We start from the raw sequence: 101,626 nt of genomic DNA, 5'->3' as shown, positions 1-101,626 counted from the left end.
ATGAGTAACATTAGTAGCTTGCTTTCTGCTGCTGACTTTCATTTCTAAAACCATGATAGCCTGAAGACCTGGCTTTTACTGCTGGGATTGTTTCATTAAAAGAAAGGCTTCACCTTGAAGATTATTTGGCAAGAAGAGTGGGAAATAAATATTTAAGGTTCTATTCAACAGTGGGTTCTATATATAAACTGGTTTATTTTATTGCTGAAACCCAAAGGGATTGTATTCATGATAGCAATTGCTAATCATAACAGCAGGATGCCATTCAAACATAAGCCTAGATGCAAAAGCCAGAATGAGTTCTGACAGATTTACAATAGTGTTCTCGGAAGGCATACTGCTCTATAATTCTGCCTGTTTTGTTGCAGAGCACATTTAAGTGACTTTAAAATGACATTTGACAGATTTCATGAAAATATGTGTACATCACAGTACACAGTCCAACTATATCAAAATAACTACACTTACACGTACTGGGTGAATCAGCAGAAAGACAACAGTCGAAGCATACAGACAGCTTCCTTTGGCAAAATGTTAATCTCATTTACTGGTGTCTAAATGACAAGATGAACAAGGTTGCAGAGATATTTGAATAAGTCTGAAGAACACGAAGCAATCATTCTTGGTTTGTAATACAGAGTATTATTACTCAAATTAAACATTATTTGCCAGGAAGCCCTGAACTTACAGGGTTGGGAGTCAAGTGCTCATATATCGTTAGATCAGCTCACCTGCTAAGTCAGAGGGGAGAGCGCTGCTGACAGACATATTAAGAGCGATGTACAAAAGGATGCATATTTGCATATACAAAGATGTTGACTTCAGGCAGGAGGCCAGACATCAGCAAAACAGATAGAAAAAAAAAACCTGCACAGTTTTAAAGGAAAATATCTCACTTTAAAGGTTTCCTGAAATAGCACAATTTTCATCTAAGTTATTTATCTAAAGTATGCAGATTCCAAATATCTGATATTTCGAAGTTACATTCAAAACTATGACTTAGCGTATTTTCCAAATATCCAAGCACACTGCCTTTCCCTGCCCCTCCACCCCCTCTCCCCCCATTTAGGAGGAAAACTTCACTGTCCAGTGCTTTCTACACATACCTACTCACTGCTAGAACTGGGATTCTTCTACTTCTAACGCCTTTTGGGAAATACTAGTTGAAAAATACCTGATGTATTTGCACCCTCCTTTAAATGTGTCTCAAGGAACAATACTTTCTCTTATGTCAATCCTATTTCTTGATAAATCATTGCATTGCATGACACAAATAAGTTCGCTAAGACCTGTTGTTAAATAGCAACTGAAAAGAGTTAGGCTAAAAGGGAAGAATAGTAGGAACCAGAGGGAGTGATTTGTGCCATCACTACCTAGAATATAAAACTATGATTTCCTAAGTCATATAGTTAAGGGAAAAAAAAACAAACAAACAAACAAACAAAAAAAAACCTGAACAGCTACACAATACTTGCCCCATGATTCATGGTGACCGTCACATGAAGTGGAAATGGCTGGAATGGTGGTGCCAGGAGTACCAGCTGAGTGAGGGCAGAGAGCTCAGACTGACAGGGCGCTAACCAGCTTCGTGCCAGGGAGATAACATCTGACTCGTACAGGCGTTACACTATGAACATTACTGGGAGAGGAACTGCAGACAATACACAGGATTTTATTCTACATAGCTGGCAATTGTAAATAGTAAGTAGGTTGAAATATTATTTCAGATAAAAGCAAGGTAATAGACAAGATGTATTTAACAATGTCAATGAGAATACAGACATTTTAACTGATTTCAAAATGAAGATGTAAACTTATTTTGATAACAGGAAGTAGCTTGTTTAATCTCATCTGACCTTATTAGGGGTGAATAAATTCTTTCTTGGCACATGGTCTTTCCCTTGAACCTAGGACAGAAACATTATCACAGACTTCACTGCATAGAAGTAATCACCTCAAAATTATGACAAGCTCAGATAATTTTATGACAAAGTAAAATAAGTTTTTGGCAATGTGATGGTAGGGTTTTCTCTTGCCTGACGCGTGAAATAAGATTAGATGACACAGAACTTGAAATTAATCTTATTGTCTAGGATTGTTATTTTAATTTTGTAAATCAAATTTGAGAAATTAAGGAAAATGCACTTCAAATTATGTGCTATAATGTCATCTCATCTATTAGGTACCTAATTATGGCTCATACGAGCTATCATTACTTATGAGCCATGAGCCTCAGTATTGATTTTAAGTATGGGTATTACTAACGATTGTTCCAAAAAACACTCAGCTTTATACTACCTTAAAAAATAAAGGAAAAGAGAAGAAAGAAAAAAAAAAAAAAAGGAAGCTTTCTGCCTTACGATGTACAATTTTCACACTAAAATTGAAGGATTGATCTGCAGGAAAAGAGCAAACCTCTATTACTAATGATATATAATATCAATTATTTCATATCAAAAAATAAAAACCCAGCAAAGCTCACTGTCCATCCCTGGAGGCATTTAAAAGATGCGTAGATGTGGAGCTTAGGGACATGGTTTAGTGGTGGATTTGTCAGTGGTAGGTTAATGGTTGGACTGGGTGATCTTAAAGGCCTTTTCCCACCTAAACGATTCTATGATTCTATGAAAATGGCTCTTACTTTTAAAAGGACTTAATTGTGCTTAATTACCTCAGCAAGCATAAGAAATGAAATGCCTGACTGTTTATTAGAACTTCTTAGGTGCAAAATAAATTGTGCTAAGGAGGACCAGAAGTGCTATGTGCTTTTCACAGGAATATTACTTGCAAATATATGTTCAATAAAAAAAAAAAAAAAAAGAAAGTGCTGAAAAGGATTCCAGACAGTCAATACTGGAAGGAAAATTCTTAAGATGGAGATAATTTTCCTAAAATTACAAAAACAACCTAAAAATTTTTTCAAAAATTGAAAAATGAAAAACACAATTCCAAGCAGATACAATACTGTTAGTGAGTCAAAGTCAATCATTTTCGTACTGAACTGGCATTTCTGTTCATTTTAATACTGAGGCTATAGTAATTTAATGCCTATTATTATTATTAGCCCCACCACTAACTTCTGGAGTCTACACAGGTGCAGTAAAAGGAGTGAGATTAGATTCCACTTCCTGCATCATCAACAGAATGGTTAACTGCATTTGAATCACACAATACTTTAATATGATTTTTAAGCATCAAGTAACCACAGTTCCTTTAAAAATAGATGGACTATGAAATAAACACATTAAAAATACGGTTACTCATTGAAGTTGGGAAAAAGAACCCACCAGCTGAAAAGAGCACGGTTTGACTTTTAGATTCCAGGTCAAGTCTTTGATATATATTTTCTTACATAAGCTTAACACATTTTCTATAGTGTTGATGGCATATGAGGATTTAAGATTACTAGTAGTGCTGGTTTCTAAAAAAGCAAATTCAGACCTTTTAAGCGGAAACCTCACGAATCTTTCAGCGTTACTTCCATTATATTTCTGTTGTTTTTTTTTTTTAATGGACATGGAACTTACTAGATACATGGAACAGAAAACGTAAGAAGGAATAGAATTTACAATTTACACACATTTTAGTACATTTGGAACATTAGGCCTAAGCAAAACAGAAAGGTTGAATTAGCCCTTTCTGATGTTGTATCATTCTCTAGTCTTTGTCCTTAAACAGTATATACACATTCTATAAGGAACCCAACTGGGGAACAGCTAGGGGAAGCTGGTTTTGTTTTCTTCTTCTTTTGACAAACGTTTGATTTATAGTTCCATCTACATGCTACAAAAAAAAGCCCCAAGTAGATCAAACAAGTTGCACAGGCCAGTTTCCTTACCTTCGTGATCTAAGTTGGATTGGCAAGTGTTACTCCTACAAAAAGTATCCAGAACCCACCGTGCAGAACAGCTACCTCTTTTGGTGAGAAATCACGCAATTTAATCAGGGCAACACCAACACCATCCTACACACTAATCTAGCTACAACCAAATGAAATAATTTCTGCTGCAGAATATGCGTAATTCCACTTTGGAATGGGAAGCAATCAAACGTTCTTTGTACATTGTCAGTAAGTTGATGACATTCAACCCATTCAGCACAAGCTGCTTCGTCAGGCTTAGTGAGGCTTGTTGGTAACAGGGAAGGGCTGATGCTGTACCAAGATCTACTTAAAATACTTGCCCTGTTTAACAAAAGCTAGAGGAAAAAATATCAGTAAACTGTCATTTCTCTGCCCAAGAGGCAATGTAGTAGTCTCAACAGAATCAGCACTAGGAGAACATAGGCTCTTTTAAGGACTCTGAACTTTGAGATTCCTGTACTACATTTATTTATCACCATTCTCTAACCAAAATGAAAAGGTAGGGGAAGAACTTGATTTTTATATGGTTTTGCACTTACTGAGATTTGCAGGTGCAAATGTGAGCAGCATTATCCCACAGGCTGAGTTAGACCCTTTGCCAGCGCTCCCATGAATGGATTGACTTCTCTAGGTAATTTACTAATTTGCTACTGGGAGGATTCTCTCAATATTAAATTGTCCAGAAGTAGACCACCTAATAAACAAATAAATCAATAAATGCAAGTTCAGATTTTGCAAAATTTATTTTTGAAAATTGAAATAAATCTTAACACTTTTCAATTGTCCACATTTAAAAAAAACCCCCACCAATTCTGCACACAATTGGCAAAGCTAAATGCTGCAACATTTGCAGAGGCACAAGCAAACCAGTGGCTTAGGTGATGGGGTTCCTGCACTCAGTAGAACTATTACTAAGACAAAAAAAAAAAAAAAAAAAAAAAAAAGATTTATGTCAATGGAACTACAGTACATTCTTGGAGAAAAAAAATCCACATTCACATTTAGATCTTTGTGGTTTGTGATACAGAGGGAATATATCAACCTAGTAGAAAAAAATCCTAGGTTGTGCATGACTGTCTTCCCTCTCGAATACTATCTGTAACTGCCACATTTTCAATCGAAGAAAGCGAGGAAAAAGTTTTGATGTGCGTTGTTTTGCACCGTGGAGGTCACAAAGACTATTTGGCTTAACCTGGAGTGTGCATTACAATGTTCTGCCACCTTAAAACTCAGCAGCATGCATGATGCTACCTGTACCTTGATCTTAGTGCTGCCATTTCATACCACGTTACTGCAATCCTAAATTTAAAAATCAAGCAAAAGTGTGAGCTATACCTGGCTGCTTTTACAAGCATACTCAGTAAAGCTGGAAGAAAAATGAAATTGCTCTTTCATGTTTTATGCTTAAACTACATTTTGCCCCCACTCCCTTAAGACAGCTCTGGGTAAATTATTAATAATTTAATTAAATAATTTTAGAGTGGTAGCAACTACTATCTACTTCTTCAATATCTCAATTCAATCTCTTCCTGCGGAAGAAGGAGGTAGAATCTCATACCAGAGATGCAAAGAAAAATCACACATATTCACATTTTTGTAGTAGGGGAGGAATATGGAAACTATAGCAACAGCGACAACCTGCGTAACATACAGACTATGTTACCTGCATAACATACAGATTATGTCACAGTGCATGCTCTGTGAAGGCAGCATGCCCAGAACTAAGTAGTCAGCGACCAAAAAACCCCAACACAACACCACACAAAAAAAAAAAGAAAAAGAAAACCAAAACAACAACAACAACAAAAAACCACAAAACCAAAAACACTAGCCAAAAAACCAACTGAAAACACTCCAGTTGACCTTTAAACATCTCCAGTAGACCAATATTTCCACAATGCTATGAAAATAATCCTGCAATTCAGCTGCTTATTTGAAATCAAATCCTGGCATTCTAAGGAGGATGGTTAGCCTTAAATGTTTCGGTACTTGCTGAAAATATTTCTTTGTTTGGTAATTCTATTCATTTTTCTCACATGCAAGAAACAGTTGGCAGTGAGAATGAACCAGCTGGGGTCAAATGCTCAGGACAACAGATTTCTTTTTTTTCTCTCTAAGAGACACTTACTGTGCTAGAATTGAAGGCTATTTATTTCAATTGGCCAATCTTAAATCTGCATAAAATAAAATATTAATCTAGCAAACGAACAAAACCTCAAATTACCACCAGGACCTGGCTGTGAGCTTCCAATCCGAAGCTGACTAGTGAGTCACAATAAAAGACAGAGTTGCGAAGAGAAAATTACGTGGAAGGAATAACGTACATTCAGTCTCTCACATTCCATTTTGAATTCTAGTACCATACATAGACGGCAGTCTTTTTTTGCAGCTGAAAAGTAAGGAGGTTTGTATACATACCCATCTACAATTGCAACAGCCACTACTGGTTAGGGAACTTACCTAGTCAGTCACAGCTTAAACTGCTGATGAGTTTTACCTCACTGTGGTCAGATTCACACCCTAGCTCCTTTGTTTATGGGGGCTGATAGCAGTTTCCAAGTTCTCTGCTGTTCTCCAGAATACAAAAAATAGAAAAATCACACCTTGCCGGTGATAATTCCCCTGGTTCAGCCTAAATGGCTAGATCTAAAGCTCTTTAGAGCACGTCTTAATTCACACAGATGGCAGGTAAGGATTTCACACATTAAGGTCAACCTGCTGTTGCTGCAGTGTATCACCACAAAAGAAAACTCGTAGAACTGTACCATTTCCCTGATGTCTCTGACAAGGAATTTTTCTACATACATGCAAAGAGACACTGAATAAAGAACCAAAATATAATCCCACTTCATTATTCCAAAACATTCTTCGGAAGAGAATACAAAAATAATGTTTACAATCAAATGGAAGTTAGATGAGCCTGTGTGCGAATTTTGAAGAACACTGAGAATATTGGAAGCAACGAATGAAATTACAAGGCTACCGGTATCATGAGAGCATACACAGACCTTGTCAGAGTCCAACCCATTCCTCCTCCTTGCTTCTGCATTGCTCTGTAGTGTGCAAACACAGAAATGGGAAACACATCAGGCAAGTGGTGGACCAAATAAAGAATGGCAAGCAATTGAGCGGCGGCACGTGCTTCGGCCTGGATATCTGTAATAAACGTTGATCTCTCAGTTCCTTAACAAGTTCATCAATTACAGCCATGCTGCTTCTACCATGCCAGATGCTCGGGAAAGAGAAGTTTGAAAATGACTGTTCTCCAAGTGCAGCATGAGGGGAGTGGTTTACTGCTTTAGTCATAGAAACCCAAGGAATTTTCATTTAATAAATATTTGTGTGAGAGAGAATACAGAAAAGTGTATGGAGCTCAAAGCTCACAAGTTCAAAGTGCAAGATAAGTGCTATCTTGCATTATTAATTACTAAGTAGCAAGATCAATTCAAATTAATTTTTTTTCTGCATAACATCATGTTTGCTTCCACAAAGAATTGCCCTTTTTTCCTCTAGATCAAACTTGCTTTCAATTTACTTCATTAGTTTTTGTTCTCTTACTTCTTTTGTTCAAGTTCATTCTTTTTCACTTGATATTGGTTTTGTGCCTGCCACTGTTGCAGTTTTTATTGTTAATAATGAGTAAACACTCCAAGTAACAATGAAATCCATTCAGTGATGCAGAGCAATTTTAAGATGTAAATTACTGACTTTATTCTTTACTGGTTAACTTGTACCATTCATGAAGCTTTGTCTCCAGTTTTCCACAACTGATTCTATTTATAGATTGCATGGTAGCTATTGCACTGGATATTGCTACTTTGTTCAACTGTCTTTTTCTGTTCACAAACTACATTGTAATCAAATCCTATCATCTTCTCTGTTTGGGATGAAGAGAAACTCTACTGGTGCCTGCTTTCCTACAGGGCTGCAAACTCTCACTGAAGATTTTCATACAGATCCGGTGTTTGTAAAGGCCTGTGTCTTTGTGGGTTACCTAGAACAAAGGATGAGCTTACTCAACATTAAAAGTAGGATTATAAAGTTTTCTTTACACAGGAATTAAGTTTCGCGAAACTCACGTCAAATTAATTATCCTTTAGATACCCATTCTATCATCTAAATTAAAACAGTAAGTGGAAGCAAATAGACACAGGGACAGCATGGCTGAAAATAACTCCTTTCTTTTGAGGTCCAGGCTAGAAATATCACTACTATTATTCTGAAGTTCCCTCCAGATTTGATTTATCACCACATCAGGGTAAAGATCAAATATGCATAGGAACAATCACCAAGTAATGAGACTGAATTATCGTTAATAGCTATGTTTGTGCTCATGGTGACTTGAATCAAACTCCACATGGCAGAAGAGTTCAAGTGTGGATCTCTGCTGGTAGAAGCTGGATTGTAATACTGAAACGCAAGGCTTCTTAGTATTTTTCTAATTAAAGGTTTGATCCAGCTTTCGTTAAAGGCAGGCTAACTGGCTTTTACAGAAGAGAAATAATTGAAAACAGCCTTTAACTTTATTTTTTAAATAGTAAAACCAGTTCATAGAAATAGCACTTTTAATGAGTAAATTTGTCAAATATTTCAAATAAGCTTTGCCTCAGACTGTCCAACGGATTGTTGCCTTATTAGCAACATTTCGTGAGAGGTAGTTTCTTTGTTACCTTAATATATTTTGAAAAATAACTCTTTTACTGCCTCTTCTACTTATGACTCACTCATAATAACACAAGTGACTCATGCTGTCAAATTACATGTTATTACTTCAGAAAATGAGTTTTTTCCCTTCCTTTTAGGTAAAACATGACAATTTTCCCTATTTTGTTACTAAGGGTAGTTTCTTACTACTTAACAAATTCTCACAATTCTATTTTCTAAGTGAAGCACAGGCCACAAAAGACAAAAGTGTCTCCCACCTCTTGTCTTTTTCAAAGATGAATACATTTGATACAGAACAATCATTTAAAACTAGTTCCAGAACTTCAGAGGTTGTTTATCAGTAAATTGTATTTCTGCCATCAGATTTTATTTAGACAATTCTGCTTATTATTTTTTTAAAGCTGGTCACTCTGTTAACATGTATTGGCCAAAAATTAATTACTAGGGACACCGTTGTTACAGGCAAAGACTCAAGTCTTCTGTTGCAGTGATTTCTGGTCTACCTGTCCAGTAATGTTACGCAGTGCTTTCACATACAACATGTGAAAGGATGTTTCTAGGTGGGAATTAGCTTGCACAACTGGGAATGGAATATTTCCTGGGTCAGAGAATACTGTGAACATTTTTGTTCCCTGATAGCTTAGACAGTCCCTCTGGCTACCTTCTTTCCACACACCTCCTCTTCTGACCCTCATTTTTTTTTCCATTAAGAAAGCAGAACATTCCACACAGAAAAAGTTCTAAACAATTTCTGTACATAGTGCAGTGTCCCATTATTTTATTATTGCCTAGTGATTCTACAAGTCCTGAAAGACCAGGTCCTAAAAGCCCAGCTGCCTTGCTTTTGTGTGAGGATGCTGATGATTTCCCCAGATTACTATCCCAGATGAAGCCCAGTATTGCCTGGCTAGTGCCCATTTAAGCTTTAGTGTTGAAACCACCACTGGAGCATCCTTTTATGAAATGGTATTTCCCCCTGCCCATCTCCCTTTTTCCTCCTGCCTTCCCCCTTAGCGGATCACTCTGGAGGACATCGTCACTAATTATCTGTTGTCAGGAAAGGTTAAAGTTGGGAAAAAAAAAAAAAGAAAAAAAAAGTAAGCTTTTTCTTATGTATCCGTGTCCTTATATTTAAGAACATCCATGATGACGAGATCCAGAAGATGCCTACACGTGGGCTCTCTAATACTAGAGAAGGGAATTTGCAACTCGGGTTAATATTCCCTGTTCCTAGAAGATTCTGACTCTGTCCATATCCCTTACAAATGAACAGCCATCCTTCCCTAGGGGAGGCACATCTCTTCTGAGGGAGGAAAATATGCCAAACCAGGATCATCTTTATTCTCTGATCTTCAGAATTGCAGATGGAGTGATCCTGATCTTTCCTGGGTAAAGGGGAAAGACAGACCCTAGTAGGATTCTCTGCCATGCATTTTCTGGGCATTGCCAGTTGACCCTGCGTTGCCATCCAGGCATTGATCAGGAGCTTTAGAAAGCAAATTAACATCTCCTTGGCTCAAACATCTTCCACACGGGGATATTCCTTCTGGAATTGCTGCAGTTCAGACCTCATGGCTGAACTCTAGGTCTAGGCCACGTGTTGCCTGTTCTCACATGGACTCTCTGCCAAAAGTAACATTCAGAGGACTATTCTTCCTGCCGTACCCCTCACAATTCTTGCTTTAAAGCCTTTTCTCCTTTAAATCCATCAGACTTATTGCCTCAGATCTTTTCTTAATTCCTTCATTAGATTGTTCATTACATTTCCTCTTAATGTGTTCTAATGTTTCTTAGCTCCCCCCTTCCTCCTCTTCATAGGTCAAAATTCAGCCTTGATAGAAATAAGAATAACTTAGAATTCAAGCGGCTTGCAGATTTCCTGTCTATGTTCTGTTTCTGCTACTTTCAACCCATTTCGTATTTCCTTTTTTCCTTTTGCCACTTTCCCTAGAAAATCCCAGGCACTGTATGGTATCAGTGGCAGTAAAAGTGGTAGTGCTGTCCATAATCCCATTCCACATTTGGACATTTCAGGTCAGGTTTCAAAACAGACTCAGTCTGATGATGCTGTAGCAGAAACTGAACACCAGCTGAACTACAAGGGTTAGATGAGCTCCATAGTGCAAATGAAAAAAAAAAAAAAATTTCACTGACTCTGTTGAGGTCACTCTTTTCTCCTTTGTGAAGAATGGGGTAGAAGAAATGCCTCTTAAAATCCTGGGCCTTTCTTTGGGATGATAGCAAGATATCTGCTATATGTGAAGCAGCCATGTGCTACGAGGCTTGCCAGGAAAATACAACCAGCAAAAGTAAATCAGCCTCTCTCTCACTTGGCACCAAAGTTTGCCATTAAAGCGTTCCGAATGCAGAGATACGTACAGGTACCGTGCAACTGCTGCACCCGCTGGAACACGTGGATTGGTGGAGGCTGTATTTTCAAATAAAGCTATGCAACATTAAGATGCTTAAGATTTTTTTTTTCACTGTCTGCAGATGGTTGTCAGCAATGAGAATAATTCCTGGAAGTAATAGATTTCTAACACAAAAGGGGAATGTTTGGGACTACAGCTTCACATTGCCTCGTATTTGCTCAGTGAGAAACCATTCCCTTATGAAAAATGGAATTTTTAAACATGAATAAAAGGTCACAGCATTGACACTGACATATCCATAATAAAACAGCCTGAAAATAAACGTATTTATGCTACGTGCAAAAGTCAGAGGCATAAAATGGTCCTTTGGACTATGTAGGATGGAAACAGCACTTTAAAACATAACATAGCCACTAAGAACTCAGAAAAAAATGAATGATTGGGTGAACTATAAACTTGTACACAATGTCTGCTAAATGGAAAACAGCAATACATCTTGCAATCTGTTTAGTAATTACGGCAAAACAGACCCCAAAGCACTGAAATGGAGACAGTTCAGAGAAACAAGACAAACAGAGAAACAAGATGCTGTGCTGAATTGTGAAGGCATTATAAATTGCAGGAAATAGCTTATTAATACAAAAAGCTCTGGAGCAGGCCACCTGCAGTGGTAAACACAGTACCTGTGATAAAAATAGCTCTGAAGATAGAAAGGACAAGTGGTATGAGGGAAAATATGGAAAGTGGCTTACTGTTGGTAAATTCACAGCTCAAATGCAATGATGGTAAATATGAATCAAGCAGAAAAATTAGTTTCCCATTCTTGTTTTAATTTTGCAAGCTTCAAGAGAAGAACTTGAGAAACTGTATCACCAAATCTTGTGCCTAATTTACACAGAGAAGTCGTCTCATTGAAGCTAACAGCTGAAAGGTGAACACAGATTCATCCAAACTAAGAAATAAAACATAAGTTCTTTAATTCTGCCAATAAAACAAATAACATAGAAGATTTAATGTCACCTGAAGACCTTAAGTCAGACAACCATTACTTACTACATGCCTTTTTTTCCAGCTTAAAAGTTGATGCATTTTTTTTATGAGAGAAAAATAGAGAGCCTGTGTTGTGGAGAAGATCAGACTGGATTTTAAGGCCAGCTAAGACCTTAAATTTGTAACTGATGCATCAAAGAAAGAGCTGAAAAGGAATAGTTTTCATCATATCACCAATACTATACAGACTAACATAGGTACATAAAGGTAAATACATGAATAAAACTAGTTGCCTTACCAGGAAAAACATTTAAGAGCAGAGGAATTCATTTGAAAGCACATACCTTGCCTGTCAACCAAACTGTCTCCAGGGCTTCACCAACTGGAGTTCCTGTATAAGGGTGTTTCATTGCAATTACAGGGAAACGATGAGACACAGCACAATGCAGGTGCAAGCAGCATGTCACAGAAATGGCCAGGAAAAGATGCTGTTGAACAACAAAGTTTCAAAGTCTCTCTTGAATAGGTAGCTACACACGGAAGGTATGCTGCTGACGAAGGATCTCTGGAGACATCCTGCAAGGAGAAGCCAAGATGTTCAGGAAAACCAGAGGTACACGTGCTCTGCTACACATCCCTTCCTGCTTCTGGAGAAGTGAACTGCCCGGTGCTCTCTGTACCTGCTGGTGTGGCGCAGGCCTAACCGGCAGCCTAGACCCAGGGGGCAGCTGTCGACAAGCAAGTACAGAGCAGCACCTCACTGCCCGAAATACATAGTTCTCTGTACACTGTATATCAATGTTTATTTGTGCAACCTGCACTCTTAATGTTACAGCCAACAATTAAATTTCTTGGTGTTGTCAGTATCTATGGGTAGCTACTAAAACCCGGTGGTTGCACTGGTGTAGTAAAAGGCACCCTGTGCTCCTGTGCTATTACTGCTTCCTCAAAACAACACAAACCAAGACTTTACCTTCAAGTTTTACTTTTTTTAAATTATTTTTTTCCTAAAGACTCTTCCCCTGGTGTTCATTCATGAACCCCATTTGTGCTTGGCTTGTTACAAACACAATGGCAGGCCAGAGTTTTCTGATAAATATGCATATATATTAACAAAATTTACCTGTATGCTCTGATCCCGCCTAAAGTGCTAAAGAGGATTTCAGTGGATGCCACCTGTCTGCTTTCTTTTCAGAGAGCCCCTGCCTGAGACAAGAGCTAGAGAAATATACGCGTGCTCTCCTCCAGCTGTATCTCTAACTGGGGAAACTGGAAGGCTGAGGGCCCAATGCTTCTTGGAGAATCCTGTCCTTAAACATCCTCAGAGGATGATCATGAATGACTGACATGTAGGTACCTCATGAATGTATACATCTGCAAGCGAGCAGGGAAGAGAAGCATGCCATTATCTTAAAGTCAATGCAGTGATTAGCAGAGAGGCTAGGTTAAAACCCAAAAGTCTGCATGTAAAGAAAAAAAAAAAGTCAGCAAACATGCTGCTAGAAAAACCTTCTCCTTAAGCACCACACAGTAATCCTGGCTCCTCAGCAGGAAGAACTCTTGACTGAAAAGACTGGCTCAATGTTTTATTCAGTATTGCTTTTTAAGGGGGAAAAGGGAAAATAATGATTATGCTATGTTGGGGATGTCAGAGTAGACTGGCTTGAAGTCTCCTATTAATCTAGTCTGGCTAATCTAATCAAACAATTTAACAACATGGCTGTTAAACAACTGTTGACAGGTGGGATTTTTCAGGATGCAGCAAGACAACCCCCAACAGAAAGCAGGCTCTTTGTCCCTTACCCAGTGGAGGTACCACCGTGCCCAGCGGCGTGGCAGTGTCCAGCCACTCTGCGCGCAGGCACACACGCACATCCGGCTCTTTCTGGAGACTGTTTCAACAAAAACTCTGTTTGTGCTCATGGAAGACACCAATTTCCTCCCTGCATCCCATCAGTTCACAGGAACTACACGAGGGGACAACACAGGTTATAAACAATCTCATTTTCACGAGGACTTTATGTCCACTGCCACAGAGCATCCTCCTGTTAATAGTGATCTGATGCCAGTAACCAGGAGAGCAGTCTAAACCACTTTACCAAAAAAAGCATAGGATTAACATAGATTTTCATTCAATAGTTCTGCCTCAGAGAGGCACAGGAGACCCAAGGTTAACTTTAATTAGGTATTTTGGAAACGGTAATACCACTTGAACAAGTACTCTTATTTTTTCTGTTGTATTTAATTATGATATATTGTTATTCAGTATGATTTAGTATAACAACAACAATATTATTAAATGTTTCCCTAATGCTTCCCTCATTCCGGGCACCCGAACACCTGCCAATTGTAATTCAGCCAACACTGCCTGTTTGGTTAGCGCGGCACCTCCCACCCCTTCAGGGATGAATCCCCTCCGTGCAGACGGGATTTCACAGTAATTTATTTTAAAGATAAAAAATTCCTCTTCTTTCCTAATCCTTGCACATGCTAATTGCTGAACACAACTGTACCTTTTAGTTTGCAACACTCCAAGTTCGCATGGGTTTAAGTAGATGGTAAGACTTTTTTTTTTTTTTTTTCCTGCTCCACTAGAACTTTTTTAAAAAGAAAGAAAAAGTTAAAATGCGGTGGAGGAAAGTTCTGTACAACCGCTACCATTTGCGGCCAGGGCTCCGGGGCTGCCTCTCCTCAGCGCCGGCCCCGCCTCTGGGGGCCGCGGACGGGAAGGCAGCGGCGGGAAGGCAGCGGCGGGAAGGCAGCGGCGGGAAGGCAGCGGCGGGAAGGCAGCGGCGGGAAGGCAGCGGCGGGAAGGCAGCGGCGGGAAGGCAGCGGCGGGAAGGCAGCGGCCCGCCTGCAGAAGGGCTCTCGGCGGCGTCTGGGCTGCTTCACCGAATCACAGTGGCTTGCAGCACGCCCTGGAGCTGCCGAGGACAGGAGGGGATCAGGGGACGCTGAGCGGCTGGAGCCAGGCGAGCTGGGGAACCACGCTGCACCCCGGCCCTGCCCTCCTGTCACCACAGCAGCAGCCCAGTGCAAGCAAGGTGTGAACTGTTGTATTGCAAAAATACATTTATACACAAGTACGTAAAATATGAAGTAAAGCCTAAACTTTGTTCTAGATTACAGCAGTGATTATTTGATGAACTACAGCAAAACAGTGTTCTGTTTGGAAGTAAACCATGTGACCACCCCATTTTTCAGACTTTGCTTCCATTTTCCGAGGAGAAAAATAGTCTTGTAATTGGGTTTTCAATGTAAGCATTTGTAATTGTGAAAGGAAAGCCTGGTCCCTGAGCAGATCGCGCAGATGCTTTCAGTAACACACTGTTTCCACCACACAGCTCTCCTGGTCCACTATTCAGAGGAAACCCAAGGCTGCAAGTATTTGCTCAGTGATTTCACTACTCGCAGGTTTGGTTTGCTTTTTTCATCATTTATAAAGCTCCAGTCAGCCCACTAGAAAGAAAAACTTTTTGCGCAAGAACCAACATGATGTGATGAACTTGCCATTGCTGGCATGCACTAAATCCTGCTTCTACTGAGGAGCAAAGACAAAGCTCCTGCTGAATGCGAAAGGCCCAAGGTTTGGGTCCAAGTGCAGCACCAACAGTTTTGTTATGTAATAAACTTAAAAAGACAAGTCAACTCACACAAAACATCTAACTTAAACATTCCCAGTAACCCTTCTCCCACTTAGGGGAGCAAACACTCAGGAACATGCAGTAGAGGGAAAACTCAGAATCAAATGCAAACAACACAAACATCATTTTAGTGAATTAAAAAAAAAATTTAAAATCATCTTTATATTGGCAGCAACATGCTCAGAAAAATTTGTATCCCCAGATCCTACCCGTGCAGCAGTCACCACTCAAGCTCCTAAAGGCTTGCAGCAGGTTCAGGTTGGTTCCAGCTCCGTATTTCATACTTTTTGTTCCCCTCCTTAACTCCCCTCTAGCTCTAGGTTGTGGCAAAGCAGAGTCCATGAAGTTGCATGGCAGGAGACTGCAACTACTTGCCTAAAGAGGTGAAATAAACAGTGGGCATTTGGCAAAGTACTCCCACCACTTGGAGCAGCTCATTTGTCAGGATATTCAGTGCCAGACTGGTAGGCTGAACAGGAAAGAGAAGGAATAGGAGAGCAAAACCTTTCCTGTAAGCATTTCTCAAATGTTTATCACGCTAGCACTGAGATATTCATAGCCCTTTCATTTATCTCTGAAAGGAAGTGAAGAAAGATGACATCTTTCCTTAAAAAGCCAAATGAACAAAGTGGGAAGTTTGAACAAACCTGGAAAACAAAGAGCTGCTTCTTCAGGCACCACTGACTTCAGAAGGAATTGAAGATGCTTAGCGAAAACTGGGAAAAGCCACTGACAACAAATACTAGATGAAAAACTGTCAAAGTATTTAAAAACATTACACTGTCAACAAAAGTGAATGAGAGTAAAATCATGATTGCAAATACTGAGGGGCTATAGGAGGTGAAGTACAAATACTATAGTCTAGTGCTAAATTGTGAATAACCAAAACATGAAAAAGTTCATTAATAGCATGCTAAAGGAATCTTACAAAGCTTTATTAAATAACACAGATACAAATGATTAATATTTACATCCAAATTGTCAATTTTAAGTAGTACTAGCACATAAGGCACAACTTCTCCAAAACTAGTCAGTAAGTTACAGAGGACTCAATATAATTTTTAACAATGCTGCTTTTTTTTTTGTAATACTGCATGAAACCAAAACTGTATGCCATAAACTAACTGCATTCCATTCCCCTGACTATTCGCCTGCATAGTTCTGCGCACAATAGTTTTGCATGAAATGTTCTGTTCTTTGGAATAGAACAATTGTGATCACTTTTGTTATGGTCCTTAGGAGAGTTCAGACAGCCAGGATATTATTCACAATTTAAATTGTGATACTTGTTATAAGTAAACAAAGCCCTTATCTGATAGCTGCAAAATAATGCTACTTATGGAATAAAAGTTAGTGATTATGATTATAATCCTCAAAATAAAGGATTCCAACTGAGATACTTTTTTTTTTCTATTCTCAGGGAAGTGTTTTAGGACTAAGAATTGGAACCAAGTTCTAGTTCTCACGTGTTTAAAATTAATTTGGAAAAAAGTGCATGTCAGCATACCTCAGTGCCACCTTGTTTAGAAAGCAAAATACATCTGAGCACACAGTGATCACCCGCCTGGGTTAGCGGAGTACTTCCTGGTACACCTGGAATTGTGCATTCTATATCTGTGTGTCTTAGCCAGTCAAGAGAAAAGAGTCAACCAAAAAACCCCACATTAATACTTACACAGTTAAATGCTAAATTCTATTTTACAGACTTACAAATAAGCACGTAGGATATTATGGTACAAATATTCCAGAGTCTGGTCATACCAGTAATATCCTATTGTACATTTAAAAGAAGATTCTGGGTTTGGCCGTATCAGTTTGCACACGAATATATCAGAGACAAGCGGATTGAACCAAATGAAAAGGTCATTCGGTGTAAGTGTGAAAGAAGCCACTTACTTTCCAGTGCACCGGGTGACTAGTGGTAATAAAAGGAGGCTCAGTTTCTATGGAGGTACTTCTACACGTGAAATGACCTATGTAAATGTATTATATCAGAACACAAGTAAGATGACTGCCTTAAATAGAAAATATTTACTACCAGACGAAAGGTCCTCTTAGAAGGCACATGCTGTCACATTCCCAGTCCAAAAAAAGTGCTTACAGTAACAAGAAAGGAATACTGCAGTTGTACCCAAAGGAAGCACTAAGATAGTTATGTTTTTCTTTTTTGTTGTTGTTGTAAAAAAAACCCTCCAAATTATTCACAGTTGTTCCAGCATTCCTAATGTTAAAACAGCAAGTTGTGGTGATGAATCACATTGTAAGGCTAAACATAAGAATACTTATCAGTGCAGTACATTCCTGAGTCTTTGGAACTCAAAAAAAAAAAAAAAATATTAAAAAAATAGTTCTTTGAAATATATAATCCTTCATATTTTTGGCTCACATTTGACCTGGTTTTCTATTTCCCTTTTAAAAAAAGTTCATTAAAAGAAACTTAATTTTTACAAAAAGTAAATAAAAACGTCTATCACTATCACTTAGACATAACTTCTAGTTGCTTGAAGAGTGCAAGAAAGCTAGCTTAGCATAAACCCTGCTTTTTGTCCAGTCATCCTTGTCAACTGAAATAAAACAGCAAATAAAATAAGTTTTAGAGAACTGAATCACTAACATAAAAAAATGAAGAGTTCTAAATATTTTTTAAAAATGAAGCTAGTTACATTCAAGAGATGACTTGAATTATATAAAAACTGTTGAAAGTTCTTAAATTTGCTATTGTTCAAGGCACTTATGTTTTTTTTTTTTTATTTTATTTTCCAGCTCTAGTGCATGAAGAGGAGTCCTGCTGTCTCTAACGTGAACCATAGTCAGTGCTCCAGAGCACGGATGATGGGGTTGAATTCCTGCTTGAGGACTGAGGACTGACGGAAAGCACAGGTGATATAAAGAAACCTAAAACACAGGGAAAAGGAGAAAAAAAAAAAACAATCATGCTCAGGAATGGTAGAATAAACAAATAACTGTTGTTGATCATCTACTGGAACACCTGGCAAGCGACTCTAATGATCCATTCAAAGTAAAATAACCCCTTTAGCTTATCACCTGTTGAAAAGACATCTTTTAAGTATCAAAATTTTGTAGGTCTTCCTATTAAGGACTTTAATTAAGGAACTGATTAAGTTTTCTGAGGGGAGCACAACACATTTCACCTCAGCAAATAACTTTCCGTTTGAATTTGCCTTGTTTTATCTGAAGCATCAGGCATGTGTTTTTTACAAACAGGACTGCAGCTTACCATAACTTAAATAAATCTATAATATTGTGACTTTTGTTTTTATAGCCACTGTTGATTACAGACCTTCTAAGTGAATGGGCACTTTTTGCACATTTCTGGGAGTTGGATCCTGCAACACTGCAAATAGGCAAAATAGGGAATAAATACGATGTCAAAAAATAAAATAAAGCATGACTGCAAGACTAAAAGCAGTGAAGGAACAAACTACTCCCTAAGCAACACAAGTAAGTCTTCTACAGGCTCGTGCCCTTTGTCCCCTAACATTTGCCCTTCCCCGTCTCTTACAACAGCCCCAGGTCACAGCGCCCCACAGCACGCAGGCAGCACAAGGCATGCAGCACATGCAGCAGCTGATCTGATGTCTCAAGAAGTGTCTACCCAGCCAGCTGCTGCCAAGCACGGCCTATCAGCAGCGGAGCTCTGCTTCACTTTCCCTCAACAAGGGCAAAATTGTGGATCTCTCTCCTCTACGAATCTGGTAAGTTGCATGAATTCTTACACTTCTAACCCACTCCCTACTGCCAGCGTGGCTGCAGCTGGCCAAGAGTTTCAGAAGAAACAGCAAGAGGTGGGGAACAAATTTCCTAGGAACTGTCACAGTGCTTGTGTACAATTCAGTATTCAGGCTTTCTCATGGTCATACCTCCCTACATGGAACTTAAATGTAATAGTATACGTACGAATGTATACGTAATTCGCAGAGGCGAGGGGTGGAATGTCGTGGTTTTGTTAGTGAGGGGGGGCCTAAGGTGGCAGCTTCTGTAGGAAACTGCTGGAAGTCGCTCCCCTTTGTTCAGTGGACTCGGCCAGGCCTAGGGCGGACCCACTGCTGGCCAAGGCCGAGCCGATTGGTAGCAGAATGTCCTGTGATAATGCCTCTGCGATAACATATTTAAGAATGGGAAAACAGAAAAAAGAGAGAGAGGAGAGAAGATGTGAAGAAGCTGAGTGGGGGCAGAGGCGCAGAGGGGGAGGCGCAGGCCTCATGGGCCTTGCAGGCCTCACCTTCTGGCCTCTCGCCAGGCAGCCGATTGGGCCCGACTCGGTCCAGCCTGGCTGCAAGAAGTGGAGAGGAGATGAGAAGTGAATAAGATGTAAAAAAAAGATCCTGAGAGACATCTACCAGCCTGTTGTGAGGAACGGCTGCAGACGCCAAGGTCAGTTCAGAAGGAGGGGGAGGAGTAATGCGGCTCCTGGCCAAGATTCCCCTGCAGCCTGTGGTGACGACCATGGTGGAGCAGGTTGTCCCCCTGCAGCCCATGGAGGTCCACGGAGGAGCAGAGATCCACTTGGAGCCCATGAAGGACCCCGTACCGGGGCAGGTGGATGCCTGAAGGCAGCTGTGGCCTGTAGAGGGCCAGCTGGGACAGCTGTTCTGGAGAGACTGCATCCGTGGAAGAGATGACCCACGCCGGAGCAGTTCCACAAAGGACTGTGGCCCGTGGGAGGGACCCCACGATGGAGCAGGGGAGGAATGTGAGGAGTTCTTCCCCCGACCATGAAGCAGTGGCGTAAAACAACGTATGATGAACTGACTGCAACCCCCATTCCCTCTTCCCCCCTGTGCCGCTTGGGAGGGGGGAAGGTAGTAGAGATAATATTAAGCTTGGGAAGAGGGAGGGGTGGGGGAAGGTTATCTTGTTCTCTGTCTCATTCTCCTGCTGTTTGTAGTAATAAATGAATAGTTTTCCCCAAGTCGAGTCTGTTTTGCCCGTGACGGTAACTTTAAGGATTTCTCCCTGTCCTTATCTCAAACCTCGAGCCGTTTTCCTTATATTTTCTCTCCCTGTTCTCTCAGAAGGTGGGGGGGAGTTGAGAGAGAGACTGCGTAGTCTGGTCCGATCGGGGCTGAACTACGACAAATAGCTAGACTTATCAATTAATTATTTTATAACTGGGTAACAGCTGCTTACTGTTACGGCTGTGCTGGGGAGTTGTCCTTGGAGTAAATGCTGGATGACTCTGCTCTTCTTTTGGTGAGAAAACTCCATGATAGACTGCAAGACATTGTAAAAAACAAAAATAACAAAACAACAAAATCATTTCATATGGAAATTTTTCTGTTATATGTTACAGTTAATGCACTGTAAGAAGTTATGGAAAAAAAACTGTAATCTTTCATTCTCTTACCTATAATCATAACACCTGTCCCTGCTAGTAGTGCAAAAAGCGTGAAGAACATTACTTGGTAAGAATCAAGAAAGTGCTGGAATAGACTGGCTCCATCTGTAGAATTGATTAAGAGGAGAAAATACTGAGTTAAAAGAGCATCTTCTCCAATCTTCCTTAAGAGTTAACAGTTCTTAACTCCAAATGAAATAGCCAAAATATTTGTATTTATAGCAAATAAGCGTAATCAACTTGGATAACACGACTTCAATTCTAGTGACTATTTCCAATGCAGTCCTCAAAATTTGCCAAAAACAGCTTAAGACATTGATATACAAAGTCTTAAGTGTCATCTTTATTTTCTCAGCCCCCAAATGCCCCTGTTTTCAAAATAACAAAGTATGCTTGAGAGTAAACAAAAGCCGAGCCAAAAAAAAAAAAAAAAAAAAAAAGACTTTCAGACACTTTAGCCCTGGGATGGTTATGCCAACTTCAACAGAGTATTTTGGGATGACCCGAAAGGAAAATATGTTCAGTTTCAGTCATTATGAGCAATTGTATTCAAGTCTCCTGGTGACAGTGAGCAGCTTACATGTCAATGATAACATTAGCTGCCAGCTCAGACTTTAACACACCAGATTTTATAACCTCATGAACATTAATAGAAGTTAGAGTTTTATTTTGGCATATGAAGTCTAGAGATAAACTTACGTCTCAGTGGTGCACTGGTTCTGTCAGTCAAGTAAATCACTGTCACTGGTATAGTGATAGACTGGTCAGTCACAGGACTAGAGACAGTTAGAGTGGTTGATAAGGATCCCTGGCTTGAAACTCTTGGATCAGACAGACTAACGGTGTAGACTACATAACTAGGCAGCCCGTAGGATTTCTCTTTCTCAAATGCCTTCACTGTTGGTGACCCACATTTCACCTGCCGAGGAAGAAAAAACCAAAAAGAAGAGACTGTTTGAGAAAGCATTGCACATGTCCATCTTCCAGGCCACAGGTCAGAAATATGTTATTCCACAGAAACACAGGGCAACTCACCCCTCAACAGGAGCTGGACTCGATGTAACTTTACAGTGCCACCTGCAGCACTTCACCCCTGTTTTTTGCTAAGGTTGCCCTATCAGCTGCCGTTTCTGTGGGTCTGGGCTAACCCCATACAGGCAAAACTCAAAGCACCCCTTACTGGGCTACGTGAACCATAGCCAGTCAAACAAGTAAGTGGGCAAGAACTTAACCCCTGCCTCTAGGGATCAGGCAGATTTTCTGCTTCCCCACCTGTGAGCTGGTTAATACATCCCAGCAAGCGCACAGGTGAGCCTGACACATTTCCTCTACACCAAAACAAAAGTGAAAACCGAGGAGGAATACATTCCAAGATGAGTATTTCCAATTCATCTCGGGAACAATCTTGACATGGCAAAGGTAGCACAGAGTGCCTTTGGACAGAAAGTTGCATGTAACAGTTCAAAATGCTTTCAACTGTGTTGTGAGACTTTCCAGTAATAATACTCACCTCCAGGGTATCAAGAATTTCAGTGGCACCAAATATTTTCACATCAGCACTTGTGTAATGGTTACTTAAAAGCACTTCTGTTTGGTCAGCATAAAACCCAGGATTGAATGGCACCTCAGTGCTGATCCGCTCCCCAGAGAAGTGGCTGCCTTGGATTGAAACTGTAACTCTGAGCACATTTTTACTCATGCTGAGGTGCTTCAGCTGCTTGTCAGTGAGCCTGTGCATCGTGATGGAACAGGTGTAATGTCCTATAGGAACAAAAGCAGTTTGATTGTTAATTGCTCATTTTTGTGTTTTTTATTCCGTGCAAAATGAGACTTCTGTGACATCTCCAGATAAAAGGTAAAAAAGGTGGTAAAATTTAACAAACAGCAAGATCAGGAGTGCATAGGTGAATGGGACAGCGTGTCTGCTGGTCCACATATCACAATCCCAGCAGTAAAACAAATTAAGATATTCCTTGTCCCAAAATAAACATCATGATAAAACACTAAAATGGCAGTTTCCAGTCACATTTTATTTTAATATGCCAGTGAGACTCAGTTCCACTTTGAACATAATACTTATGCTAATATTGATAGAAAGGCTTTACTGAAAACAAAACGTAACATCTTAATTCTTATTCCTTTCACCTAATGTTAACATTTTAGTCAGTTACCACCACCATCACCAATTCTGTGGAAACATGGTTTATTATTTATAAAAGCTTCTTTAAAGGTTAGCTATTCACTGAGTTTCTAGGCTCTTATGGGACCTATTTGTCTATTATTGGCCATAAAGACAGCAAAAAATTCCCCCAGTATGGAAGACAGAAAGCATAAGTAACAAGCAGAACTTGCTAGGTACATGTTTTCCCCTTATTTTCTTTGCCTAACGAAGTAACAGAGGCAGCCACAGTTATGCAAGGTAGAATAGTGTTTTACACAATGAGTAGAGTCTAATCCAACAGATAATTGATGTTATTTCCATGCAGTCCATGGTGTTTTGGTTCTTTTTAAAATCATGTTATAGTTGTGAAACACTAACACGCGTTACAGACTTTCACAATTTTATTTCCGTTTCCACAGTATCTGGTAATTTCCCCTCCTTTTAAGTCCCAGTTCATGTTGTTTTGGGGATACATAACAATTTTACCTTTCATAAGAAATTACAGTACTTAGGTTGTGCAGGAAAGTTTGAAAGCTTGATAAATTCCAGAAATGTTTAAATCGCAGAATACAAAGAATTCAAAATTTATTACTTTCACCAAGTTCTCACATTTACACTAGTTCTCATTTTAATCACTGGGTTAGTTATACTGCAATAACTACAGTGGCAGGGCTTTTAAAAGGCCAGGACCAAACACAAAGAATATTTGACTGCAGAGCATAATTTGACGAAATCCAAAGATCCTCGGTACGCAGACATTAGAACTCACGATTGCTTCTTGTATCCCTAGTCTCAACGTCCACTGCATTTACGTACATATTAAGAACTCACTGAAGCTTGAGATCTTACACAGCAAAGCTCAGAGGCTTCAGAAGGAAATCTGCTGGGTCAAAACGCATTTGGACTAAACCACAGCAGAATTCAAAGTGTCTGCCTGGATTGTGGCATCTTGTCTCACCTCACCTGAAACTGCATCAAATCCAGGTTCTGCTATAAAAATATCACGTGCTGGGAAGTCAAACGCATCATTGTTAAAATCTAGATGGCAATTGATAATGGACTGTGGTTGTAATTCTGCAATGGCTTCAATCTGAGCAGGCAAGCACTCCCCTGCAGGGAAGAAAAGAAATTAATCTCTAATGAATTAATTAGAAAATAAAATTATAACTAATTCATTTTTAATTAATTAAAAACAAAACCATAGCTTGAAATATCATGTTATTCTGCCACCTTCCGATATAGTTTCACAAGTTTATCATGATTTTAAAATAGCTGGAAATCATAGACCGCTGTCCTATCTCAGTTCTAATTCCAAAGAGAGAGCAAATGAAAGTTTTATATGTTGTGGGGTTTTTTTTGACAGGAATTATTTATTTACAGGAAAGAATGAACTAGAGAGAATTTTCAGCTCAGATGTGTCTGCTGAATAACTTATATGATTCTGGGAGTCTCGATTTATTATCTGGCAAGATGATGTTTTGGTAGGCTAATAATTTACATAAGGCATAATAAAATACTATTTGAACAAGTGCTAAGTGTTAAGCTAAAACCTAAAAAGAACCATAATCAAACAAAATTCAGCTTATTAAATAGAGGACACAATATGATGCTTAATCGTTGTACTGATTCTAATTGCTGATAATTTCTGTAAAAGATGTAAGGATGGTAACTAAACACACTCGGTCAGAAAAAATAGTAACTTCAAAGTGGCAATTGGAATGAAACATATAAGAAAACAATCAGGTGATTGCCTATTAACTATTTTTTTATATGATCAAAACCAACACTTCTATTATCTACTGATTTTATTAGTGGTGAAATTTTAGTGCCTCAGAACATGCTCCAAATTCTGTAACATGGCCTTAAGATTCTCCTAGAGCTCCTGCGATTCCAGAAAGGCACTAGAGGTTCACAGACATCCTGCTACCGTAGCTTCACAAACCCTTAAAAACAAAAAGCCCAGAACACAAACCAAAACCACCTAGCATGAATATACAGATATGCAACAAACAATTAGCCTATTTTTTTTTCCTCCATACCTTTCAAATTTTTCGTTCTTTCCCCAATTGAAACTATCACTTTTGAGGCTGCAACTCCTTGTAATCTTGTTTTGACTCCACTTAGATGCGTTGCTACAGTCCTCTGAGGTATATTAATCAATATCTGAAAAAAGCATGAAGTACATTGTTGCCCAAAACTGTTTCAATAAATAAAAATTAAGGCAAAACCAGACTGGGTTGATTATGAAATGCACACATCCTTCTATGTATAATAGAAGACTCCAAGAGGTGATGTTTCTCTTTATAAGAAATCTACTTTTCTCTAATTTTAGAAACTGCATTTCAAGGCAATTTAAGCTAGTAAAAACATTTCCTTCTTTCTACCCAACCCCCTTAAGTTAATAGGCATAAAGCTCTCTGTCTAAATTTAATTTTAAAAGAATATCTAGAGCTGATGTTAGCTGTTACAGTGAATTGTGTCACCAGCACGACTGCACTGTAGATAAACAACGTAATCTGAGTAGTTCTGATCAGTGATGCGTAGTAATATGGCACAAGACTTCAGAAAATTCTTGTTGGCGTCTCGTCTTGCAGTGAAACTTCATTCATAAAAGCAGCCACATTCAAAAATTGTTGAGCATCTGGAAACAACTTAACCAAGCAAAAGAATCAAACGTACAATATAAAAACTGTACAGGCTAAAAGTAGAAACTATTATGCTAAACTATCCTCCTTAACAAAGATGATAAAGAAAAACACAGTGTGTTTGTACACAGAGCAAATCCTTTTCAACCATCTGCACTTCTAATACTTTTTCCTTTAAAAAGGAAGGGTGAGGGTCCACCTGAAGCAAGCAAACATCAGCAGTTCTGGCAGGACTTAACAGTGCCTCACCTCTCTGTAAGTTTTAAGTAATCCAGGAATCTCATAGTAGACAGTGACAACACCAGAATCCCTTGCCACTGCTACGCCAGTCTTGGAGTCGACTTGGAGAACACTACTTAACGAGGAGCTCCATACGCCCGGCAGGCCTGAGAAGACACCGCATTTGGACACTGTTCAACAAATGTGTGCTAACTGAAGCGTTTCGTTATCACATTAGCGTCTGTATGTATGTACCCACTGCACGGGCAGCATGGGTACGCACGCTTCCCAGTTCACAGAAACTAGATTCTAGGGTCTCACGTGGTGGAAGGCTGGCAGCCCAACACCAAACTGCCTTGCAGTTACTCTGACAAAAGCCCGCTAATACGAAGAATCAAATGCAGTGACTGAAGTTAGACAGTCCTGACTCTGCACGATTCCCATAAAAACAAGCCTTTCAAGCTAACAGAACAGAAATGTCTGAAGTCTGATACTCATGAATTCAATACAAGCAACATATTCCATGGTACCATTAAAATTAGAGGAGTTGATCAAAACTATTTTTATCATTAACAAGAACAGTGACATTTGATTCTGAACAAACATCATAAATTATGCATTTAGTTTTCCTGAGAATGAGCAAGAGTCACACTGATGTCAAATTACACAGCTGCAAAAACACAGCAACTGAAGTGCCGCTTACCTTCTTGGTTGATCAGTGAAGAACTCAAACAGAGCACATCGCCCACCACCACATCTGTGAGTTCAGGAAAAATGGCATGCTGCACGGGAAGGGGGACGTAGTCTGCAATTCCACTCTGTTCTGCATCCCAGACTTTAAGCAAGGTCAAACCTACATTTACAGTCCGGATTATAAACGTGTTGTTTGTGGCTCCTTTCCCAATCTGTACAAAGTCATCTCTACAGATAAAAAGAAATGCTTTTTTATTAAGGCAGGTTTGCTAATGTAATTATCTCCACAATAAATAGCAGGTATTGAACCCTTTTCAGATAGGTGACTTCCTGTCCCTTGACACTTGTTTTCAGTGATGGTTATCTTCTAATGAAGTCTGACAAAATAAGGAAAATATAAAAATGATTTAGGTGCTACTGAGGCAAATTTCAGTTCCCACATTGTTATGCTGAGGAAATACTAAGGTCATAATTATGGATGGGAACTACTTCCTCATTTTAAGAATTGTAAAACTTCAGAACGAGGCAATCAGTCTCTTCTCCCTTTTCTCACAGAGTTAAGCAGCAAAGAAATTTAAACACCAGTATGCAGCTTTGCAGCCATAAGTTAAATCAATTTGACTCTGAGTTCTGATATTTACCAAAACTCAGCATTACTTATAAGCGCACCCAGCACAGACTGCCGCCCTGCACCACGCCGATAGCGAAGGTCTTGACAGCAGCAGAGCTGGGCCACCACAGTGCTGCACCTGAGGTGCAGTCCTTCTCTCTCCAGGGCTGATAATTGGCCCTATGGTGAAGCAGCTCTGCCACGTCTGTGTTGGAAGCCAGGGCAGTGTTATCTCAGGGACCTCTGTATGCTGCAGAAATTTATGCAGATCATCTAGGTAGGAAGAAAGATAAAATCTTGCATTCAACTCTTTTTTTTTTTTTTTTTTTTCCTTTTAATCACGATCATGGCATTATAACGGCAAGGTGCTCTGCAGAAAACAAGCTATGTCATAGTAATGGAATGAGTGATGACCACAGAGGGCTGGTTTATAATACTTATTATTCTTTGAGGCAGAGATCGAAAGGCGTTTTGAGGCCTGGCTCTACGAGCATATCCGAAGAGACAGCCCCTGATCCAGAACGTTCACCATCTTATGTAAGACTGAAGTGAGTCAGTGTAACAGTGCAATAGGAGAACAGCAGCGAGAGGAGGGAAATGCTAATAAGAGGAATTGTTTATATAGGCCACTGATGTATGCAATCTGATGATTCAGAGTCACTCAAAGCAGAAGTGTACCCCAACAGGCCCCGCTAGGGATCACTCTTATCTGGGCAACTTTCCATTTGCTAGAGAATATCGATTGCTAACTGGAACTCTTCTTTCTGCTACGGTTCCTCTGAAGACCTGAGAGACAAAATCCTTTCTTTGCTAATCCCAGTCCGAGCTGTATCTTCACTTGATATCTCTGGAACGATCTTTGTTCCTTGCTGTGGCTGATCTATGTGTATTTGGCCTTTTTTGTTCTCTGTAATTAGCACTCATGATAGATACCTACCGGTTTGTTGCAAAGTTGAGCACAGAATTATGCGAATGAAAAGTATCTCCAGAGTTATCGTGAAAATGGACTGTAAATGTCAGCGTCACACCCAGGGGAAGAGCCAATAGCGCCTCTTTGTTTTGCGTGTGCAGAATAGGACTCATGGAGATTCTTAGGTATGAGATGGGGTAGACCTGTAAACACATCAGCAGTGAAAGCAAGATCAAATTGCTTTTTCTGATGCCCCTATAAAAACAGTAATCTTAAAGGGTTCTTATGCAAATACAGAAAGCTTCCTTTATGAACCACTTGCTACACCTTTAGCCATATGACAGTACTGAGACACGCTGGGTTTATTATCGGTTCCTATATCTCGCAGAATCACAGAATAGCTGAGGTTGAAAGGGACCTCTGGAGATTGGTTCAGATCCCCCTGCTCAAGCTGGGCTGGAGCCAGTGGCCCAGGATCACACGCAGTCAGGTCTTCAGCGTCTCCCAGGATGGAGATTCCACAATCTCTCTGCGCAATCCGTGTCAAGCTACATTATTATCCTATGAATTAAAACTGTTTACGACTCCCTGGATATGCAAGAGAATGAGTTGCCCCTATTCTCTTCCAGTAATTCTTGAAATAAAACGTGTAATTCATTCCCCAGTTACTAGAACAGAAGTAACTTACAATGTATGTGAGAGTAAGGGGATGAAATGTCACTGTTTCTCCATTTCCCTTGCACCAGGTGAGAAAACCAAGATGACAGGGGCACTTTCTAACAGCTTTGGCTGTTTGAGCACAGGTTTGCCCAGCAGAGGAAATGAGCAATAGCTGCAAAGCTGTTCCCTAGTGATCCTTGGCAAATACCACAGATACTAGGAACTCCTGCCCCTCAAACAGGCCTGCAGTGCTCTAACAGGGCTCCCAGAGGTGGGAAGGAACAACACCCATGATCCTTCCTGTTGAGTTGTGCGCTGGGGTGGTTCTTCTGACCACTGCTGGCTGTTATGATGCTGCAGCCAGGCTGTCCTCTGAGGCACGGGCTGGTAGAAGTGAAGTGCACCAGACAAAAGCAGTCAGAACTGGCATCTGATAAATCCTAACTGGTCAGCAGGCTGCACTTTGTTGCCTCAATGACTCTCCTCAACCAAGGCTGAAGTTAGGGATTTCTGCTCCAAATTATTTAGAAAAGTCTGCCAGAGTATGCGCACACTCCCACAGTTTTGCAGTAATGCTCCAATGAAGGAAGTTTTTCTAAAGACAAAGACTTCACAACCATTTGTTTTGTTTTGTTTTTTTTAAAAATAACCTTCATTAGCTTATCTAGGTTAACGATCAAAATTACCCAACAAAAAGAATTGTATTTCTTATGTTACAGCTGTTGGAAAATAAATAATGGAAGGATAGAGAAAGCAAAAACTCTGAAAGATATAGAGAAAACTACTTTAAAAGAGGCCCTCAAGCTTATCTTATAGGAAAATCCCTTTTTTTTTTTTGACCTAAGAGGCTCAACTAAACCGTAAAACTCTGCAATCTGAAAATGTACATGTCAAAACTTAAAAAGGAAAGGACAAATTTGGCCTCAAGCAAATAGCATCTTTGGTGAGTCTGGAAAAAAAAAAAGTGGCTAGAATATCAGTATATACAACTGTCTACTCCATAGACTGATATAATCAGTTAAACTATCAGTGCTTATAGTCATCTGCCCAACTAGCTGAGGTTATAAGCGAACAAAAACGCCATTTCCCTGACAGATTTTCAAGCTTGCTTTACTTTAAAATCTCAGAAACTGTCCCACAAGGGACAGCTGCTAAATTTAATATTGATGAAAACAGCTATTTACTGTTAAAGCATCTCAGTTTTTGAAATATTTCTTATTTTTAAAAAACCCAAACATTCTGTTGAGTACAACTGGTACAGGCAAGTGCTCAACTTGCTTCTACGCTAAGCATACTGTCACTCCTTACTTCCACTGTCCTCCTTGCCTTATATAAGATACTACTTTTTTATTTATTTATTTATTTATTTAAAACAAAGTTGAAGGTCTAAGTGTTAAGTGATGCTGCTGCAGCAGTTTGGTTCTTAATTGTGTACGGTTGTAAATAGACAAAACAAGAACTTATGAAAGGAAGGACAGCGGGAAGGAGAGAACTCTGCCTTAGAATGACACAACAGATTCAAGCTCATCTCCTGCTCTGTCACAAGTTTTTCTACGTGACCTTCAGCACAACCACTCTAACTCTCAGCTCTTCCTCCACAAAACGAAGGCGGCAATACCTCATCGTGTTACGGTGAAGTTTCCATAAAAGTAGTATAGTCCTAATAAGTACAGGAAAACAAATCAGTTATACAAGATGCTGAACTGAGATGGTTCCTACTACAAAGAGCTCACAAGCTTTGTGGCACAGTGCACTGACTCTACAGTTCTGCGATATCCTGTGTATGGAAAGAACACACAGAGGCGGGGTTTAACTTCAGTACCACTATATGCTGACTAAATGTCATTTAAGCCAACCCCAGACTCATTAGATGTCTTTCACTCGTCAGAGCCAGCAGTGAGGGGAAGAAACAAGGTCATCTATAACAGAGCTGCAGAAATTCACTGCCACCACCTAGCAGCAGGAGTGGCATTAGTGAAACTAAGCCACCATTTCTTTTTTCATTCTCCACCCAGGAGGACAGACCTACATGCCATCCTACAGACAAAGCTGAACATGATGGTAAGAAACAAAATCAAAATTAAAAAAAAAAAAAAGAATAAAGCCACTTCACAGTGATTATAATAATTAAATTTACAAATAATTTAAAGTCAGCACTCAGTTATAAGTCTTTCCCTTTAGTTGAGACACAGGAAAGATGCTGACAGAGTAAAAAGGGCTAAGAGGAAGCAGAGCAGGGGGTATCTCAAGGCTCATGTTGCTGGATGTTCTTGGCACAAGGACTTTTGAACAGAAATGAAGGACATAGGATCCCTTATGTCCTAAGTGGTAAGATACATCAGACTTCACATAACAGCATTCAATCAATGGATGAAGTCTTGAGAAAGAAAGATCTTTCATTAGCCTGGAAACAAACTGCTGAGTTTTGCTACAGATTTGTCCTTCCATGAAGAATCCACATTTCGGCATAGCTTATGCACATAGGGCAGTGTTGGACATGCTCTTTGCCTGCTCTCCAAATACAGGCAGAGAGAACGAAGTTTGGGGCACTGTACAGTTACATCTCTAATATCTTGAAAGTCTTGGTATCATTTAGGTACCTCACAGCAGATGCTGCATTCATTAACCCAGATGCTATTTACCTTTTTGACACACTGCAAAGTACACGTTTATGACATTAACGTCTATCTTTATTTCAACCTCTGTAAGAAGAGATTTTTAGGACAATTTAAAAAAAAAAAAAACAAAAAAACAAAACCACTTAAGGCACATGCATACAAAGGTCTTTTGGTAAAATGTACCAAATGTAAGAATTTGCTGGGATTTAATGTTTACCCATCTAGTTTAGCATAATAAACTTTTTTCAATGCTCAGAACTGACTATTCATTCCTATACTTGACATTTTTCAGAAGTGAAGTTCAAAATGTGCAGTTAACCATCCCTGCTGCAGTAGTGAAGATACACTTAAGAGAAAACTGCAAAAAAAGAGACAATACTACCTTAACAGCAGCTACAATGGTCTGGTTGATCCCAAATGATTCCTGTGAAATCACTTCAATTGTTGATGATCCTATCAAAGACCCAGAGTTAAGGAAACCTCTCTCATCAATTTTTACAACAGGAGCTTTATCTGCTCCCTCGAGGACACGGTAACTCAGTGAAGCCACTCGGTCCCTTAAGAAAACAAACAAACAGAAAAGAAAAACAAATAAGGAGGGGACCCTCTTAGATGAGTAAAACCATATTTACACCAATATAATATACAAATGTAAAAGATTGCTATTTGGTATGCGTTTTTTCCATGCATCTGCAATAAAAGCTGAAAAGCCTGTGTTCTAGTCTAAGAAAGGGAAGTTTAAGTTCTCATTCAGGTTCACTTGGGAGAACTCTAATCTAGGTTTAGGCATGTATTGAAACCAAGTTTCTATCCACTGCCCTGCAGCATCACCATTCCCTGATGTAAACTTGGTTCCAAATAACAATGGCTAAAGCTGCAACATACAGCTTCAGCCATCATTTTCTGTAAACAATATTGAGAGGGAGATTAGCCTGCCAAGGCCAGCGCTGGTACTGCAGATAAAGTCAGGGATGTGATTAAGTGGACCTCATCAGTTTTCAGGAAATCGTTTTGTAGACAAGGTTAATTTTTGGAATAACTCTCACCATGGTACTTGCAAATTAATAAAAATGAGCAAATACATAAGCTGTAATTAGTGGGCATTCTGGGACATTAGCTACTTTTAAGTATCACTTATCATATCTTCTGAAAGATCTGTAAATTTTTTTTTCCCCTCCCAGGCTCCTCCATTGAGACAGACATACTCTATCCTAGGAAAAAAGCTGGATTTTAGTTGCCTTTTTCTCGGCAATAGTATAATTGTTTTTGGTGACAGAGTTCAGACAGAGGGGCTCCAACACTGGATAGTGAAGATAATGGGACAAAGGAATGTACAAACCGGTATCCAGCAACTTAATGACTAATCAATCAGGAAAACAGCTCAGAAGAGACAGCAAAACAACACTAGTAAGTGACTACAAACTGTTTCAAAAGCAGATGGTGAATAACCAGGGTCACTGGAGCTCCAGCGAAACTAACAGTTCCCTCCCCTTAAAAAGTAAATGGGCCTAAAGCCTCATGCTCAGTATATGTCCTCTTGTCTATATCTGCACATTCTTATGCTAGGAATATCAAATTTCAAGCCTGAAGTGAGTTTGAAATGTCAGTCTTTGAAAACAGATAATGTAAAAAGGATTTTTCATTTGGAAAGTACGTTTTAATCTCAAAATCTAGTCATAGCCTCTGTGTAAGAAATACAGAGAAGTATATTCCATAAAGCTTTGATCGCCCACAAAAACCCTAGTGGAAGCAGGCTACTGCTTTAACTGGCTCAGTATCTTTTAAAATAAGGATCTAAAAGTTCCAAAACATGCAATGAATTTTCTAGCTACAATCTAATACAAGATTTGACAGAGCCCAAGAGTACAGATAAGATATTAATCCCATGGAAGTTGTGTATTATACGGATGTACTGTGATTTTTTTTTTTTTAAAGATCGAAACAACTTACTTCAAGCAGAACTGCTTTACGGTTTTGATAAACTGTTGACACAAATCACAGTATGAAAACTGATCACTAACCTGTTTGTCTGAAGTTTAATAAAGGAATTTGGTGACATTAAGATCTGCTCTGCTTCTACTTCTGGAGTGACTAGATGAAGTTTTTCAAAGACCTGGAAAATAAAAGGTATTTTAGCTTACTGTTGTATGCAGCAAGTAATTTATTTCAATTTATTTCACCTTCAAAACAAAAAAAAAAACCCTCCTCAAATAAAACTATAACACACTTTTCATTTACCTTTGCTGCAGCAGCAAAGTTCTTTTACAGCTCTAACACTGCTTATCCACAAGACGCAAGTCACCTTCATTTCAGGTGGTCTACAACAAAAATTAACTCCTAAATTTCATTCAGGCACACCAGTGTGTGACTGTTCTGTGTAAACCTTACCAGCACTTGGGAAACTTGGAGGTTTCCAAGCAGCACAACATTATGTAAACAAGATTAAGAGCTCAAAGATAAACCCAAGCTAGAACTACTCCTTTGCATTTCAAATACAGACTTTAATTCAGCTCTGAATTAGATATTAAAACATCAGCTGTGAGGAACTTCATCACACCTGAATTTGGATTTCGTCAGACAGTTCTCTTGCCATGTTGTAAAACTGGCTGGCTGTAGGATCAAGGACCTTCACAACAACTTTCAGGCCTGTTCTTCCCTTTACTCGGCCATAAACATCCATTGCAAAGTTATATTTCGCAGGAAGCTGAAAAGAAGCCTTGCACAGGAGAAAGCGATTAAAATTTTACGCATGGAAAGAACTGACATTGATACAGAGGGAAGACCACACCCAACGCTGACAATCGCTCTTTGACTCTGAGAAAGTGGAAGCCATTTTCTCCATTCCCATTATGTGGCAGTTTCCTTTTCCTAAGATACACATACATGCAAGTACACGTACACACACACGATTTACCTCGCTGTGCCTTGTCTTGATGTCCAGAGTGTCCCTCTTTGTGACAGACCAGTGGAACGTTAACCCCGGTACTGCGTTGCCAAATGAAAAGGGAGTCTGACTACTGGTGATGCCCATTACATAAACTGGCATCTAGAAACAGAGAAACCAACATTCTTAGGCAATTCTAGGATGCTAACTAAACCTGCACAGAGCAAAAATAATTAAACTTAAAAACCATAGATCAAGAGATGGTATTTCTTACAAAGAAAACTATTTGGCTGCTCTATATGTTGCAAGGATGTATCATGCAGAAGACTCAACCACCAACTTGTAAAAAGCAAGTTTTGAATTATTCTCACTTCCTACATGCACTACAGAAAACAAGTACCAGTTTTCCATCAGAAAAGATTCATTCAAGAATTCATTTGCAGCATCAAATAACTTCATCTTAATTAAAAGTCATACACTGTTATGTTTTCTACATCTTTGCCTAGATGATCTCCCCCATTAACTCTGCTCTGGACATCAACCTCCCTCTTCCAACTCTCCAAATTAAGACAATGTAACACAAACACAAAACAGTTTTTCAAGTTTTTAATCTTCAAAGCAGTTCATTCACCTGGGACGAATGAGCTAGAACCACTAGCCATTCTGGAATGAGTAGTAGGGAAATGTAGACTCTTAAAAACTAGACTTATTAAATCATAATTTGAACAGTATCTGTTGTGCTGGATACAGCAGACATACTGTAGATTTTTAACATACAACAGAAGAAAGTCTCCACTGCAAACAGAATGAAGATGAGAGAAGCCTTCTCCATATTAAATTATGCTTCTTCAGCAGGACTTGAATTTCTGAAAAGCAGTCTAGTGTACAAGGTGCACTCTCCTGATTTCTGTTTTACTATGTTCAGCTCCGGAGCTTCTCCACTGACAGCACATTCATTCCTGCAGCAGCAGTGGTATCCCTCAGAGCGGGGAACCACTCAGAGTTGGAGTGGTATTCTCAGGTGACCTAATCAGAACGGTCACAGCTTGCAGGTCAAAATTCTAAGGCAATAACAGCTAATCAGAAATAAACTGACCTGTGTACCAGTTTTCATTCGTGTAATTGGTGCACGAATTCTAACAGCTGTCAGCTGTACTACTTCAACTTCCACTTTGTCCTAAAAAGGAGGAAGGGAAGACATTGTAAGCACTTGTCAAATGTGAACTAGATTTCACTTTCAGGATCTATCCACTATTTTGCCATTATCTAATCACTATCACCATGTGATTTGCACGTGACTTGTCACGGAGAATACAGATGGACACAGTTCAGTAGGACTGCAAAAAGCTACAAAAGCATTAGTGTTTGAATGATGGCATTTAAAAATATCACCTAGATTAAAAACAAAACAAAACAAAAAAAACCCAAAAAAAACCGCAAAAAACAAAGCTCAGCTCAAAATTACTGACTACATGAATGATAGAGCCAAGAGATGACAGACAGCAAGGGGCTAGACCATAGGGGTCCCCAGGAGAAGAGGGATGAATAGAATCATCGAATGATCTGGGTGGGAAGGGACCTTCAAAGCCCACCCAGCCCAACCCCCCTGCCAGGAGCAGGGACATCTCCAACCAGATCAGGTTGCTCAGAGCCCCGGACAACCTGGCCTTGAACGTTTCCAGGGATGGGGCATCCACCGCCTCTCTGGGCAACCTGGGCCAGTGTTCCACCACCCTCAGTGTAAAAATTTTTTTCCTAAAAATTAAAAATAATAATAAATAAATAATAATGATTATTAATAATAATATATAATACTAATAATAAACCCAGAAGGTGAAGGAAGACATTGAGCGAATTAGAAAGAAATGAGAATGGCAAGCAGCAAATGGGACAGTAAAGAACGACAGGATGATACGCGTGATACTCTGATCTCTCCTTTTCACATACCCTGACATTCCTGATAGATTTTATTCCTACTGTATACTGGGGAGGAAAGGTCAGACCTGGACCTTATTGGGCAGCAGCTTTTAAGTTCATTCTGCTTCCTGCCACAGCATTAGGGCAGGCTGCTTCCCCTGCATTACAAAGTACAGATATATATATACACATATGTGTTTTAAATTACTTTGTCTCCTCTTGGCCTGTGGTGACACCTTTCAAGCAGCAGAGCTCTGCAGTGTGCAGTAGCTGTCCTGCCTTGACCTCAAATGAAGAGCCATAAGATTTGGCCCAAGTTCTGTTGTTCTGAGTCTCACTCAAGCCCCAGGGACTTGTGCTCCCTTACAGGCCTGTTGTACTGACGTACGACGCTGCTAAACTGTAAGGCGATGCAGGCAAGGACAACTTTCTGCTGTTCTAGAAAGGCTTCTTTAGATGGGGCTTTCTAGATTTACTAATCAATGCTAAAGATATCAGACTGTTCATAAAGTCTCCGTGGGTTATCACGAGAGCTTTGTTTTAAGGTACAGCAAGATTTAGCTCTCTGCTAGAAATACCACCCATGTCAGCACATGCCCAAGTTCACAGGCCAGGGAGTAAGAAACACTGATTTTTCATCTCCTTCAGGAAACCAGGAAAGTGCACAAGATAGCATCACTAACGCAAAAGGACTATTCGCCTCTTTTGAGTGAAACTCATGAGTTAAAGAGAACCTCTTTCACCCCCAAACAGCATCATAAAACATTACCTGAGACACCACGACAAGCTTCCCTGTCTCTGCATCAACAGCTTGCACCACTCCTGTTACTGTTCCATTCCCAATCGCCATTCCTCTGACAAGGCCAGTGCTGTTCACTGATGCAATGTTCTCGTCGCTGATGGAGAAAATTATGTTGGACTGAGGTTGAGGACCTCCTTCTGAAGTGATCTATAATTAACAGCACGCAGAACAAACAAAATTAACCCCTCAAATATTTGTTCTGGTTAATGTTACAGGCTATATACCCTTTCCCTACTCAGCATCACAAAGTCTTCAGTAAGAAAAGGTTGTCTGGACCTTCCCAGGGCATCTCAGAACATACTTCTCCTGCATGCTGCAGGACGTCAGAGTGGGAAAAACGTGAGCTAAGCAGAAAAACGGACAGTGTGCTTTGTGACAGGCTGATGCTACATCCAGCCCAGTAAGTTTCAGGAAAATTTACCTCCCTTTCTTTTCACCAGCCACGGTACATCTCTGCTCTGTATTTCAGTTTGTCAAAATTGCCCACTATGCTTAATTGCATGGAGGTGAGAGATTTATTAATGCTGCGCTGGTATTTAATACTGGGAAAGCTGACAGTCCCTTGACACAAACAAATACAAAACCTTTGATCTGGCAATACAGTAAAATGGAAGGTGGCTCAAGAACAAAACTACTCTTGTAAGGAGGAGTGTTCAGTGTTAATGCAACTAAGTTGCCAAGTTGAATATCTACTCATGAAAAATAAGTTATATACATTTATTTTAAAATAGAAATTACAAAATAAAGAAAATATGTAAGACGATGCCTTACCTGAATCATGGCTCCAATAATCAGGGTCACTTTCCTTGGCAGTAGTCTAAATGGGGGAAAGACCTAAAACCAGAAATAGTAATACTTGTGTTCATGCTATTTCAACCAGACAAATTATGTCACAAAACAGGACATACAAGTGTAAAATTGGTTCCTCACTTGCTTAGTTACAGTAAATTGAGCATGTAGAAACCTAACTCATCACTTGCAGTTAAAAACACTATGAAATCTGAGACACTAGCATTTGGGTAACTTCTGGACAGAAAAAGGAAACAGATCATTCTGGCCAATTAATTACTAGACTATAAAGTAACTATAATATACTGTTCCTGTGCTATCATAACACAGATTTTGTTTACACATATATTTTAATCTGAAATTATTTACTTCAATCTGTTGCGGAGCAGAGTTGATTCTTTGTCCTCTTTTGTCAGCAACAGTTGCCATAAGGCTAGTCTGACCAATGGCCATCCCATGCACTAGAAAAGCAGCGGTATGGTCGTCAGGAGCTTCATCGAGTGGGCTGCAGTAGAGAAATACATTAAAATAGAGAAATTCATTGAATAAATGACATGAGTAACAAAGGCAAAGGACTTAGTTAGTGCGCAGCAGTTTCATTGTAAGGATGACTAAGTGATCATCTTAAGTAAAACAGAAGTAACCGTCACAGTTCTACATGGAACATCACAAAATGGCTCTTTGTAGCCTGTGTTTTATCTTAAAATGAAATGCCTGAAATGAAAATGAAGCCAGAGTGTTAGCAGTACAGACCGGAACTCTGCCAGGGAACCCTCTAGCAACCTGACCAGTACGGAGAACAGTGCACAAGCCCTGAGTACGTACCTTGACACTGTTTAACAGAGCAGTGTAGGAACAGCCAAGCAGCACTGCGTGTTGCATGGAAATGTGCACATACGCTTCCCCATATGAAGTCAAGCGATTTTTACTGATTATCTCCATACTAAAAAATCAACAGTCCAAAAAGTGTTTTTGCTATTATTTTAATCACTGTGTTTAGAGCTTGAAAAATAAGCAGCTTTGAGGCAATAGGATGATCTAACATATCTGTTTCTAAAAAGGTTAAGTAACAGAGAGAATGAGTTTGATGATATGAGATATTTCACAGAGCTTTTCATTTGGCATTAATTGTCAAGTCATTGCTTCCAAGATGCATAAGGCTCCATGAAATATTACAGCATGTGAAGACAGTCTCATTCATCAGTCAGCAAGATTTAGACAGTTAGCTTAGGCAATTTTAAAATAGTTACTTGTCAGGAAAATACATCTAACAGGTAATTAAAACCTTATAAAAATAAAATAAACAAAAACTCATTGTATACTACCATGCCTCCAAGCCAGTATCTTTACTCATTTTTTTTGCTTATTCTGAAGAATGTCTTCGCAGATTAATTTAAAAAAATCCATTAACTTACACAAGTGAAACAATCTGAGACGCTGCCCTTAGTTTTAGATCCATGACGGCAAAGTATTTAGCCAGGAAAGGTTTCTTAGAGTCATCCAGAACTCTGACATAAGCTTTAACCGTCTTTCCAATCTCCACCTGAAACACAGTCATATTCAGTCAATTCTCATTTAAACTTTTCTTATTTCCTAGCATAAATGTTTTCATTTTATTTTACATTACACTTTTAGTAGAGTATTAGAGATACAGCCCTAAGGTTAGATTAGCACTGATTTCAAAGAATAATCCCTGCCAGCTATGGTTAGCGTCAAATTAAATAAATGAATTCAGATCTTTCAGCTGGCAAGGGCATAATTAAAATATCCAGAAATATCAACACTTATTTTGTATAAGATGCACCTAAGCTGGCAAGTAAAATGAGTTGGACTTCTTTTGTAGTCCTTGTTCATTTTCAAAACATGACATATGGAAAATGACCTTGGGGTGAAACTTACTCCTAAACGAATTGTTCTCATGCACTTCAAACAACAGTCAACGTAAATTAGTGTGTTTATGTAAATTATGAATTCATATTGCTGTGTAAATGCAAAAGGTGAAATTACTGCCATACAGAACATGAAGCAAGAGACACTTGATACTCTGGAAGACTTATAACCTAAAAGGATAAATTTGGGAAACAGGAGCACAGGGAAATCAAGCTATTTCTCTAAGGTCATACAGCTGCAGCAGAGGGCCCTAACCACTACATCATCTCATCTTGTACATGTCTCATCTTCACGTTCACGATCAGCACAAGGAACCAGGGCAGTCTGGATCCGCTAATGACGCTGGTTTCAGAGCCACTAACCTTGTCAACAACCCGGACGTACAGCTCCTGTATGTCTGATACATAAATTTCAGCTTTAGCTGGTGCAGGGAAAGCCAAACACAAGTCATGAATCATTACAGTCACTGATCCTGGAAGCAGAGGACGCACCTGCAATGCCAAAAGAAAATTTTATTATAGCACTTCTTATTTTCATTTGTCTGTCATTCATAGGATAAAATTTATATCACTTTCAGGACAGATGTAGTTGGATGCAGACGTCTCCAACCCTCAGACATAGATAATTCTTCCGCTGAAGTAAAAGTAAAGTTGTAAAATGTATGTAAAAGGTGTCATACTATTGAGCAAACGGCCTCTAAGCAGCAACTGAATTAACATCTCTTAATCTATAAGCAGTCTGATAGCCTGTTATTGTCCTTCTGCCATCAGAAGGACAAAAAAACCCACAATAAATCATTCAGAGCAATGCAACTTTTCTTACTGGACTGAAAAACAAAATTATAAGGAAAAAAAAAAAACCTAAGAACAGACTCTGCTTATAAAGCATTGGTACTGCTTCCTACAAGATTCATACTTCACAGTTACTGCTTTTAATCTGAGTGAATAGCCAAAAGCTGGTGGCACATCTTTCCAGGTAAGATGATGACTGCCAATTCAGGCATTCTATTATTATTTTATTCATTTTTTTTTAATAAAAAGAACATACATATTACATTTCTCAGAACACAGTGCAAGTCAAACAATGAAGAGAGACCTCTGCTCACAAACAGAACTAGGCACCAATCCCCAAGTTGTCTCCATACACTTTCTCAAGGCCATGCATCCACACGTGGCTTACATCTTCTTTGCAGTTCTCTTGTAATTTGCCCGACCTTGTCACACTCCCCAGGGACAATCCCAACTATTCTCTTCACCTTCACAGGGACTCTCGCTGTGGCCAGAGACAGCACAGACAGCTGGTGTCCTATTCTACGCGCTCATGCGGCTTTCAAAGATGAACTCTGAAACAAGGGGTGATGGACAGCCAAGCCTCCCAGTTCAAAGGGATTTAATACAATCCATAGCATTACTTGGCAGCACTACAAGAGTTAGCAGTAAGAGCAGTGGGAAGAGCTGACATTTTGTTCTTTGAGGGCACCACTCTTACTTGTGCCTCAAAATAGAAAGGAATATAAAGTTTTAATAGATGTCAGCTTTCAGAACAGCAGCAGTTCCCAAAGTAGGTGGGTGGTACAGGCACTAGGGGCACTTATTAAAGCAAAGCCATGGAAAGTGGAGATGTGGCCTGGAGCAGGTAGCCAGCACAGCCACAGAAAGGAAGATGTCACAGAACTCAGTTTGGGCTGGGAGACCAGAGAGAAGCAGCTGCCAGAGCAGAGGGCCAAAAGGGAAAGCAAGGCTACTGCAACTTCCAGAACTGTTCCTGTCCCAGTTCTCTCTTCTGTTCTCATCTCCCATTAGGTACCCAGTAGCTCCCTAGTATACAGTGGATTTCACTGTTTACCGCCGTCTGCTCTTCTCCCATGCTACTATTCATGTCCAGAAGAGCTGCCATGTCAAAAAGAGAGTAAAAGGTACAGAATTTATCCTTGGCAGTCCCAGTAAGAAGTCTCAGAATAACTGCTCTAGATAACTGGAGTTTAGTTTCTCAGAATAATTTACTATCAAACCATCCTGTATCAACTTGGCTCCACTGATATCTGCCACAGCATCATCCTGGCACAGACTGGAATTCGCCAATTTTCTGCACAGACCGTTCTGCTGGCTTCCATAGAAAGAAAAATTCATAGGCAATTCTGGCAGTTAACTCAAGCTTAGCACGCAGAATTAAAACACTTTTAAAATGTAGGAAGTTGAGGGGGTGTGTGTGTTGCATTTGTGGGGTTTTTTTTAATGGTTTTTAAATGTGTTTAAAAGTGGAGTTTTCTCTCCTTTAATCTGACAGGTAGTTAAAATAAATTTATTTTTGTTCTTCATAAAGCCTATCTTGCTGGCGCTGTTCCACTACTTAAGTTCACTGCTCTACTCTGTAATTACCTTGTGTACATCAGTTAAAGCACTGCTACACCCATGAGGGAGACCTGAAAAACTGAAGAATTGAAACAGTACACAATGTACAAACAAGCTCATCTTGTCTACTCTTCCCCCACCTCTGTGCCCAGATGACTCGGTTTGGAAAAAAATATTCCCACCTTACACTTTCAACAGTTCAAGAAAATAAAAATATTTCACCAATACTTTCCCTATCCTCAGCAATGAAAGAAATATCCACCTTTATCATCATTATTTAACAACTTTATCCTGGTATTTTATCTTTATTACAAGATAAATCTGTAAATTATACATTTGTAAAGACTACTCTTTAAAACAACTTGTGTCACTTCCAATTCTTGTCTAATGAAAGCTACAGTGCAAATATCTAGTTTTATTTGCAGAATGCATCTCATATCCTCAGCCTCTGTGAAGTCAAGCACAACTGTAGCTTAGTTGCATCTCTGAGTGGAAAAGTACACAAAAAATTTAATAGGGAGATCAGAAGTCAACTACTTAAGAGACATTTATTCACGAAATATCCTGAAATAGCACTGGAAGAAGAATTTGAAGGTTTCAGAAGTACTGGCCTACAACAAATGTTCCAATATTATTCTAGAAACTAATCAATCTTTTGTATACCAGTCCTGAATAACTGTCCCATTGTTTTTTCATTTTGTGTGTATGAAATCAGGAACATCTTACTGCAAATTGTAATGGGTAAAGAACAACTTGGTACTGGCTTTTATCTTGTACAGATTATACATATGCACCACAACTGTAGTGAAACAACTTCCTACCTCTGAAATCGCTAGTGCAATATCCACCGCCTGACGCTTGCCTCTGACAGGCTGGCATAGCCAGGAGTCAGTTACTGCCTTTCGATCCACGTGTACTGGGAAATGACCAACAGCGATCAAAGTGCAGAATGATATGCAGATAACCCCAAAGACATAAAATAACAAAATTATTTACTCACCAAAGCAATATTTTTAGTTTCCTCATGAGCCACTCTTATAACATTTGCAACACTGGTATTAATAATAAAATACCCAGAACCTTCTTTGATGAGAAGTTCTGCCTGCAAAACCAGAACAGCATCCAAAATTAGACAGCATCTTTCTAGTACACTGTTAAAACTGGTATCCCTACACCTATCATATAATTTTCTATGTTTTCCTCCCTGCAGTTAGAAAGCAGCAGAATAATTCCATACCTGTACGTCGGGGTGATTGTAAATGAAGACATCGGTAGGGTTCACTTTTACATCTTCCACTAGTATCAGTTCAATAGTGGCAGACACCGGTAGGAGAGGTTCGTACTGAAAGAAACAAGTTTAGCTGTTACAGCAAACACTAAGAGTCAGAAAAGAGTGCAAGTCTCTTGTATACGGAGGGAAGGATGCTTAAAGCAGACGAACACAGAGCCAGAGCTGCAGAAGTCTGGGTTAATAAAATGTCCACAAGATCTAGTAATTGGCTCAGCTGCTAGCTCTCTTCTGCAGGTAAGGTCAAGGACACACCACGCTGTTGTATTCTGCATCTCTGACCGAGACAAAGAACAAAGACTTACACGTTAAAGATGTAGCAGGACCAGTCTGACACACACAGATGGGATATTAACTCAGAGACATGTTATAAGTTCATGCAAAATGATGAGACAGAACATTTTCTTCTACTTCGAGATCATCTTTTTAGGATTCTTCCTAGCAGGCCACCAAAAGAAATCCTTCCTTAAAGTACATAAACACTGGACCAGATGCAAGTTTAATCATTTACTCATAATAATATTAGCTTAGAGAGGGAAAATGTTTTTAGAGGAAGTTAGTATTATCTACCCATTTCACCTAATTAGCAGAATTATTTCCTTGATGTAGAAAGGATGTCATCTTCCCCTAATAGCATAATAGGATGCTCCACTTCAACACAGAACAATGATCAAGACACCTTAATACACTATGATATTTTTGAGATTTTGTCTGTAAGAATGAAGTATGGACAGGTCTGAAAGCAGAGTATAGCAATCTGTTTCTAATGTATTTGAAAAAAGCAGACAAATTACCTAATCTAAAGAAACAAGACATGAGCCTATGTAACTCCAGCAGAAGTGTTATCTACAACTGCTCTTCAGCTACCAAAAAGACTCCTCCCAAACTTAAACACAGAGACCAGAACATAAGAGAACTCCAGTGCCATTTCACATGTATGTATCCGACACTGAAATACAATAAACTTCTCTGAACTTGAGGCTAAGATTAGAGAATTCACTTTTCTAGTTATCTCTAAATATAAGAATGTTGAATATCAGTTTAATAAAGTAGAGCACATTAAACTACAAAATTATTGCAGAACATCAAGTGTTCTTCTCATAACTCAGTATTCTTAAGATAAAAAAAAGATACCGAACCAAATATCTTAGGAGGCAAATTAACTGTGTCTCTAATCTGGTAATTTGGACTAAGTTATAGTCAAATTCTTCAGTGGAAAGAGATCTACACCATGCTTCCCAACAAGGACAGATTGGAAACTTCACTGAAAAGACAAGAACCAACTGTTAATACAGATCATCTTCCAAACAAATTTACTATCCAGATGCCAAATTTTGGACATACCGACAGAAATCTAGGCTATCGGATATTTCACATTACTAGTGCCCATCTGTTACCTGCTTTGAATTAAAAATACTATAACCTCTAGCTCCATATTTTACTTTGTCTCAACTCTATATCCATGGTACATCACTCAGAACTGCATATAGTCAAAATACACTTAAATCTTGCTTAATGAAATTACACAGAACTTCAATTTAGTGAAGCAGGATATTTGAAGAGTTAGTTACCACGCACATGAAGCTATTCCACAAGCTGAAACTTGCCTTTATCTTCAGTTAAAAAAAAAAAAAAAAAAAAAAAAAAAAAAAAAAAAAAGAAACAAAAAAACCCCAACAAAACCCACCAAAACAAAACCCCAAAACTGCCATCTGTTTACATCTGCCTTCTTTGTTCCTCATCACTACTTTCTGCTGTTGTTTTTCCCTGTGTGAGTATCTACAAATTATTTAAGGGAGTGGCTAACGACTTGTAAAACTAGAGCCTAGGCTTATGGCTGGCACTGTACAGATCAGTAGTGTCTCTCTTCTGTAAGACCAATGTTAAGAGCAAAGGGGGAAAGAAGAAGTATTAGTCAGAGCCCAGATTTTACATACGGTCCGTATGAGGACACGAGGCCAGCTTTTGCTTTCCTCACGCAGAACCCTTCTACCCAGTTTTGCAGTGGAAATCATACTTCTACTTTCCCCAGTGACAGCTGTACTAAGCACACGGTTGCTTTAGTGAAGGACTAAATTCAATTTATTAAAAAACCTAAATCGAAACTAAACCAACTGAAACAATGCTTAGTAATCCCCTTGCTCAGATACTTAAAAAAAATTTTAAAAGGAATTGGATGTATATATGGTATGGATAGCAGCACATAGTGCAGAGGAAAGTAGGAAAAGCCATTAACGTTATAAAAAAACGTTGTGGTATGAACCTGTCCTCAGAATCAGCTGTGGAGCTGCCTTGTTTTTACATTACGATGCACCGAGGAAATAAATACGCAGGAACACTACACATTAAGTGTCACAGCAAAATGGCAACAAAAAAAAGAGTTCCGAGTACCGGTATTTTCACTTGAGCTGCCTTGAGATGGGATTGCTGGTATCCTGTTGCACTTGCAGAGATGGCAGTTGTTCCAGACTCACGATGAACTAGAACAGTTTGTAAGCCTAGAATCAAACAAGAAGTCAAATAAATCTGACTATGGGGAAGAAAAAGATGAAATCTACACTGTTAATTTCTTTCATTATCACTCTAAACAGACAAGGCTTTTCTCCCCCAAGACAGGTTCTAGGTACTGTGTCTGGTTGTGGTTTGTGGGTTTTTTTCCTTGCTTGTTTTTTTTTTTTTCTCCCCACCCTCCCAACCCCCCTCAAAACAATGCACACTTAAAATGCATGTAGAGGATAAGCTGAAATATGACTGCAGATTAGGATAATTTCTTTAATCAAGCACAGACGTTATCAAGTAGATTTAGTCCTGACCTTCTTCAAATAACAAAATGCTTACTAAATTAATTCATACCGTGCATTTTCTTTTGACCACTTCCATCTTCTTTCAGAGTCAGCTCCATTGGCATATCAGGCTCAATATTAGCTAAGGACATTTTTGTGGATTCCCAGATAACACTGAGAGAACTGAAGTTATCAAATTTACTGCCCTGTTGGTCATACGCAGCCAAATCCAATACTGGATTGTGGTAATTCGAAACAGGAACCTGCAAAAGAATGAATACTTGGAACTCACCAGATGCAAGAGGATTTTTTTAATCGTTAAAAGAAGAGTTCCATGAGATTTGTTGTAACACTTATTACATGAGCAGTGGTCATTAAAATGAGCCATCAATCCAAAGTCATTAAGGTGTACTTCAGCTGCAATGGGTTTTTTTGGGGGGTTGGGAGGGTGGGCTTTTTTTGGGGGATAAAAAACAAAAACTGAACCACACAGCTCAACTACATTGTCTCTGGAATTCAAACAAGTTAGGAATAACACTGCTATTTGTCAGAAGACACAGCTCAAAATTCTAGTGTTCACCTTGAGAAATGCATGAGCGATAGCAGTGCACTGATGTAGTCTGACACACAACGCATCTAGAAAAACAGGTGACCTCTGAAGTGATGTCAGTATGTAAAAGTCTTCTCATCCTATTATTGCATAGAAGTTACTTAAAATGATTCATCAACCAACACATTGCAGTTCTATGAAAGGAGAATGACTTTTATATTTGCCTGGTAATATTAATATGACAAAACACACAGTTTACTCAGCAGCAAACACGTGATGGCACTCTTTAGAACATACAAGAAAGTTCTTTATGCTTGATAATCTACACATATGCATTCTCCACTGTCATGACTCGTATTTGCAAAGCTGAACACATCCGATGTCACTGAACAACACTCGCTGTACATGCTTACGTAGGCATCTTCATGTCAGCGGTGTTAATAAAGGCACGCACAAATGAACACTCCTGTAATAATATGTGTATAGTAAAATATATCTCTGTACACTCAATGGAATAGTTAAGACTAGAATGAAGTGGTATATGGAAGAAGTACCTTCCTTATTCACAGCTACTGGGAACATTGCCCTCTTCCTTCCTTTTTTAAATCAAAAAAGAAGTTTATTTCAAGAGTCAGAAAGGCTTCCTCACAGCGACACTTTTGCGAGAAGCCACAATCCAAATGCTTTTACATACACTCCTTTTTTCTAGTAGGTCCCTTTACAAACCTGTTCGAACAATCACTGTAGGAAAGCCATCCAGACTGCTCTCTGCAGAAGTAGACAAGGATACCAGAGTGGCCCACAGCACTAGAGTTACTGCTACTCTTGCAGCAAGTCAGATGCTTTATGCGGAGGTCCAAACACTGATTTTTAAGTTAAAAGAACACTTTATTTTCCTGTCACTTCTCAGACTCACCACTTGCTTGTTTTGTTGCAGCAAAGGGCAGGAGACATCAAGCTGAGGACTTGCATAAACAGGAGTCAAAGTGAGTCGCGAAGGAACAGCACAGATGAACTTCACAACAGCAGGCTCAACTGCTGGGAAAGGGTTGGTGATTGTGGGGTTGTTCCCAACTGTTAAGGCAATAACCTGTACAATTATGAAAACAGGCAAGTGAGGAGAGAGAAAAGGACTACTGAGCTCAGGCATGTTCTGTTTCACACATCTCAGTCACACTCTGATGTCAGAATGAACATGTAAAAATGTGATTCTTGGGGATTTACAGCCCCATTAATATACAGAAAGATGTAAAAGGAGGTGCATGTTTCAAGAACAGTTCTATACCATTACCAAAGCACTATTCCTGGGAACTTTTCCCAGGTATTCATGTTTATTACTATCAAACTTGATTCAAACAACAGATCTTTTGTAACTTAAAAAGCTAACAGGCAAGTGTTTTTCTAGCAGAGTGAGAAGAGAACAGACCAAAGACAATATTGATAGTCACTTCAGTGTGTTTAAAAACATTCTCTGGTTTATTTTACATTCCTTTTTTAGCCCTCAACAAAATAAAGCAGATGTAAATGCAGAGAAGGCCAACCCAGCAGGCTGAGGTAGCTCTAGCTACCTGCCCCATCCACCCTTGCACTGATGCTGGCCAGAGCCAGGCAGATGCAGTCTTTTCTGGACAACACTGAGGACAACCGACCAATGCACACACAGTCATAGACAGCAACAACAAGAAAATGTTTTTCTTTTCTGAATTTGCACTTACAGAAATAGCTACACTTTGTACAGTGTCCACTGTGGAAACCAGTTAAACAATTTGGCAGCCAGCCCAAAATGCTCAGGCCTTGCAGAGTTACAGGAGAAAAACATTAAATCAAAGCTAAATGCTTTATAAACTGGCCAGGGTGAGTAAGGCAGGATAAATCGCTTCTGCATGTTGGAGAAAACAAGACCAGGTGGAAAATGACTACAGCCACTATCACAAAGCCTGCGCAAATATCAGAGCAGTAAATTCACAGGGCTGTCATTTGTTTGGATAAACAGAATTACACAGGAAGGTAACTTGGTTAAGAGGAGCAGGTCAGACAGAAGAGTCAGTTTACTGCAGTAACCTTCTGCTCTGATTCCACTTATGCAAACTGAAGTTGCACTTATGAGGATGTGTTTAATGCACCCTACAATGCAAGATTTCTGTGACTCGGCTTTATACTGCAATAAACCCACCATAAAGCACCGTATAACACCATGTTATAAAATGCTCACTCTAAATCCTGTACCAGCATCACAATGCATAAGCAATGTACTTACCCATGTTCTTTACTGGCTTATTATAAAAACTACTTGTTATATAAAAGGTATATGGTATCATAAATCTGTCTGAAGCCTGTTCTCAGCCGCCTTAGCTCAGTGTTTGACGGAGGGCAATACAAATACCTTCTGGCACTTACTTGTTCTCCCAGGCTTTTGCAAGACACTCTAACCCAATGCTGGATGTTATTTCGAGATGTAGGAGGTCCAAAAAAAGACAGGGCAATACTTTCTGTGTCCTCAGCAGTGATGTTCCTGAAGAACTTTGAAGGTTCTTGTACCCATGGTCTAGGTCCTCCTTCAAATAACATGTCTTTAGAGGAACCCAAAGTCACTAAAGCAACAGATGGAGGGTCAATAGTCTGCAATAAATGACAGTTACAAATTAATGATTTCATTTACACATAGTTTGGCTGTACTTTGCAGAAGAAACTTTCTTCTTAATGGAAGAGCTATCTGTGTTACTTTGATTAGGCTACGATTTCTCCCATACGGTGGTTTGTAAGCATGGTTAAGAACAGAGTTGTACCAAAATAATTAGCATCACCTACAAGAATTCTGTCCAGCTGGATGATATTAAATGGAACCCATGGATCTGAAGAAAAGTTTTAACTACATTCTAATCACATCTCTATCATGAAGAGTTACAGCAAGAGACTCTTACTCTTCTGAGCACACGCAGAGAGAGTATTCTGCTACATTTTTAAAAGATACAGTACTTTAAATGAATGAAATCATGTCAAATTTTACTCTTTAAAATCCTTTCGCTTGACAGTGCTCTCTCCAGCACAGTTCTGTGCATGTAATTATTGTCCTCCTACACAAGTTTTACTTCAAACCTCTACAATAAATTCTACAGTCGATGTGCATCACTGGGACAGCCTGTGCCATTTATCGTCACAGAAATCAACCTGACATTTTAATACACAATAACGATAGTAGGTTGTGTTCCACAACATTATATTACTTAGGAGTTCAGAAAGAAACAGCAGGATGGTTCCATCCCTTCCATAGGTGTGTTTTGGCAGGGAGAGAGGGAAGGCATGGGAAGGGCTGGCATAAATGTTCCTCTTTCCTCCCATTTACTCCGTGATTATATTTGTAATAGAACAGTAAAAACCCATCGGAAATCTGTGGGATTTAGTCTCAAGTGTCTGCCTGCCCTTTGACTCCTGTTTATCTTTCTCCCACTTTTTATGTTATCGTTATTATTTTTTTAAAATAGCCATCTGACAGAAAAATGCTGCCTTCCATTTCTAGGCATCAGAAATATTTCACTCTGCAGAAAGGAAGGAAAAGAACATGGAAGTCACTGTTCCACACTTCAAAGAAAAATAAGTTCTTCACTGTGACAGCTAAGCACACATTATTTGTTTTTTAAAAGGGCACTTAATCTACCCCCTTGTAATGATGTATTGGCTCTGTTAAGGACCCTAGAATCATTTAACTTTGTATATGAAAAGCAGTGTTACAACATCTCAAAGGGCTTTGCTAATAAGCGGGACTTATGGCACACATATGAAAACACTTCTAACTAAAGAGACTATGGCTCTCTCTTGCATTGCTGCCACTAATAGAAAGTTTACACGCTCTGCTTAGGATGTCACAGCATCTTCAAATAATTACAGCCAGCTATTTAAGATATTTGACAGAAAAGCATATTTAAAAAGTAAAATCATCATTAGTCATAAATTTGTATGATTTGCATGAACTTTTGTTCCAGACTTGGGGGAAAAAAGCTACGATGAAACGTATCAGAGCTCAGCTTTACAGGTTCAGTGAGAGATCTGTGAAGAGGAGCATAACATAAGCCTACTGTTTTGTATTTCCACATACTGACTCCATACTCAGGTTCTTTCTTCCTCTTTTCTTTAGTGAGCTGTCCAACAGTGAAATATGTTTCTGTCAATTGTAGTGGAAAAGCACGTGCCATGTAGGCAAGTCAGTGTTGCTTTCTTGCAAAAATTAGTTTATGTCCTATGAAAGCAGAAATCACAAGCCAGGTCTACTTTCACTTGCCATTATGGACTCACGTATTTGGTTTGCATGGCAAGGTTTTGGTTGCTGGGGAGCTATGGGGTGGCTTTTGTGAGAAGCTGCCATAAGCTTAACCTATGTACGACACAGCCAACGCCAGTCAGCTCCCAGACAGACCCACCACCAGTCAAGGGGGTAATTTCTTATTACCCTACTCTGATTTGATTGGCAATAAATTAATTTCCCCAAGTTGAGTCTGTTTTGCCTGTGATGGTAACTGGTGAGCGATCTCTCCCCATCCTTATCTCGACCCATGAGCCTCTTGTTATATTTTCTCCCGTCTAGCTGAGGAGGGCAGCGATACAGCGGCTTTGGTGGGCACCTGACGTCCAGCCAGGGTCAGCCCACCACAACACAGAATTGTGACTGCCCCTTTATTACCCTATTAAGCCAATTTTTAATCAACTAATGGACAGTCAAAAACCAAACTATTTCAGTCTCACATAATTTTCAACTCATCTGGAGTCTGCTGTGAATTAATTTACTAATTCAGGTGTGCTGTGCAAAAGAAGATATACATCCTCATTCGCATGAGGGCTGACTCCTGTTACTGTCCTGCATATTTCTTCAGATGACAGCAATTGTGACTTTTTTTGCCAAAAGTCTGAAAAATGGGCAAGAATATTAAATTCACTTTCTGCTTCAGAAGTTTCAACAATCTGTTAGTTCACCACCACACTGCTCACTCCTCTACGGTTAGCTTGAAACACAATTCCCCAAAACAGACAATAACATTTTTGCTATGAATCAACCACTCACCTCATTTTTTTATAAACATACTCATTACATAATATCAACTTGGTATTTTTCATTTAAAGGCATTTTAAGTGACGGATGCTTTAGGAACAGTGAAAACAGACTTACTTTTAATGGTAGATAAGCAGCAATGGTGATGCTGGCGCTGAGGTGGACATGACCATGGGTGTAACTAACAACAAGGGTTGTGTATCCTTGCGTTTCAGCTTTCACTCTGACTCCACTACAAAAACTGGCAGTTGGCTTAAGCCTTCCTGTCAGAGAAGTTAAAAATATATAAATACATATTTGGACAGAAATGCCCAGGCACTTTAATGAAAGTTCAATATGGCTTTTCTCGACAAAAGCACTTCCACCAGAAGTAAGTAGAGATGTGTTCTCCAACCAAACATGTAAAAATGTTCACTACTGCCTTTCTTCTCAAACCCAACGCTTACCGAAGTATCCATGGCCCACAAACTTACTTACTTCCACACTGTCCTAAACAGGACACGAGCCTTTACTCTGGTACAAACTAATATAACTTCTACCACTTACTGAGTATTTCTATCTTGCTATTCTAAAAGGAAACTGGCTTGTAATTAAGCACAAGTCACACTGCTTAGACAAGCTTTCCTGCACAAAACAACAGTAGGCAATACATCATTTCTCTAGCTGAAGCTAAGATATTTCCACGAAATTTCTCTGCTTACTCAGAGGACATTCTGGGGTTTGGGAGGGGTCTTCTTTTTATTTTTTTGAAACTAGCAGTACAACAGCATACTACATAGTGACGTTTAAAATAGCTGCCTCTCCGGCAAACAGATGGTACAATGCAGACTGGTTTTACTGGCTCAATAGTGCAGGAAAGAGCTCCCATAGCAGAGACATTTGGGTGGAAAAAAAAGTCAATGGTACATATGAATAACATACCGAAATCAGTAGACACAGGAACAAGTACATTGCTCGATATCCACTCAGCCCAGCAACATTAATGGCAATCTTTGAAAATAACATACGTACTCCATACTCTCAATAAACCCAAAAAGAGGCATTTCTTAAAGCAATGAGCTTAACAATGACAGAGCTCTGGGAAAATTTAAGCAGCTGATTGTCTTAGTTCCTTGCAAACAATGAACAGTGTCTTTACAGAACTGAAAGTACTGCCAGACAATTTGGGCAAAGCAGTTATTAACACCGGTGTCCTTGTAAGTCTTCCAATACTACCTCAAAATACAATATATGTAGACTCCTCTTATGAGAAAACCCATCAGCTTCGTTACAGAAGCATGTTAAAAATATTAAAACCGTAGAAAGACATATGGGAGACTACACATTATCCAATGAAATAATTGCCAAAATGCTTTCAGAGTCCCCCAAAACATCAACAATACCAAAAGGATGTGCTGCATTAAAAAGCAAATACATCCTCAAAATAAAACTACTCTGATCCCCACCTCTGATGTTAAGCTCCTCTCTGGGAATACCGTACATAGCAATTGAAACAGTGATTTAAAGGAGATGTATGACTTAGTAATATCTTAAATTAACTTTCAAAACAGGGAGGGGATCAAATCACCTTGGAGTGACCTGAACACACCACGGTTTTCTACTTCCACAACTAGATCAAAGTGGGAGCAGTCGCTCAGTGGGACTACCTCGCCCGTTTCAACATTTGTTAGGCCGTTAATCCTCAGGGGCAGCTCCAATATTTGGCCAACACGTGCTTCAACTTGACATGGTGTGAACTCCATCCCACTAGGTTCAGTTACGTAAACCTGAAGGAGGAAGGAAACAGGACAGAGATGTATGAACACAACTCTCCAAAAAGATAATTAAAAAAAAAAAAAAAAAAAAAAAAAAAAAAAGAAAAATAGACTTCAGTAGGCTCTCCTTATTTTAATAAGTCCTCTCATATGCTTTTCCCAGCTGCTGACTTCCCTCTGATGGCTGAAAACAATTCTTCTCAGATAACATTGCTTTTGTGCTTACCTGCTGCAGAAAGGTATCAGAAAGGGCCAGGAAGAGCTTGCTCCTATTTCAGTGCTCTTTTCCCATAACAGCCCAAGGTCAACATCAGCTTGGTGAGCCTTTTACTGCTACTTCTACTACAACTCTCTCTTCTGCTTTGTTGATTTTAAAGTGTGGACTAAGCTGCACAGTATCTCCAGGAGGTACTATCACCAACTAGAACAGATTTAGTATCCAACCTTGACTTCCACAGCGTGAATATTTGAGGTAGACCTGACATAGTTAGCAAGGCTCCCCAGCCTCCAATGCTCACAGAAGCTAAGGGAACTAATGGCCAAACATTTCCCCAATGGCTTTTTTTTTCTGTCTTCTTTCTTGCACTTTTGCCGGCAAAACATTTCCCCACAGTAATATGTCAGAAATCTAAAATAAATAAACAAGTATCTACTTCCTAATCTAACAGCCTTCTGCTTCAACAAGTAATCTTTATGTGAGAGATACTCTGAAATTAAAAGGATTGCTTGCAGAAATAAGTCCAGCAGAAAGAGATCTTCCATGCTATTATAGCCAATATGCGAGTGAACAAGCCTTAACTGTATATTTGTTATTCTGACTTGCTACTTTGTCCATTAATGTTAAAGAATACACCACAGACTGATTGCATGTTTCATAACAATCACTATGAACGAAGTTTTTCATTTGCAATATCTTAAATTCCTAACCATCTGCAAATGGCTTCAGGATAGAATACTGAACCATATGGTACAGAGTTAAAACTGTAATCCTTGTGGAACACAATTAACTATTCCTCACACTTGCTTACTGAGGTCAGCAAACAGAACTCTTCAGAGTTATTCTACTAAGAATGCAATTCCTAACATAACAACAAAGGCATTCAAAAATAACCTATTCAGATTGTGTAATGCACTGCTCTGAAAGCTCACATGGAGAAGTATTTTTTTCTGTCTTCAGGCTTTGACTTATGTTTGAGGATAAGAAGTTCTAACTGAAAAATCTTCATTCCTGTATCTCCTACTAGTAATTGTCGCACTGCTAAGAAGCAGCATCCGTGGTAGTCCAGGGAATAAATTCATAGCAAGTCTGTAAACTAAACTCTACACAAATTTTAATTTGTGTCATTATTTTAAGCATTTGTTTTTTGAAGAATAAAGTTTAGTACCTCTCAAATCCATTTTGCAGCATTGACATAAATAATCTGAGCACAAAGCCCAAGCTAATTTGCCCTTCAAAAACCCCAGCATTAGTAGATGCAGCTGTTCCAAGAAAAATTTGGTTAGAAATATATTTCCCAAGACACACATATTGGGGGAAGGTGAAGATGGGAAGGGAAAAAAAGAAAAAGAAAAAAAAAAAAAAAGAGCAAAAATATCTGCTTACATAGCTCTCTCTTCGTTATGGGACAGACTTGGCAGTCTTGACCAAACACATTTTTTAATATTTTTGTCAAAAAGGACTTCAGTGCAACAGAAGTGCAGTACAACAATTACAGCAGTGCTGCACATGGGAACCTTTAGAAATTATGAAGTATGCTGTATAGCTAATGTATGTATATTTGATGCAATCAGCTTGTTCCCCACCAGCTGCTAAATTACAGGCATGTATCCTGGAAGGAAGGTGCACTGCCCCAGGGCTTGCAAGACCTGCTTCCTCAATCAGCTTCTCTGCTCCCTCAGAAACAAAGGCAGTCACCTTTATAAAGCCTTCGGCAGATGGATGTTGTTTGCCAGCCCAAACAGCATCTGCTTGGCACAAACAAGCCTATTTCATTTACGGCCATGCAGTTAGACAAACACAGCCCCTGGATCCCAGATTAGTCACACGTGCTCAGTACACGCTCTTTTAGTTTTTCTGCGGTCAGGAGCAGGTTTCCTCTTCTCTGTCAGGTTTCTATTCCAATCCTTAGCTGACAGAGTTAAAGCACAGATTAAGATGCCTGAATTTGAGAAGGTAGCAGAGTAGTACTCCTTCACAGCAGAGAATATACACCACAACAATAGTTTTACTTTCTGTTCTATTATGTTACGGGTCTGTCAGTTCTTAACAGCGTCACAGAAAGAGTAAGCGGTGACACATTTTAATCAATGAAAATTATTTGTGTCCAAAGGACAAGGAGCTACTTCTAAATCAGTAACATTCTTGAGAAAAATATTTAAGATTGTAGATTTACAGTGTCAACCGGAGCAGATTCTTCACCTGTCTTTGCACTCTCTTCTGCGGGGCCATTACATATACTGCTCCTGTATTTTCTTCCCTCTGTATCACATAATGATCACCCTGTCCAAATCCTAAAAACAGGATATGATTTGCACAGAGACCACAAAATTCCTCTTGGGGGGTATATTTTTCACTCCCATTTTCTCCTAATTTTCCTAAATCTTTATTTTTTTCTTGGCCAGCTTTGGTATCTAGATTCTAGAGTTGGGGCTGTTCAGCCTGGAGAAGAGGAGGCTCCGGGGAGACCTGATAGCGGTCTTCCAGTACCTCAAGGGGGCCTACAAGAAAGATGGGGAAAGGCTGTTTAGTAGGGCCTGTTGCGATAGGACGAGAGGTAATGGTTTTAAAATAGAGAGGGGTAGATTTAGATTAGAAATTAGGAAAAAATTTTTTACAATGCGGATTATAGAACACTGGAACAGGTTGCCCAGAAAGGTGGTGGAGGCCCCATCTCTGGAAACGTTCAAGGCCAGGCTGGATGAGGCTCTGAGCAACCTGACCTAGTCAGGGATGTCCCTGCTCCTGGCAGGGGGGTTGGACTAGATGACCTTTGAAGGTCCCTTCCAACCCTAACCATTCTATGATTCTATGATTCTATGATTCATTATGTAGCACTGTATTCACTTCAGCCACTTCTCCAGGCAGGAATTTCCTTGCACATCTTGATGGTATCTGTCATCCTTTCATACCGAGTGAGAACACCTACCTCTTACCCTGCAGAATGCATCTGTAGTTTGGCTTGTCTGTTTAGACAGCTATGCCAGTAGTAAGTTACTATTTCCTTCTTGCACTCAAAACATTGAAGAAGGAAAAAAACTTGCCAAGGAAATGAGGAAGGGTCAAAAATGGGAGTAAAGTCAATGCAACAGAAAGAACTTAGATCTTCAGAAGCAAAAACTGCAACAGATCACTTAACCTGCCACAGGGCTGGTAGGGAAACCTCTTAGGAACATATTGGAAAGGGGAATGCCTGTGGCATTCTCAGCTTCTTCACTGTTTCCAAAAGCCATATTCAAGAGTGACCAGGGAAAATAAGAGTTTTACCTTCATTTCTCCATAATGTAATGGATTCTGAACATCAATTGCCTGAATAACGCTGACGCCAATGTCACTTCCAGTTGTCATTACTCCTTTGACTGTCACTGTAGCAACTGCCTGGTTAGAATAGGACCAGCTGAAATTTCCACTTCCACCATGAGCCTAGAATACAAAGAGAAAAATCTTTCAAGTGTATGGTTCTCATGTTTCTTAGCTATCAAGCCTTTGAATATCTTGCATAAAAACCAGGCACATACTGAGCAATGACAATGCTTTTACTGAAGAAATACAAATAAAATAACAGCTCAATTTTCAAAACAGCAAGGTGAAGTAAGAGATGAGAACATTACTACCCTTCATTCATTTTAATTTCAGCTTTCTTCATGCATAGATCCTACAGGCTCACCAGAGCTGCTAACCCAAACATCTCTCTCCCAGCTGCAGAAGTCTGATGCTCACAACTCCTAGCGATTGATCGTGCTTAGAGTCAGTAGAGTATTTCACAAATCAGCATACCAGAGCCCTGGCACATGGGATTTATCGTACTTCTGAAAACCCCCACTGTTTCTCTGGTGCTGACAGCCAAAGTGCTGATTTTGGGTCTCGCAGCTGCTAACAAGACACTCTGTACCTACTAGCTTCTTTCAATGGGAATTGTTAACGGATCTAAAGAGAAAAGAAGGTGGGAGGCAGGGAGGGAATGAAACAAGCAAGGAAAAAAAGAAAAAGAAAAAGTCATTGTCTTTTGGCATTAATTCTTTATTTTTATGCTGAAAACCAGCACGTCTACCTGTAGCCATTCAACAAACACGCTGCTCCACCAACTGATCAGTCATGGAACAAGCAATTGGCAGGAATGGAAACTGCCCGCTCTTACCACGAGCGGGGCGGGGGGTCTGTGAAACGTACAGGCTACACTCCCACAACAGCTTCTCAAGGAAGGGCTCAGTAACTGCCAAACTGACAAGCTCAAGTTTATTATACACATTCCCATAAAAAACCCCAAACCCACAAAAAAGAAAAATCCACCCTTTTCCTAGAGCTGCCAGCTCTTGAAGGGTTGTTTCACAACTGGAGGAGCTTAAGTGAGTAGAATTATTTTACAGAAGTAATATCTGCTGCAGGTTCAGATTTTGTAAAGTGAATAGCCAAGAAACATTTTGCCAACACAAGCACAGTACTCTCCTTCTGGAGCTGTAATAGTAGTTACTGAAGAAACATAATCATTACAATGCTGTAAAACGTATAGGTTTTAAACATCATTAGTGTGAGCTATAGGAAGTGTCTGTCGAGACACATACTGTGCAGAAAGGTATGCCAAGAATAATGCATTTTTAAGGAGATTTTTTTTAAAATAAATTTAAAAAAACAAAAAAAGTTTCACACTCCAAAATAAATTTCCATGTTCCATCAGAGTAAAACAAGGGTGAATATCAGAGCATTTTTTTCCTTATGTCTACTGTTTTCATTTCTTTAACTTCCTCATAAAAACAGACAAGATGATAAATCTTGTCTAGAAGGACAGTGTGGAAAACAAACAAATCTAAATTATGCAGGAGCTTAGTTAATAACTTTTACAGGGGAAGGGGGACAGGGAGGAATCAAAAGGACAGACGTTTCAGACATTCCCCTCTTCCCTTCCCATGAGCATGCACACAACCCGATTACAGAAAGAGCACCATACAAAAACAAATGGATAAACAGGTAACAGTGTGTGACAGAAGGAGATGCATGGGATGTGGCAAGAAATGTTTAAAGAATGTACGAGTTCAGAACGTTTTGTAAAGATATTTTCAATTAAAATAGGGAAATGAGCAGAAAACATAAAATAGAAATACTTCTTCTTAATAATTCTGTGGAGTCACATCTCCTTGCCACACAAACCAGACAAATTACTACATTTTTCTCTCTAGCACTGAGGACAGAAAGGGTGAACCAGCTTCTCTTTCGGTCTAATCATTACCCACAGCCTGTTAGCTGAACTCCATGCCACAAACTGTTACCAGTGACAGTGATGTCTTCACCAGAAAAAAAAAAAGTAACTTCCACATACTTAACTTCACAAAGATGGCACTTCACTTCTCTACTGCATGGAGGAAACGTCTCTTTTTTTTTTTTCCCTTTTCTCCTTTTTTCCTTGCAACAGAAGCCATCTTATTAGCACAAATATGAACAAAACAACCAACAGAAAACCAGACAGCTGACAAAGTAAAACTCAAAAGTCATTTTGATACCATCTGGAGGGAGTTACTTTCGCTATAAACAGAATTTGGCTAGATCCAAAAATCCCTTACAAATTATTTTCAGAAAAAGTCTATTCACCAATTTAAAATAGCCTGACTCAAAAACTGCCGAGTAGGAGGCAAACACTAATCTAGAGGCAGGAACAACAGTCAAGCTGTGTGCTACTGTAAACAAGCACTAGTATTGTTGAATGGCCATATTGGGAAAACGTTCTCAGTTTCAGTAAATGCAATCTGATTTAAATGCTGGGAGAAAAATAGTGTACGTTTTTAATGAAAAAAATCACAGTAAAGTAAGAATACTAACGCAGATTATTGGAGTAACACGAAGGAATGTTCTCTAGTGAGATAGTTGACGATATATGCAAGATAAGGTGAGACAAGAATGGAACTGTAAAAGAGGTGGGAAACAGGAACACACACTTCCTTTCTCTTACTGGGCTCTAGCAGAAGTTATGACAAAGTACTGAAAATTCATATTTGTACTGAGAATTTTTACCACACTCTGCTGGTGTGGCTGGGTATAGCATGAACTAAACCAAACTAATCCCACAGGAATTAAAAATACAGATGACAGTGCTAAACTCAATGACATGAACTTCAGATTTGCACTAGAGAATGTAAATTTATCCTCAAGAGATTGATTTATTTACTTCAGACATCACGTGTCCCACTGCCTCTTTTTGTGTACTGTTTACTTGAAGACAGACCCAAAACTCAGCACTACTTCACGCTAAAAGGGAGAGGCAGAAACTCCGCAGGAAACGCTTGAGTGCAGGGTCTGGGTATCATTGTACCGGGGCGAGAGTCCTGGCTGGAGAGGCACAATGTTCTTTTCTCCAGCTAGGCTATACTCCAGGATACAAAGGACTGGCAGCACGGGAGCAAAGACACACATCAGAAATGCAAGAAAAAAGTCCCTTTAGAAGGGCATACTGCAAATAAAATTGTGGCCCTTCCTTCTCTACAACTTTTCATTAGAAGCATGAGATGTGTGGGGAGTGAATGATACTGATGTCAAAGGCTGACAGGGCGCTGTTGATTGATCTTGTCAAGCCCTTTTTGCAGTCGCTTCACACTCCCTTTCAAACTCCCATATTTCCGTCCCTTTACAGTAACCAGCAGCCTCTAATTTATTAGTATTAAGTTCTGTACCTTGGATGTTTTCCACTCTGCGCGCATGTGTGGCGCATCCGTGATGGAGGGAGGAAGGGAATGAAAGATAAGAGGTAAAAGTCAGTGAGGTTTTCACATTTGTTCGTGGTTTTGTGCTTTTTTTTTTTTTTAACTACACTTTAATTCCTGCAACTAACATCCAACAAAATTCCTCCAAATAACGTCTTGGATATCACTGGGCCTGAAGTATCCAAAGTCAACTCTACAGAAGCAGTTACAGGCCTCGCTGTGCCTGCTTGAGCAATGCTTCCTGCATTTAGATACTTCTTTGGCATACCTGTATGGTGTATTGGTAGACTCCTGCTTTTGGCTGCCAAGGAAACGTCAAAATGCTGGGTGACAGAACTATGGGAACATATATTTCAACATCTTGCTGGTTTCGCACTGGAACTGGCAGTGTATGAACACCTCCATCCTAGAAAAAGCAACAGCACAGTATTATAAATGACACCATAGTACTTCCTAGGAATAACGTTTAGGTCTTGTATATAGACAAGTTGTTGAAAACATCTCAGAGAGAAAGGAAAGCAGCTGTTTAGGGTCACTTACAAACAGTGTTACTCGTGAGCAAAGGGTCAGCTGATCGCAGTGAAGTGTGCCGTTGTATTAAATGAGTAGTGTTACTAGGGAGATCCAGGTGCTCACATTACTTTAAAAGGCAAACAGCAATAAAAAAATACACTCTTCCACAGCCTCGTTTGAAGAATTAATTTGGTAACTCCACACCTGCATTTACTCTTTGCTCATTCAGCTCAGCAGCAGCTGAAGATGAAACTCAGCCTAAAAGACCCATTCCTCAACCCATCCCAAAATACTGGCCTTTACAGCTTTGCTGTAACTGTAATGCCATAATCCTCTCACACAACATATTGCTTCTTACCAGAGTTCTGATGGAAAACTTTAACAGCTCTCAGCTGACCTAATTTCATTCAAGAGTACCTACCTGACACGGAGAACAAGGATGGCTTATCATACACAAGGGTCTACAAAATCCTACTCAAGGAATCACTAAAATGATTTCACAGAAAATGGGTTGAAGTGTTGAGTTTTTTAAAGTTCCAAGCAAAAGCAAATCACTTTCACACCACGTGCCCTAGTTAGCCATACACTCAGCAGCCTGCACAACTAGCAGAAAGTTAATTAATATTAATTTGAAGGAATTTGCAGGCTGATACATTTGGCAGATTTTCATTCCAGCATTTAACATCACTTACCAAATGACAGAAAACTTTCCAAATGTAACTGAATGAAGAACAAGGCCAGGGTATGACACTGATGATCCTACCACAATAAATTGTAAAATTCACTCAGAGAATGTGAGAGGACCTTTGCACCAGCACAAGGATACAACATGTGCCCACGTCAGTATCTGCCATGAAAAAACACATCAGCGCTGTGCGCCACTACTTTAGCAGGTGTTTGCCACACACTCAGTAGCAAAATCCCACAGTCTTTACTTAAACAAATCCTCTGTTGACTTAATTGACAGTTTTCCTGAAGTAAGGATTTTAGAATTTGGTTCTCAATCTGTTTCAACAAAGATGGCTTAGACTCATGTAATTCTTACGTTTCCTTTTACTGTGCCACTATTAAGTCACTACTGCACGAGTAAATTATTTTTAGGCCTACCAGTAAAGCAGAAGAGTTATTACAAAAACATACCTGATCTACTACCGATGTCAGTGCGGCATCAATAACGGTCTGACCCTTCTTTACGGCTTTCACATAATGGTATGATCCATTCAGAGAGGACTTCAGCACCTCAAAATATTCTTTGGACAGCTTTGTATTAATTCTGATATTCTAAAACCAGAACATTAAACAGATATTGCCACAAGCAACTGACATCAATACTGTACTGTCAGCCATAAGCATATTAGCAACAAATCAAAAAGAAAGCAACTGTTAAATAACATAATCCAAACAAACTTATCTGACACTGAATAAGAACTTCTCCCTATGAACGTTTCAGTCTTTCAAAATAACTGTATCGTTTAGACACAGCATTAACTCCTCAGAAAATATTTACTTTTTAAAGTTATCAGCAATGCGTAGTTTAACATGAGAAGTACCAATATTTACACCACTAAATAATTCATATTTTACAATCATTTCTTAATTTTGTGCAGAAACACATGCAAATATACTGCCCCAATAGAACACTTTTTCCAATATCCAGCTGAAACTCAGACTTGTATCTCAGGAAGCAAATAAGTGCAAATAACTTTTACAGAAACTCAATATTCTGAAAAGTAATAATTTAATAATTTGTTCTGCTTGCAAATGAACTATTTAAATGTTGTCGTCTTTATTTTTTTAACAGGGATGTATATTTGGTACATAGCACCTAGAATTCATCTTATTTAACTACCAAGCAGTGAAGTGTTTTCATGATAGCTAATCATCTAAGCTTTTCCCATGATCGACTAAAAAGAAACAGGGGGCTCCTCGAGAGTGTTAAGCCTACCTTACACCCCATTCTAATAGGAAAGACTGCCTCTAGACATGACAGTATTATATTTGGGGGGACGACGAGATGAAGTACCACATTAGTGCTGCTCTCCACTAGTTACACTGGTGTGCAATATCCAGTGCAAGGCCTATGCTGTATGTTTGAACCACGTCGTCCAACTTCTTCCAGTTTTTTTCTACAGTGCTTAGACTCCATTAACTTTCACATGAATCACCCGGAGTGCTTTATTTAAAAAATAAACAAACAAACAAAGGGAAAAAAGGAAGAGGCAAGAAACAACATGCTTTGAAATGTCCTAACTGAACGTAAGAAACTGCTAAACTAATTTCAAAGAAAGCCAAGGTTTAGGAGAAAGACACTCGGAAGTATATCAACATTTCACTTACATCAGATAAATACACCTTATTGCTTGATTTGTCATACACTTCAATTGTAATTTCATAAAATCTGCCTGTTTCTAGGACCCATCTGTCACCTGGATGAACTGTAAATCCTACAAAACAGGAAATATTGAACAGCACAAATCAACAACCTCTTTACACAAGGGATATAAGCATTTTGCTTCTGGCGCGTACACTCTGAAGATGTACCTTCATTGCTTTAAGTTGCTGAGCACAGAGACAAAAGAAAATAAACAAATATTTACTACTGAACTATTAAGAGTAATAGGAGAAACAGAAGTGTGTATATACACAGAAAAAAAAAAAACAACACAAAAACAAGGCAAGAAATTATGTTAAGAAATCAGGAAAACTGCAGTCAGTACCAACCTAAATACCCAGGATTTACAACATAGATAGTGCTGTTTGGTAGTCTGGAAACCCCTTGCATGCGAATACCTGAAGTCTCAGTAAAGGAACGGAAAAGTTTTGACAAAAAAAGGTCAGCTTATTCCTGGGGCTCCTTGTGTTTCTCTGGATATTTCAAGCTAACTGTACCCTGAAAAATAAATGTTACCTCCACTATCCTGAAAGATAGTGAGTATTTTAGAGATCCCACTAGAGAATTCAATGCTCTAAATATAAAAATCAAATAAAGCCCCATCACATTTCCACACTGACTGAGGGGAACAGACATGATTTAATTGAACTTTTGCCAACTTAATTTCTTAGAACATTTCAAGGCATCAGGCAGCTCTGTTGAGATGGAATCCACAGCAGTGCTGCTTTCCATGGCTCTACCAGGCACTCCTGATTTTCAGGACTACTGGTACAAATGTGGAAAATTTTATCTTTTTTGTGCTGCAAAGGGTGGAAAGTTTGCCTCCTGCCACGAAGGTCTGGATGGAAAAGCATCACGTAGGAAGGATACTCTTGTGCCCAAGTATGAGGTTCGTTTGTCCCTGCTGCAATGCAGTTACAATTGATGTTGCCTGGTCCAACCTGGCAACCGGCCACGACGGATCTCCCTCAGCAGCAAGCGCGTTGTTCTGGAGCTGCAGTTCATACTGATCAGACGGCATCGTTAATTCTGTACATAAAACAAGACAAGAGATGAAACAATAAAAGCAAATATGTCAGTGTTGGATGATGCTAATTACTGCTGATTAATTTTTATTGATGTCTAGTGCACACATTAAATCAGTATTTTTGATGTCTTGCAGAAATAGCATTTCTACGATTATATCAACACACACACACACAAAACGAGCTTCTCGCCTAACTTATTTCTTCCAAGCTGCAGTTTCCAACGAATATCATCCCTCTGCTTAGACCTAACACCAATTCATTCCCAGCTTCAAAAGCGGTCCAATTACTTTCTACGAGTTACTAACAGTTTCTGCCGCTCCATTCTGCACTACTAGCTGATGTAGTGAACCTAGGTCAGTAAAACATTTCTTACATAGTTTCCAAAAAAAAAAAAAAACCAAAAAAAAAAACCCCCTCCTAACAGCTGCAACTACACCACACCTTTAAATGGACATAAATTTTCTTTTACAAAATTGCTAATCTAAATTTGATTTAACTGAGAAAGTTAGACATAGTTTCTTAGATAATGTGAAATAAATGAGTATATCTAAAATGATAGTGTTAGCTCCTGTTCCAAGTTACCCTTACCTTCATGTCCTTGACAAATCTGCAACAGTATATCCTTTATAGACACTATTTTTTTTGTGAAAAAAATACAGTTCTATCACCACGTGGTTTAGGAAAACAGTACTAGATATTAACAAAGCAGTTTAAACAATTACAAATTCCTCAGCAGTTAAAAATTCCCACAAAGCATTAAAAACAAACAAACAAAACAAAACGAGAACAGTACAAACCTGTAATCTTCCCTTGCCTTATTTTCTGAACTCTGTACTGAATTGATGTTCCTACCAGAAGATAAACATCATATGCCGGGTTTAAAAGGATGTTTTCCAAAATAAGCAATCTGACTTCTGCAGGATGTACATGCTATTGATTGAGGAGGGGGGGAAAAAGAAAAAAATCAGAAAAAGCAATCACATTTAAAGCAGCTCATTTGTTTGAAACAGACTATGCAGCAATAACTTATAATCTGTAAGTTAAAAATATTACTTGCTGTAATTGGCTCCATCATCACTACAAATTTTGTCAAAAGAGGGGAATGCAAAGGACAAGGAATGGTACAGACATCTGCTCTGTGCACACTGTCCAAAAAAACCCCCAAGTCTGTATGGACATCATTTTGGTTCTATTTTCTAGAGAATACAGAAAAATCAGACAGATGCACAGTGACTATTCAGATATCTAGAAACTTATTTCCCCTACTGAAAATCATGGTACCTCCAAACAACAGATCCTTTATAACTTCACTGCGGAATCTGTATCAAACTCATCTCTCTATTAAATTAGGAATACAACAGATAATTGTATCAATTCTATTACAGCTGTTTGAGAGATGTTCACTGAAAACGTGCAGTCCGGTAGCAGGGAGAGATTTAAAGGGACTGCTAACCAGAAAGACACAGAAACTGCAAACAGAACAATATCATTTCAATTCACTTCCAGTATCAGCTCAAAACTGATTCAGAAAAATAAGTATTAAAACAGAAAACTAACCAAGCTACAAGCATTCAAGAAAAAAAAGTCAGACTCATATCATGTAGCTATACTCAACACAATAATCACAGGCAGAACTGTAACAAAAATGCAGTTCTTCACATGCACTATTATTTGTACCATGTGACTAGTATTACGTGTGTTCAGGTAATATTTACACAGAACACTTTTTACAAGTATGGGTTAGACAGTCCAAGGCAATTCCACTTCAAGGGAAAACATTAAGTACAACATGTAGTAACACAAATCTGCAAAAACAGACTGCGGATGAGAGACAAACTTCAGACAACCCCCACCACTTTACACAAGGGTTTTTATCAAGTGTAGTATTAAGATGATACTAGCACAATTACAAGTATTCCTGTAAGCAACAACTTAAAGCAACAACAAAAAACTCTCTCGAGTGTTTGTAAATTCTATTAAGAGAAAAAACAACTCTGTTACCAGAGTTAAGTGAAAAACTCAGTCATCACAAGTTATAGAGAAAGAAACAGCATGGATCCACACAACACCTGGGAAGACGGCCAATACTGCAGTTTAATACCCTTGTGGCACTGACATTCTGATCCCAAAGCCTCTCCTCGGAGACCAGAATCTAACGAGGTAGAATTAGACACTAACAAAGTACTCATATGATACTCATTCCAAAACACAACAGTAAATAAAGGTATATCCAATATAGCAATCCTTGTTCTACTCATTTATTCATTGAAGAAAAAAAAAAAAAAAAAAAAGACCTGCAGTGTTCTAGTTGGTTATTTTTAAAAAAAGCTAAAGGGCCAATGCCCTATCCAGCATGATTCTAGTTTTATAGAGACATATAAGATGAACGACTATCAGGAATATAAAATCACACAGAAGTATTTGAAGTGTATTCCTCTGCTGTAGGGCCTTTTGTCAGAGAGTTAGGCTTAAAAATGATCTCCAGCACACGCACCATCCTGGGTGAGGTAACTGCATCAAACTCCAGCCCTGTCAGGGTGACCAAGAGCAGCACTGTAATCTTCTGTGATACGGGCTACAGAGTCAACCCAGTAACACAGCGATGCGGCACTGATAGCCACAACGGGAACAATGTGGCAGAGCAAACTTCCAGTACTCCTCTAACCCTGAACTATAAGATTAAATAATAATAATAATATTTTAAAATAATGTGAGTTTCTTACCTTATAGACACTTTCCTGTATTCTTGCTTTTAATTTAGAACTCCCCGTTTTCATTCCAGACACCAAAATGGTATCTCCTTGCTTGGCAACTTTTTCCATCTCCGATATATAGGAAGGTGGAATATAAGTGGATTCTAAGAATTTGAGTATACTGAAAGGCAAACCAAAAAGTGATAGAAAGTTGTTAAACCAACCTTTGTAAACCCACAGAGAAACAAAACCACCATCTATTCCCAGCTATTTTAATTTTAAAGCAAATTTAAGATGTCTGCCTGGGACTAGATATCCAAATTTTACTCATTCCTCAAGATATCTGCAGCTAATTTCTGTGGCTGATAAAAGTTTGTTTGAAGCTTGTTTAAGGGCTTTAAAGAGATATCAGAAGACTGCACATGTTGTCTATAATGATCCTTCCAGCTTGTACAGTAGGTGTAGACTGCAAAAACTCTCGACATTATTGTGGAACAACTGCTGTGAAAGACTTGAAGCTTATGTTTATGAAAGCAACAGCTTAACAAAGCAGAACATAACTTTGACCTACATGAAGAAGCTAGGACGCATTTAATAAATGACTGAAAAAAATCTACAAGTAGAATACTTGTAACTGTTAGAAATTTCAATGAGATGTGACAACAGAGAGGAAAGGAATTTGCCATGAATGAGTAAATGAGAGGACAGAAATTGAGAGAACCACGTTTCAAAGGTTGCAAGCTCCTGCATGCACACAATCTGTTTGGCTTTATGTGCACTTTCACAATAAAATCAGTAAAGCCACATTGAGAACAGTTATTAATGCTAACATTTATGACAGTTTATAATTTCTTTTGCAAAGCTGTAACATCATTAGAACAATTTTTATGTGATCATAGCTGTGCTAACAGTAGAGGATACTAGTTTGGTTAAAATCACATCTCCAGCAAATACTTACAGTGAAACAAAAATCTCCGTATGGCCTAGGTCTTGGATGACAAGTCCCACTAAACTATTAGCACAATGTCTGGCTCTCACTGGAGACAGGGCACACACACTCATACCTGCAGCTTCAAGCACATTACGACCTTAACAGGCTTTCCTCAGATAATGCTGTGTGTTTATTTCTCTAGGGTTGCAAAATGGGAGTTGGTGTTTACCTAGCAGCAAAGAGTCTTGTTTGCTACCCTCACCCCATTTCCAATATATTTGGAATACAAGTTTAAGGATGGAAGTCAACTGTTAACCATGCTGCTAAGAGCATTCGTTTCCCCACATTCTACTCATAGAATCATCATATAGACTAAAGTCAGGTTCTTTAAAGTTCCCTACATTATTTGATGTCCTGCAATCTACCTACATTTTACTGGAATCTGTTTTCTGAAGTAACTGAAGCCTCTGCTGCGTGAGTCTGAATCTATTTCATCTTGCAAGCTTACTATATGTTAGAGAAGTTCTGACTAAAGCTCTACTCAAGAAGTGTCTGTAAACTCTTTTGTGAGAAAAAACAATGTTTCATGTGTTTGCAGTCTGGTCAAATCCAAGTATACCAGGGAAGCATTTTTTCAACCAACATTCACATTGAGCAAAGTCAAGATTCACAGTGGCTTTTAATGTAATGAATACTAGCATAATACTGCTAACAGGATCCTGCTGCGCTGACAACAGTTGGTGTCAGTGCAAATATAAAACTCTTGGGGCTCAAGTTGAAAAACATTCCATACAAGGTACTGCTAAGCAGCCTTCAATTCTGATTAGTTTAATGAGAACGCAAACTCAAATTTCTGTTTGAAGCCACTGAAGAACACAACAGTGACATCAACACTGTAAATCTAAACAATGCACATACATAATAAAATAAAAAAAACACTACCACCAAAATAGAGGCTAAAGACTGTCTGGTGACAAATATAAGAGGAAAAAAACAAAACAAAACAAAAAAACAAACAAACAAAAAGATGAGCTCACTTTCAAGATCCTTGAATAGAAGTTTCCACAGAACACAGCACTTCTAAATTCCAGTCAACTTATTTTTTGAGTTAGTGCAGACGATGAACCCAAGCACCATGACTTATTTATCAAACAAGTGCTTTCCATTCATTGCTTTGTCTGCAAGACAATACATTGAATACCTTCACTGAGTTATTTCACCTGGCCTTACGAGCTGTATCTAGCGTACAAGCAGCCACTTGGTCCATTCCTATTTAAAGGTTAGCTAGTTTGAAAGCTATTTCAACACCAGAACTAGGTGCTGACTGAAACCTGAAATTCTTCAAATCTGGAGAGTTCATTTCTGAAAGGGAAGATGATGGTTTTTACTTTAAAAAAAAAAACGATTTAAAAAAAAACTCTGTTGAAATTCTTACGGGTAAGTCTTTCCTTTGCACAAGATGTTTCAGGAAGATCAACAATTGCATCTATTTATTTCTAGTTGTTGCATTAGAGCTACCTGGGCTGTTCGTTAACACTACCAGTTGTTAAATTAAACAGGGATGAGTGCGCCCAGACTGTTGAGTATTCACTTGAGGAAAAAAAAAAAACAACAAACAAAAAAAAACCAAAAAAAAACCACCTTGAAAGAATTAGCATTATTTTAGGCATCAGTTCATTAAGCTGCCTACATGTGGGTAAATATTTAAACGAATTAAACTTAAACAAGACTTTCGAGAACAAAGTAAATGAACCTACCGTAAGGCATTGTGGGCATCTGAGAAGCCATCAGCCTCTGTGTCTTTCACTATTGTCCAGTCAAAGACTAATCCTGCCAATGTGCTGAAAGTGTTTCCTGTAAGTCAGATTAACAATCAGATTAAAACAAAAATAACAAGCATAGAGTCTTCCTAGAACACAACTTCTTTCCCTAGAAAATTTCTCTGTCTTACCCCTAAAAGAGGAATTTGTAACGAAATACCTATTGGTATTTAGTCAAATATCACAATCTATCTTGCTTTACTGAGTTTGGCAAATTCAAGATATTTAACTGGCTTTTCTGTTGACAGTTTGCAACAGCATATGCCGCTTTATGTTTTTCACAAAGCCCAGTGGATAGGTGCAGGTGTCACCACCTATCCTGCATTTGTCAGCCCCTAAGAGATCCTTGGCACCCGCCACCTCCTTCCCCCTTTGACCACAAAAATCTTACTATTTCTTGGATATTAGCAGGACACCAAAATATCTACTAAGCGGTCTTCCCTTCTGAAATGTGGATCTGACATACCATTTGGGTAATGAGTTCACAGCACTGATGAACCGCACTTTTCACATACATTGTTTGGTTTTGACGGATCCCAAGGTTATTTGGGTAAAAAGGAACCGATTTTCGAAGCTTTTGAGTGTATCCCCTAAACTTAGATTGCTAAGCTTAGTCCTAAGGCTCCTATCCAACATCTTGCTTCAGTCATGCAGATTAAACGTTCTTTGTGAGTTTTGAACCACTGCTCCTGTTCAGACTAACTTGGGTGGCTTCCAAGGCAAATATGTCCACCAAGCATGCTGGAGAGTTTGCAGAAACGCCAAGCCAAGAATCCGGTATTATGTATAGCATAAGAAAACAAAATTACTTTTCATCATTAACATATTGCCATACATAATCTGGCATTCACAGTTTACAAACAAATTAATGTAAGATGGGCTCATTAACTATCCAAAACAAACATTTCAGCCTTTTATATCTGCTTTACATATCATTTCCTTTCAGCCCAGAAGTTGTCCTAAAAACCACTTGGTTTGTGTGACTGTTGATGCGTGCATAAAAATGGATTGTTGAAACCAAAGCATGAAATTCTTACCAGCACCATGGTTCTTTTTCTGATGCTACAGACAGTATGAAGAGTAGAAGTTTTCTGCTCCTATTAAATAATTATGCATTCAGTCCAAATGCATTGACTCTCATGAGCCTAAACGGTACCTCCCAAAAGTGAGTGTTTCTAAAATAAATAAGGGATATTAATCCAAGCAACAAGTGGTTGGTCTTCAACATCATATTTGAGCATGCTGTTGGTGCTTGATTGGATTTGGATAAAATGTCCTTTTGCAAAATTTTTTAGACTATCTCAGCTCAAAAGGGAAAAAAAAAAAAAAAAGAAAAAAAAACCCACAACTACTTCACATTCCTGTGTAACCTTGTTAGCTAAATCCTGATGGGACACTACAACAGGACAAGTGCTGGAACCTTTTCCATTACATTGTTACTCCTGACCTGGAGTAAAATTTATAAGAGCTGACACCTTCCATTGCAATTACTTTAAATTCTGATTTTTTAAAAATATCCTTAGAACTAGAGTTAAGTTTCCTGGAAAAATAAAGGAAAAAGGCAAGCAAGAGTTCTTGGAAATCAAGCGGTGTTTGATTTTCCTAATCAAGGGGTAAGATTCTAAACTTAAACAAAAACAATAGGTTACTGAATGTATTATGCAGAGGACCCCCTTTAAATTACTTAGCTTGGCTTCTAACATTCAATTGTCTTGCAAATAAAACTAGTGCACATATTGGACAATTAAGAGTTTCAATACAGATTTTACCTCCTGCTAGTACATCTCTTACCTTCAGAATCCAAAGCCTGAATTTTCAGCTCCAGTGGTGAATCTTCAAGATACAGTTCTCTTGTTGTGGATACAATTTGGATGCCATGAATTATATCAACTATAGCATCACAACGAAGGACTTGTCCAGTCACTTGAAGAGACATCAGAAAGGGTACATGAAGTCAGCAACATTGGATGTGCTCATCAAGAGAGCCAACAAGTCAAAATGGACCTCAAATTGAAGCCAACGACACAAGACACTGGAGGAACTGAAACTAGGTCATGACCTCGACTATGAAACTCTTGGTCAAATGGTGACCGTGGCTAAATAAGCAAAAAAAAGCAGTTCCCTTCCTCACTGAACTTTACAATAAATCTTAATAAATTGTGATTTCCAACTACACTAACAATTACAGACATTTTCTCAGCATACATATTAAAGAGTTTCTACAGTGCAACTGTCAGACATGGCTCATGTCCTAGAGAACTTAATTACTTTTACCCAGAAAGCGTAAACTCCAATATACTTCTTGATTTAGTGACTGCAAGACATTTACTTGACTGTTTCCGCCTATCATTATAAAAACTATGCAGGTATATTGTATAACAGACACAAAGGCAATCTCCAGCTTTCTAAATGCCAAACACCTGCATTTGCCTTATATAAAAAGAATGTACTGAAGATTATTTTCAGCCACACCCCCTCCTCCCTTTTTTTTTTTTTAAAGAATCACTAGTTTCCCTGGATATATCATTAACACTTATTTGAGGCCTTTAACAAACGTGGCCTTTAAACCCCATGCCTATGGAAAGTCTAAAGTAACTATGCTTATGAATGGGAGTTTCTTGTTTTGTGCACTTTTAAATCTCTACTCTATTACTGGAGGATGCCAGGATGCCCATAAACAACTAGTAGTATGCTTAGAAAAGTTAAAACCTACTTATATCTTCAGCAAAGATGATACTTGTCAGACGTGTGGGCTGCGAGGACCGTGCCTGGACAACAGCCTTCTGCGAACACTGGCGCTCATCCTGATCTGCTGGCTCTACGCTTGCAACCTCCGGCCTAGTGGAGGACCTACAAGATTATTTGGTTATGTTAGCAGGATTTAAGTTACTACTACACAGAAATCAAAGGTCTGGTTTAAAAGCCATCAAAATAATTTACATGAGACATGCCACATGGTCAGGACCCAACTTTCATAAGATGTAGGCTGCAGCAGCTCCTCGAGGACTTCAACAACAGCGAGTGTGGGCTGAGGAAGGGGGACATTACAGACCAGAAGCCCACCAGAGCCCCAGCAGACAAACACAGCATCCTCTCTACTTGAATGCAATTCAGTCACTTCAGAGCTATACCCAGCTACTTAATAAAACTACAAAGCCTTTGGCCTGACTATTTATTAGCTTAGAGGTGTTGAACAAGCAGAACCACTGCATTTACAAAACATGTTTGAAAAAGTTATGAAAAAAGTGGAAACTTTCCCTGATGACAGAACATCATGATTATGTATGTTTGCTATAGGAGAGGATATGAACAAGTGAGAAAATTTTTTTTAATCAATAAATTAGGAAGGAAAAAAAAAAAGTATTTAGTCTGTTTACCTGCAGTATGTAACACTGTGTAAAACACAAAATTGTATAATCATCTTTGGCGCAATGTAAGCCTACATGGAGTTTTAAACTAAAAACTGATGCATCTATTACTTTCTGCTCTGAATTGCATGGCTTTTCTAAACACAACTGCTCCAGGAAGGAGCTTGTGGGAAGCTCACCATGGACACAGAGCCCAGTTCTCACTTCCTGTGTGCCAAAAATACCAAGATGGGGAGAAAAAAAAAAAGTTGAAAAGTTATTAACACCCAAACCTCTTGGAATTAAATTTGAGACAGCAGCAGCATAATATTTACTGGAATTGCTTCTCCCAGATGGTGACAGCAGCTCTGAGCCCTGAATGTAGAGTGCTCAAAGCAATTAATCTGCAAGCAGGCCATACCTCTTGCAAATAGCTGCAGAATGCCACCCCTCTGTACTGGGATGAGGTGCTGACCAACTGTTCTGGAGAACTGGGTCACCCCTGCTCTACACAACTCCTCACTCACACTACTCCTGCGGGAGTTAGGGCAGAGTAGGCAGAACGGCAGCCCACCTGGGCTCCAGCTCAGAGCCCGGCAGCTTGCTTAAGCCGCTAATGAATTAAGCGCCTGGAACAGCCACCACTGTTTGCTCAGGGATCCTGAGTCAAAGCTCCCTCACAAGGGCCCTTTGAAGGATTAAAACAATGAAAGGCGGCACTCATGACAAAGTCGTTTAGGAATTGCTTCTCCCAGATGACGACAGCAGTTCTGATGAAACCGTTGCATTACCCGGCAAACGCAATCTAAACCGGGCCGTAGATCCCTACCTGGTAAAGATGGTGAAGTGGATCGATTCTGACTTTTCTTCTGGAGGATGGTCAAATATGCCTACCTCTAATCTATGAGAAAACAGCTTCCAACTCAGCAAGGAGCTGGAGGGGAGCTTATGGGAATACCATACACGCCCTTCTCCCCAGACACGGGTTTTACCTACTTTTACTATTGGCAGAACCAACCAGCAAAGAACAAAATTTCTCATTAACTAAAATTGTATCCATTTCAAAAACCAACATATTACAATATTTTCCGTTATCTTAGAGTTAACGGTTGCAGTCCAGCTGAGCGTGGACGAATCTGGTTGTAATCACCTTTTAAAGGATTTTGAAGCAACAGTAGCAACTGTTAACCCAGAAATTTCAAGATAGTTTATCTGATCAAGGAAAAAACAACTCACAGCAGAAAGCAATGGATAATTCAAAACACCAATTAGAGGCTTACAACACAAATAGGAGCGTATTTTTTATACTAGGGTTTCTACTGTTTCTAAAATAACATGATTTATTTTCTATATCAGTAGTACATTCAGCTTTGCTATATAGCGATTAATTTAAGAGTGAACAATTAGTTATTCTCCTGTTATTCTGTGGCTTCTTAGGCAACCATGAAACAGTTTTCCAACATTCAGCAAGTTTCTTTAAGCAACGTTAGTATTCACAACCAGTAAGACTTTTTCTGTACTTGGCTGGTGGGTGTTTTTTTAAGCTAAGCATCCGGATCTGATCTTAATATGCATGCAGGCGCGTTAAAACAAGTGTTATATCTATGGAATTGACTTTTACTTTCATTACTTAGTTCTTTACATTGCTTAGTATTCTATGCCATTAGAATTTTTATTATTATTAATTTAAGGTTTTTGCATTCTGCATACAGCCTGAAATTAATTGTGTTTACAACACAACAGGGGTTTCATTGTGTTTTGTATTTGTTCTTTTAATATATGGTTAGGAATTGTAATACATAATCACTACAGTTTGCACTAATAGCAGTGCTGTAAAACTAAATCTAATTACAAGATATTTCTCAGACTAGAAAAAGAAAGGAACAAAGATAAACTAAAAGTCTGCATTAAATTTTAGCTGTAAACTTACATACACTCCACAATTACAAAGGAACTGTAAAGCTTTTACAGCTGAACGCAGGTTAACTCTTAGTTGTCACTGGAGTAGGGAACCTGAGAGCAGAATATCAGCTGAATTTCTTACTTTTTAAAATAGAAATACATTTTTAATTTCATTCTCAATAGGATGTCTGGTATTTTAGCAACTATCTCAACTGGGCAGGTGAAGCCTTTCCGAGGCTCAGTTTACTATTGTGAATTATACTGAAAGACAATCTGCATTACTGTTGTTTTTTACAGCGTAACATATGAAATATTTGATGGGCCCTCGCTATCATTCGGCAATCTCAAAAGCACGTTCTGTTTACAGCTACATCCAATTCAGGGTCAAGTACAGAAAGGATAAGGCACTAACCAAATAAGCTGTGTATTACTCTGCTGTAATACACACAGGGATCACTGCTGTGTCCTAGATGGACAAGAAAGAAACGTTTGCTCTAAAATGACACCAAAGACTGCAATTTATATCATCTTCTAATTACAGCAGATCTTTGGCAGCACGTCAGCATGTGACACTGAGCACTAGGCTTGTCAGAGGTCAAAATTAGATCCCGAGAAGCAAGCAACGGGAAGCATTTCTGGCACTAGCTCTCGATCCCACATCAACGTCCGTCAGAAAGAGCAAGGCAGAGGAAGAAGCACTGGAGAGGAGAATGAGGAGGTGAGGAAGAAAAGCTAACAAAAGTCTCAATATCTATTTCCCTCAGAATAAAAACCTGCTTGCATAGGAAATAATGACACTCGCAATAAGGACCACCAGTCCTCTTGCTGATTTCCGTTTCATTCATTATTTTCACCCCCCCTCCCTGGACGCTGCGTGCCAAGATTGTATCTACAGATCTACCCAAACCTATGCCCGCACTGTTTTAATCAACTGTTCTGTAATATCACATGTGAATACTTCAAGGATTATACTTAATTCACTTACCAGCTGGTTTAAAGATCAGGCAAATATTATCCTCTCTCTCACTCTAGTAATACTCTGTTGATTCTTATTGCTTCAGCATTTTACATTGTTTTATCAGCTCTTCAGCCTAAACTCAACTCACTACATTAGCAAAAATCCACCTTTGTGTAATGGACCACGACTGGCGGTTGAGCTATCTTTGGGCAGGTACACAGCCAGAGGGGAAGTGGTAAGGTTTTCAAGAGTTTGGTAAGGCTGGATTGACGGATACGTTAGGTACCTTATTTCTAGTCACTGCTGGGACTAACACTGCTGACATACAAAAATGAAAAGAGAAACGAGAGACAGAACAGCATCCAGGCAACTGTAGTTGTATGATAAAAAAAAAGATTCCTAGAGAACCAAGGATATGGGAATTGAACCCTTTCCAAAGACAACACAGAGGGAGCCTGGCAGAGTTCCCTCACCTCTTAAGGATTTTTAACAACACAGTGGCAGATTATCTCTCTATTGTGCACTCAGTCCTCTCCTAGGATGTTTCTTATTGTGCTGGGAAAACAAAAAGCAGCAAAAAAATCCTCCCTCCAGTTCTGCTTTAAAAGCAAATGGAAACATCACACACCACAGAATGAGCCAAGGATGAAGCCTGGTGATCAGCTGGCATGCTCATTAACTTCAAAGGAAGCAGAGTTAAGCCAGTGATGATTGTTCTCAAAATCCAACCCAGATGCCCAACTATAACTTGGATATTTTGTCAAGTCAACTGGTGCCCAAAAGCATTTTACCCTAAGTGCTTATCTTTGTACCCTTCCTAGCTGTGTGAAGGAAAATGGCATGCTGCACTATCTCTCTGCTAATCATCTTCCAACTAAGAGAACGCAATAAATAAAGGTTGGTCTATACAAATTGTTCTGAAATTAGCTTGGCCTGATTTCAGATCAGAATATAAAACTAAAAAATGGCATCTACTTCCAAAACACAAACATCGTATTTTGCATTACATCAAATTATTCACCTTGTTAAACACCTTCTCACATGTAGACACCCTTAAAGCTGTGATTACTAAGGTGAGACCGACACCCAAAGAGAGTTAGTCTTAAAACATTTCACTGGTGTTCAGCAATGTAAGCTGCCCAGAATCAACAACAGTCCCTACTCTTCTATCCTCCCTCCCAGGCATGGGGTTATGCTCAGATTGAGAAAAAGCTTTTTCAACAGTAAACCCACATTGCAGGTTGACACATCGGCTAAGAGGAAAAAACACTATTATTTCTTCTGCCTCTTCAACTCTGGCAGAACATTTGCACTGCAGTCACGCTACCCGCTCTGGTTTAGAGCCAACCTACTCAGGTAACACAGACCTGAGCCACAGCAGCACAGCCCGGCTCACTTTACCAGCAAGGATACCTCAACCCAGTTCTGAGCTCGTTCTATATCTACAAGAGCTTGAAGCCACGCTGGGATAGCACACGCTGCAGCGCAGTGTGTCCGCAGCGTAGGCACCTCCCAGAGAGAGGGAGAACATTTTGCTGCCGCTACAACAGCCCTATAAATAGGAAATGTAGAGCAGCTAAAAACCACAGAACAGGGTAAGGATAGCATGGGATAACAATCATTATTTAAGATGTCATTTCATAATATGGAAATTAACAGTCAGTATCTCACACAAGACATTTTTCAGTGAGAGTCAAAGATACATTTTTTTTTTTGTTAAAACAGGTAATCCACTGAACAACAACAGAATGTCCAGATTATCAGAGATGAGACTGACAGTCCTATAGCAAAGGAACAGACCTTGATCAGTAACACTCTATTTTATATGCATTTTTAAAACACAGAAGCCACCGCATACATCCCATGGAGCGATAAGACCAAATGACAACCCAGTATCAGAAACATTACAAGATAAGGAGCTAGAAAACGAGCTCTGCCAGCCAACTACTGCAACAGCAGGGCTGTATCTAGGTTTTGGATTCTCTGGAAGTACCTGCACATTACGCAGCTCTAACAGCTCTCAGCCGCTGGCTCTCTCACTCCAGCACTTTGACACCTGCTCCTCTCTCAGTGGCAATCAGCTTTACATAACCTTGTCAGCGAGGGCTACAGTAGCACACACAAACCCTTTTATTTAAGGTGGCAATAAACTTTCCCTCATTATATTTGTAACTCTACTGTATGGGGCCATTATCGCCTTTGAACAGTTTCCTGCAGCTGTAACCTCTCCATAGCAAATCCTCTGACTTTGATGGTCAGTGGTCCAAATTCAATCAGTTGTATTTCTCAAAGCTAACTCCTGAAACTTCAACTTTCACCAGATCCCACCACGTATCTCAGTTCTACAAGATACGAAATAATATTACAGACATGTAAGCATATTTTTATGCCACAGATAATTTCTATATTTCTATAAATTTCTATTTCTATAAATACCCTGTGCCATGCTGTATGCCTTGTGGGAAAATGTTTGGGGTTTTTTTTTTGTTTTGTTTTGCATATTCCCTCTTCCCCCCTCACATATTATTATGGTAAGGCAGATTTCAAGGAGAGAACGCCACTTCTGAATGATTTCATTCTTCCAGGTGTAATTTCTGGATTAAGGTAATTAAAAGACAAATAAGGATGTAATTTAAATGCTAAATATATCCACACAGACTGTGTTTTATCCCTGAAGATAGTACCATGTACAATATTTACAGATGGGAACACCGTATGCTTTGAAAACAAAAACTTTTACCAAAAAGTAATTTTAACATAAAGGCAACCCAAACTCCAGAAGGCACGAGCATCTTGAAAATCAGAAAATACGTTAAAGCCATGCTTGTAACGTTATCATTGCTCCCAGTCTGCTGGGATGATGATAACATTTGACCTTTTTCCCTTCAAATAACTGGAATTCTCAGATACCACTACAATCCCTTTGAAAATCTTCTGTTTTCAGAGGTAAACTTCAAGCCCCAAAGGGAAACTGGGAAGATATAAGGCACAACATGCCATAGACTGATTTTACATAAACCTGGACACTCGGGTACGAATTCTGAATGCTTGAGATGGTAATGCAGTCCTCCAAATACTCAAGAGGTGTATTCTGAAGACAGATGCTGCTGTAAGATGAGAACAGCTTTCATACCTACCTCTAACCTCACAATCACCTGTATTACACAGCCTCCGTCCCTTCTCTAGACACAATCCTGCCACTTCCATTCCAAATACCTGCTTTCGTGCATGCAAACCCACTCATCGTTCTACAAATCCTGGGTGATGAACAGTCACTACTTCTGAAGTCATTACCTTTGGTACTTTTAAACGTCTTCAGTTGAACTGCCTCCTTCCAGTAATAGCTACTGCTGATAATTTTAACAGGAAAGTACAGGAAACTCATCAGCAAGTAGCTGTGGAGTTGCCTGCCCCTCCAAAGTACACTTCATTCTAATTCCCTACAGTTCAAGGCCTGTGGGGGCACAGATGTAGAGGGAGAGAGAGCCACAAATCAGATCTAGCCAACGTGCTCGAGCACTGCAACGAGCATTACTGCTTCTGCTCAGTCACACACACACAGAGCTACTGCTTCCTTCTGATGGTTTTGTAAGCACACGTTGAGTTTTACCACCCACATCCTGCTAGTCCCTGCAAAGCAGAAGTGAATAAATATAAATTTACAACCCTGGTACAGAAAATGACGACGCACTCTGTATCAACCTGGTATAGGTTCCTTAACTCTCCACCAAAATTAATCCCTGAAGGGCAGAGGGAGAGAATGGAAAGGCACATCGAGGCCTGTCCACACAAGGGATACAACCCACTGCTGGCAATCAGCACCAATATAACACACCCCAAAGTGCCTACAAATCATTCTCATTGGAGTTACATATGTGGACCAAATCTGCCATTTCCCTAGAGTACAATCTTACATCTTTTCATCTGTAGATTTCAATGAGATTTGCAAAGGTCTACACGCTTCTGTCAGTTGGACAGCACCTGGCACACGCAGGAATGGCTGTATCCAGCCCAGCAACACCTAGCAGTTCACTGGCAAAATAGGAGAGACAGTCTACATGTCCTAAATTTCACTAGTGCTTTGCTGACTTTGTTTTTTACCTTCATAGAATGTACTTTACCACATAAGCCAAATCCTTTTAAAGACTCGGTTACCTTTAAAGATTACAGTAAGGTGAAAGAAAAAACCCACACTTGTGAGATTTTCTCTAGAACGGTCCATACAAAAATTAAGTTACACAACCACACACAGCTCATCTAGTAACTACCTTTCAGTCAACTTTTGGAGAAACTCTGATTACTGCTCTTGTGTGCAAACACCCTCAAATGTGTAAGCTGTCACAGATCAAAGGCTGGTAGAAGTGTAGGACCACTGGGTAAGTAAACCAATACAGAGTGAAAATATAACTCTACAAGTCATATTTCAGTAACTGTCAGTCACAATATAACAACTGAAAACACCTACATGCATCCATCTGGCTCATGGAATTATCCTCCTAAACCTACCTCGACTGCCACATTTTTTTCAGGTGTGTACCTCCTGCTTATTACTGATCCAAATTACAAGTCTAGTCTGCTAACAGAAGGATGAGGATTTGGTAACACTTGTTTAACATGCAGACTGTGACAGTTTCTGCATCTGCACACACCGTGATATTTGCCTTCAGTCCCTGTGCTCAGCACAGCCCTCCTGCGAGCCTGGCCCACGAGGCAGGATGGGGACTCCCAGCTACCCTCACATGCTCAGCACCAAGGCCTCCAAAACAAACTCAGGAAAGATATAATCTTTTAAAACTTCGTCTTGCCCAGGTAATGTGCTCAGGGTGTTGCCTACACTTAACAGCAGCATGGAGGGGCTTTTGCTTTTTTGAGTGCTGCAACTCAATTCCTCCTTCTTTATGTCCATACCTCAAACTCCTTCAGTACTGACCGCAGCGAGGGAAGGGGCATTTTTACACCGGCAGCATAAGTGTTGGCCCTGGGTGCCGTCCCCACACAAGGGGGAGCGCCTGCGGGGTGGCGCTGTGGGTGCGTGGGGTGGCAGGGCGAGCACATCGGGCCTGGGAGGAGGCAGCGTGGGCATCTGTGGGGTATGTGGGGCGGCAGGGTGGGGACCTGTGGGGTGTGCGGCGCATGCGGGGCGCCCAGCCATGGCGGGAAGCTCCTCCACAACAGGGACCTTCCCCTCACGGCCTTTTCACCCCCGGCCTGTAGTCAGAGTCCCTTTCCAGCGGGTTTAACCCCCACTGCAAAAAAAAACCAAAACAAAACAAAACAAAAAAACCTAGCAGTAGTTTGTAAAGTGCGGCCTTTCCCCTTGGGGATTAGTTCCATTTCTGCCCGCACACGGCCGGGCTTCCCCAAAAAACACCCGAAATAACGTGAAACCGGCCTGGCCTCAGAGGAACGGCTCCGGGGAGCGACCAGGCCGCGCCGGTCGCCTTTTCCCGCCGCAGGTGCATCCGGATGGCGGCGAAGCGAGGGGGGGAAGAAGCGGCGGACAAAGGACGGCGGCACCTGCACTCACCATCGGTAGCAACCCTCGCTGGCCTCCAGCGTGAAGTTGACGCGGGTGCCGCGGGTGAAAGGGAGCAGCACCTTGGGGATGTTGAGCTTGGAGGAGGCGGTGAGGTGAAGGGAGAAGAGGAGGAGAAAAGACAGAGCGGGGGGAGCCATACTCCGCCGCGGGCAACTGCCGCCGGTGGGGGCGGGTAAAGGACGTTTGCGCGCCGCGGGCGGAGGGACGTCAGCGCCGGGGCAGGGCGGCCCCGGGGGGCGGAGGAGGCGAGGAGAGGGGCCGGCCCGTCTCCTCGCCCCCTCCGCCCCCCGGGGCCGCCCTGCCCCGGCGCCGCCTTCCCGAGGTGGGGTCTAGCGGCCGCCGCGGTCGAGGCGAGAGCCTGCCGCCAAGCATTGGCCCCCAAAATGGCGCCCGTTGGGGGTACCTCGTGTTGGAAAACCCTCACCACGGTGCTCGCCGCTGACCGGCTGGCCTTGAGCGGCTTAGGAGGGGAGCAGTGCGCTGTGTGCCCTCCACGGGGGACGTGGGGTGAAGGCCGTGAGGTGTTTGGATGGCTTTGCCACGCCCCGGATAGCACCTTTCGCAAGGCCTGCTGAAGGCAGGGTGGGGTGAGGTGGTGTTTTTCAAATACAGGACCAATGGATTTTTAAAAAAGTGAAGAAGAAACAATCACCACCCTAATTGGATTAAATCCTAAAAACTCCCTTGAGGATATGAGTGTTAGATTGCATACTGTACTCTGTATAGTATGGCACATACAGTGATGCTAACAGCTAAGCTAAGCAATAATTCTTAAAAACAGTAATTTTCTATATCCTCAAACCCTTCAAATAAGAAGACATATTTTCCTGCACTCTTTGTCTCCTAGGGGAACAAAAATTGTAGGCAGACCAAAGTGTAGAAAAAGGTGAAGAGGTCGAGACAGGGAACTTGTTGGTACGTGAACTCGGCAAAGCAGGTGAATACCACAAGTGGTCTTGGGCCGAGCTGCTTGTAAGTAGCTGGATTTCATCAGCCAGCCCAATGCAAGCCTGACTTCGTCCTGTGCCTTGCTGAAAAGCGTGGTGGAACCGCATGGGGAGAAGGACAATGTAGGAAGAAAAAGGAGGGAAGTTCTAAGCATCACTGACAGGTCTGTAGTCATTTAAGTGTGTTCAGAGCCTGGAATGGAATTGAGGAATCACAGGTTTTGATTTGATTTTTTTTTTTTTACCCTGTATTTTGTAAACATATTGTGAAATATATATTTTTACTTCGTGGTGGTGATTGGACTTTGTAGTGGATGGTGGTGTACTGCTCAGTTCACTTTCTTACAGATATTTTTGCTGAAGGCTTCAATGAACTGGTGATTTATGTAGGGATAAACATGATTCTGTAGGATGGAATTTCTGTGTATTTAATAATTTGCTTTTTTAGAAACTTTGGACACACCTGAAAGTACTCTTGAAAGACCATTATATTTTGTAAGTCAAAAGTCAGGCTGATATTGCAATCTTAATTTGTCCTTGTTGTCAGTATGTATTCATATACATCATAATTTCAACATGTGTTTAATGGTAGGATCTCTTTGCTGTTCATGGTGCACGGGAAAGATCGTGCTCCTGGAATTAAGCAAAGCTATTCAGTGAATGAAGTTACTGTGTGGAGGATCTGCCTGTCCTTACATACAACAGAGGGATGGTATAGATACGCAGCAAGATAAGGGATTTTAAGAAGGGGACAATCATCTTGGTATTAGCATAGTTAAATTCTGCCTGGGAAGATCAGATGCTGTCCAGGGACACCACCAGTTTACCCAGTTCTAATTTAGGTGGTATAGAAGTTAACCAGTTCTCATCTATTCTATCCAAGTAAAATTATACAGGACTTTTATTTACCTAGGAGTATGTTTTCCCCAGTATTTATTCAGCTAGGGTTTTATTTATCAGTACCTCAGCGAGGCTATTCCATTTTCTATCCCAGTGGACTATGTGCTGCTGGACAGTTCAGTTCTCACTGCAGCTTCTGTTTGTGTATTACTCATTTTCTGAATGCACATCTTGAAATTGCGTGGTCTGATTTAGAGAAGAGCTGAACTTTACAAGTGCAATTTAAGTCAGTGGGAGCTGAGTCCAGAAAGATATATGGTAGTAAAAGCTCTGGCAAATCAAGCCACTGCAGCTTAAATTGCGCCCCAAAATACAGAGTTATATTTTTCTTTGCTCTTCCTATCAATCAATCTGTAGCCTTTCTTCACAGGCATGTTATGAAGATAAGTTCAGTGAAGACTTAGATATTAGGGAGGGATGTGGCAAAATAGCCCATGACTAAATCCGTACAACGTGTTTATAGTTAGTATAATTACAGCTGAGTAGCTAAGTAGTAGATTGCGAGCACTTTGCATCCCGTGCTGTGAATGATGTGAGAAAAATGTCTATATCCCAGTACTTCCTAGCTTTTAAAAGTAGGTTTTGCAGTCTCAGTATATCTTTACTTTCTTTCATCAGCAATGTATGGTGGCGAGTGTTCAATGTGTTACTGGCAAATTATTGTTGTTCTCAAATACATCTTAGACTTGAGGGATTTTCATAAGAAACTGCAAAGTGCACTAAGGACCTTAAAGCTTTTTGATGAAACCTGACAGTTAAGTACAGCAATTAAATGTCTGATACATCTTCCAGTAGATACTCAAAAGCATGCTGAGAAATTGTAAGAGTAGAATAAGGCGGGAGACACCGATGAGCAACTCTGCAGTTTCCATTACACGGTAAAATTATGAAGAGAGTTTTCTGCTTACTTAAATAGAAAGTCATGCATTGCAGCACTACGTTAGTGTTAGAGACTATTTTGGATAGAGAAAAGTAAGCTAAGAGGCAGGCAGTGTAGCTGCACACTCTGTGAGAAGTTACTAAAATCTTATACTTAGTATAGTGGCTGATTTGCTCTACTTTCTTTTTCTGTACTGCAGCGATGAGACCAGTATGGAGTCAGTGCATCCTTCTCAGACTAAAATGACAGCGCAAAGAATATAAAAATACCTCCAGTTGGTGGGCTGGTGAGCTGGCGTGGTGGAGAATTGGAACAGGATAGATGTCTTAGGAATATGAGGTAATTTTACATGCATATCAACGTACACCTGAGTATGTTTGATAAAGAACAAAACTGGAAATTTTCTAGTCATGAGGAATGCAATTATAGCATGATAGAGGGACTACTTTAATGAGCTGCTTAAATGTGAGAGGAATAAAGGGAAACAATAAATGGTTATTCTCCAAGCAGCTGAGCCATTTGTGGAAGAACTACATTTTAAAGAGATTTAAGAGGCAATCAAAATACACACAGTAAATAACAAAGCACCAGGTGCTGATAATGTTTCTACTGAAATACAAAAATAAAAGGGGGAGAATGAGTGAAAGATTTTACAAACTCCCTTGGTTGGTCTGAAGATCTGAAAACATTCCCAAGCAAGCAAGGAGATACATGCTTGGATCAAATCTTTTGAATTAATCAATTTCTGGGAAAAAAAAAAGTCTATCAGGATATCATGAGGTGATCTCCTGTTCACAGTGAAATAATTTTAAATCCTTGTTCAAAAAAAGAAAGTACTTGAATGGCACAGCGATGATGGTGCCTGTTTGCTTGTCTTCCCTTTGAATTGCCTCAGCGCTTCCCCAGCCCTCAGATCTCAAGGGTATACAATATGCGTGTCTCGTGTCTTTCGGCAGTGCAAGGACTTGCGGGGCTCATCATGTTCAGGAAGGCTAAACCAATCTGATATGAGTACTAAGCATGCATCTAATATTAGGCTTATGCATATGTGCTTTCCTGGATTGAGGCAGGACAAATTTTGAATGAAGAAAACCTCCGGTTCTAGAGTTCATTCAGGAAAAAAAGATGTTTCTAAAAAACCATCTGGCCAAGGAACACCTGACTTTATTTTCATGCATTATCATATTTTAAAATATCTGAATAATTTAAAATCTTTTAAAAATGCTCCTCTAAAACAAAACAGGACAAAACAACAACACAAAAAACCCCACACACAAACAAAACCAAAACCCCCAAACTCCAACTCTGAATAATTGCAACTCAGAAGATGAAATTCCAGCAAAATGATAAGGCAATGAGATGTAGAAGATTATTTTAAAGTGTACTGGATCAAGCTACCTCAAAACAGTTCCAACCATAACCCCTGCAGGTATGTCTGCACTCGTGTGTTAACAGTATAGGGCCAGCTCTGCTCCGTATCAGCAGCTGAATGCATTGTGTACAGAGTAATTGTAAGAACAGCTTCATTAAACTGGAAGAATCAGGACTCACGCAGTAGAATGATGAAAAATTTGTCTTAAAGGCTAAAGAGTGACAGGCAAATAATAGTAACGCATTTAATGAGAAGACTGTTCCTCTAGGGATGAAGCTCTGGTTGAGAAGAGATGGGGAGCTGCCTACACCAGGCCGAGTAGATGAAAAGGTGAATAGACTTGGAGAAAAAAAGTGGTCTGGGAATAGTAACTTAAGATGAGAATACCAGTGATGGGCCTTTTTTTGTCTGATGCTGCTGTGTTTAAGCTGAAGAATAAAACAGTATCCTGCAAAAAAAAAAAGACAGTCATTTTCCTTCCAGCTTATCAGGCTGCATCTTACAATACTTCAGCTGCCAACTTTGTGCTGTCTTACCCATCACTGATCTCGAAGTGCAGTGCTTTACGTGTATTTCCTAGCTGACCAGTTCCATGGTTTTCATTGCTGTGCTTTTTTCCTGCTTAGTTTGCTGTCTGGTTCCATCTTCATAGCTGCAGAGCCTTGCAAAATATGTCCACCAAAGAAACATCAGTTGAAGAGGTATTTAAAGTGGTCCAGTATATGAAAAGGGACTGTAAAAGGAGTCAGCAGAGGAACAAGATTACAGCTGGTGTCCCTTAGTACTAGTCAAAGGCTCGTGGGAATTAGTTCACAGATTATTGTATGTGAGCACGTGGTTATAACCATCCATTATCTAAGAATTAAATGGAAGATCTTACATACGTACAAGTGTACACAAGAGTTGAGCTTGACTGGTAAAACTCGTTAATTAGGCATTGATCCTGCCACCAGCAGTGCATGGGATAGGTTCCTCCCCCTGCATTATGTCTCTGTTCAGCTCTACTTATGGAGACAGGATTTTAAGAGAGGGTATTACACTTCATTATTTTAAAATAGGTGTCACAGACTTACGGAGTACATAAAACAACATTCCCTTTTCCATTATTTCTTTATCACTTTCTCTACTAGTAGAGTTATCATGTTCAATTTACTGTATTAGAATTCCTGTATCTTCATACGCCTATTGAAGATTTTATGAGAACATCCTCTCAGCCTTACAACCGTTCTCTACAGAGATAATGATGGATTGATAGCTACTATAAAATGGAACATTTTGGTTACGCCTGCCAGTATTTTCCTTCCAAGAGATGTCTGGCCAAAGGAAGACATAAAGTCAGTAAATTTCCAAAATTAAGGCAGCCAGTTAGTGGTAATAAGGAAGGAAAACTTAAAATTGCGTCCAGGTTGATTTCCTTCAGATTATTTGGAAAGGAGCATTTATGTTTAGAAAATCCATAAAATAAGGGCCAAGCCTGCCATTCTTTGCGTAGTCTAATCTGCCAGGGATGTCACCGGGAGTTTTTGGATGTGCACCAGGTAAGTAAGGTTGAGTCCCAGAAGAGAAATGTAGCAATTTTTAAATCTCTGATCTTATAGCATAAATCCATTCGATACGTAAGACTTTCCCAGATGGTATAAAACCTCAAGACCTTACTAAATTATTCAGGATGAGTCTGATAACACTGAGATTATGAAACAGTAGCATCAGATAAAAATAAACGTTTTTCACTTCAGAGTTTATCTACCTTTCTAATGTAAATTTATGGTTATTAAGGTAGGTTATTTATAGCTGCCTTTTCAAAGTGTTACATAAGAGTGCTTTTGCCATGTGCCTTTATACACGGATAGAAATCACATTAATGAGCTATTCACTGAACAACTGAATGGATGCATGAGTGATGAGAATTCACATGAAAGAGACAAATAAACAAAAATCCCAACCTTTGTTTCCACTTGAAATACATCAGGAAAATGTAGGAAAACACAGTACTCTTAAATCTTGAAAATAATGAATACAATTTATAAATAGGCATGTGAATATGTTTAATGACTTAGTGGTACTAAGAAAAATGAATTATGATCTTTTCAAGGTTACTTGGCTTCAAATAATTTATGTACACCTCAGACATTTTAAGTGGGCAATTGCATATAATTCTGAGTCTTTTTAAACGTTAACACTGTTCTGAATTGGTCTGTTATTTTCTGTGCTTTAAACACCAATGTGGGACAATTTGTAAAATTCCACCATCTTTTCTATTTTTCTCATTCTCTTCCTGCAGTAGTCTTCTGACCTTGCTTATCTCGGCACTGGCAATGATCTTGACGGCTTCTGTACCTACACAGCAAGACTGTCAGGCTTCCTCTCTGTTTTTCTGTATATACTGGCAGTGTATAGTGTGCATTTCAACTGTAAAATTACAAGTTTAAACTCAAATTCTCGTTTTTCCATTCTAATATATACCTAAGTGCAACAAATTTAGCATCTCTTGCTGACCTTGAAGAAACCTAACACAAACTGTTATGTGTATAATGAGTCCTTCCAAGGGAGATTTCACTTAGTGCAGTAGAATGTTAGTACAAAAGCAGGAGACGCTGCAATATATGACAGAATATAACACACATTGCACTGAAGTGAACTGATTTCTCTTTTGTCTCCTTAATTCCTTGCAGGATCACTTTTCCAGGTAGGCCACCTACCAGTCCAGTTACCCCGGGGAATGGAATTTTCAACATTGAAAACATATATCCAAATATAACAAAAAAAAAGTTATCTTCAATAGGAATTTGCAACTGCAGATTTGTAACCAAAAAAAAGTTACATACAGTGTCACAGAGACAAATTCACTGCAGATAGTGAGGAGGCGCATAGAGATTTTAAAGGTCTCTTGTTTTTTAAAAATGCTTTCAGAATCTTGGCAAATCAAGGTCTCATCCCAGCAACACAGACACAGCTTGCATGAGTAAAATGGTGCCCTGGCACCAAGTATGGCACAGGAAACTAAACTCCACAGCCTTTGAAACTGAGGTATGAATTTTGCTGCTTGTGCCCATCTCTACATGCATGCATCTTTCTCCATTTTTGATTTTTGTTTTTGTATTGACTCTGACTCATCCTAGTTGCACAGAAGCCTCGTTTTAACTTTTGCCCTTTCTTTCCTGCATCTTACGCTGCCACTTTACCACCGGTACAGTGTGGTTCATAGGTATTTCATGAATGTGTTTTCACAGGTGCCTGTTATCCCCATTTTGCAGACATGCAACTAAAATTCATGAAGGAAATCAGAGATTATGCTACAAGTTCAATTCTTAATATTCAATATCCCTGTCTAACATACCAAGCACCTTCCCAGTCTACCATGTTTGGGTTTCCCAGGTGGCCTATATCACGTCTGGAAATATGATTTGGGTGAAATTTGGAAGCTGACTAGGATTTCTTAAAGCGAGGACAGTAGCATTAGCTCTTGCTGGGCACCTGAAAATCTTGCACACAGGCTGCACATGCTGAAATCTCCTGTACAGTTCTGACTCCAGTAAATCTGACTGTGCCATCTGGCCCAATGTTCCACTGAACAACAAACATCTAATTCTGGTGGATATACGGAGAAGAATGCTGCCCTACTGTGGCACGACCACTGAAAGTATAGTCTAGTCTGGTTACAATGACCTTCACTTAGGTTTAGGCCCCTAGTTTATCTTTGAGGCTGGATCTTAGTTGCTAAGGTTGGTGATCCAGATGATTAAATGTGAGTGTGTACCTAATGATGCAGACAGCATCCAATAGGACTTAAAAGGCAGAATGCTCCATTTTGAATTTTTTTTTTTAACTGTAGCAGAATTTTCTCAGCATCACACATTAGGAACCTGTGTCTGCCCTCAGGCATTTTGTAAAATCTTCTTCTAACCTAATTAAAGGAATCTGCTTTGCCTAGGACCTCTATTGAAAGCATTAGTAAGACAAGGCACATTTCCCAAAGAACTTTACGGCTTCATATGAAAAGGCCTATTAGCTCAGTCATACAGGTTATTAAAGTGTTTATAATTTAAATGCATTATTACACCTGTATACTTTTTGTGAAATTTGTTCTAATGAAATTTGATCTCTCAAAGTCTTAATGAGTGAAGGAGGTTTATTTCAAGAGCATGTGAATATTCGTTAGTATTTTTTGTATTATTCTTCTAGCTCTTCTTTGGTACAAAGTTCAAACAACAGAATTTGTACTTGGAGGACACTAATTAGAGTATTTTAAACTGCTGTGTAAATGATATGCTTTTTTACATGCTGAAGTATAATAGTTTCAGAAATAACTCTAGACCTGCTGATGTTTATAACACGTCTAAGTGTTAATACATTAGTTTTTGTAACAGTGGCAGAAAACTAAGAAACTGCCCTTTTTGGTGTGGCTTGGTGTTGTTTGTGCCAGATATATTTTTTGCTTACAGAAATGTCTGCTACAGATACTATAGCAAAGCGTCAGAGAAATGTGAGAAATTTTCTGATATTTAGAAAAAATGACTTTGACAAGGAAGCATGTCCTGCCAACATGATTATAGCTCTAGCAGTCATCAGGTTAGTTCATTTTGTTCATCTTTTACTTTAGGCTTGATTAGTGATAAATTCTATAGCTTGTCCTCTCTGGATCAAGTTTTGATGTTTCAAGGATATTCCAGCCAAGGCACTTTTAACAATTTCATAGGGGAAAAAGAATGCTTAAGGTAGTTTGATAGCTCCATGATTCTGTAAATAGCAAGTGAAACAGGTATACAGAGGTGATACATCCTCTTTTTTAAATTGTTTTTCATTTTTCCTTAACTGGCCTGGTTTTTTTTCACAAGTCCCATAAAAGTCAGTGGTGCTTGTACTTGCAGAAATTTGGGTGTGGGTTTGTTTTTTTTTTGTTTGTTTGTTTTTTTTTTTAATTTCCGATTAGAGATAAATCACAAGCCATCCTGATTTTCCCTGTCAACACTGTTCTCATGCAAAGAATGTAATTCATTAGGCTGTCAGTTCTCAATTCAGTAGGAGGTTAATATTAGTATGTCCCAAGGATCTGTACTGTACTTAGTATTTAATACATTCATTAATTATCCAGAAAGGCAGAAATGAGGGGTAGAACAAAAAAAAAATGAGGTCAGCAGGATTTGCAGATGACAAAATTATTTAGTGTTAGTCTTTGAAAGAGACGGCTGTGATGAACTTCATGAAAACAGAACTAGACAAATTGGCAGCATAATGGTTGATGAAATTCAGACATTGACAAATGCAGGGTAGAGCACATTAGAATGAAAATTCTTAACTGCTTGTATGCATGGCCCTGATGGCTAACTGCTAAGGGAGGAAGAGCACCTAGCACAGTTAAAAAACTCTCCTCAATGCCCAGCAGCAGGCAAAATCTAAGTAAGGTGTTGTAATTAAAAAAAAAAAAAAAAAAAAAAATTAGAAAAGACCCACAGTACAGTAGAAAGAGATGAGTGTCAGTTTCACTTTGAATTTTACAATAAGGTAGGGTCCTTCCATCTTACATGAGATAGGACAGGAGAGAGCCGTGTCCCTAATAATTCCTAAATCCCTCTTCAAGTCTGTATTGTTTCTGATGCTGGAAGCCCATTGTTATAACACACGCTGGGTTGTGTAGGAATCTGTGAAGATAGTTTGCCTCCCTTTTCATTCTCAAGCTCAGTGCCATCTGGTGATATTCTCTTCTGTTGTTTTATCAAGTGAAGATCTGCTCTCTACAAGATATTATCAGTCTACTTTTATTGGTTTATGATCGCCCTGAGCATGTCAACATCAATCTTCCATTTTATTTCTCCTAACTAGCTGGCATCTTGATGACACCCTTTTTTATGTTCTTTACAAATATTTCCTTTTGGGATCCTGGAGACGGATTTGTGCTCTCCTTTTTCCCCATTTGCTTTTCTTACTGGTTTTGGTTCCTTTTGAGTGAGTTCTCACTCTCTCAGATCAGTTCTCTGCATAACAAGCATACTAATCAAGGGATAGAGAGACAGGACAATCAGTTTGTAAGTTCATTAGCATTACACATGCCAAGGTTAGTTACACTGTAAGCAACAGTAATCCTACAAAGCTAAGTATTGTTTGTTAGATGAACTTTGCTCCAGTGGGAAATTGCAATTTTTAACTTTTTCAGCAGTGGAATTGCCAACCTGTTCTTCGTAGTTGTGCTGGTAACCCAGAACCAAAATGACAGAAGGGTGTTTGTCAACAGGTTTTCATGACATTTTTACAAATTTTTGCTCATTTTAGTTACAGTGGACCAACATTTTTTTTCTTACTTTTCTAATGTAAGAGGTTTGCAACAAGTTGTGTGAAAACAGATGAATAAGGTTAACAGAGTCTCCATACAGCCCAATATAGGCTTATCTTAGAATCACTGACTTATTAAAATTTGTAAAAGTCTTTAAGCGTTTCAGATTTTAAGAGCCCCCGAAAGCACCATGCTGTTTTATATAACTAGGTATCTGATATAATTCATAGAAAGATGAAAAAAGATATAAAGCAACTCAGCAGCATGTAGTTTCTCTTTATCAATTATTCTACCCATATTTTTATGCAATAGCGTAAATTTATTACAAGGATGCTAATTTTAGCTCTGTGTTTATCATTATCAAATGAAATTACACAGATTCCCAATAGTACATTGTATGAAGGCCTACATTTTTGGAAATATTTAAGTTGATGAAAAATTAATTTTTTACTTATTAGTTCTTATTTCACAAACAATCTTCTTTGTTCATAATTGATGGCTGTGACAGCTTTCAGTCCTTGATTATTACCAATTATTTGAATAAAGATTTGTTGTTATTTGAAAGTTTGAGCCTTTTGGCTCTAACTAATTAGTAGGACAGCATGAAAGAAAGAGGTAGTGAATTATTCACTAACATTTGGCTTAATTACAATCAAATTACCCTTTCAGATTGAAAAGCACTTGGTGAAAAGCAGAAGACAAATGAGATTTTTCTGTATAAATAATGAATAGCCCTAATTTTTAAATTTTAAACCCAAATTAAAAAAAAACCCACACAAATACCCTACACTGTCTATTCTGTAGCTTTGCAATAAGATGATTTTTGTGTTCGTGAGTTCAGAACACATTCTGTTTGACCTTCATGGAGTTTTCTTTCAGATCTGATCTGCTTAGCTTTAGGGACTGTAATACTATTCCACTATAAAAATTATGCTGAAAGCTCCATAAAGACTTTTTCCTGCCAACTTATGCCTAATTTTAATCTTGCAATGAACTAAACAGATGAATTATATTGCAGGACTATGTGCACGTGCAAGTACTATATTTGCAAAAAAAGACATTTTCTTCAGAATCAGTCACTAACTATGCTCTTCTCTTAATCCTAGATCTTCTTGTAAAGGACATAATTTAATTAAAAACAAATCAGTAGAGCACAAGATCTCCCTCAGTGCAAAAACTATCTGTAAAGGATGGAAATATTTTACTGACTTTCCAAATTCTTTTAAAAATGCATCATTATAATTACAGGTGCTCTGCCTCTCAGCAGATTTATGCATGTACTTATCCTTGTACACTGCATGCCTTCTGAATTGTTATATTTAAATTGCATCTTTTGCTATAAATTGATCCAGATTTGTGAGACGAGTGTACCTGAAGTGGATATATGGCCTGGAGTTCACATTTGTTTGCATTTTGGAAATACTGTCCTGAATCCTGCTATAGACTCTGCATTACTTTCCACTGGCACTGGGCTAGTATGGGTAGAGACCAAAGTTAAAGAAAAACTTTGACGCTTTAGAAGGCCACGCAAGATAGCTTTTGAACCAGATGAATCTACTTTTCTTTCAGAGGGAACTGTAACGAATTGACAAGCAGAAAATAGATGTTTTTTAATGTTTTCTCTACTTATTTTTTTAAAAATCTCTTTTAACACATTAGAGACAGTTGGAGACAACACATCATTCCCAAAACAGAGCTTATCTACCCTGCAAGCCACGACGTCTAGTTCAGGCTGGTGACCTGAATTTATACCTGGCAATTGATTATATCTGATTATGTACTTACATACTTCACGTGTTTGCATTTTGCTGCAGTTCATCATTTGCTCTTCATCTGTGTTGCCTTTTTGCCCGACAACAGAGCAAATCCCCAATGCACTAGCCTACATTGATAATGAATTAATAATGTTAATTACATTTTAGCAATGGTATTACAAATGGGTATTACATACTTGGTTTAGTAATACAGTTGAAATAAACAGATATCCTTTGCAAGCTGCTGAAAGTTAGCTTTTTGTAAAGCTTTTTGATTAATAAACCAACAGCTTATATCTCTGATACTGAAAAACAGAAGGTGCCCAAAGTTTTGTGTTTACGTGGAACTGTCCTTCACCTCTTTTCCTCCTTCCCTTCTCTCAGTTATCCCTTACGTCATGGTTTATAGAAAGAGCAGACAAATGTGATGGTCTAATAATTAACAAAGGGGGTAAACTGCTCAGTGTTCCAAGACAGACACCAGGAAGGAGGAACATTCTCTAGAAAGGTCAAACTAAGCGTATGTTGCCAAAATTAGAAAGGGATAAACAGGTACCTATCCTTGGCTACATCACTGCTAGTCAATCAGCTCTGAACAAGTACTTCAGGAGGAAGGAAAGATGAGGCATAGTGAAACCGAAAGCATATTGCACTGCCAGGAGACAGCATCAATCTGTGTAAATATTATGTGTAGCTTATTTCAAACCTAGCCAGAGGAACTCGCAGTCTTCTGTTTCTGGAGCTAGATATTCACTAGAGAGTTTGTTTCTAATTATCTGTAACTGGACATACCTGTTAGCTCACCTCAAGTCCAAAATAGGCTATAAGGTTTTGTTGTCTTCTCAGGAGGACGCTGGCATCACACCAAACAAATAAGAGCATTTACAGTGGGATAAAAGTAATCTGTGGTGACTGATCTCACGCCTCTGGCCTTCAACTTAGATACATTTGGAAATATGAAGAAGGTGCCTCCTCAAAGGCTTAGTTTTCTTGACAATTTAAATGAATGAAACATACTGTGACTGTTCAGCTGGTCTTATTTGGAAGGTGGCTTCCAATTTTGGTTACTTTTGCACTGTGGAGATGGGAATATTGGGTTTTATAAGGAGAGTAATCCATTCAAGGGAAAAAAAAATCCCACTATTTAGTTTGTTTTCTTTTTCACCAAATTCCACTGTTTAGTCATGCAAATACTCAAATAAACCAATAATAGCTTTCCAGAAGACAGACTGTTACAAAATACACAGACAAGTTCAGATAAAAATATGCTAAAAATTATAAAAAACACTGAAAATTTAGAAAATACCAGAATAAGATTACTTAGGCAAATTTAATACGCCTCCTTTTTCACACGCAAGATTTTGTAATCTTTAATTACCTGTTCAAACAGTGCTGGCATATGGACAGGGACCTTTAAGAGGAATCCCTGCTCTACTCAAGGGCACAGAAAGGATGACATTTAGCTGTTTTGTTTTCTCCTCATTATTCAAGCGCATGCCCTGAAACCTTCTCTACCGCAAGTGATTCAAACCATGCTCTGGAGAAGAATAAGTCATTTCCTTTTCTGTCACATCCACCCATCCAAGAGCCACCACTAGCAAGCAGATCCCCTCAACACTTCTGCAAGCCAGAAAAGTTCTATTAGTCGTAATTATAGGAGCAGTGATATCAATAATACTAAATACACTGGTGGGCAACTGAGCCACACATGCACAATTCACAGCTACTCATTGGAAATGCCCTGCTTTAGGGGCACACTCAAGGATTTCTGACGTTTATATGTTTAGATTTTGCTTTAGTTAATTTTATGTATAAACAATTTTGTAGTGCCAACCTCAGGCACGCCCTAAACAGCACATGATTAGTGAGAATTTGATTAAAAGCTTTGGTCCCAATTATTAAGAAGGCAAGAGCCTTCTCTTGAGAAAGCAGCAAATGCTCTCCTAAGTTTCACTGATTAGAGAGAAGGACTGAAGGAAGAAGAAATGGAAGCCTGCAACACGCAGCAGGTAGGGAGATGAATTGCCCTACCCATTGCTTTGGTGATTTTTTTTCCACCTTTTCTGGCACTGAGGGAAGGAAGAAAAGTTCCCACCCCCTGCTGCTGCTTTAAATCAGCACACACCCCAAATCAAGATGATATATGCTGCAATTAATGCAGCACTAACACAAGAATTGGTGTAATCACAGTAGCTAAATGAGAAGGGTGCTAATTGCTGGTCATTGACATCGTTCAGCTGATGAGCAGCCTATTAGCCTTAGAAATGAGGGAGGTTTATTGCTGTCAGGTTGTGTGATCAGCACGTCTTTGTCAAAATAACTTCCCGTGGAATAAAAGTAAGAAATGAGCTGCTCCTTATACGTGAAGAGAAGTTTTGCTGAGATAGTTGGAAAACATGTCTTTGTTTTGCTCTGGTTGTGTTAGTCATATGGAAGGTGGTGAGGAAAACAGAAAGGGGTCATCTTTTTCTGAAGTTCTCTTCTTCTGTGTGGACATGATGAAGGATGCCTGGCTTCGATGCTTTCTATAAAGCAAGTATTTCATAAACTGGGATTGCATCAGGGTGCACTGAGTGTGTCTTCTACTAACTTTTATGTGTAATCTGGAATCTGAGATTTAATCTTTTCCTGGTACTGTAAGGAATAGTATACTTTTAAGCACATTCCCAATGCTTATGACACTTTTACCAGGTGTCTGAAGGTATTTCTATTGAATGTACTTGGAAATGCAGGACAGAAATTTGTGTTTCTTGCGCATATAAATACACTAAATATCACTCATATTGTCATAGCCCTTAAAAGTCAGAACAGTGCAAATATCAACTAAGCGTGCTCAGTTGAACTTGCTGATTATTACATGAAAACAGGTTTTGTGTACCTGGTTATTCTTACGAGAACTGCACCTGTTATACACAACCCTCTTTATTTTCACAGCTAACAGAGTGCTAGACTTCAGGTTGTCTCTGTCATTGGCAAAGAAATTACAAGATTATATACCATACATACATTTATAACTATCCTCTGGGAGAATGGATACAAATTAATTTGTAGACAAACCTGAGGTAATAGAGAATGTGTTATTAATTAGGTAATTGTGTTTCTCTCCTGTGCTCATGTTCACGCAGTTAAGTAGCTAGCTACACCTCTGAAGGGATTTGCAAATGGATCACTTGTTCGAAAACTTTTCTTGCTTCAGAAAGCAACTCATTGTACCAAATACAATTTTCTCCATTATGATAGTGACTTGCAGGTGTTTACAGTGTATGAGAGTAAATCATGTCTTGTGGTTTCCTTCACCGGTTGTCAGCTCGAGGCATTAAGCTGAGTCCCTCTAGTGAATTTGAAAGGGCTATTTAAAGTCTATTTTGGATAAACCCTTGCTGAGACTTGTATAATCTGAATTCTGTTGCGATAACCTACATCTCTCAATTTGAAAATTGATGGCACTGAAGGTACAAAGTGGTGGTTAGTGGTATCATGCTATATTGTTTCAAAAACTGGGGATTTCAGTTAGATGTAATTCAGTGAGGGGGAAGGACGTAGGCTAGTAAGAGTGAAGGTAAGACTGTGAGGAGAATAATGATATCTTCAAGGAATATTCAGGCCTTTCATTTCCAGCTGCTCTGAGCAACCGCAAGGTAAGAAAATTGTATCAGTTTCTGAGCTATAAAAAGCACAGACCTTTTTCTGCTCTGCTGGATTACAGGAATCAATAATTTCACATTTTTTACACGGGTAAGTGCCTGATCTCAGTCATGTCACCACATGGCATATCAAAGCCTGCAGGATCAAAGAGATTAAAGTAGCACAGGCTCTCAAAATATTATTTTCTCATTGAAAAACACTAATTAAAATTTATGTAGAAATTCATGTAATGATTAACTATTAAGATTTTTTACAGAAGAAGTCAGTCCCAATGTAAATAAAAAAAAAAAATCCCTTTTCTATATGTTCCTTTAAAAGTGCTTAATCCTTGATTTTATCTGGATTAAAATTTCTTCAGGTTACCTGTTTCAAAAGCCTCAACTCAAGTAGTTTGAAATTTGTGATGTGGCTCTTATTTCGGTCTTGCGGGTGTCTCACCCTTTAAGGAAGGATATTTTACATCTCACAAATGAAACAAAATGAGCTGATTTGCACATTGCTTTTTTTTTTTTTTTTAATCTTCTACAGAGGACAGGTTGTCCTGATAAGAGATGGAGCTGAGACTTTGGAGGTAGGCCTCTGTATAGAGGAGAAGGCTAGCTGCACGTGGCAGGCCTGATCAAACCTACCAGGATTATTCCAACTCTTGCATTATTCCAGCTCCAGCCAGTAACTGGCAAGTTTCTAGAAGGTTAAAATAAAACTGTAAGTTGCATCAGCTCTTAATTTGTCATCATACTGCTTCACCTGTGAGGTGTTACATCACTGATTGACAGACATTATGGATTGCTGGATTCATAGTCCCAATTGTCACAGTATGAATTTGCTACCACTGACTTTTCTCTCTAACTCCACTTTTTCTTATCATGTTTAACCATTCATCATGTTTAAGTAATTTCACCATCATGGAAGATCAGAACTAAGAAGTTACTTGCTATTCTATGGGAGGTTGAGAAGCTGATGAAGGGCTTTTGCCAAATTCTCTCATTCTACTAAAGAATGAACATGGAACAAATTACTTGAGCAGATTTAATAAACTGGCAGGGCCGATCAGCTAGTCTATTTCATATGGGACATTAGTCAAACTTTTTCTGTTTGCTAGAAGTTGGTTTTACTAGCAATTCAGACTCTGGGACCCATTTTCAAAGGGATCTGCACAAATGGATCCCTGAACTTTGGAGAGGCCAATCCCATGAACAGCCTGAAAAGGGCTCCCCAGAAGGACAGAGCCATTATCTGAATCAATTTCAAACTGAAGCCCCATTATAAAAAAAAATATTTTATTTGAAAAGCCGTCTTTCCTCCCAGAGGTGCTTTTTATGATTTTCAACATGAGATGAATAATCTCCTGCATGACAAAGAGCACATTAAACAGGCCAGACCTTGAGAGCTAATAGGTTGCTGGTTATTTATTAGAACAATGCTTCGCCTGTGCTTTCAAGTATGCAGCAATTAATAAACTCCCTTACCACAGGACCCCACTGTTATCCATAATATTGTCAAAACCATTCAAGTTGCACTTTGTCTCAACAGAAGCAAAATGGTATAAGGAGAAAACATTTCCTTTGTCTTGGGAAAATAGAGCTATCAGTTGAGAAATAACATCAGTACACTGCAGGAGCTGGGTTGCAATTCACAGTTTTATGGTGTGTATGGGGCCTAATTTTGAAGGATTCCAAGAAATTCAGAGAAGGCTGGGTTCTCTATGTTCTGTAACTGTTTTCTCCTTGTTATGAGTATGTGCTTTTATTCAGAGATGTAGGGGTTTTTTTCTTACATTTGCTGCTGACTTATGTGGTGCCCTGCTTTTCAAATTTGTAAAGAGAAGATTAGAACTCAGCAGAACTTTTAAAGGAAATATCGTTCAGCCAAAAGTATGGATTTGGCTATTTCAGTACATTTTGTGAATGTATATTAATTTAAAAGTTTATTTGTTTGAGGCTGATTTTTAAAAAAAATCAAAATATTTAACTTATATGTACTTAAAATACAATTTCCAGACAGACTGACTTTTTTGAAATTTCACTTTGTTTTAAATATTGTGGTGTTGTAAAAAGATAATGTGAACCACAAATTTTCTTCAAAAAAGTTATTTCGGATTGACTAATGAAGCAAAAATGTCATTATTTGCTCAGCTCTGTTTCTTCTACCATACTGTAAGGTCTGCTAATCCATTTGCCTTGAAAAGTCTGCTGGCAGAAAATGGGAGCTCGGAGAATGTCCAAAATCTAGCACGGGTCATTCTTTTGCGTATCTTGGGTCTAATTAATGCGGAAATAATTACCTTCCTACCCAAGCAGATAAGACTGAACAATAATGTTATGCCCTGTGTGGTTTGTTTAGAAACTGTTGGAGACTCACTGTGGAAATGAAACTAGCTGTAAATGTTTCCGCAGTAGGGCTGTGCCCGCTCTGGGGTGAGGGCTGCCCATGTGCAGACGGCTTGTTGGGTGTTCGGTGTCCGCAACTGCAGTTCTGTGGAATATCAAGGATAACAACCACAGTGCCCAAATGGTAAATACATACTAGAAACAATATTTTTGGATTTATAATGTCTTAAATTGTGTGTCCCACATGGAAGTAGCTATGTCTTGATTGTATTTCTTTTCCTACTGGAGGCAAAAAGAATTGTACCAGCCTGCAGGTAAGAATCCAACTTACTGTGGCACAAGAGGAGGAAAAGGGAAGCAACAAACACCACGGCTAGCCAGAACAGAGGAGCAGATATTTTAATTTGATTTTTGTGATGAAAAAAGGAATGATTGAGCAAGCTTTCCGTTTGGAGAAGTGTGAGTGTCATAGTTTAGATGTGAGTGATTAATGGGAAAGCACAGACAGAAAACAATTTACAACATCCAACAAGTATGGAAATGAGTCTGCAGGTTTATTTTTAATTTAAATGTAAAAGTTAATTTAAATGAAAATGAAATAACAACACATTATGTTTATATCTAGTTAACCTAATAACACTCAAACTCTAATTAAGCACCAAGCATTACATAGTCAGTAACAAGGAATAAAAGGTAGATATGCTGAACTAATACTGAGGCAAATGCACAAAGGGGCAGAACAAAAAGAAATGTTAATTAAAAGATAATGTCAAAGGGATACAATGTTTTCTTGGGATAAGAGCCTCCAGCTGCTAAATAAATACCAAGGTGAAGTCCAGGCATCCATCAAAACTGAATGCCAAGCCAAAGCCAGCATATTTTAAGAAGAAAGACATTTATCTGTAACTTTCATAAAGAGACGTTACCCCCATGAGAACAGAGTGCTTTGGTACGTTTATCCTTGGTTTGACAGATATTGGACCATTTTTCATGACAGTATTATTGATTTTGCTGTACAACGAAATGCTTTTTTTTCTATATATTAAGCAAAATTACTAAAACTAAAATTACTAAATCTAAAATTACTAAACTTAGAAATTGGCTTTGGACTTGAAACGAGCTGTTTTTTCTTGCGTGCCTGAATTCAGGCTTGGTGTTCCTGGCGCGGGCTCCGCCTGGGGACGCCGGCCCCGGCCCGGGCCCGAGGGCGGCCGCCAGCCCCGCGCCTCGCCCGGCCCCTCCGTGTCTCCACCCCGCGGCGGGGCGGGGCTGGCGGCGCCGGGCCGCCCTGTACCGTGCGCGGCCTGCTCAGCGCGCCCGCGGAAGGCGGGGGGATGTGAGTAGTGCGCTGCGCGGTGCCGGCGCAGGGGCTAAGGCGGCGGGAGGGCCTGCCCGGCTTCGGGGTGCGCTCGGCGAGCTGGGAGAGGCGGCGGCCCTGCGGTCGCGGCAGCGCCGCTTCGCCCCCTCCCCGGGCCCGGCCGCCGCCGGCAGGTGGGCGGTTTCGGCCGCTTGGAACCGGCGTCAGAGCCGGGCGGGGCCCGGGGACACCTGCGCCGCTCCGCGTCCCGCCGCGGCCTGGACTGGAAGGCGCCGCCGGGCGGGGAGCGCCCGGGGGGAGGCATCGGGGAAACGTCCCCGTCTTCCCGCGGGGCCCAGGCCCTGCTGCCGGCCGGGGAGAGGAGCGGGGGCCGGGGGTGGCTCTTCGCCTGTTACAGAAGCCGCCTTTTATTGCGGGGGGGACGGGGGAAGCATCCAGGGAGCCCTGGCCCCGCTGGTGGGTGGTGCGTGGGGATCGGCGCTGGTGAAAAACCTCCATTGTCTTCCTGATTGTTTTTTTTTTTTGTGTGTTGTTTTTAACTGGCTTTTAAAAGGGTATTTTTGAGCATATTTAGACTAGAAATAGGGGCTTTTCTGTTTGCGTTATTCTCCTGACAAAGGACCCTTTGTCTCGCTCAGTAAGTGGTGAAGCCGTTGGCAAACTTCAGCTAAATTTTGAGGAGCAGAAGAGGTCTGAGCGGAACTTAGGGGCAGGGGTGGAAGGCTG

At 39.5% G+C, this 101,626-nt stretch overlaps 1 protein-coding gene across 1 annotated transcript; it reads right to left on the bottom strand.

Annotated features, from left to right (window-relative positions):
* Positions 1-16,447: 16,447 nt before the first annotated feature.
* Positions 16,448-81,623, bottom strand: NUP210 (nucleoporin 210). The gene is made up of 40 exons (XM_086755615.1): positions 81,475-81,623; positions 72,454-72,590; positions 71,532-71,663; positions 69,678-69,774; positions 67,020-67,170; positions 65,094-65,226; positions 64,139-64,297; positions 63,598-63,666; positions 63,214-63,320; positions 62,017-62,157; positions 60,632-60,769; positions 56,942-57,097; positions 53,271-53,469; positions 51,821-51,966; positions 49,060-49,281; positions 47,579-47,752; positions 46,183-46,375; positions 45,721-45,827; positions 43,279-43,383; positions 43,042-43,143; positions 40,053-40,181; positions 39,216-39,343; positions 38,170-38,305; positions 37,783-37,845; positions 36,979-37,158; positions 35,389-35,469; positions 34,323-34,454; positions 33,966-34,124; positions 33,430-33,521; positions 31,791-31,965; positions 28,158-28,333; positions 26,621-26,838; positions 25,948-26,084; positions 25,093-25,216; positions 24,017-24,163; positions 22,403-22,653; positions 21,592-21,811; positions 20,902-20,997; positions 20,685-20,768; positions 16,448-18,428 (listed from the first exon to the last, which is right to left on the bottom strand). The coding sequence occupies exons 1-40, from the start codon at positions 81,621-81,623 to the stop codon at positions 18,328-18,330; spliced, it is 5,646 nt and encodes a 1,881-aa protein (XP_086611741.1). The 3' UTR covers positions 16,448-18,327.
* Between the last annotated feature and the right edge of the window lie 20,003 nt (positions 81,624-101,626).

This window comes from Chlamydotis macqueenii, chromosome 10 (assembly GCF_036417535.1).
Source record: "Chlamydotis macqueenii isolate bChlMac1 chromosome 10, bChlMac1.mat, whole genome shotgun sequence".
NCBI classification, from domain to species: Eukaryota; Metazoa; Chordata; class Aves; order Otidiformes; family Otididae; genus Chlamydotis; species Chlamydotis macqueenii.
Note: the sequence above shows the minus strand (reverse complement) of the source record. Positions and strands in the feature narration are given on the sequence as shown.

Bases quoted from the DNA above. Each gene is read 5' to 3' on its own strand.
- NUP210 (XM_086755615.1), bottom strand. From the start codon at position 81,623: ATGGCTCCCCCCGCTCTGTCTTTTCTCCTCCTCTTCTCCCTTCACCTC. The intron at 57,098-60,631 runs GTATGCCAAAGA...TTTGTATTCTAG, and splicing joins TCTACCAATACACCATACAG to GCTCATGGTGGAAGTGGAAA. The intron at 18,429-20,684 runs GTAAGCAGCTGT...CCTGTGTTTTAG, and splicing joins TCCCCAGCACAGCCGTAACA to GTTTCTTTATATCACCTGTG.